The following is a 141910-nucleotide window of genomic DNA, read 5'->3' as shown; positions in this document are numbered from 1 at the left end:
CTTAGCTCTTTGTAACCGGGGCTCAGGAGTACGAGACCACCTGGCTCCGGGGGTCCCAAACAGACCAGGCTCGGCCGCTCCGAAATCCAAAGGCAGAGCAAGGAGTGGTGGGGAGACGAGAAAGGAATTTATTTCAGTGAGGCAAACACCAGGGTGACAGTGACTCAAGGACTGTCTCCGAAGTGCTGAAAATCCTTCCAGGTTCATATAAGGAAAATGTGGGACGAAGGTCAGTGGGTATGTGCAGGTGGGCAAGAAAGGTCAGGTCCATCACCGTCTCAGGGTCAGTGACTGGTGGGGGTCTTGGTGGCTCGGGGCAGCCCTCGCTGCTTGAGGGGGTAGTTTCAGTTCCCATCAGGGGATGCTCTGCCCACGGGGTGGTTTGCCTGAGCTAAGGGATAAGCCGGAAAGAATTTAATCAGTTAAGGAGTACCGACTGAGGTCAAAACGGAGGTAGGTGACATCCTCTTGCAAATCTCCACTGTCAAAACGCCGTTCCGTCTCTACAGAAGGAAAAGGGACTAGGGTTATTCCCTCTGTAGCTACTCCCCTCTGTCCCCCCAGCCCAACATCTTTTGTCTTTAACTGGAGTTATTTAAGGCGGTGGTTTGGGCCATTTGGGGGACTTACTCAGTTTTCCTGGGTCTCTCCCACGTACACAAGAGGGATACATGTTAATAAACTTTTGCTTGTTTTGTCTTTTTATTACAGGGGCATCTGAGCCATGTATGCAGAAGAGTAGAGGGAAAATTATTTTTCCTCCCCCCACGGTACGAAGGGAAAAACCCAGTTCTTCCCCTGCCTTGTGTTTCTTCCCTGTGAGTCTCCTTTGCTGCTCGCACAAAACACTTCCCTTCCGGTCACCAGATGTGTGGACGTTTTCCTGCACATCGAGCAATTCTCTGTGACACCAGCTGGGGGTCCTACAATCTAATTCAATTCTGACAATATCTATCTGGAGATAGCGTCAGATCCCAGAGGTTAAGGGCCGGGTCCCACAAGGCCGCACCCCGCGCGCGGGCGCGCACACACACACACACACACACACTTCAGATGTCAGTCTGTGATGCAAGGTTGTTACCTGTGCTTCTGACCAACTGGCTATAGATCACAGGTAACAACGTCTTTGGGTTAGATTAATTTGCTACAGGAGCTCAGGGAAACATTTATGTTTACTAGTCTGTGAAAGGATATGATGGAGGATATGGATTGTTCACAAGGAGACAGCAGGCCCCAAATGGAGTCACTTGTGCTAATCCCCATGTCAGCAAACCAAGACTTAATACCTGACCTAGTTACAGAATCAGTGTCTCCCAGGAACGTGACTTTTAACCAGTCCATCCGGAACTACCTGGTTAGCACTAGGGAGGTAATCTGCCACAGAAATCCTTTCTGCCCCCCAAAGAAAGGCGAGGCACTCTGCCCTTTCCTGATCTCTTTCCCTTCCTGCCTGAAAAAGCCTTCCGTTTTGTACAGATCCTTGGAGCTCCTTTCTATCCTTCAGATGGGATGCTGCCTGATTCATACATCATTGAAGAAACCCGATTTGATCTTTAAAGGTACTCTGTTGAAATTTTGTTGTTTAACAAGGTGAACAGCCAGATGGACAGAGATCCACAGGGGGAGAACTGGGAGGGTCCTGAGTACAGGAGCTTCTGTCCCCTTGAAGCTGGCTGGGATGTGTCACTCTGCTGGTGTGGATGTGTTCACCACCAGGAAGCTCTCGAAACCCCCTACTACTGGGATTTCACGGAGGCTGCCTCGTGCAGGCATCATTACTTATGAACCCTGTTTCTCTCTGGAGGATGGGGGGTGGGGTGGTAGTGGGCTGAAAATTCCAAGCTTCTAATTATGGCTTGGTCTTTCCGCCCAGCCCCCATCCAGGAGCCATCCAGGAACCCTTGGGCTCTTTGCAAAAACCGGGCCCTCTGTCTCATGTTACACGAATGAGTTTCCCCATTTATAGACGGAGGGTGATACCAGTGATAAAATCTACTTTCAAGGTGGTGGTGACTATCAAAGGAGTTCTTTTCTTGCCTGTAAAAGCGCTTAGGACAATGTCTGGCACATAGCAGGTGTTCAATGCAAGGAGGTGGTTATTCTTACTGCTATTGATATCATAGTTTATTGTATTTCATGCTTATAACAGCACTGTAGGCGGGTGGCATGGCGAGCCTCCAGTTAATGGGGGCCGGATTTGGTTTTGTTTTATGATCCCGGTTCAGCCCTGACCTCCCTGGCGGACCACGGGCTCCTCTGTCCTCTCCCTGGGGCTGGCTTTCTTCAGCTGTCATTCAGGGAGCAGGATCGAGCCCGCCCCTCTCCCCCTGCTTCCTGCCTGACGGGCTGTAACAGGTGCCCCGCACCTGGCCCTGTCCTTCGTCTGGCCCCCTGAAGCATCTGGGCCACGCAGCTCCTCCAGGGATGGGACTTCGGGGCTCCTGATCTTGACTTCGGTGACTGAACACCGAGTGCCAAGTCTATGTGTCACCAGGTTGGGACGGCACGAGTCTCACCACCGTGCCCTACGGCCCCAGCTCCCGAGAGGGGAGGAGGCTGCGGTGGGAATCAGTATTGCGCCCCTTCGGCCATTTCCGGGCCCTAACGTGACATTTTTCTGCTCAGTTCAATGTCAAAGAGGAAGGTTCACATGCTCTCTTCTCCAGAGCCTGGACTGCCCTCCTACCCACTCCTCCCACTCAGCTCGGCTTGTCACTTCCTTCCTTCAACCAGCACCTCGAACTGCCATCCTGATACAGCCTCAACTCAACGGCCGCTGCCCCCCAGGCACTCTTCCACTCCCCTCCTTGCCCACCCCTGCGCAGCGGCCCGTGGAGGATTCTCGTGCTTCTCGAGGCAGCCCTCGCCTGTGCCGTCTGTCCCTCCCGAGCTTGCTGGACCCCGTGTGCCGACAGCGCCCTTCACAGGGGTCTTGACTCCAATCGGGTCCTCTCTGTGAGCCTGGCTGGCTGCCAGCTGGACGGCTCTGAAGCCAGCTCTAGGGAGGGAGTCCTGCCAAGGGCTGGCCTGGATCACCGCTGAGAGAGAAGCAGCCGCCAGTCCCCACAGAGACGTTGCTCTCCAAACTTGTGGGTGGACGTGTCTCAGGAACTTGCTACCCACATTCCTCGTACTTCGAAGACTGGCTCAAAACGGGCAGCCGGGGAGAGAGGCTAAGAACTCCTTGTGATCGCAGCCCTGGGGCTGTCTGCCCGTCACCAGCTGTGTGACCTGGGGCGATTCCTTAACCTCTCGGAGCCTCTGTTTTCTCATCTGAAAAAAAAAAAAAATGGACACGAAAGGAACTATTTTTATTGCCTCATAGGCCTTTTGTGGGGCTCAGACGAGATCATGGACAGGAACGCTGTTGGTAAGCATTTTGGTGCCGTCCTGGTGCTGCTGTGTGGTGTGGATGCACCAATGCAAATAAGACACAAAAACACGGATTAAAACATGGTGTGTGTGTGTGTGTGTGTGTGTGTGTGTGTGTGAACAGACAAAACTTGCCACGGATTCGCCTCTGAAGGATGTCGACCTTCAAAGTGAAACAGTTACCTTTTATACCAGTGAAATGAATTTATTTGGAAACAGAGTCACTACAACTCGGGGCCTGCAAGGGGGGGTGGGGACAAAATAGAGGCAAGTGAGGAGAGAGATCAAAGGAGAGGAGGGGCGCCTGGCTGGCTCCGTCAGAGGAGCACGGGCCTCTTGATCTTGGGGTTGTGAGTTCAAGTCCCACAGTGGGTGTAGAGATTACTTAGAAATAAAATCTTTTAAAAGCGGGGGAGGGGAGGAATGCTACTTTATAGAGAAAAAGGAAGTCGGAAGGGGCTGCTTTGAACTAAAGTTATTGGAGGAAACTGAAAGGGAGGTGGCGGTTTCTCATTGGCCGGGCTGTGCTACTTTCTTATTGGCTGAGCTTGTTGCCGGGCAAGGAGGCCAGGTACCCTTGATGGTGTTGGGTCTGCAGTTGATGAGGAGTGGTAGGGCATTAGAGCTCCCCCTTCTGGCCTCCCGACTCCATTCACTTTTTTATTATTATATTTACGTTTATTTATATTTGAGAGAGAGAGAGAGAGAGAAGGTAAGGAACAGAGAGAGAGAGAATCCCAAGCAGGCTCCCCGCTGTCAGTGCAGAGCCTGGTGGGGCTTGAACTCATGAATTGTGACATCATGTCCTGAGCCGAAACCGAGAGTCGGATGCTTTACCCACTAAGCCACCCAGGCACCCGTCCCCATTCCATTTTAAATAAGGTTTCCTGTGTTCAGTTTCACAAGTACTCGAGGACTTTGCTTCAGCAAGTGTCCCCTATTGTTCCTGCATTATTAACCCCTTCCCTGCAATGGAACGTTGCCATCCACATTCAAGTATGCTGTAATGTTTCCTCGCACTTTTTAAAATTATTTTTTAATTAAAAAAAATTTTTATTTATTAAAAAATTTTTGTTTTCAAATTTTTAACGTTTATTTATTTTTGAGAGAGACAGAGAGAGACAGAGCATGAGTGGGGGAGGAGCAGAGAGAGAGGGAGACACAGAACCCGAAGCAGGCCCCAGGCTCTGAGCTGTCGATACACAGCCCGACATGGGGCTGGAACACGCAAACTGTGAGATCACGGCCTGAGCTGAAGTTGGATGCTTAACCGACTGAGCCATCCAGGCGCCCCGTTTCTTTTCTTTAAAACACCCACAACCTGGGGCGCCTCAGTGGGTTAAGTGTCCAATGTTTTAAAATCTTTATTTATTTTGAGAGAGACAGGGATAGAGAGCGAGCATGGGAGTGACAGAGAGAAGGAGAGAGAGAATCCCAAGCAGGCTCTGCACTGTCAGCGCAGAGCCCAGCGCGGGGCTCAAACCCACGAACTGTGAGATCGTGACCTGAGCTGAAACCCAGAGCCTGACACTTAACCAACTGAGCCATCCAGCACTCTAAGCATACAACTCTTGATCTCAGCTCAGGTCTTTATCTCAGGGTTGTGAGTTCAAGTCCTGCACTGGGCTTCACACTGGGTGTAAGCCTACTTACACACACACACACACACACACACACACACACCTTCTTGACCCCATATCCCCATCCCCCCACCACCCCATTTCCATGCCCCCCTTTGCAGGAAGACTCTCTGGATTTTGAGTTGTCTTTTCTGGCAGTTTCTACTTCCTCACCTCCCATTGTTTCTTGAACACATTCCAGTAAACTTAACCAAGCCTCAGAATGCACATTTGCCAAGGCAGGGTGGGCTGCATGATTTGAAGGGTCCAGTGCAAAGTAAAAGCGTGGGGCCCCTTGTTCAAAAGCGTATTTGTTTCTTGGAGTTACTGTAACACATTACCGCAAACTGGGTGGCTTGAAACAACAGGAATTTATCCTCTCCTAGTCCTGGAGGCCGGAAGTGGGCAACCAAGGTGTCAGCAGGGAGGATTCCTTCTGGAGACTCTGAAAGAGACCCTGTTCCACGCCTCTCTCCTAGCTCCTGACGGTGTTCCATGCCTTGGCTTGTACATACATCACTCCAATCTTTGCCTCTATCCTTCCATCACCTTCTGTGGGTCTTTCCCCCACTTTTCTCTCTTGAGGACACCTGCTATTAAATTTGGGGCCCACATTAATTTGATCTCATCTCAACATCTTTACCTTAATTACATCTGCAAAGACCCTTTTTCCAAATAAGGTCACATTTGGGGTGGACATATCTTTTAGGAGAGGGGACATCACTCGACCCAGTATAAAAAGTTATTTAAGAATTTCAAGATGGTTGGGGCATCTGAGTGGCTCAGTCAGTTTAGGGTCTGATTCTTGACTTCGGCTCAGGTCAGGATCCCCGGGTTGTGGGATCGAGCCCTTTACCGGGCTCTCCACGCTGAACATGGAGCCTGCTTGAATTCTCTCTCTCTCTCTCTCTCTCTCTCTCTCTCTCTCTCAAATAAATAAATAAAAGAATTTCAAGATGGTTGCAGAAAAGCGTTAAAGCAAGTGCAGGACCCTGCTGAGAACAGGGCCCTGTCCAAGTGCATAGATCGCATGCCTATGAAGCAGGAGTGTGCCAGGGTCATTCATGGCCTCTTTTGCTCTCAAATCCAATGGCGAGTTTGAAGTCCCCATCTTACTGGCTTCTCGGTGGCATCTGACATAACTGATCGCTCTGTTCTTGCCACCCTCGCTTCCCTTGGCGTCTGGGACGCGAAGTTCTCCTGATTTGTCTCTGATCTCACCAGTCAGTCCTTGGTGCCTTCTGCCTTCTCTTCCCTCCATCCTCTAGAGTCTGGAGGTTGGAGAGCCCTGGGGGTAGGGCCTTTGACTACCTCTCTGTACATTCACTTCCTCAAGCACCTCATCTGGTCTCAGGTCTTTAAACGTCCCCTCTGCAAGGACACCCGCTGCCCTCAACTTTCCTCTGGGTTCCAGACGGACAGATCCAGCTGCCTCTTCAACAAGCTCCCCTTGGAGATCTAACAGGCCCATCAAACCTACCACGTCCAGACTGAAGTCCTCCTGAGCTCCACCCACCCCCACCGTCTCCTCCTCACCCTTTAATGGCGTCTCCGTCCTTCCGGTTGCTTTGAGTGAAAACCTTTATGTCGTCCTAATGCCTCACTCTCTCACACCCCAACACGAAGTCTCAGCGCACACGCCCATCCCACTTAGAGTGAGATCTCCACTCCTTACCGTGTGTGGCCCACGAGGCCCTCCTCTATCTCCCCCATTCCATCTCCTACCAACACCACTCCCACCCCACCTGCTGTTCCTTGACCACACCAAGCATGCTTCCAACCTGCAGTCCTCGCTGCCTGGTGTCTCTTTCCCCATCGATTCAGGAGGCTTGCCCCCTCACTTCATTCAGTCCTGCTCAAATGTCACTCGGTCAGGGAGGCCTCCTGTGTCTAAAATAGCATCTTCTGCGGGGCGCCTGGGTGGCTCAGTCAGTTAAGCGTCCGACTCTTGATTTCGGCTCAGGCCGTGATCTCACGGTCTTGAGATCCAGCCCCGCCTTAGGCTCTGTGTTGGGCGTGGAGCCTGCTTGAGATTCTCTCCTCCTCTCTCTCTGCCCCTCTCCTGCCCTCTCTCTCTCAAAAATAAATGAATTCATGAATAATTAATTAATTTAAAAAATAGCTTCTTCTGGTCCCTCTGTAGACCCGCCCCCTCTTGATTTTCCTACCTTTGCTCCACGTTGATCTCTCCAACTGGAATGTAAGCTCCACGAGTCTAAACACTTGCTGTGTTCACTGCCGCGGTCCTCACCACCTGGCGTAGCACGTGGCACATACACTGAGTCGATGAATGAATCGTTCTGCTCGTGCTGCTCTCCTAGCTTAAAATCCTGCGATGCTCCATGGCAACTCGATGCCTTTGCTGCTACTGCTCCCTCCGCTCCGAAGGGCCTTCCTCCTCTCCATCTTCCTGGAAAACCCTTACTCGTCCTTCAAGACCCAACCCCACGGGCACCACCTTCGTGACGCTCCCGGGTCTCCAGGCAGTGACCCCACGGCATCCTGTGCGAGCCTCCATTAATGCCTGACTCCCAGGCAATTTGTCTTTCTTTTCCAGGAAACCACGAGCTTCCCGAGGGCAAGCACTGTGTCTTTTCAGCCCTGTATGCCCAGGGCGTAGTCCTGCACAGCCTTTAAGCATTTGGTAAAGGTTTGGCGACTAAATGAATGAATGAACTCAAAGAGGAGAGAGGAAGGGGGTAGAAAGGAGGGAAAGAGGGAACCATTTCTTTCCCCGGGTAGGTGTCCTCAGGACGCCTGGAAGCCCCTCACTAGGGAAGTTCCCCTGTTTTCCGGACTGACCTCGATACCTTGCCCCTTATCCAAACTTTCTAGAAAGAGACACTAACCTCTCGCAGCCGCAATGCCTGTGATTTCCAAACTCCAAAATTAGTACCCCCTATCAGACAAATTTGATCACGGTTTTTAGAGACAAGACTGAATTTTAAAAATCTATCTGTTCAAAAAAGGCAAAAGCAAAAACAACAGACCCCGAATGGAGTCATTTGTGCTAAGCCCCACATCAGCCTGTACTTTCAGCCTGTCCCAGGAATGTAAACTTTAACCAGTCAATCCGGAATCATCTGGTCAGCGCTAGTGAGGTAATCCACTTGATAAACCCCTCCTGTCCCCCCACAGGAAGGTGACCTTGCCTAAAACGATCCTCTGTTTGCTAGAAATTTCCTTTTCCTGTCCCCTTCGGTCTATAAAATCCCTTCATTTTGTGTAGCTCTTCGGAGCTCCTTTCTATCGGCCAGGTGGGATTCTGCTCAATCCACGAATTGTTAATAAAGCCAATCAGGTCTTCCAAGTTTGCTCAATCGAATTTTGCTTTTTAAACACATCACAGGTGGAAACTATGGCTGCTCAGGTTTGTTAGGGTGCATGCAATCAAGAGCCAGGGCTTTCGGATCTTGTGCCCATGTGCTAGAGAGTATTTAGAAGATATGGGCGAGTGTAGAGAAAACCCATCCACAGTCCCCTATGGTAGATCCTAAACACTTAATATTTTGACGTAACTTCCCCTGGTGTGTATGTAGGCACCAACACGTGCACATGGGTGTCTGTGAAACACTGTATGCCTGTAAGTGTGTATATAAAAGACTCGAATGAAGTCACACTGCGCCTTCCACTTTGTAACAGTGGCATCTTCACATTACAGCAAGTACCTGCCCACCATCTTGATTCCATGGGGAGCGGACTAACGGTCTCAAGGAAGTTCTCTGGAAGATAGTTGGGTGTCTACACCAGACACCCTAGGAGGCCTGGCTTTGCCTGGACCCCTCCATGCCGCCCCCATCCACAAGCAAGACCTCTAGAAGTGCCAAGGTGCCCAGCGGGCCAGGGCCAGCTGCGGGTGAATAGGAACAACGGCGGGCAGAACCAGGAGCTGGCAGCCCTTCCATCTATCCCCCAGATCCTTCTCGTGGGGTCTGGGGACAGATGCAGGACCAGGACCAGCTTTCCTGGGAGCTGAGGCGGGGCGGGGGGGGGGGCGGTGTGGAAACTGAGAGCCCTACTTGGAGAAATCCCGCAGTGGGGACGCTCTGCAGCCTGAACTGGTTGTCCGAACGTTCCCCTCCGCCAAGGTCAGCTGCTGTGTCGCTTTTTCCTTTGGGGAAACACGTGCCTGGCACACCAACCCTGTTGGTGGAAGAGGCACCAGTGTTTGTCTCCCCGCTCTGTATTTTTTAAATACTTAGTTTTGCGAAAGAAAGAGAGCGCGCATGCGTGCGCGTGGGGGAGGGGAGGAGAGGCCGGACCAGAGATTGAGAAGCAGGCCCTGCCCCGTCAGTGCAGAGCCTCGTCTGTGGCTCAAACTTACAAAGTGGAGCTCAGGACCTGAGCCTAAGTCGGAAGTTTAAGTGACTGAGCCACCCAGGCGCCCCTGCTCCTCTGTATTAAAAAAAAAAAAAAATGTCAACCCCAATCATCTGTTTTCCTCTCCTCTCCCAGAGCAACACCTTTCCTAGAAGGAAATTACTGTCATAGAAAAGACACTTTTTTTTTTTTTTAATGGAGCCAAACCTGGAGGTAAGACCTTGATGAGTCACAAGGGGGCAGCAAAGTGTTCCTGCTCAGAGGAAGGCTAGGAAGTACCAGCCCCCAAGGAGATTGGGTCTGAAGCCACATAGCCCTCGAGGCTCAGTCTCTGAATTTAACAAACGACAGCATCAATATGTGAAAAAGAAACAGTTTTTTTTTTTAACGTTTATTTATTTTTGAGACAGAGAGAGACAGAGCATGAACGGGGGAGGGTCAGAGAGAGAGGGAGACACAGAATCGGAAACAGGCTCCGGACTCTGAGCGGTCAGCACACAGCCCGACGCGGGGCTCGAACTCACGGACCGCGAGATCATGACCTGAGCCGAAGCGGGACGCTTAACCGACTGAGCCACCCAGGTGGCCCAGAAAGAAACAGTTTAAATAGTTTCAGTCTCAGCACCACCACTTTGTATATGCCCTTGGGCCAGTCGCACTCTATTTGACCCTCTGTTTCCTCATCTATATACTAGGGATAATTGCTCCCCGATATCACGCCTTCCTCACATGGTGGTCTTAGTAATTAAGTGGGTACCTAAAGTAATAGGTAACATGCTCAGCGTATAGTAAGGGTTCATAGGATAACAAAGAACGAAGGGAACTGTTATTGCGTACCTATTATGTACCGTATGCTTTGAATCCTTCGTGGAATCAAGTGAGGAACGATGAGGAGTTAAGTGAGGAGCGCCCCCAGGGGGCTCAGTCGGTTGAGCGTCCGGCTCTTGATTTCAGCTCAGGCCGTGATCTCGTGGTTTGTGAGTTCAAGCCCCGCACTGGGCTCTGCTCAGACAGTGGGGAGCTTGCTTGGGATTCTCTCTCTCCTCTCTCTGCCCCTACCCCACTCATGCATGCGCGCACGCTCTCCCTCTCTCAAAATACATCAATAAACTTTAAAAGAGAAGTTAAATGAGAGGATGAAAGACAGATGGGGGGTTAACTGACACGGCCAAGGCCAATGAGCTAGCAACAATAATAGCAGCTAACGCATAGCAAGCACTAACTGTGCACCAGGCACTCGCTGGTCTAGGCACTTTGCATGAATGATCTCACTTCTTACAGCCATCCTATGGGGTGGGTACTGTTATTACACCCACTTGACAGAGAGGGAAACTGAGGCACAGCACGTAACTGTCCCACAGTCACACCAGGGAGTCTGAGTGTAGAGCTGGGGTTACAGCTAGCTGCGGGGCCTGACCTGTAACCTTCGTGCCATCTGGCAGAGATGAGATTTAAACCGAGGTCAAGTCCAAGCTCTTTTGACCATCTGCTGTTTCTTTCTTTCTGTTTTTAATTTTTTTACTTTTTAATGTTTATTTATTTGAGAGAGAGAGAGAGAGAGAGAGAGAGAGAGACAGACGTGAGCGGGGGAGGGTCAGAGAGAGAGGAAGACAGAATCCGAAGCAGGCTCCAGGCTCCGAGCTGTCAGCACAGAGCCTGATGCGGGAGGGACCCAGACCCACGAACTGTGAGTCATGACTTGAGCCGAAGTTGGACGCTCAACAGACTGAGCCACCCAGGTGCCCTTGTCCTCTGCTGTTTCTAAGCTAGTTTGCATCACAGTCAGCTCAAGACCCTCATGAAAACCAAAACAAACAATCCCTGCCTCGACCCCATGACACCCCTTCCCAGCCACTGCCATTTCTCTGTCCCCATCACAACCGCACTTCCTGGGTCGTCTATACCCGCTCCCTCCACTTCTTCCCCACTCACCCCTGCTTCCACCCACACCAGTCTGCCACTGCCACTGCCACTCCACAGAAACAGCAATCTGCAAGGTCACTAAGGGTCTCCTTGTCACCAAGCCTGAAAGTCATTTTTCAGCCCTCTACTGAAAATACAGAGTTTTCAGATGTTGACCTTGCTGATACCCGTGGCTTCTGTGGCACCACCGTCCCCTGGGTTTCCTCCCACCTCTCCGGCTGCTCCTTCTCTGTCTCCTTCGCGGGCTCAATCTTCTCTCCCTGGCCATTAAGCAGGTGGCACCCCAAGCCTCATTCCTGAGTGCTTTTTCTTCTTGCGTCTGTACTCTTCCCTCCTGACTCCTCTCTGTGCCCTTCCCAGTTTCGATACCATCTACGTGCCCATGACCCCCAAATTTATACGGCTGACCCAAACATGCCTCTGAACGCCAGACCAGGACTCCAGCTGCTTCTCGAACATCTCAGCCTGAATGTTTCAGAGGTCTCTGCCGGAGTCCAGCCCCAGCAGGTCCGGGGGTTCCCGAAGGATGAACAGCGTCGGAAAACAAGTAAAACAAAAAACTAAACTAAAAAACTAAAACAAAAAATACAAATGGACACAGACAAAAGGTCTGTCCTAAATCAGGACCTTTGTATCATCACCCAATAAGGAATAACATGATTGGTTTTTTTGTAACGTTCCCTCCTGCCCTTTGCTTATTGATTAATTTCTTTCCTTGTTTTTATTACGTAGCTACGTTTATCTATAATCTATGAAGTATTTGCTTTGTTGTTTTCACGAAAGGTCATTTATCTCTCAACACCGCAAGTGGAACAGTTACAGGGACATGACCTCTTAGTTGTTTCCCTGAACCATTCGTGGTTTCGAAGAACAAAAGTGTTCGCCTCGGTCTGAGGTTCCAGGAGGGGGCCAAGAGCACCTTAGAAACCCACGCCTTATACATTCTCAGAGAGACCATGCACCTAGGAACCAATGAGCATTCTGTACCTTAACCGACTAGGTTCAGTCATCATCTGGAATGCCTCCGGGGGGCCAAGTGGGCCTAGGGGTTGGAGTGATCTGTGCCCAGAGATACACTCCTTCGTTACCGGAGTGGGGCTTTCAAAACCGTCTGTCTCTCCTTTGTCGGCCTCCTTTGCTGGCAAATGCGTGAGGCTATCCTTCCTCCATAGGGGATGGCAAGGGCTAAACGTACGGCCGCACAATTTCTCGCGGAACCTTATTTTCTTTCCTGATGGGTTTTTTTCCAGGGGGCCCGTCGAGGGCAGTTCCCCAACAGACTTTTATTAAGGCCAAATTACCTAAAAGCGGGAGTACGAGAAGCTTCACGGTCGGTGAAGCAATCCGTCCACGGCCTGGGCCTTGCCATCAGGCTGGGACAGCTCGGCTTCCAGCAGGTCTCTCCAACTCAACGCGATTGCTCACCTCTAGACCTCTGGCCCTCTTGTCTTCTAGTGGGTTCCATACTTGCACTCTCTGCTCTCACCCCCTCTACTCAACCCACCACCAAGTTCTGTGGCTATGGATCTTCTTTGGGTCTCTGTCCCCACTCTCACCGGTGCACTCATCTTTCTGACTGGAATTCTGGATGGCCGTCTAACTGGTTTCCCTGCTTCTACTCACCCCTGTCAAAAGTACTTCCATAGTTTCTCTTCCTGTCAAAATAAAGGTCACAATTCTTGGCATGGCCTCTGAGGCCCTGTGTAGTCCGGCTCTGCTTCTTCTCCAGCCCCATCCCTCTTGCTCTCAGGACTCTAGTTTCACTGACATCTTTCGGTTCCTCGTGAATGCCCAGCCATCTCCTACCACAGGGCCTTTGCACATGCCATCCCCTTTTTTTTAATGAAACAAATCTTCCCTCCACTCTGTCTAGTTAACACCTATTCATCCTTTGATCTTATGATCATTACCTCAGAAAAGGCCTGAGAATTCCTCCTATTATGGGTTCTCAGCTAATTCTCTTTCCTGGACCTGATTATGGTTATAGTTTTACATGTCTTTATGTGATTTTTTTTTTTTTCAACGTTTTTTATTTATTTTTTTTTTGGGACAGAGAGAGACAGAGCATGAACGGGGGAGGGGCAGAGAGAGAGGGAGACACAGAATCGGAAACAGGCTCCAGGCTCCGAGCCATCGGCCCAGAGCCTGACGCGGGGCTCGAACTCACAGACCGCGAGATCGTGACCTGGCTGAAGTCGGACGCTTAACCGACTGCGCCACCCAGGCGCCCCTATGTGATTTTTTAAAAATATTTTTTAATGTTTATTTATTTTGGGGAGACAGAGAGACAGAGTGGGGGAGGGGCAGAGAGAGAAGGAGACACAGAAACCGAAGCAGGCTCCAGGCTCTGAGCTGGTCAGCACAGAGCCCAGCTCGGGCCTCGAACCCATGAAGTGTGGGATCATGACCTGGGCCGAAGTCGGACGCTCAACTGCCTGAACCCCCCAGGCGCCCCAATTTTTTTTTTTTTAATCTTAAACAGGCTCTGGGGCACTTGGGTGGCTCAGTCAGTTAAGCGTCCGGCTTCGGCCCAGGTCATGATCTCACGGCTTGTGAGTTCGAGCCCCGCGTGGGGCTGTCAGGGCAGAGCCTGCTTCAGATCCTCTGTCCCCTTCTCTCTCTGCCCCTCCCCCACTCGTGCTCACTCTCTTTCTCAAAAATAAATAGACGTTAAAAAAAATAAATTTTAAGTAGGCTTCATGCCCAACGTGGGACTTGAACTCACGACCCTGAAATTGAGTCGCATGCTCTACCAACTGAGCCAGGCAGGCAGAGGCAGCCCTGTATGTGGTTTTTTTTTCCCTTGTATGAGATTCTTTTATTTATTTTTTTAATTAAATTTTTTTTTAATGTTTATTTATTTTTGAGAGAGAGAGACAGAGTGGAAGCAGGGGAGGGGCAGAGAGAGAGGGAGACACAGAATCTGAAGCAGGCTCCGGGTCCCGAGCTGTCAGCACAGAGCCAGACGTGGGGCTTGAACCCACGAACTGTGAGATCATGACCTGAGCTGAAGTCAGATGCTTAACCGACTGAGCCACTCAGGTGCCCCTTCTTGTATATGGTTCTTAACTGTTGACCTCTACCTAGACTGTGAGCTCCCACGGGGAATGGATGCTGTCCGTTTCTCCCTCTGCTGTGTCCCCAGTTCCTAGCACGGTGCTGAGTACAGAGCCCCCTCTTTTTTTTTTTTTTTTCAATTTTTTAACTTTTATTCATTTTTGAGAGATAGAGACAGAGCATGAGCAGGGAAGGGGCGGGGGGGGGGGGGGGACACAGAATCCGAAGCGGGCTCCGGGCTCTGAGCTGTCAGCACAGAGCCCGACGCGGGGCTCGAACCCACGAACCGCGAGATCATGACCTGAGCCGAAGTCGGACACTTAACTGAGCCACCCAGGCGGCCCAGAGGGTAGCACTTTTGAGAGGCACTCACATATCTGGGAGATTTTTGCCTCTATTAGAAACCAACGTCATGTACCCTGGCAAAAAGGCCTCTATTGACTAATACCAGATTTATCTCGAAACCTACAGTGTGCAGTGGAGATGAACTCATAGCAGCAAAGAAAGCTCAGGGCTCCCTTACCCCCAGGGAACACCCCCACCTACCCGCCACAGGGCTGCCCCTCCCCTTCCTGGCCAGAGATGCCCGCAAGGAGCGAAGAAGTCTCCAGAAGGCAATTAAAATGGTTTCAGAGTGGAAGCTTTTATTTCGGAAATGATTTCTAGCCTACAGAAAAGTTGCAAGCTCTGTGCATTGAAACAGGAGAACTCCACTTTCAAAAGGTGTCGCTTCTCGGGGTGTCGCCAGCCTTTTCTGAGCCTGTCAGGCTGCCTTCCTCTTCCTCTCAGCTACCATGGACCCTGAGCAGCCAAGATCGTTGGGCGAGGGGACAGTAGCCAGCCCCACTCTGAAAGACGGCATAAAGATGCCGGACGCGGGGCGCCTGGGTGGCTCAGCTGGTTAAGCGTCTCTCTTGGTTTCCGCTCAGGTCATGATCTTACGGTTCACGAGTTTGAGCCCCGCATCGTGCTCTGTGCTGACAGCTGGAGCCTAGAGCCTGCTTCGGGTTCTGTCTCCCTCTCTCTCTGCCCCTCTCCCACTTGCACTCTGTCTCAAAAATAAACATTAAAAAAAATTTTTTTTAGGGACACCTGTGGCTCAGTCGGTTAAGCGTCCGACTTTGGCTCAGGTCATGATCTTATTGTCCACGAGTTCGAGTCCCGCGTCGGGCTCTGTGCTGACAGCTCAGAGCCCGGAGCCCGCTTCACACTCTGTGTCTCCCTCTCTCTCTGCCCACCCCCCCACTCATGCTCTCTCTGTCTCAAAGATAAAAATAAAACAGTAAAAAAATTTTTTTTTAGTTTTTTAAAAAAAGACTTAAAAAAATAAATAAACATGGTTTCCTGGGGGACTGTTATGGGCTCAACTGTGTCCCTCCAAAAAAAGATATGTTGAAGTCTTACCCTCCAGTGTATCAGAATGTGACCTTATTTGCAGAGAGAGTCTTTAACAGAGGTAATCAAGTTGAAATGAAGTCAACAGAGTGGGTCCTAATCCAATATGGCTGGTGTCCTCGAGGAAAGGGGGAACTTGAACACAGAGGCACGGCCAGAGCTAAGACCATGCGAGACACACAGCGGGGAAGGCATGTGAACCCGAAGGATTGGAGCCATGCACTTACGAGCCCAGAACACCCAAGATTGCCCGCAAACCACCGGAAGCTAGGAAGAGACAAGAAGGACTGACTCCCCGCGCCGGTGTTAGAGGCAGTGTGGCCTGATGACTACTTGATTTTGAACTTTTAGTCTCCAGACCTGCAACACAATACATTTCTGGAGTTTTAGTCACCTAGTCCGTGGTACTTTGTTACAGCAGCCCTAGGAAACCAATGCAGGGCCCATCCTGTGGATGGGTCAGAGAGGTTCCCAGAGCAGGAGAGGGACGGCTCCCGTACAGACACCAAAAAGTGACCGTTGTATATTGGTTTGATATGATTTCTTTTCTCGTCTTTCTTTCTTTCTTTTTAAGTAAGCTCTATGCCCAACGTGGGGCTTGAACTCACAGCCCTGAGGTCAGGAGTCACATGCTCTACCGACTAAGCCGGGTGCCGTTGGTCCCTGGCAGTGTGCTCGAGCCACAGGGGACCTTTACTTCTGCACTGGCAGCTGGACGTCAGCTCGTGGTTGGCTCTGTGGTCTCTCCCGAGTACCACCTTGTATACATTTGGACCTTTATTCCTTCCACTTCCCCGTGCCTGGAACACCGGTGTGACTAATCCACCATTGATTTGGAGTATGTTAATTCTTTTGAGAGCGCTGTTCCCATTTCCCTTTCAAGACGCATAGAAACCCTGAGCTCCGAGTGCTAAGAACAGCCCTCTTCAGGTGCTGAGAATCGGCTCCACGAGGGACAATTTTGCAACCCCATTTCCGGAAGCCACGACTCAAGGGATTTGTCCTAGTGACCAATGGATGTTCCTCTGACCTGAAGGCACGAAGGCTGTGAAAACGAGGCTCCGAGCAGTACGTATCCGCTCATCAGTGACATTGAAAGGGAAGGAGAGAACAGGCTCTTGGTCCCCCTGAACAGTGTTCCACAGGATCGCAGTGGTTCGGCAGAGACTGGCCCCGGGGATGTGATGAATGAGAACTGGAGAGACCTCCGAGGAAGACAGCAGTGAGCAAAGCCAGCGGGACGCAGCAGCCGATGAAAGACGCATCCACAGCCTTCGTTTCGACCCCTGCGGCTGAGGCTTGCCCAGCTCAGGGAAGAGCGGCAGAACTGAGCTGATGATGGGAGCACCGAGGAGTAAATACATGACAGGGAACCTGGCTACCGCAGAGGCTCTGGATAGCAGCCCGCACGGCCGCCCGGGGCAGGACTCAGAGGAACGCACGGGCTCCCTCTCTGCGCACGAGGCCAGCCCTTGTCCGGCACAAATGGGGATGTCATGGAGGGTAGGTAATTCCTGGATTTTCAGAGACTCAAGCCCTGGCTGTCCCTCTCCTGGGTGCCCTACTCACACTTCACTCTGGAGTATGTTATTTCTGATTGATTGATTTTTGAGAGAGAGGAGAGCGTGAGCAGGGGAGGGGCAGAGAGAGAGAGAGAGAGAGAGAGAGAGAATCCTAAGCAAGCTCCACGCTGGGCGTGGAGCCCTTCTCGAGGCTCGATCTCACGAACCGTGAGATCATAACCTGAGCCGAAATCGACCGTTGGACGCTTAACGGACTGAGCCGCCCAGGCGCCCCCAGTGCCTGATTTAGATACGGATCCTCTGTGATCACTCTCCTTGCGGAACTTGTCCGTCGGTCTTGGGGGCGGAACATCCCCAGCAAGGCGTCTCAAGTACACTCCGTAGACAGCTGCTGCTCCCAGAATTCCGTGGCCGCTTGAAATCTGCCAAGTGTTTATTTAGCACACCCAGCTTCTCACTTCTGCCCTAAGCTTGCGGGTTGCTGACAAGGGAGTGTGGGTGTATGTGGGACACCGAGTTGAAGGTCAGGATTTAGAAGTGAAACACCAAGATTGCAAATACAAACTTGCCTGAAACTGGACCTACTTTTACATAAGGTCGGCCCTGCCTTCTTGATCTCTAAGTCCCGAGGATAACCTTATCACATAAGCATCAACAAATATTTATTGTGGACCAACTATTTATAAGACACTGTGTTAAGCACTATGAAGACTCGCACTCTTGGGGCGCCTGGCTGCCTCCGCCGGTACAGCACGCAACTCTTGATCTCGGGGTTGTGAGTTCGAACCCCACGCTGGGCGTAGAGATTACTTAAAAATAAAATCTTAAGAAAAAAAAGACTTATATTCTTATTGACGGACATAAAACGCCTGAGTATTTGGAGGGACACGCCATGTTCAGGAATATGAAGATTCAATATCATAAACATGTTAGTTGGGGCATACAGAATTCACAGTTGTGAGATAATAGAAAATATATATTGGTCTCTGCCCCCGGGGTTACCGGCACAGACCTCCTGAAACCCTTGCGATTTCAAGTGGTAAGGGGACCAAGAGCATCATTTGTTCTGATATTTGGGCTTTAACCCCTGTTCCTGACACAGGGCTCCTGAGATTCTTGTAATTTCTTGGGTGACAGGAGTGCCTCTTGTTCTAACGAGGCGACTCTGGGTGGGCTCCTGGATGAAGGCTGGTCACCAGAAAGAACAAACCATGATTAGAAGCTTGGAAATTTCAGGGGAGCCTGGGTGACTCAGTCCGTTAAGCATCCGACTTCGGCTCAGGTCATGATCTCGTGGTTCGTGAGTTCGAGTCCTGCATCGGGCTCTGTGCTGACAGCTCGGAGCCCGGAGCCTGCTTCAGATTCTGTGTCTCCCTCTCTCTCTGACCCTCCCCTGCTTCCACTCTGTCTCTCTCTCTCAAAAGTAAATGATAACAAAAAAAAAATACATAAAAAAAAGAGGCTTGGAAATTTCAGCCCCACCCTCCATTCTTTTGAGAAGGGAAAAGGGCTGAAAATAGAATTAATGATCAATCATGCCTACATGATGAAGCCTCCATAAAATCCTCAAAGTATGGAGTTCAGAGAGCTTCTAGGCTGACGAACACACGGAGATTTGGGGAGAGTGGCGCTCCCGGAGAGGGCATGGAAACTCTGTGCCCTTTTCCACACATCTTGCCCTATGCGTCTCTTCCTGGCTGTCCCTGACTTATATCTGGCTGTCCCTGACTTATATTGTTTTCTCATAAACTGGTAATATAGTAAGCAAACATTTCTCTGAGTTCTGTGAGCCACTCTAGCAAATTAATCGAACCTGAGGGGCAGGTCATGGGAAGCTCTGATTTGTAGCCAAATTGGACAAAAGTTGTAGGTAACCTGGGGACCTACTACTTGAGATTGGCATGTGAGGCAGGGTGGGAGCATTCTTGTGGGACTGAGCCCTTAACCTGGGGGATGTGACACTATCTCCAGGTAGATAACGTCAGCATTGAGTTAAATTGTAGGACACCCGCAGGGCGCCTGGGCAGCTCAGTCGGCTTAAGCATGTGCTTCGGCTCAGGTCATGATCTCACAGTTTGTGAGTTCAAGCCCAGCATCAGACTCTCCGCTGACAGCTCAGAGCCTGGAGCCTGCTTCAGATTCTGTGTCTCCCTCTCCCTACCCCTCCCCTGCTCATGTTCTGTCTCTCTCTCTCTCTCTCTCTCAAAAATAAACATTAAAAATTGTTTTTAAATTGTAGGACACCCAGCTGGGGTTGCAAAGAATTGCATATTGTGAGGGGAAAAAACTCCACACATTTGGTGATCAGAAGTGAAGTGTTTTGCGAGTAATAAAGGTAGACTCATGGGAGAAAGATATAGGAAGAAAGAACTGGGGTTTTCCCTACACGGGTGGAAAATTGAGTTTTTCCATTACAGCTGGTGTCTAATCATTGCTTGTCGGCATTGGCAACCGCCCCCACCCTCACCCCGCCATTGGAATTTGTGTGCAGAACCGATTTTAGTTGATGTCAGCGAGGCGGAATTTGCTAGAGCAGCCATGTGACTTGGGAAGAGAAAGGATGAAAGGTGGAGGTGGGGTGGGAATGGTCGTGAGTTCAAGCCCTGCGATGGGCTCCACGCTGGGCGTGACGCTTACTTAAAAAAAAAAAAAAAAAGTAAAGGCAGAAAAAGCCTAAACATAGACTCCCTTGGTTATTGTTATCTATAGTAGCTTGTGGAAGTCGATAAGAGGAAACCTTGTTTAGAATGGAGTCGGGAGACCAACAGGGGAAGCTGCCACACCCCACCACCAGTCATCAAGTGCAGACCCAACAGGAACACCTCACAAGTTGATACTGAGGTAGCTACTTTACTACCCCGGCAGGAGGAAGAAAGGTTTTTCTCCTCTCCTGGCAACAGCCCAGCCAATGAGAGACGTCACAGCTCAGCCAATGAAAAGGCACTGTACCTTGAAGTCCCATTTTAGTCCAATAGAGTTTTTATTCATAAAAGCCCTCGCAACTACTCCCCTTTCCTCTATAAAAGAGCGGGCCTCTCCTTTGTTCTCTGGATTGGCCTGTGGTTCTGCACAGCCTTCTGGTCCTGGATTGCTATTCCAGAAAAAAAACGCATTGTTGCTGGTAAAATAACCGACAGTTTTATTTTTGGAGCTCAGATTTGGGTTGGCCAAAGCTTCAGTTACTAGCCTCAAAGCTACCCAGGAAAAGAACAATTCTGTAGGGGCCACAGAACGTATCTCTACGACCTCTGGTCACCAAGCAGGTAGTCAACAGGGGGGCAGGGCAAAAACCAAGAAACCATTGAAAGCAGGGGGTTTCATGTGAAGCAGTTGTTTGGTTTTGTGGTGAAGGGGAGCAGAGTTTACTGCCCCAAAATATGTCACTTTGACGTGAGGATTCTTTTGAGCTAAAGGCCACCAAAACCCAGTAGGTTCAGGAAAAGCTCTTTACCTCCCCCTCAACTGCCTAAATTGGAGAGCTCTTGCCAGAGATACCTTTTCCACTAAAAACTTCTCTGCCTGACAGGGCAACCTTTGTTTTCTTTTCTTTTTTAAAGTTTATTTATGTATTATGAGAAAGAGAGAGAGAGAGTATTCAGGAGACAGGCAGAGAGAGGAGAGAGAGAGAGAATTCCAGGCAGGCTCTGGTGCTGCCGGTGCAGAGCCCGACTCGGGGCTTGAACTTATGAACAGTGAGATCATGACCTGAGCCAAAATCAAGAGTCAGACACTTAGCGGAATGAGCCATCAGGTGCCCTTAAGCTTCTTTCTTTCTTTCTTTCTTTCTTTCTTTCTTTCAGTAATCTCTATCCAAAACGTGGGGCTCGAACTCATGATGCCAAGATCAAAAGTCACATGCCCTGCCGACTGAGCCAGCCAGCCACCCCTGTCTTATGTCAATTTAATAATAGACCAGCCAAAACCTAAAAAAATAAAAAACAAGGGGGAGAGTGCCGGGTGGCTCAGCCAGTTAAGCATGCGACTTCGGTTCAGGTGATGATCTCGCGGTTCGGGAGTTCGAGCCCCGCATGGGGCTCTGTGCCGACGGCTCAGAGCCTGGCGCCTGCTTCGGATTCTGTGTCTTCCTCTCTCTCTGCCCCTTCCCCCCCCCAAAAAAAAATAAATAAGCTTTGGATTATGAGAGTGACTAATTTGGGAGGAGCGTCTTTGTTTTGGCTTCCTAAAAATAATTTTGTTTTATTTTTTCATCACGTTCAGTGTACTCTTTAATCCCCATCGCCTACTTCACCCATCCCCCACCCACCTCCCGTAGGGTAGCCATCACTTTGTTCTCTAGAGGTAGGAGTCTTGTTTCTTGGTTTGTCTCTGTCTCTCTCCCTTTTTTTTCTTTGCCCGTTTGCTCTGTTTCTTAAGTTCCACGTATGAGTGAAACCATATGGTATTTGTCTTCCTCTGACTGACCGACTTCACTTAGCACAACACTCTCCAGCTCTATCCATGTTGTTGCAAGTGGCAAGACACCCCACATCTTCTTTATCCATTCATCTATTGATGGACACTTGGGCCGCTTCGATTGTTTGGCTATTGTAAACAGTGCTGCAGTAAACATAGGGTTGCCTGTATCCTTTTGAATTAGGGTTCTTTGTTTTTTGTCATTGGGTTTCAATGCTGCCGAGTGAAAGAGCACATGTGGGGTGATGCGGGACCCACAGCTCACCCCGACACAAGCACATATGCATACATGCGATGCAGACACACACAGGAGGTTATTCCTGCGGAAACAGCCAGCCTGGTGGATTGGGCAGAAGCCACTGTAGGATCCGTTCAGCCCAAGAAAGGGGACTCTCGGTCTCCCCCTACAAATGCCAGTGGAACACCCCAGATGAAGCAGCTGGTGTGTTTCGTATGCAAGCTGCGTGAGACTGGCCTTACAATGACCGTGATATTCACCCGCCAAATAATATAACACCTGCTTGTTATCCGGGTCACGGTATATGCTGTGCTTAAGGGGGCCCTTTTCACACGAGCACACCGCGGAACCTTAGAGTTGCAAAGCTGAAAAACAGTTCTGGAAGCCTTATGGAATTTTTTGCCTCAGCTTCCCCTGCTTACAGAGGCTAATGAAAACAGTAGGGGAGGGGCACCTGGCTGGCTGGCTCAGTCAGTAGAGCAGGCGACTCTTGGCCTCAGGGTAGTGACTTCAAGCCCCATATTGGGTGTAGAGATTACTCAAACATTAAAAAAAAAATCTTTAACAAAACAACAACAACAACAACAACAACAAACCCCAGTAAGTTAATTGACAACAGAATGGGCAGAGGCTGAGGGCAGAGTTATGGGACTCTTACCCCGGAGGTGGAAATTTTTAATTACTATTTTTTTAGTGTGTGTGTGTGTGTGTGTGTGTGTGTGTGTTTAAGCTCTACACCCAATGTGGGGCTTGAACTCATGACTCCGAGATCAAGAGTTGTAAGCTCTGTGGACTGAGCCAGTCAGGCACCCCTAGGGTGAAAATTTTTAAATGATTAATAAAGAAAAGGGCAAAACCAAGAGGAAACAGGAAGGAAAGAGTCACCATACTCTCCCCGGCAGAGTGAAAGACTTCAGGCGGTTATTAAGAAACAGGATGAGGGGCCCCTGGTGGCTCAGTTGGTTGAGCGTCCAACTCGTGATTTTGGCTCAGGTCATGATCTAAAGGTTCATGAGATGGACACCCGTGTCAGACTCTGCATAATAAGACCCTTGTCCTTCTCCCAAGGGAAGGTGATGTCGCCTGAAACAATCTTGGCTTTTCATTGCTTGCAGCTTTCTTGCCCCATCCTCCTTCCTACAAAAACCCTTCCATTTTGCATTTCTGGGGGTGTCCCTCTACTTGCCAAATGACGCGCTGCCCAGGTCGCGAATCGCTGAATAGAGTCAATTAGATCTTCAAATTTTGCTCAGCTGAATTTTGCTTTTGAACAGATTTAACCCCATTCACGTCCATTTTGTTCATCCCATTTCTTTTTTTTTTTTTAATTTTTAATGTTGATTTTTTTTTTAATTTTTTTTTTCAACATTTATTTATTTTTGGGACAGAGAGAGACAGAGCATGAACGGGGGAGGGGCAGAGAGAGAGGGAGACACAGAATCGGAAACAGGCTCCAGGCTCTGAGCCATCAGCCCAGAGCCTGACGCGGGGCTCGAACTCACAGAGCGCGAGATCGTGACCTGGCTGAAGTGGGACGCCCAACCGACTGCGCCACCCAGGCGCCCCTAATGTTGATTTTTGAGAGACAGAGAGAGCACGAGCAGGGGAGGGACAGAGAGAGAGGGAGACACAGAATCCAAAGCAGGCTCCAGGCTCTGAACTGTCAGCACAGAGCCGGACTCGGGGGCTGAACCCACGAACCGCGAGATCATGACCTGACCCAAAGTCAGACACTTAACCGACTGAGCCACCCAGGGGCCCTTAGGCATCAATATATTTTTTTTAATGTTTATTTATTTTTGAGATAGAGAGAGAGTGTGAGCCAGCGAGGGGTAGAAAAAGGGGGAGAGAGAGAATCCCAAGCAGACTCCATGCTGTCAGTGCAGAGCCCCATGAGGGGCTTGATCTCATGAACCACAAAATCATGACCTGAGCCGAAGACTGACACTCAACCAACGTAGCCACTCAGGCGCCCCTGAAGGTATTGTTTTTAAGGTTTATTTGTTTATTTTGAGAGAGAAAGAGATCACGCACGTGAGTGGGGGAGGAGCAGAGAGTGAGGGAAAGAGAATCCCAAGCAGGCTCTGTGCTCAGTTCAGAGCCCGACTCGGGGCTAGATCTCACGACTGTGAGATCATGACCCAAGCCAAAATCAAGAGTCAGTCGCTCAACTGACTGAGCCACCCAGGTGCCCCTAAGGTTTTAATCAGTATTACCAAAGGCTGTGTGGAACAAAGGGAGTCCCTGTTGGTCCCCAACATTAAAGTGACACAAATAAGTCTACTCTATTTACCCCTGTTTGGTGTTAAAATTTTAAAAGCTGGATTGTAGAGGGGTCCCTGGGTGGCTCACTCAGTTAAGTGTTTGACCCTTGGTTTCTGCTCAGGTCATGATCTCATGGTTCATGAGTTCAAGCCCCGCATCTGGCTCTGTGCTGACAGTGTGGAGCCTGCTTGGGATTCTCTGTCTCTCTCTTTCTCTGCCCTTTCCCCACTCATGCTCTGCCTCTGTCTCTGTCTCTGTCTCTCTCTCTCTCAAAAATAAACAAACATTAAAATAAAATAAAAGCTGGACAGTAGAGATTATTATGAGAAATCTGACCAACAGTAACTTGGGACAATGGTTAGGCAGATTAATCAAAGTAAAGATTGACAAAAGTCCAGGGTCCCTTGGCTTGGTCCCTTGCTGTGGACCCAAACCTTTTGCACAAGAGTGGGTAAAATGGTCAGGGGATGGAGAAGAGAAGTTTCCAAGACTCGTAGATATAGGATCCTCATATACTCTGGTACCAAAACATTGGTGAAACCATGATTCAGGCTATAAGTAGATTGAAAGAATTTTCAAATATAATGGTTGATAGGATAATGGAAGCTGGAAAATGCAAACGGTATTACTATGTAAATAAGCTGTGTCTCCTGAATGTTTTATGAGTAAAGGGGAGCAGAACTGACCACCTCAAAAAAGCCTCTTTGGCATAAGGATTATCCTGAGCTGGCTATTTTGAAGAAACCATAGACACAAAAGTCTGAAAACCAAGTACAAGTTACCTTTTTGTAAGGAACATTTACATTTATAAAGGAAATCTCCATTTGTAAGGGTGTCTCCCTCTGCGTACCAGGAAGAGAAGGAGGACTGAGAAATCTCTAGAAATTTTTATCAGTGGAGAAGGCAGGGACTTAAATCTGTAGAACAACCTTACCCTCTTTACTGTGCTTTGCCTGGGAACCTCCCATAACTGCTTCCTACACCCCCCCATCTTTTGTCTTTAGCTGGAGATATTTGAGGTGGTGGCTTGGGCCATTTCTAGAAGTTAGTTTTCCCAGGTACCACCCATGTATACAGGAGGTATGCATGTCGTTAAACTTCCGTTTGTGTTTTTTTCCCCTTAATCTGTCTTTTATTACAGGGAAGTCTCAGCCCTCCCCTACGTGGGAATGGGCATTAATTATGTCTGGCCCGGAAACACCTTCCCTCTCCAGATTGTAAAAGCAAAATATGATGATGAAGTCCTAATGGAGGCTACAGTTAAGAATGTAAGGGTTGATGGAATTACGGTAAAAGGTTATAGGAACATTGATATGTTTGAACGGTCTTTATGTGAAATGATTGGGTCATTGCTTGATTGTATTTTGGAAAGAAACGTTATACCTGACTGGGGAATGTTTCCCCTACCTAGTATTTTAAAACAGAAAGCGTGCAAATCAGCCTTTCAAGCAATGTGAAGTTGGCATGCTAAATGGGAATCAGGAAGATTGACTGAGCCTGCACAATATTGGTAGGGACAATTTGTCTGGCCGCTAGCCCTGTGCAGACAGTGGACTAGGACTTATGGCAAGAGTCTATGAGAACCTCCCAGCGATGACTACTGGCACTTTGGACTAGAGAATTTGATTTGAGGGGCATTCACCATCTTGCTTTCAGACGTTAATGGAAGCTACCCTGATGACCAAAAGCCATAAGATGTTTGTTTGTTTGTTTGTTTGTTTGTTTGTTTTGAGAGAGACAGAGAGCACACAAGTGGGGAGGGACAGAGAGAGAGGAGAGAGAGAGAGAGAGAGAGAGAGAATCCCAAGCAGGCTGCATCCTCAATGTAGAGCCCTACGTGGGGCTCAGTCTCACGACTGTGTGATCGTGACCTGAGCCAAAATGAAGAGTTCATGCCTTAACCGACTGAGCCACCCAGGTGCCCCAGGACATAAGATGTTCTTGAAACCTGAAATGCTCACAACATCTTGGGTGAGGTTGGAACAAAGCTCTAATGGAAAAGGCAGTGCTCAGAAGAATTCCACAATAAAATGGAAGCAGTTCATACAGGATCGTGAGGAGGAAATGCTCATGAGCAAGGAGACTCCCCCCTCCCCGCCAAGACTGACTCAGGAACTGCCTGGAGACCTGCTGGTGTCTCCTGTGACTCGGAAAGTGCCCTATAAACAGCTCTCAATGGACCAACAAAGAGCTGCTTGACTCGTGGGTGGCAGGTGCATGCTGAGTGGACAGCACCTTGTTTGGATGGCCACCGCTCTGATCAAAGAAGATAAAACCCAATCAGCTCGGTGGAAAAAGCCCTTCTGTTGGGGTTTTTACCGACTCCTGGGAAGCAGCCAATGGTCCAGTCATATGGTCAGACAGGAGGACAATGAAAATCTGGCCTCGGAAAGGGACGCCTGTGCGGGGTGTGGCTCTGTGGATATTAGAGGGGTGCATTCAAGAAGGACACGTCAGTGCCCATCGGAGGAAGTCCCTTCGAGGTGTGGAAGATGATCGGAATCGACAAGCAGAGATCACACAGGAAGCCAGTAAATCTGTTCTGTCTGCCAACAGAAGAGACAGACACCGCAGATGGCTGTGTGGCCGATTCTCTGGTGGGAAGGCCCTGAATGTAGCCTGATGGTGGCAGCCCTGGGGCTACCAAATGAGTTCCGACAGGAATAGACGCTGACCCTAGCTAGACTGGGTGTTGCTTACCCGGTGTTAGATGCAAATGCTCTGACTACGATAAAAGAGGCAGAATGGGAGCACCCGAGTGGCTCGTAGGTTAAGCTGGACTCTTCATTTTGGCTCAGGTCATGATCTCATGGTCGTGAGATCGGGCCCTGAGTCCGGCCCCACGTTGAGCGTGGAGACTGCTTGGGATTCTCTCTCTCTCCTTCCTCTGCCCCTCCCCTGCTCGTGCTCTTGCATGCACGTGCACTCTCTTTTTTCCTCTCTCTCGAAAAGAAAAGAAAGAAAAGAAGAAAAGAATTGGAACAGAAAGCATTGAAGCTGTTTGGACAGCTGACTGTTATTTCTTCAGACCATGGGACTCATTTGGCAGCCCATAAGGTCCAACAATGGGCGGGGAGATGTCCTCGGGGTACCGATTTAACAGAGAATGGAACGGACGATGAAAAACCACGGTTGTCTAACATGGGGACATAAAAGCATGAAGGGCTGGCTTACATGCCTTCACCAGTGTGTGCTCACGTCCAACATGAACATGAAGTCCCCACTGGCCAGGTTCCTCTGTCTTCTGGTGGGTCTGAGGGACAGGAGATGGGGGGTGATGCTGGTATGACTATTCCATTCATTTTTTAGAAATCCAATCCTTGGGGCGCCCGGATGTCTCAGTCAGGTGAGCATTCGACTCTTGATTTAGGCTCAGGTCATGATCTCACCATTTGTGGGATTGAGCCATGTGTTGGGTTCCATGTTGGGCATGGAACCTGCTTAAGATTCTCTTTCATTTTCTTTCTCTCCCCGGCTCATGCATGCTCTCTCAAAAAAAAAAAAAAAAGAAAGAAAGAAAGAAAGAGAAAAAGAAAGAAAAAGAAAATCCAATTCCTTTTAAAACTTAGTTTCAGGTTGGGGAGCCTGGGTGGCTCAGTCGGTTGAGCGTCCGACTCCGGCTCAGGCCACGATCTCACGGTTCGTGGGTTCAGCCCCGCATCGAGCTCTGTGCTGACAGTTCACAGCCTGGAGCCTGCTTCGGATTCTGTGTTTCCCTCTCTCTCTGCCCCTCCCCCACTCACGCTCTGCGTCTCTTTCTCTCAAAAATAAACATTAAAAAAAATGGTTTCAGGTACCCACCATAGTGATTACATTACAAATTATACAAATGACATACATTACAAAATGCTCACCGGCAAGAAGCGTAGTCACCTCACAAAATTATTACAATATTACTGACTATACTCCCTATGCTGTATTTTACATGCCTGTGACTTAGTTACTGTATAACTGGAAGTTTCTACCTTTCGATCCATTTCATCTACTTCAGGCATTCCCACCCCTCTGGCATCCACCAGTTTGTTCTCCGTACTTATGAGTCTATTTCTGTTTTGTTTCGTTGGTTCCTTTGTTTGGTTTTGTCGATTTCACATGTAAGCGAAATCATAGAGTGTCTTTCTCTGTCTTATTTCACGAAGCATAACACAGTATCGACTCTGCAGTTCTTGCCAAGGGGAGACACAGGTGTCATGACTGTACGTTTTATTTCTTCTTCCCCACGTCACCTCAACTCTTTGTTCCTCCTACTCGATGCGGTGGTCACGGGACCAGGACTGCAATGACGAGGGCTGGGAGCAGGGCTGATTCCTGACCAAGAAAGCGTAACTATGATTTTAACCTGTGTGTCAGAATTTCCAAGGGCCTAATGGGGGCGGGTTGTGCCTCCCCTTCGCCTGGATTAACAGAAAACGCGGCCCTACTGCCTGGTGGTAAAGAGAGCCCGCTAGCTCTGTGCCTGTGAACCGCGTTCTATGTGAACACCGGTGGACTGAGGCGAGGTGCTTGCTGGTCTGGTATTGCCGCCCGTGGTCTAGACCAGCACAGTGGCTGGACCTAATGTCCTCCCCAAAGGTGAAAAGGTTTGGGTATAATGGAAAAATAGTTGTCGCGGCTCCTGGCACAGGCTCCTGAACCCTTGTAATTCCCCAAGGTTCTGATGTTGGGGATTTTTATTTTTTATTTATTTATTTTTGAGAGAGAGAGAGCACAAGCAGGGAGGGGCAGAGAGAGGGAGACACAGAATCCCAAGCAGGCTCTGTGCCGTCAGGGCACAGCCCGATACAGGGCTCCACCTCCCGAAGTGTGAGGTCGTGACCTGAGCTGAGATCAAGAGTCAGACACTCAACCGACTGCACCACCCAGGTGCCCCAAACCCCAATTTTTGACACAGGACTCCTGGACCCTTATAATCTCAGGGTGACAGGAGTGTCTTTGGGGTGACTGTTGGTGGGCTCTTGGATGACTCCAGGATGAGGACCGGTCACCAGAAAGACCAAGCCTTGATTCGAAGCTTGGAATTTTCAGCCCTGGCCCTTATGTCCTTGAGAAGGGAGAAGGGCTGAGAGTGGAATTAATGACCAGTCATGACTACGTGATGACCCCTCCATAAAGTCCCCCAAGTATGGGGTTCCGGGAGCTTCCGGGTTGGTGAACACATGGAGACTGGGGATATCCAAGAATTTCCGCCTCCCCCCGCCCCCACCCCACCGTCGTCCCCCACCCCCCCCCACTTCAGATGTTAATGGCAAGTACGGGTTGTTAGGGCTATAAACCAGATGTTCCCACAGCCCCCTCCTCAGGCTCAATTGATTGGCTAGAGTGGCTCATAGACCTCAGGGAAACGTGTTTACCAGCTTATTGCATGACGAGGATGAAAATGAACAGCCATCTTCCATCTGGTTTATAGCCCTAACAACCCGTACTTGCCATTAACATCTGAAGTGGGGGGGGTGGGGGGGGGACGACGGTGGGGTGGGGGCGGGGGGAGGCGGAAATTCTTGGATATACTCAATACCGAGGATTCAACTCAATGGTATCCAAGAATTGCCGCCTCCCTCCCCGCACCACTACACATTGGAATTGGGTCTGGAACCAAAGTCATAGTTAATTAGAGTTAAAAAAAAAAAAAATGTGGTGTCAGATTGTAAATATCGCCTTGCAATATTTTCTCATTTAACAATGCATCTCTGAGTTCACTCCGTGGCAGTGCTGGGTAGAGATATACATATAAAGTGCTTCCGAAGGTACATGTCAAACAGTGGTTACCTCTACGGGACAGATTAGGTTTGGAGATGTTTGGCGAATGGGCACTTGGACATTTTTGAAACAAATATTTATTTATTTCAGTAGTTTCTACACCCAACGTGGGGCTCGAACTCATGACCCTTGAGATCAAGAGTCCCATGCTCCTGACCCAGCCAGCCAGATGCCCTGGGAACTTTGACTTTATTCTTTTGTTTTTGTTTTCTATTTTACGTATTTCATTTTATTTTACTTTATTTATGTTTTAGTTTTTATTTGAGAGAGAGAGAGAGTGCGCAGGTGGGGGGGAGGGGCAGGGAGAGACAGAGAATCTTTTTAAAAATTTTTTTTTTTCAACGTTTATTTATTTTTGGGACAGAGAGAGACAGAGCATGAACGGGGGAGGGGCAAAGAGAGAGGGAGACACAGAATTGGAAGCAGGCTCCAGGCTCTGGGCCATCATCAGCCCAGAGCCCGACGCGGGGCTCGAACTCACGGACCGCGAGATCGTGACCTGGCTGAAGTCGGACGCTTAACCGACTGCGCCACCCAGGCACCCCGAGACAGAGAATCTTAAGCAGGCTCCGCGCTCATCGAGAGGCCCATGCAGGGCTTAGTCCACAACCCTGGGATCATGATCTGAGCCAAAATCAAGTGTTGGACACTCAACCGACTGAGCTACCCAGGTGCCCCTATTTAATATTTAAAAATAAATTTTTTTTTAAAGTAATCTCTACACCTAGTGCAGGGCTCGAACTTATAACCCGAGATCAAGAGTCGTGTGCTTCACTGACTGAGCCAGCCAGGTGCCCCTTGTTTTGTCTTTTATAAGATTGGATTCATGTATTATCTGTGCAATTAGTAATAAATTTATATTTTGAGACCCGAACTCTAAAAAGCTGATTTATTCAATATCCCCACTGTGTTGTCTGTATGTTTCGAATCTGCTTTTGCTGAATTCATTCTTTCACTCAGTTATTACCGAGCACCTGCTATATGCGCACTTGTGTTCAATGCTAAGGGTATATGAGAGATTTAAAATGTGAGTTGGTGGGGCGCCTGGGTGGCTCAATTGGTTGGGCGTCCGACTTTGGCTCAGGTCATGATCTCATGGTCCGTGGGTTCGAGCCCCGTGTTGGATTCTGTGCTGACAGCTCAGAACCTGGAGCCTGCTTCAGATTCTGTGTCTCCCTCTCTCTGCCCCTCCCCAGCTCATGCTGTCTCTCTCTCTCTCTCTCTCTGTGTCTCTCAAAAAATCAATGAAAACAAAACATTAAAAAATGTTTGTAAAATACGATTTGGTTTCTGTTGATTAGCAGCTTTAAATCTGTGTAGGAGAATTGCCGGGCAATCCCTTCCTTGAAGTAATAAAATTAGCATATACTGGAGAAGATCAGACATTAAAAAAAAATACAAAAAATACTTTAAGGGCAAAATATTTCCCAGGCCCAAAGCAGGGAGAGTAAAAACTTGATTGTAACTTAACAGAGAGTTATAAGCTGAAGAGAGGATGTGTTGGTCAGAAGGGGAGTCGTTAAGACTAGACACAGACACAGGAACTGGAAAATGAGTTGGTAGGGTCCACCCAGTGCCATCACGTCTGAGGGCCTCACTCAGCTTCTTGAAATGTCTGGGCCACTTGTCAGGTGCATGTCTGAATCCCCACACCCTGCCCCCACCCCAGGAGTGGGGCACGGAGAGGCAGGGCCCCTGCTGGGGTTGAGAAGCTAGAGAAGCTTAGTGGGGAGAGTCAAGGAACAAGTCCAGAGGGAAAGCCATCGGGGAGAGGCTGCAAATGAAGCCGCGGGGACCAAGGGCAAGTGCCAGAACAGAGGGTCAGACGCAGACCTCAAACGGATGCAAAGCTGAGCGGTGCAGGTGAGAGTTTCCTGTCGGTCTCTAGGACGGGTCAGGTGAGGCTAAGTCCTATACAGCAAGGAGGGTCCAGCACAACGGGATCAAACAATCTTGGGGGGGATTCTTGGGGCACGAGGTATGCGAGGCTGTTTCAAAGGCTGTGTATCCAGGGCGGGCAGCGGAGGTGAAGGTAGCAGAGCATGGAGCTTGCTGTCTTTGGACATGAAAGCCATCCAGCTAAGCCCCTGGCTCCGGTTCTACGGTCACTAGGCAACCTTCTCATTAAAATGTGGCCCCTCTCATGGATCTGCCCAGGGGGCCTAATGGGCTGGCTAGCTCGCACAACCAGTCCTTCTCTCTTGGCCTCGATTTCTCACCGTAATGCATTTTTTTCCCCATTATAATGTTTTTCCAAAACGAAATATATTTCATGATGTTCTCTTATGACAAAACTAATAGATGCTAATTATAGAAAATACAGACAAGCAAAAGAGAGGCATAAAGGTTACCCATAATCCCCCACAACCCAGAACAGCCGCTGTTAGTCCTTTTGTAGTAATTATTATTTGGATCCTTTTAATATATGTGTTTATCTACCACAGATATGCATATGGTCATATATGGATATTTACCTGTGGCATTCTATCTTTATTTTTCTTTTTGGGATTTGAAACTTCGCCCATTATGTCAGTGATACATGAGTAGATTTTCGTAAAACCTTTTAGCACAATATAGAACAATATAGGATAAAATGTGCAAGACCCCAGAAGCAATTCATAGTAAATAGCTTCACATTTATCCTGGCAGCTGTTTTTCTACGAATTTAGATTATCTATATTACATACCATTAAAATAGAAAACGTTGGATCCTTCCATCACACTTATTAGTAACTGCTTATTTTTTTTTAATTTTTTTTAACATTTATTTATTTTTGAGACAGAGAGAGACAGAGCATGAACGGGGGGAGGGCCAGAGAGGGAGACACAGAATCTGAAGCAGGCTCCAGGCTCTGAGCTGTCAGCACAGAGCCTGATGCGGGGCTCGAACTCACGGACCATGAGATCGTGACCTGAGCGAAGTCGGACGCTCAACCGACTGAGCCACCCAGGCGCCCCAGTAACTGCTTATTTTTACTAGCATGAACATCTTATCGTGTCAATAAATACAATTTAATGATTATTTTTCATGGCTTCACGGTATTCCGTTGTATGAAGGCACCATGAGTTATTGAACTAATATCCTATTGTTGAACATTTGGGTTGTTTTCAGCCTTCTCTTATTACACACCGTGCTTCTGTGAGCGTTCCCTGTGTATACCATTATGCACACGAGTGATTGTTTTCTTGGAACACGTTTTCATGGGTAGAATTGTGGGGTCCATTTGAAGGTCTAAATTGCCCTCCACAAAGGACATAGCAATCTACACACCCAGCGCCCAGAGTAGGATAGTGTTTGTTTTCCTTAATCCTTGCCTATGGTGTGTACTTTTAATCTTTTTAAACTTTGCCAACCTGTGGGCACAATAGGGTAGATCGCTGTTGGCTTTAATTAGCGTTTAAAATTGTTCCCGAGGTTTATTTATTTAACAGATATAATTCAGGACCAACCATGCGCCTAACTCTGTGTTAGGTACCAGAGATACAATGGTGAACAAAAATGGCCACAGATACGGATCTTAATGACACTTGCTGTTGAATGAAAGACACAGACATTAATCAAAGGATACCATAAATAAATATGACACTGCACCTGTCATAAGGGTCATGAAGGAGAAGTACAAAGAGGTTTGAGAACATACGATAGGCGACTTGGGGGGCGCCTGGGTGGCTCAGTCAACTAGGCATCCAACTCTTGATCTCGGCTCAGGTCATGATCTCATGGTTTGTGGGTTCGAGCTCTGCACTGGGCTGTGGGCTGACAGTGCAGAGCCTGCTTGAGATTCTCCCTCCCTCTCTGTCTGCCCCTACCCTACTCATGCTGTCTCTCTCTCTCTCTCTCTCTCTCTCCCTCTCAAAATAAACTTAGGGGCCTAGCTGGTTGAGCGTCCGACTTCGGCTCAGGTCACGATCTTGTGGTCCATGTGAGTTTAAGCCCTGCGTTGTGCTCTGTGCTGACAGTCCGGAGCCTGGAGCCTGCTTCGGATTCTGTGTCTCCCTGTCTCTCTGCCTACCCCCCTCGCTCGTGCTCTGTCTCTCTTTGTCTCAAAAATAAATAAACGTTAAAAAATTTTTAAAAGTAAGTAAACTTAAAAAAATTTTTTAAAAAAATAGGGGACTTGGGCCATCAGGAAAGGCTTCCCCGAGAAAGTGATGGTTACGCTGGTAACTGAAGGGAGAGTTGGAGTCACCAAGTGAAGCAAGGAAGTATTCCATAGAGAAGACAACACGTGCAAAGGCCCTGTGGTAGGAGGGAACAAGCACGGTGAGGCGCTTACAAGCAGTCAGTGGACCCGGAGCACAAAGAGTGAAGGGCAAGTCAGAGAGATAGGCAGGGGCTAGGACATTCAGGCTGCTCAGGTGGGTTCAGGGTTTCGGTCTTTCCCTGAAGTGCAAAGGGAAATCATTGACGAGTTTAAAGCAGGAGGACGACATGGTCAGATTTGCAGTGTGAAAAGGCCACTGTGGCTCCAGTGTAGAGAACAGATAGGCAGGGAACATGAGTGGACGCAGGTTGGCCACCCAAGAGGGCAGTAGTTAAGATGACTTATGATGGTAGCAGCTTGGAGCAGTGTGGTCGTTTTGTACACAAAGGGCAATGCCCGACGATACCATGGAACAAAGAATCAAGCCAAAACCCAATCATCACCGAGTCCTGGCCTACCTCCATCTGGAATCTCTCTCTCTTGAATCTATTCCGTAAACCCTGTTCCAGCTCAGAACTCATCCTCTCCCGCCCCGACCACGCACCAGTCACTTCCGTGGCCTCCAGTCTCACCGCCTCCGGTTTCTTTTCTGCACCTGTCACCGCAGAGATTTGTCTCAATAATGGCTTTATGGAGACATAATTCACATCAGACGATTCTCCTTTTTAAAAGCTACAAATTCAGGGGCGTCTGGGTGGCTCAGCTGGTTAAGCTTCCGACTCCGGTTCAGGTCATGATCTCGCGGTTCGTCAGTTTGAGCCCCACATCAGGCTGCCTGCTGTCAGCACAGAGCCTGCTTCGGGTCCTCTGTCTCTCTCTCTCTCTCTCTCTCTCTCTCTCTCTGCCCCGCTCCACCCCCAAATAAATAAACATTAAAAAAAAAAACCTTAATCCCCTTAAAAAAAAAAAAGGTATAATTCAGGGCCGCCTGGGTGGCTCAGTTGGTTGAGCATCCGACTCTTGATTTCTACTCAGGTCATGGGATCTAGCCCCACCCTGGGCTCCGTGCTGAGCGTGGAGCCTGCTTGAAATTCTCTCTCCCCTGCTCATGTGTGTGCACTCTCTCTAAAAATTAAAATAATAAATAAGTAAAGAAAGAAAGAAAGAAAGAAGGAAAGAAAGAAAATGGTACAATTCAGTGACCTTTAGCATTTCAGGGACATGGGCAAGCATTGTCACAATCTGGTTTTAGAACATTTTCTTCACCTCAAAAAGAAACCCCATAGCCATCGGCAGCCGCTCCCCATCCCCTCCCAGTCTTTTCAGCTCTAAGCAAATATGAATCTACTCTTTGTCTCTATAGATTTCCCTATTCTGGACACTTTTTTTTTATTTGAGAGAGAGAGAGAGAGAGAGAGAGAGAGAGATCAGAGGACAGGGGCAGAGGGAGAGCAAGAAAATCTGAAGTACATTCCATGCTCAGTGTGGAGCCTGATTCGGGGCCCGATCCCACGGCCCCGGGATCATGACCTGAGCCGAAATCAAGAGTTGGAGGCTCAACCGACTGAGCCACCCAGGTGCCCCAGAACATCATTCCTTTTTAAGGCAGAATAATATTCCATTGTATGGACGTACCACATGTCATTTCTCCAACCATTCATTGATGGACGTTTGGATTGTTTCCACGTTTTGGTTATTACGATTCGTGCTGCTGTGTGCTTTCACATACAAGTTTCTGGGTAGACCTATGTTTTCATTTCTTTTGCAATATCTAAGAATGGAATTGCTGGGTCATAGGGTGATTCCATGCTTAACATTTTAGGAACTGCCGGCCTGCTTTCCAAAGCGGCTGCACCCTTTATACGTTACAGCCAGCCATGAAGGAGGGTTCCAACTTCTCCCCTTTCTTGCTAACACTTGTTACTGTATGTCTTTTTTATTGTAGCTCTCCTCATGGGTGTGGGAGTAGGTGTTTCTTGTGGTTTTGACCGACATTTCTCTGAAGCCTAGTGATCTTGAGCATCTTTTCACAAACTTATTGGCCACCTGTCTTTCTTCTTTGGAGAAGTGCCTATTCAGACCATTTGCCCTTTTTTTTACTTTTATTTTTTTTTTATTGAGATACAATTGACATATGACCTCCCTATATGTCAGTACTGTCCTAAGCATTTTGCAAATTTCAACATATTTAATCTTCATAATGGCGCCACAAAATACTCTTATTATCATTCTCTGAATTTTATATGGAAAGAAGAAACCAAGGCAGAAGGAGGTGAGGCATTTTGCCTAAGATCACATAGCTAGTAAGAAGCATACCCAGATTTAAACCTAAGGGGGTCTGGCTCCAGAGGCCATGCATTTTTATATCAACCCACATGAATTGGAAAGTTCCAACCAGCTCAAAGTAAGGGCCTTAAAAAGTTTTAAAGGGGCACCAGGCTCACTAAGTCTAGAACATGCAACTCTTTTATAAATTTTTTTTAAGTTTATTTATTTATTTTGAGAGCGACAGAGACAGTGTGAGTGGGGGAGGGGCACAGAGAGAGAGAGAAGAGAGAGAGAGAGAGAGAGAGAGAATGAGAACCCCAAGCACACTCTACACTGCCAGCACAGAGCCTCATACGGGGCTCGAACTCAGTTAACTGTGAGATCATGACCTGCCCGGAAATGACAAAGAGTCCGACGCTTAACCGACTGAGCCACCCCAGGCACCCCCAGCATGCTACTCTCGATTTCAGGGTCATGACTTCAAGCCCCACATTAGGCATAAAACTTACTTAAAAATTAAAAAAAAAAATAAAGTTTTAAACATAGAAAAAAGTTCACTTGCTATACACGGAGCATCTGCTTTGAAAGGCAAACAAGATTTAAACAATGTATTCATTGCCCTCATGTCACAAATTTGGCACGTCCGGTTTACCACATGATGTGCTGGAGGAAGCAATAAAGATTGGGAATTTTATCTGTGCTCACGCCTTTAATCATGAGCAGTTCATGAGCTATTTAGAAGGGATTGATCTCATCAAGGGCGTTTGGAATAAGAGTTCCCAAATCCAATTTGTGAGACCTCCAGAGATTCGCAAGATTATATTTTCTTCTGGATGTGACAAGACGTTTAAACACGTTGCACTTGAGACTGCGGGGGACAAAAGCTCTGTTGATTTGCCCAAGGAAATGAAGACTCCAAGTGGAAGCCACGCATTTTCCATTTACCGAGCTATCTTGAGTTCAGTGCGTTCATGGGTTTTGAAGAATGCTACCGTCTATTTGGTGGGAAGTCGGTCAGTTTGTACAAGGATTTTCTTCCCTGGATGCAGGAGGAGGGGTGCAGAGGAGAGTTTAGACCATAAGATCCTGAGAGCCAAGGACAGGAGAGGGGAGTGGGGAGGAGGGAGGCGGGAGGAGGGAGGCGGGAGGCGGGAGGAGGGAGTCTCTTACCTTAGGTTAGACGCGTGCACGCGTGTGTACAGAGCTAGGAATCTGCAAGCCAAAAAGCCCAGAGCAATAACAGCGAGATCAAAGCCAACTTCCAGGCCTGGGCCATGCTTGGCAGGCACCACACATGCTTGATTGCCCCGCATTTTGTGTAGCAGCCTTGATATGATGCAGAGGACCCAGCTGAATTTAAGACACAAAGGCGGGATGGTCAGAGGAGGTTGAAAGGTTTCGTTTTCTCTAGTTATTACGGTTTTAGTAGATATAACCCGCGGATCACACAATTGATCGAGTTTATACGTTTTGACAAGTACCCAACAGTCCTCAATTTTCATAAACAAACAAAATATCATTTAAAAGACATATTCTATCATTGCCTTGAGAGGACGTTAGGTTGTCCTTTATTTATTCATCCCCTGCCCGTCGCTAAATTATCAAACCCGCTACTAGGGTGTGTGAACATTCAGCTCAGTGAACTTGGTCCACCAGGAATTTGCAAGGAAACCTTATCCCAGCTTCTCCAGTTGGAGAGCCAGTCTCTAGACGAGGTCTCCCTGATGCAGCTGAAAGCGTGTTCTCTTTCTTGAAACTGCTAAATTGAAGCCCCCGAGAGTCTGTCTTTGGAGTCAGCATGAGACGCGCCCGGACTGAATAGCCCCTGCTCTTCTGGTTCATTTTGTTAAATATCAGTGTTCTACTCTTATCGAACCAAATGAAATTGACCAGTGACCAACAATAGGCCTATAAACGTGCACCTTTTTTTTAATGTTTATTTTTGAGACAGAGAGAAAGAGAGAGAGGGAGATAGAGTGTCAGTGGGGGAGGGGCAGAGAGAGAGAAAGAGACACAGAATCCGAAGCAGGCTCCGGATCCTGAGCTGTCAGCACAGAGCCTGACTCGGGGCTCAACTCACCAACCGTGAGATCATGACCTGAGCGGAAGTCAGACGGTTAACCGTCTGAGCCGCTCAGGCACCTTCTGGATGCTTTTGTAATACTGTCTTTACAATCTGTATCGATGAATGGCCAACAAGCCATATTTCACTCTTACTACCCTTTTATGTGGCATGCACATCTCTGTATCTTTTACTATGTGACCTACGACGGAAAAAATGTGGATGCCCCCCCCCCGCCTTAAGCAAACTTTACTGAAATTTCAGTTTTCTTGTCTAGATTTGTGATCAGAACTACGTGGGAAATCATTTAAACCTCTAACATCTGATAAGGGGCTTAGAGCGCTAGTATTGTCTCTCTCTTGTTTATTGAGGGCTAATCCATTTATTTTGGGAAGCAATGGAGGAAGGTGGTTGGTAGATATTCTGTTATGAAAACTGAGAAGCTTAACCTCTGGGCTCACCTAAATGGAAGGTCTGTAGGACCTCTGGAGGTGGGCCATGAAACTACTTACAGTGAAGCCTAGATCTTCGTAGGAGGCAACTTTGGGTATTTGCCAGCATGTCAGAAAAGTGCTTTATTGAGTCCCTGAGTTTCACAATATAAAGCATGGAATTAACCAATAACGTCAATACTATTCCAGCTCTGGAAAGACCGCATAGGCGCCCTTTGAGGAGTGGGGGCGGGGCACACCATATGAAAATGAGCTTCTCCAAAGCGTGTTTGTTTCTTCTGACCAGATCTCACCTGCACTTGAGGCGTGATTATTTCAGCCTTCCTTTAGAGATCTCTCCCAAGTTCCCATATCCCAAGTCTCCGCAGGGACAACCAAAGGTTCTTAATCCCAGAAACTATGCCCTCCCCCTCCCAGATACACACCCATGATCACCTACAGTTTTTGATTCCAGCTCAAGATAATGGACTCCCACCACTGGAATCCACTCCTGAGCCTTTGTTGACCACTTTGTTGTCATTTCTCAGCCCCTCTCTGGTTACTGGTCTTTGAATCTTAGACCTCATCCTGATAAGATGATAATTTCTTTTGTCTTCTCCACTCAACCAACCCTTGTTGCCATTGAGACTTCAACTGAGTTATCGCTGCCTCTGGAAAGCCCTCCTGAATTATCTGAGTCTGAATTAGGTACCTATCCCATGAGGTATTCCAGAGTGCCACGTTGTTCTCTTTGCCACACTGTATTAAAAGAGCCTGTATGTCTTTTTCTCTCCACACCCAACGAGAATGTAAGTTCTGTAATAGTACTTGGTCATGCTGTATCCCTGATGTTATGCTCCATAGACCTTTATTGAATAAACAAATAAGTGAATTCGCTTGACTACTCCTTCAAACCCTGGCTGCGTCCTTGACTTGAACCCTTAGCGGGAGGTTGACACTATGAAATGTCTGAATTTTTTTTAACGTTTATTCATTTTTGAGAGACAGAGACTGAGTGTCACTGGTGGAGGGGCACAGAGAGAGACACACACACACAGAATCGGAAGCAGGCTCCAGGCTCTGAGCTGTCAGCACGGAGCCCGATGCGGGGCTTGAACCCACAGACGGTAAGATCATGACCTGAGCTGAAGTCGGGCGCTCCACCGACTGAGCCACCCAGGCGCCTCTGGATTTTTTTGAGAGACAGAGAGAGAGAGAGGTAGAGCGCGCGCACGTGCGTGTGCGCGAGCCAGTGGGGGAGGGGCCAAGAGAGAGGGAGAGAGAGAATCCCAAGCAGGCTCCGTGCTGACAGCCCCACTTGGGGCTCAGTCTCACAAACCATGAGATCATGACCTGAACTAAAACCAAGAGTCAGTTGCTTAACCGACTGGGCCACCCAGGCACCCCTGAAATGTCTGATTTTAAGTAACATGACTTCTCCATGCGTTGGCCTGCTTGAATTAGCTGCCAGTCAATATGCCCTCAGGTGACTGAACCTACTTTATAAAGTTATTTAATATTGACCAGTTGAGTTCTCAAAGTATGTGCTAAAGTCAATGGTTACAATTTTATCTTTTTAAAAAAATTTTTTTAATGTTTATTTATTTTTGAGACAGAGAGAGACAGAGCATGAATGGGGGAGGGGCAGAGAGAGAGGGAGACACAGAATCGGAAACAGGCTCCAGGCTCCGAGCCATCAGCCCAGAGCCCGACACGGTGCTCGAACTCACGGACCACGAGATCGTGACCTGAGTTGAAGTCGGACGCTTAACCGACTGAGCCACCCAGGCGCCCCTACAATTTTATCTTAATTGCCTCTAATAGGAGTAAAATACCACGACTGATTACTTTTTGTGATATCTCTTGACAAGTGATGATAGAATCATGGCACTGGCTTACTAAAGGTTCCCAGGTCTATTCACCGTGGTGGGGAGAATATCTGTCCAGGTGATTGAGGTGCAGATTCAAATTATTGGAGCAGAAATTTAAAAAGGAGAGGGCAGACTCTTCGCAAGAACTTTCTGTCCTACTATGATATTTGAAATAATTACTAGAAAAGATGAGGTCAGAGGGGTTCCCGGGCCACCAAGAGAACTCACAGGATGGTAGTACCCTGGTGAATTTCCTAAGACCCACGGTTTGTTCTTCACCTTTGCAACTCAGAACACGTCAGCCTCTGGATAAACACAATGTGCTACATACATGCCAAGAATGGAATATTATTCAGCCTTAAAAAGGAAGGACATTCTGACACATGCTACAACACGGATAAACCTTCAGGACATTATGCTGAGTGGAATAAGTCAGTTACCAAAGGACAATAGCTGTATGATTCCACTGACGTGAGGTCCTGGAGTAGACACATTCATAGAGACGGAGAGTGTAATGGTCGTTGTCAAAGGCTGGGGGCAAAAGGCATGGGGAGTTATTATTTAAAAGGTATGGAGTATCAGTTTTGGAAAATGAGAGATGTTCTGGAGATGGAGGGTGGTGATGGTTGCACAACAGTGTGGACGTACTTACTGCTAGTCAACTGTACACTTAAAAATTGGTTAAAATGGTAAATTTTACGTTAGGTATTTTTTCTATGACTAAATAATAATAATAATTAAAAAAAATTTTTTTAATGTTTTTTAAATTTATTTTTGAAGGAGAGAGAGAGACAGAGCATGAGTGGGGGAGGAGCAGAGAGAGAGAGGGAGACACAGAATCCGAGGCAGGCTCTAGGCTCCGAGCTGTCAGCACGGAGCCTGACGCGGGGCTCGAACTCACGAACCGTGAGATCGTGACCTGAGCCGAAGTCGGACGCTTAACCGACTGAGCCACCCACGCGCCCCTAATAATAATAGTTTTAAAAACAAACAAAAATAAAATACTTCAATCTAGGAAAACAAGTTCATGATAGCCAAGTTCACATTAATTAAAGTGGGGGGGCAAATTTACCAATTTACAAAGAAATGCAGAACACTGAGGGAAAAATCATAAAGGGAAATACTGATAGATTTTGACTGTATACATATTTTTTAAGTTCTTTACACAAAAATCCGTCATAAAATTGACAAAGGATTAGTATCCATACTATATAAAGAGCTCGTATGAATTAATAGGAAAATAAGTGTTTCAATATAAAAGTGACAAGGTGCCTGAACAGGAAATTCATAAAAGAAAAAATACACTTGGGTGGTAACTGAACATTTTAATCCTTCTTTCTCTTGTTAGTGGAATGTTGGAGCCTAAGTGAGGGCTTGAGAGCTCATCCCGATCGCTTGAAATCAGGCATGGTGAGAGTATTTCCACTATGGAAATCTGCAATATTAGAGTTTGATTTTTTTTCCCTTGGAGAACAGGTTGTTAAACATTTACCAGCAACCACTGTACATATTCAGTTATTCTCTCTCACCTGGTTCCTTTCCAATTGTGTTTCAACATTCTTGAGCCTTCTCTGCCATCTTTAAAGAAACCTTGACCCGGGGCGCCCGGGTGGCTCAGTTGGTTAAGCATCCGACTCTTGGTTTTGGCTCAGGTCATGATCTCACGGTTCATGAGTTGGAGCCCCTCATCGGGCTCTGTGCCGCCAGTGAGGAGCTTGCTTGGGACTCTCTCTCTCCTTCTCTCTCTGCCCCTCTTTCTCTCTCTCTCTCTCTCTCTCTCAAAATAAACTTAAAAAAGAAACCAAACAACCCATTCTTCATCCTTCTCTAGCTACCATGCCATCTCTGTCTTCTTTCACAGACAAACTTCTCCAAAGAGTTGACTAGACTCTCTGAATCCATTTGCTCATTTCCTAATCATTCTTCAACACACATAAGCCATTTTTTGCCATCACCACTCCTCTGAAACAGCTCTTGTCCAGCTCAATGACCTCCGTGAATCCTAAATTCTATGAAGAGTTTTCCCTTACCTTCCTCGACCTCTTGGCAGTATTCATTTCTCTTGACCATTGCCTTCTTGAGACCTTGTCCTTGGGCCTCAGTGATACAGGATCCTGGTTTTCCTCCAACCTCTCTAGCTCCTCCTTTTCAGTTTCCTTCTCAGATTCTTCTTCCCATTCCCCACCTCTACATGTTGGTGTTTTCCAGCGATTCCTCTTGAGTCCTCTTCTCTTCTCTATTTTCTCCTTAGGTAATGTCATCCATTCCCATAACTTTAAACATGACCTATAAGCAAATGACTTCTAGATTTATATCTCCAGGCCTGGCCTCTCTTCTACGAGTTCCAATCGCCTACTTGACAATGACTCCCCTTCAGTGTCTCAAAAGCATCTAAGACTCCACGTCTCCCAACCTGGAGCCAAAGGCTTTCTCTCCTTTCCTCAAACCAGAGGTTCTCTAGTGTGCCCCTTCTCAATAAAACGTACCACGATATAAGCCAGAAACTTAGGAGCCAACTTTAGCATCTCTGTCTTCCTCCTCTCCCACATCATTAAGACTGGGTTGTCTGGGGGCGCCTGGGTGGCGCAGTCGGTTAAGCGTCCGACTTCAGCCAGGTCACGATCTCGCGGTCCGGGAGTTCGAGCCCCGCGTCAGGCTCTGGGCTGATGGCTCAGAGCCTGGAGCCTGTTTCCGATTCTGTGTCTCCCTCTCTCTCTGCCCCTCCCCCGTTCATGCTCTGTCTCTCTCTGTCCCAACAATAAATAAAAATGTGGAAAAAAAAAAATTTAAAAAAAAAAAAATAAATAAAAAAAAGACTGGGTTGTCTGTACCTTCTAAGTATTTCGCAGGTAAGTTCTCTTCTCTCCGGGTCCACTTCCACCACCCTAGTACAAGCCTCCATGATCCTTCAGCTGGACTACTGCGATCGCCTCCTAACTGGTCTTCCTGCCACCATTTTCTTCCCCTCAATACGCTCTCCCTGATGAAGCCAAGGGAACGTCTCAAAACGCAAGTCTGATCATGCCACACTCCTGCCTTAAACCTCTCAGTGGCTTCCCATTGCTTAGAACTAAAAAATAAATAAATAAACAACTTGCAACAGCCTAGGGCCTTGAAATATCTGGCTCTTCTGCCCGACCCCAGCTTCATTCCATACCATTCCAGTCCCTCTGTACTCGAGGCACACCAGCTTTCTTTCTGTTTCTTGAATAGAACCATCACACACGCTCCTCCTTTTGCCTGGAATGCTCTTATCCCTCCTGTCCTCCCGGCACCTTGCTGACTCCTATCTATCTAATCTTTAATCTCCATTCAAATGTCACTTCTTCCAGGAAGCCCCCTTCCGATACTGACATGCTAGTCTAAGTCCCGTCTGTATCCCCCCCCAACCCCACCTCACCGTTATAGTTTCTCAGGGTACAAAAATTGCTCTTATTACAGTTTTATTTTTGCATTGACGTGTGTGATTATTTGATTCTTGTCTGTTTTCCCCACTAGACCATAAACTCCATGAAGGCAAGGACCAAGTCTGGTTTTGCTCGCCATTGGTCTCCAGTATCTAGTCTAAGACTTGGCGCACAGTAGGTACACAATTAATATTTGTGGGATTAATGAATCGCTTAGTGACCCTTGTGTAGGGAATTCATAAAAGTAGGCCAGTTAGTATTTCTCCTTTTATTAACTTCCAGGAAGTTAAGAATCATATTTAAAGCTTAATCACAGCAATCATCTCAACCCACTATAAATAGCATATTTGAATTATCTCTTTTAATCCTGATGTGCTATTCCTAGTTTATTGACCCATAAAATCTGTTTTGGAATAAGATGCTGTGTGTGTGTGTGTGTGTGTGTGTGCATGTTCATGTTCACACATACACGTGCACATGTATATGGATACAAAGATAAATCAGTACCTAAATTCAAAGTATTGAGAGATTGAAACAAATGAAGACCTCACCTTTTTTTTTTTTAAGACATCAGCCTTCTTAAAAATTTTTTACAAACATTTGTATTTATTTTTGAGAGAGAAAGAGCAGGAGAGGGGCAGAGAGAGGAGGAGAGAGAATGCCAAGCAGGCTCTGCACTGTGAGCGCAGAGCCCTGTGCGGGGCTCAAACTCACGAACCGCGAGATCGTGACCCGAACCGAAATCAAGAATCGGCCACTTAACTGACTGAGCCACCCAGGCGCCCTGTTTCTTTCTTCTTCTTCTTCTTCTTCTTCTTCTTCTTCTTCTTCTTCTTCTTTTTCAAACTCTACACCCAACGTGGGGCTCGAACTCACAACCCTGAGATTAAGAGTTGCACGTTCTACTGATTGAGCCAGGCAGGGGTCCTTCTGTCTCATATTTCAATCCTTTCAGAGTGCTTGTGGTTCATCTTTGGACTGTAAGGACACTGGGTAGAGACCTTATTTCCCTAGATTTGGTACCATGTCTAGGGGCTGTTAATATCATTCAACTCATAGAGCTTACTGTATTTTTACTTTTTAAATTTTTTTTTCAACGTTTTTATTTATTTTTGGGACAGACAGAGACAGAGCATGAACGGGCGAGGGGCAGAGAGAGAGGGAGGCACAGAATCGGAAACAGGCTCCAGGCTCCGAGCCATCCGCCCAGAGCCCGACGCGGGGCTCGAACTCACGGACCGCGAGATCGTGACCTGGCTGAAGTCGGACGCTCAACCGACTGCGCCACCCAGGCGCCCCTATTTTTACTTTTTAAAGTTTTTGTTTAAGATTTTATTTTTAAGTAATCTGTATACCCAACGTGCGGCTTGAACTCACAACCCCAAGATCAAGAGTCCACTGACTGAGCTGGCCAGGCGCTCCTTGTCTTTTTAAACTGTTTTTTATCTTGCCAAATGTAGCACACATCCAGAAGAGTTCCTAAAGAGTATACAGCAAAAATCAATATTTATAAAGCAAACAAGCACTTGTGTGACCATCACAGGCTAAGAAATAAAACATTGGTATTTATTGTCTATGGTGCATGTTGGATCCTGCCTTATGACACATTTGGGACTTACTCCTTGGCTTTTAGTGCGTATATAGCTAATCTCCCCAGTTAGTTCCCTGAGAACAGAAATCACACCTTATATTTCTTTTTTTATTAAAAAAAATTTTTAATGTTTTTATTTATTTTTGAGACAGAGCATGAGTGGGGGAGAGCCGAGAGCGAGGGAGGCACAGAATCAGAAGTAGGCTCCAGGCTCCGAGCCGTCAGCCCAGAGCCTGATGCGGGGCTCGAACTCACGGACTGCGAGGTCATGACCCGAACCGAAGTCGGACACTTAACCGACTAGCCACTCAGGCGCCCCTCTTTTTATTCTTAAAGTTTTATTTATTTATTTAAAAGTAGATTTATTTTGAGAGACAGACAGAGAGTGTGAGCAGGGGAGGGTCAGAGAGACAAGGAGAGAAGGAGAATCCCAAGCAGGCTCTGCACCGTCAGCGTGGAGCCCGACGCGGGGCTCGAGCTCATGAACCGTGAGATCATGACTCAGGCCGAAATCAAGAGAGAGTCAGACACCCAACCCGACTGAGCCACCCAGGCATCCCTATTTATTTATTTTTTTAAGTGATCTCTACACCCAATGTGGGGCTCAAACTCATGACGCTGAGATCAAGAGTCACGTGCTCTTCTGACTGAGCCAGCTGGGCGCCCCCTTACATTTCTTTATACCTCCCGCAGTGCCTAGTGCTGTGAGGGCCACAGGTACAGTAGGTGTGCCATATGCACTTTCTATGGTTATGCATCTTAGATTAACCCCGTGACTCTGGGAAGACCGCTGAAGACTCATTTCGACAAAGAAGAATTGTTTGAGGAAATACGAAATCGTTTCATTTGTCTAAGTCTGTGTGTGCAGATCAGGCTATAAGGAGAAGTATCGGATCATGATGTGGGCGGGAAGCCTTCTCCGGAATTCTGGCTCTTGCCCAACGTGGGGAGCCAGCTTGGAACTATTGGAGTGGCCTCGTAACTGGCCTGCCTGCCTCTAGTCTTGCCCTCGTTCAACCAGTTCTTCGTGTGGTGTGAACGCAGATCTCGCTGCGTCAGGCCACTGCTCAACAGCCGCCCCCCAAGTGGTTCTCTAGCTGGGGATGTACCTCCCAGCCACCTGGGAAGCTCACGAGAAACCTGTTCTTCTCCCGAACAGAGTCCCATTCGGCAGGTCCGGGGTGGAGTCCGGGCCTCTGTACCCACCTGAAGCCGTGTGGCTGATTCTGACACAGGAGGACGTTCAGGTACCATCCACGAAGAAACACGGTCTCAAAGGCTAATCTTTTAGTCCTTGCAGGTTGGAACTTCAGCACCCTCAGCGTGGCACACAGAGCCCTTAATGGGTGGCTCCTTTTATTTTTATTTGAAACCATTTTTTAAATTTTTTAAGGTTTTATTTTATTTTTTGAGAGACAGAGTGCAAGCGGGGGAGGGGGGGCAGAGAGAGAGGGAGACACAGAGTCCCAGGCAAGCTCCAGGCTCTGAGCTGTCAGCGCAGAGCCCAACGCGGGGCTTGAGCCCACGACCTGAGCCGGTCGGACGCTTAGCCGACCGAGAATGGGTGGCCCCTTTGAATGCTGACTCTGTTCCCTCCATGTGAACTCCACTCTCATGTCACTGACGCCATCATTTCTTGCTGTTAACAGTGTTCTGATTTCCAAGTCCTTAACTGCATTCGTCGCTCCCCGCTCCAGTGTTGACCCCAAGCTGGCACCAGAGTGACCGTCCAAAATCCGCAGACCCATTCATATCATTCCCTTGCTCAAAACCATTCAGTGGCTCTTCATTCTCTGAGGGACAGTTTCTTTAACTGGCTCAGATGGCACAGCATTTGGACGCCCTGGTGTCCTTTCCAGAATGCCACGAAATAATTGATATATTAAATCGCGCCATATGAAACGAAACACTTTTCAGAAGAATACTTCTGCTAGCAGAAAATACGTCTACCTTATGTGTGCGCAATATGAAATCATAGCGGCAAGCACAGATGTCCGTGAAAAAAATAAACTGTTGAATTAAGCATGATCAATACTGAGATCGTCTGTTTAATATTCATTTGCTTCTCGTTCATTCATTTCGCCGCCTGCTAGCGGATAAGCAAGAGCATCTGTCAAAGATTTAGGAAAAAATTATGGTTAAAAAAAAAAAAGGTAAAATAGAGCAATTTCTAGCCATTATCTGATCTTATTTTTTCCCCACTGTGAGCATCCGATCCATTTGCGATGGGCATGTTTCCAAACTGAGCGGGCATTGTCCTTTCAGGTGCCTCTCTTCACCTCTCTGGGTCTCTATCTCCCCAAGGTCTGGCTCCTGGCTGATGATACCATTTTTCACGTCCCTGGTTGTCAAGGTATCTGGCAACTGGCCTGGGAGCTCCCTCGGGTCGTCGCGGTGGGGATTCTCGTCACCCATTTTTTTTCTCTGGCACTTAGCACAGTGGTTGATGTGCAACGGGGGCTCGTGCATATTTGTGGAACGAGTGAGCAAAATTGCAAAGGAAGCAAAGTTTATTTTTAGAACCTTCCAGCTCCCTGCACGTTTCTTGGCACCCGTTCCCCAACCCAATGCACTCGGTACCCTTACGCTGTCCATGTAGAAATCCACCAGGATCTGTCATTACGGCTTGAGTCCAGGCTTCAAGCTTTTCCCTCGATATCCTACCACACCTTACCAGTCCTGTGTCCCGTCCCTCCGGTTCTCACACTTTCGCATTGAGTTCAAACACACATTGCTGGGGCCCAGCCCTCTCTAGGTTCTGATTCAGTGGGTCTTGGGTGGGGACTGAGAATTTGCATTTCTACTAACTTCCCAGGTGACGCTGCTAGACAAAGAGCACATTTTGAGAACCGCTGGCATAAATGAATGTACGACCCGGGGCGGCAGGTAATAATGCACAAAGGACTCCTTAGTTCATCCTGGCTGAACCCCTTAACTGAGTCTCTGATTCTATCAGCACTATCTGGATTTGTTTACTCCCAGATCACTTTCCCTCTGCTTTGCCTTGTCCTCCCCCTCCAACTTTCTGATCTTTTCGGATTGTTCTCGAGCTTCTTCGCTCTCGCCCGACGTGGCTATCCTTCTCTTTCTGCTTCCATAAAGCCACCATTTCAGGACGAAGGCTTTCCTGAGCTCTCAGCTCCATTTCATTGCCCTCTTTCCCCTCCCCCATTCAGTCTTAGCACCCCCGCCCCCACCCCAGCAGTCTGAGTGATCTTTCTAAAGCTTGGCTCCAACTAGGGTCCACTCCTAGCTAGCAGGGGTAGCCACTTCCCCTCCCCGGGAGTCTGGTTCCACAAACAACATTAGCATGCTAATGACAGTCACCTGCTGGCCCTGGGAAGTCGCTGCGCTCCAGCTTCCTCGCGGACAGTGGAAACACTGAAAACACCACATTTAAATGCTTCCGTTCATTCATTCACTCAACAAACATTGATTGAGCACCTGCCAGACGCTGTGCTGGGCCCAAGGATCCTGCCAGGGCACAGGGACCACGAGCAAGTGTTCACGGCGGTGCCCGAGAGTCCACAACGCCCCTTCACGAAGGGGATCTTTTGCTCTGCTCACCCATGGGGACAGACATTCCAGGCCCTCTTGCCTCAGCCTTCCTGCCCGCCCTGTGCCTGGGCAGGTGACCCAGGGCCAAAGATTGGGTGACGCCAACCCAGTGAGCTCCCAAACCTCTTGGTTGAAATGAGCATTATGAGCCACACCTCTCAGTTATCCTCCCGCTGTACCGGGTGAGGCAAGGTACGTACAACTGAGAACATTGTGAGCGGAGGCCTCTCTGCACATACACACACACACACACACACACACACACACGGACACATACTGAAACACAGACACATAGCTGACCCACGCGCTGACAGGGACACAGGCACACCTGCTCCCACATAGACACCAATCCACATCCCACGGAAACGGGGATGCCCCGGCCCCAGCGAGGGCTTGCAGCCGCGGGTGGCCGATCTTAGAGGGAACAAAGGGCGGCAGGACAGTCGAATGACACACTTGGTTCCAATTTGCCAGGTCCAGCGTTTTGGAGGAGGAGGCCTCCGAGGTTCTGAGGGTCCCTAGGGACCGACGGGCCGAGTGGGTCACGTGGGCAGGGAGCCAAGGGTTTTGAGCTAAGGTAGCCCCCGGAGGGGCTGAAATGGACCGAGCTGTGGCCAGCGCGGAGCGCTGGGGCGGGAGGACAGTGGGCCGGGGAGCAGGAAGGATTCCTGGGGAGCTCCGCTCCACCCGGCCCTCCTCCCGGCCCGCGACCCTCTGGGTATCAGCTCTCACCCTGGCTTCCAGACGCGCGCCTCTCGTCCCGCCACCACCCAAGACCCATGTCCAGATCCTTTAGTGACCTCGGGCCCTTCTCCCTCCCAGACGCCCAGCCGGGAAGCGGCGGGTCACCTCGGACTCCCCGCCCCCATCCGGTCTGGGCCCTGCCTTGCGGCGGTTCCTCATGTACAGCGCTGGTCCCTCGTGTTGCTGCCACCCCAACCCAGGGCCTGGCGCCACCCCCAGGCCCTGCCCCAGCCCCCCCCGCCCCCCCCCCACGGCGGGACTGGGAGACAAAAGCTGCCCCTCTTCCAAGCCATCACCATTCGCCCTGAGGCCTCGCGCTGTCTGCCTAAGTCCCCCCTACTGGTCCCCGATTGTGCCCGGCTCTTCTCCTTTGGCCTCTCCTGGGTCTCTGGCGCAATGATGGGCGCACAGTGGGCGCCCCCAATACTTGGCTCGTCACGACTGTCCCGACTGCTACCCTCTCATTGTGTGTCTTTCTTCTGTACCCGCCCCTCCCCCATCCAAAATCCCCTGCCCTCCTGTTCAGGAAACGTTTAATTGGGCACTTCCTGGATGCCCTACCCAGAACTAGGCACTGGGGATGCATTTTGCCGAGTCCCGGTTCACACTGCGCATGGAGAGAGCTCCCCGAGTCAGTGTGAGAAGCACTGTCCCGGCAGGTGGAAGCAAGTGCCAGGGAGACACTTCATGTGGCCACCCCATTTCTCTGCCTTCCCTCCTTCTCCCCAGGCCTGGGCTTCTGTATCGGGTCCCCTCTCCTTCTCTCTCCCTGGTTCCTGTTTTTCTTCTTTCCTCCCTCCTGCCTCCCCCTCCGCCGCTCCCGCCTTTGGGCCGCTCTCGGGCCATCTCCTCCGCCCCATCCGGGGCCACCTCGCTGTCCCGGTCTTTGCCCATGGCCCGGCCTACCCCTGCGGTCCCGGGTTCCACTCGAGGGTCTGGGTGCCTCTCCAAGACCAGGGCACCAGCCCTATTGAGGAGCGGAGCAGGGTGTCCGGCCGCTAGAGCCTCGGGCACGCCAAGTGGGCCAGGGTTCGCCAGTCCCAGGGAGCTAGGAAGGAGCCGCTCCCGGGAGAGGGGCGGGGGGCTTCAGGGCCAGAGAGGTGGAGGGGTGCCGCGGGCAAGGGAGAGGACCGCGGCGGCGGTTGGCCGAGAGGAAGAGGAAAGCAGGCTGGCACAGCCTCCGCCTTCGGAGGTTCTCACTGCGCACAGCCGGCCGCCTTCTCCCGGGCTGAGCGAAGGTGAAGGGGAAATCCGGGCGGGACAGAGCCACCGGAGGCCGCCCCGCGTCACTCCCACGCTCCTCCTCTGAGACTCCCCGGCGGCCTCGGCACTAGAAGGGGGTGGTGGTCTGAGCCCCCGCTCACTCGCTGAGCGCCTAGGGCTTGGTAGGGAGAGGAGGCGTGGGGTCCGTCTGTATTAAGTACCCAACAGTGGTGAGCTAGCCTCCACGAAATTATAGTCCACAGCATCCGAGGCTCGGAAAACCCCAGGGCAGAAGGGGACCTCGAGTCCGCTGGTCCCAGACTCCGCACGTCACAGCTCAGTTGCGGGGCCGCAGTGCGGCTCCCCCCAACTGCCCCCTTTCTAAGCTCCACCGTGGAGCGGCAGGTGCCGCAGCTGCCCCCCCCCCCAACTCCGGCCCCAGCCGCACTCCCGGGCCACTGGGGGTGGGGTGGGCGGGGGGAGGAGGTGTGCTGGAGCCTCGAGTCCCCAGCCGCAGGCGCTCCCTCCGGAGCACCCGGAGATCTGGGAGGACAAGAAGAGGGGGTACGGGGGACGGGGAGGAGTGAAGGGGGGCGACTGCAGAGCTCAGCCGCCGAGCTGTGCGCGGGAGGGGGAGGGGCGGGGGTTCCCTCCCAGCCTCTGGGGTCTGGGGACTCGGGGATGTAAGGCGAGAGCAGGGGGGTGTGACAATTCAGCAGAGGTCGGGACGTACCACGGAACCCAGTGGCGGGGGGGGCAGAGGACGTGGTCACCGAGGGGAGCCCCCGCCCCCCTTCGCAAAGGCCTACAGCCGAGGTTACAGGGAGAATTGGAACGGGGCTCGCCGCAGGGGGAAGCGGCACGTGAAATCCGCCCCCTCCCCGTACCCCACTTCCGAAGGGGTGGGCCAGCGAGGGGAGGCTGGGGTTGGAGCAGCGGCGCGGGGGCCCCTCCCTTGCACCTCCCCCCACCGGACTTGGTCGCGCCCGAAGTGTAACACTTTCTCTTTGTCGGTGGAGCTCCGCTGTTTCTTGTGCTGTAGCTCCGGTGGCGGCGGCACCCGTGGCAGCCCTGGCGGACGCAGGAGCGATGGCAGCGACCGATATAGCTCGCCAGGTGGTGAGTGCGGGGCTGGGGTGCCGGGAGCCTGGGAAGGGCGGAGGAGACCCGGCCGCCGCCGCCGCCGCCGCTGCGGCGAGGAGGGCAGCGGGCAGCATCCAGGAGCCGAGGCGCGGCGGGACTTCTGCTCCCGGGGTCAGCGGCTCACTCTCCCGGCCGCTCCCCGGGAACGGTGGCGGCGGGCGGGTGGGGGCCCCGGCGGAGGCTGCGGGCCGGCGGCCGAACTTGCATTGCCCGAGAGCCGCAGCGAGCGCCGCCGCCTCCCTCGCTGCAGCTGCCGCCGCGCCGCTGGGCGTTGCCGAATGAATGGCCGCGCCAGCCGCCGAGCCCTCGGGGTCCCCGGCCCTCCCCGCACCCCTCCCCTCCCCTCCCCTCCCCCCGGGCCTTGCTTCCTCCTGGCGCCGGGCCGCGCCCCGGAGCCCAGACGCCGGCCGGGACCCGGGCCTCCCCTGCAAGAGGGGCGCGGGGCTGGGGTGAGCCTGGGGCAGGAGGCGGTGAGCGGTGAGGGGGGCGGGGAGGTGACTGGCGGGGGGTAGGGTTTCTCCATGTGCATTACATATGTGACTGCGGCTGTGTGTGTGTATCACCGTGTGCGTGTGAGTGCACGCGCGCGCACTCGTGCCTCCCCGGCGGGCGGCGGCGCCCGGGTTGTCTGTGACCCTAGATGAGTCCGCCTGTTTCTCTGCGTGCGCTCACCCCCGTGGTGTGTGCGCGTGTGTCCCGACTCCTCTGTGCTGTTTGCCTCTGGGTCCCATTTGTGTGTGTCGGGGGTGGGGGCGGGGGTGCAGTTCGCGGGCCTGTAGGTGGCTGGCTGCGTATTTTGGCATGTTTCTGGCTACCTGACCCGGGTTTTGCGGGCCACTGGGTGTCTGTCTGGATTCCGTGTTCGGTGTAATTGGGCTGGTATGCCAAAACCTGTGGAGCCGGCTTCTTTCTGCGGGGACTCAGGAAAATAAGTGTGAGGCTTGTAAAAGCGATGCCGTCTCTCTTTTTGTTGGCAGCAGACTCTGGGGGAAAAAAAAAATGTTCTTTTAAAGAACTGAAGTTTTCCAGCCTGGGATGTTCAGAGAAATCATACTGAAGTGACCTGAGGCTCCATGATTGTTTGTTTGGTTTTTATTTATTTATTTTATTTTGTGTTTTCAGACCAGAGGCGTGGTTGTACAGGGAGGGGATGATTCCATTTGGGGCAACAATCTAGCCTTTCTTTTCATCCATGGGTGTCTGAGATTTTAAGAAGCCCACAGTTACCTACACTCTTTGGTGAGGAAGGAGAGTGAAGTAGAGATAGATGAAATTCCAGAACATCAAATGCTACTTGATGGAAATCTCCGAACCACACACACACACACACACACACACACACACACGCAAGTTTTTAAACCCTGTGGCTTACTTCTTCAGGGAAATAATCCATGCACTGCAATTCCAGTGTAAAAAGAAAGAAAAAAAAAGCCTCTAGGTATCTGGTGTCATTGAAATTGATTTGTTTTCAAAATCTGTTTCCAGAATCTGATAGCATTTTCTCTATAGGATACATATGAATTCACGACACCCTCTGGTCCCTGTTTGGAAGGGCACGGTGATTTCATTTGGACCTCCCCAACCCCTGTTAGACCTCAACCCAGCTCTTTATGTTGATGTGCAAGGACCAGTAGATAGGAGACAGTGCTCTGTGATCATGGAATTTGAGAGAATTCTCTTCGCTCTAAGATTGGCACTGTAATATTAATTGCTGTGGCATCTTGAGGGTTCTCAGAGAGCTTTTCTGCTCCCTGTTACCTGCATTTTAGAGATGGCATGGCCGACGTCGAGGGATTATTCTCCTGGATTACACTTGCTCCATTTTTAGTGACCAAAAAGGATGCTAATGATTTTTCTTGTCAGCTAATTAATTTGCATCGACCTGTCCATACTCTGCCGCCAGTCCCCCATGCCTGGATTAGGATTGCAGGGCAGATGTTGTAAAGGGGAACATTCCAGAAGGTTGTGCTTCACCTCAGGCACAATTTGGGCCACCCGGAGGTCCCCTTTGTTCTGCGGATGGGAGTTGGGGGTGGTTTAGGGCCATTTGGTTTGCTTTGCATGGTCCCCGTTTGCTCTGGCTGGCCTTGCCCATACAGCACTTGAAACCTTGTTATCGGGATAAATGGGTTTCTGGGAAAACTGACGTCACTCTCCCTGCCCCCCTCCCCCAGGCTGTAAAGCTCTTGTTTATGTGTCATTTGTCTCTTTGCTCTTTGTGTCTGCAAGAAGTTGTAATTCGCCTGGGGAAGATGGAATTAACTCAGGAGACCTTGGACGGCTGATGGCTGTTTGTTTCTTCCAAGGAATATGCATGCAGGGTTTGGAAAGAGAAGTCTGGAGAATAAACCTCGCTCAGGAGTTCTTTTGAATGAGCTCCGGGATGTGGTGCCACACATGCATTGCTCTGGGGCGCGCGCGCGCGCGCGTGTGTGTGTGTGGTTGAGGGTCACCATGGCTAGTAAGGCAACATCGTTAGTGACTTAAAACAGGCCACAGAATTGTTGGATAGGACCCTTCTTTGGGCATGCACGGAGCTTGGAAGTTCAGCTCTGGCGTACACAACACAACCCGATCCCATCTGAATGAACACCACAAAGATTCTGTGTGACAAAACTCTCTCTCCATTGCGTCCACAGACGTTTATTTTTGACTGCTCAGTGTCCAGCACTATGGCTAGCCCTGGTCAACTATACAAAAAAAAAAAAAGTAGTAGACATAGTTTCTGGCTTGTAAGCTTATGGTCTAGTTGGAGAGACCAGTTGTGGCTGCTGTGAAGTAGAGAACTGTAGAAGATCTTGGGATATCCCCACTCCCAACCCCTGCCCGTGAGGTGGCTTGGGCTGCTATTAATATATACTCTTCTTGTTTAAGTTTATTTATTTATTTTGAGAGAGAGAGAATCCCAAGCAGGCCCCGGACCGGCAGTGCAGAGCCCGATGCAGGGCTCGAACTCACAAACTGTGAGATCGTGACCTGAGTCGAAACCAAGAGTTGGACACTTAACCAACTGAGCCACCTCGGTGCCCCAGGATGTACTCTTTGAGGTCATATGACTTCTCCATGGTAACCAAGCAAGGCACAGCCCAGGCCTCAGGGGCGGTATCTTCTGGCCCTTTCATCGAGCTGTTTCTTTCAATGTTGTGTTTTGGGGTCCAGACTGTAAGTGCTGTCCCATAGAAAGAACGGCTCATTGGTTCTGGCTTGAACCAATCCCACAATGTGGGCAACGATGCTCTCCTCCACTGGCAGCCTGGTAATGGTCTTTCTCCCTAATGAAGGATCTTGCAGGGGCTAACTTTGCCTTACCTGGGGTTGGTCTGGGGCAGCTGTCTCAGGGCAACCGCCTCCAGGCGGGGAGAAGCTGGTCTCTGCATTCTGATCTTTGCTATCAAATGGCACCTAACCCTTGATTTCCCTTGAAGCTCCAGCCTCAGCCATATCTACCACCTCACACTAAAAGTAATATTATACCCTGACCCGGGAGAGCAAAGCCCCAGTATGTACCCCTACCTCCACTGAGGATACAGCACAGACGAAAATTTACATGGCCCCAAATAGAACAAGTTATTGAATCTAAGTCAAGGGTATATGGGTGATCATTGTACCATTTTTCTAACTCTTCTACGTGTTTGAGACTTTTCAAAAAAAGGGTGGGGGGGGACGACAATGTCTTCCCCTCCCCCCACCAAAGGCATACAGCCCTTCCTTCCCTCAGGGAGTTTACAATCTAATAATGGAGGCAGATTTAAATAGCCATGTGATTACCATTGTGGTCCATGCCGCACAAGGAGCTGCCGCCTACTGTGAGAATTCACTACAAGTGGACCTAATCCAGCCGTGAATGGGGGCGGTGGGTGACTGGAAAGGCTTCCTGAGGGCTTCAGCTAAGAAAGGGGTAGGTGTGAAGATGCTTGAGCGCTCACCCTGCTCCCGGGCAGGGGACATCTCATTTGTTAATTCACACGCTTCTGTTCTCATTCATTCATTCCTCCAACAGAGTTGGTTGGGCACCAACTCCGCCAGGCCCTGTGCCAGGTGCCGGGGATATGGTGGTGCCGAGGCACACAGGACCGTGCCCTCCGAAAGCTTCCAGATGACAGGCAGGAATCAGTCCCGTTTCCTTTCATTTCCTAAATCCTGGAAATGTTGAGTGGTAGCGGTGTTCTTATTACAAAACTGCATTACAGCTGAGCGATTTGTCTGTATAGCATAATGAGATTTTGATCTGCAGTCATGTGCATAGCATTTACCTTGTGGAGTCTCTGCTGTAAATTTTCTGTTAATTACTGGCTTTGTTACCCAGCATGGCCCCTCCCTTTGTGTGCCGTAAGGGAACAAACCCGGAGCATTAGTCTGAGCAAAACTAATTAGGAAGATAAGCCCCCTGGAAAAAGGTATTCCAAAACTAAATAGGACTGATTTCTGGACTTGCCTGGGTTTCTGGATTATCAGAGCCGTGGTTTCGTATTAGCATGAACAATTGAGAAGGGCTTTTAAGTTGCATGTACTTTAAGACCCCATTGAAGAAAGAGAAAGAGAAGAGGAAGACAGAGAATACCATAGATAAGTATAACATGTTTCTTTCAACGATCTCCAAATGCTTCCATCTGTATTTCATTTTTCCCAACAGCTTCCTGAACAAGTATTCCTGTTTTCTTCATTTATGGGTACGGGGAGACCAAGTGACTTAGTCCAAGGCGATATCGCTGGTCAGTGGACGAAACAATGAAACACATAACAGATGACACAGATTCATTAAAAAATAAATAAATAAATAAATAAATAAATAAATAAAAGCCAAACCTGCCCTTTTCGTGATGTTTCTAAGCAATAAAAATCCTGCCATTACCCCAACTTCCCCCTCTTTTCACCGCCTCTCCCCCACCCCCGCCAGCACACTCGGGTCAGAGAAGAGTATACTTGGGTTCTTTGAAGACTCGGTGATGTTAAAAAGATCCTCAGCTTAAATCCCAGATAGCACAGCCACGGGTTACGTGTGGGTTTTCTTTCTTTTTCTTTCTTTCCATATTGCTTTAAATAAAAATCTTGGAGCCACCAGCCGTGTAATGATGGATTATTTTAAGTAACAACTTGGGGGGGGTGCAGAATAAATTAGAAACACAGACCCTTCCTCCTCGGTTTGGCAGGAGAAGGCTTTTGCTGCTGGGATTTGAAACCGTGGGTTTCTCCGCTGCTTGCAAAGAGGAAGGAGGCCACATGCTCAGGAGGGTGAGAAATAATGTTATCCTCTTGTCCTGTGTCTCCCCATTAAAGGCAGCCATCTGCTGAATTGTGACACGTGCTCTCAGCTCGCCCTGGGCTTGGGTCATCCGTTCCACTCACTTACAGGGGACTGGGGAAGAGATTTGCAGGCCTCCGCGGGGACAGGACTCAGGGCTCCGGTTTCTCCGGCCAGCGCCCCCTCTGACCCCCCCCCCCCCCATTGAAGACCCTGGGGTGGGGGAGAGCGGGAGCAGAACCCCGCTTTGGCGACCCTGATGAGGTGTGAGGTAGTGTTGGGTTTCCTTTCCCAGCAGAGGCCCCCAGCCCTGAACACCGGCGCTGAGGCAGGAACTGGGTTTTTTCAGATCCACTTTAAATGAGACCAGATGGAGGCAGAGGCAAATTCAGGCTCCCTAGAGGACAGTTGGGCATTCATCCAGAGGCCTGTGAGTAAACCTTTTTTCTTTTTCTTTTTCTTTTTTTCTTTTTTTTTTTTTTTTTTTTTTTTTTTTTTTTTTTTTTTTAGCAGATTGGAGATAACAGTGACCAGAACACCTAGAAAACTCTGTTTCAAGAGCCTGGCTTGAAGTCTGGCTCTTGTGGGAGAGGCTGACCCACCCTGAGCAGGGGTCCCCCCTGGCCTGAGGTAGAGCTGTTGTACCTAGAATCTGGCCAGTTGGGTGGAGTGGCCCCGGGCCGGAGGCTTAGGCCCGAGTCCGAAAGGAGAGAAAGGGCAGAGGGAACCCAGAAGAGGAGGACCAGCCCCTCCATGGCTTCTGCTGCCTCAGTTGCCTTCCGTGGGTGGGAGCCGCCTTGCGGAGCCCATAGGGTTCCAGGTCGTGTTCCGTGACCCTCCTCCCTCTGGACTGTCGTCAGGCCACAGGCCCCATGCCCTCACATTTCAGCTGCGTAAAGAAGTCTGTCACTGCAGTCAGCTTTTCCATTTGAGAGTAGCAGTCCTCTCGACAGGGCCCTGGAGCCCAGCACCACTCCTCGGCCACTAAATCACTCTGTGACTCTGGACAGGTCACTTCCTCTCTCTGAGTCTCTGTTTCCCCTTTTGTAACATGAGCGGGTCGGAGTGGGTCGGAGCCCGAAGGGCGTTACCAGCTCCAACCTTGTGTGGTTCTGAGTGTTTCCTGGTCCCGCAGCTGAATTTCTTTGAGGCTCTTGCCTGCTTCTGCTTCCGACCGAGGTGGTTAACTCCATCTCTTCCCTGCTTTGACTCCTTGAGCTGGGTGGAGAGACAGAGTTGTGGAAAAGGCAAGTCTGTGCTTTTAGCTCAGCAGGGTCTCTCTAAGTGGAATAGAAACAGCCCTTCAGACAGTCTGTCCAGGTGGGGGTGTGTTGCCATTGTCGTCTTATAGAGGTACGCGACAGCTGAATTTCTGTCTATTGAATCCCATCTTAAATGCGCTAGGAGAGCTGGCCATTTAATGGAATCCTGCTGCGAGTCCTTTTATAGAATGAAAAGCCACTCGGGAATTGATCTGGTGTACTAAAATCCAGAGTTTCATCTACTCGATTTGCCCCAAACGGACCTTTCTCCCTGTATGGTAAGCATGGTTTCCTTCGTGCCTCCCCAGGGCCCCCTAAGCTGCCCGGCCCCCCGTCCCCCCCCACCGAAAGGCTTTTCTGGGGCTTTTGGGGGTTCTTACGGCTGATGATACAGTGGCGTCCGCTCTCTTGGTGGCGCTGGAGGCATTGCTTCATCAAGTCTTTTAGCGGCATGTTTCCGGATATGTGACTCGACTGCTGGTTCACATGAATCCTTATAATAATAAGTTATACCGTATAATAATAAGTTATGTAGATACAATGGTAATGTTATAATAAGGATAATAATAGGGTTTTATTGTATTATTGCTAAAATAAGTGTTTACATACAATAAAACTGCCCGAAAGCTGAATACTTAACCGAATTTTCTAGTTATCTGTATGTTAAAGCACCTTTTTTGGTACTTGTAGCTGAAGATTTTGCCACAGAAGCCGAGGCTGCTTTCCTGCCTAGGAAAGTATCATCATAGAATCTTCTTTAGAATGGAATCTTTTTATTCTGGTTATAAAAGTAAACTATGCCCCCCCCCCCAAAGTAAAATATGCCTATTGTAGAAAATTTGGGAAACACAGAAAAGCAACAACCTGCATTCCCTCCACCCAAAAGTAACCATTGTCACCATTCTGGTGTAAAGTTGACCTTTGAACAATGCAGGGGTTAAGGGCACTGACCCCCACACAGTCAAAACTCCACGTATAACTTTTGACTCCCCCGAAACTTAATAACTTAACAGCCTATTGCTGGCTGGAAGTCTTACTACTGATAACATAAATAGTAACATTAACACCTACTTTGTATGTTGTATGTATTATATACTTATATTCTTACAATAAAGGAAACTAGAGAAAAGAAAATGTTATTAAGAAAAACATAAGGGAGGGAAAATACATTTATAGGACTACCTTGTATTTATTGAAAAAAAAATCCACGTATAAGTGGACCCAGGCCCTTCAAACCTGTGTTGTTCAAGGGTCACCTGAATATTCTTCCAAGCTTTCAAAAATACATCTACACTCCCCGCCCCCCATGATTGGAATGATTGGGGTTTTGTTATTTGCTTGGTCATATTTGGTGATCATTTTTCCTTTTCCTTAAATATTCTTTTTAATTTTTTTTATTAAACTTTTTTTAATGTTTATTTTTAAGAGACAGGCAGAGAGCGGGGGAGGGGCAGAGAAAGAGGGAGACACAGAATTTGAAGCAGGTTCCAGGCTCTGGGCTGTCAGCACAGAGCCCAACATGGGGCTCAAACCCACGAACTGTGAGATCATGACCTGAGCCAAAGTCAGCTTAACTGCCTGAGCCATCCAGGCGCCCCTCTTTTTAATTTTTTTAATGTTTATTTATTTTTGAGAGGGAGAGAGAGAGACAGAGAGACAGAATCCGAAGTGGGCTCCAGGCTCTGAGCTGTCAGCGTAGAGCCTGACGCCGGGGCTCAAACCCACGAGCTGGGAGAACATGAGCTGAGCCGAAATCGGACACTTAACCGACTGAGCCACCCAGGTGCTCCCTTGTCATTAAATATTCTTAGAAGATATTTGTACCAGCTGTTTAATATTCCGTTGTGCATCACTGAACTATTCACTGATTTTGATCATCCTGAAGGTTTGCAGGGTCTGTGATGGAGAAAAGGGAAGGTGTGAGAGATCAGGCCCACGAGAGAATCCTATTTCAGTGTGTCTACGACGAGGTGCAGAGAGGCCAGAGGAGCAAGTTTAGGGAAAGGCCAGTGGTCGGCAGTGAGTTCCAACCTTTTGGTTTTGGTCTCATCCTTCAGAACGTCAGCTACTGACTTAGCCACGGGGCTTGAAACAGGAGGCCAGAAACTCCATTGATATTGACGCACCTTCAGTTCCCAAGGGCCTCATATACTGTTTGCTTCCTATGCCACTAAGGTTGGAAGAGGGGCGGGGCGAGGGGGGTGGGTAGAAGGGGCCAGGGGTTGCCCACTTGGGTGCTTATGGGACTCTTTATTTTCAGAATAACAGCAGTGAGAGGAAGATGCACAGCTGGAACCGCCATAACTCGTTCTTCGTAACGCGAACCTTTGAATATTCAATTAAAAAATGAGATTGGTGTGTCCTCAGGGGAGGAGGCGGAAGAGAAAGAGAGCAGAGCTTCTGCTTGTGATATGAAATGTGGTATAACGTATTTCAAACCGCAGGTGACTGCAGATGGGGAGAAAACAGGAAATGGAATTGGGGAGGGGAGGGGAGGGGGGGCTCTCTCGATTGGAGGGAGCCCTCTTTCATTTTGCCTTTCTTTTAGCTCTTCTCAGACTCTGCATCCTAATTACCTCTGCTGCAAAGCTGAGTGAGAACTCTTTTCTTGTACTAAACATGTTTTTAAATGACACAGGTAATGTGTGAATACATTCATGCTGTAAAAGGATCAAACAATACAGAAGCACGTTGAATGTCCCCCTGAGGAAGCCCCCCCCCCCGCATTTCCACCTTCCTCCCCTGAGGTAGCCACCATTCCTGGTTTAGTGGGTTCCTTTCTGTCCCCTTTCTATGCACTCACATACATTTATGTGCAAATACACATATATAGGGCTTTTTTTTTTTGCATATATGGGCTCTTACTGTGCTTATTGTACTACGAGCTTCTTTTTGCTACAATATAAATATGCCTTGGAGATGTTTTTATCAGAATATACAGACCTACCACATTCTTCTCAATGGCTGCAGAATATTCCAGACTATGCATGTATCACAATTTAGTTCAATATTTTTCTATTATCAGACATCTGTGGGTTTTCCCCCTTGTTTTTCAGTATTGTAATCAAGGCTGTGATGAATTTCCCTATACATGGATCTTTGCACAGACACGTGAGTTTCTGTAGAATAGATTCCCAGGGGAGGTTGCAGGGGGACAGGAGACGGGCCCTTTAACATTTTGTTGACTGTGATCCTTCTAGCCTCTCAGTTCAAGCCTTGAACGTGACACCACCTGCTACTCAGGTGATAACTTGAGATATTAGCGTTGGGTTGTCATTTCCATCTTCTCTGGTGCACATTGTAATCAAGACCTCAATTCATCAGGCCACCTTAAGGAGAAAGAGGAGAGAGATGAGATAGCAAAACTTTAGTGAGGGAGGGGGAAGAAACTTCCAGAGCTGTCCTGGGGTCAGTGTACATTCAGTCCGATGTCCTTTTTTACCTCCACATATTTAGCTCTGAACAATGAGAACTGATACTCATGATGACCTTGACATCTTATAAGATTCATCAAAACAAGAGTGAATAGTGCTCACTAGACAGGATTTCCTAAAGCAGGAAATATATATACAAATACATTTTTGAAGCTTTCTCGACTCTAAGCCTTGAGACAAAAAGTTTGCTGCTTAGGGGCGCCCGAATGGCTCAGTCGGTTGAGCGTCTGACTCTTGGTTTCTGCTCAGGTCATGATCTCACGGTTCATGGGATCGAGCCCCGCATCTGGCTCTGAGCTGGCGGTGCGGAGCCTGCTTGGGATACTTTCTTTCTCTCTTTCTCTGGCCCTCCCCCACTTGTGCACATGCGCTCTTTCTCTCTCAAAATAAATAAATATTTTTAAACAGTTTGCTGCTTAAATCTTTAGCAGGAAGAACACAGTAACCAGCTCCCATGCTTCCAAGTCTCCATAACCTTCCAGTTAATTTTGGTGTATTGGATGGACACTGAGTAAAAAGATACAGAGAAAAATAGGGATTCTAAAGCCACCAGTGACCTTCATCAAATCCAGACTAATGGTTAGCTCTCTGTAATTCTTCCTCATTTCAACCTTGGTCTCTGGTGCTAGAAGACTGTTGGGTCACCTCCAACTTCTCCGATCATTTCCACCCTCTTGGAAGAATCCTTTTCATCTTCCATTCCTTACTTATGGACATTTCCTGCATTCAGTGCCTAGCTCTTTTCTCCCTGTACTATCTCTTAAAGAACACATCCAATTTCCTCCCACTTCTAAATTCATCCCCCAGTGCTGAATTCTCCTTGAGCCTACAATCCCATATTGCTAAGTACTTGTTAGATTTCTTCTCTTGCATATCTCACCAGAAAATCAAAACGGCCTTATTGTCCTTACCATATAAAATGTTTTTACAAATCCAGAAGACAGAGACAGACCCCTATGTTCTAAAAAATGGGCGAGGACTTGAATAGGCAACTCACATACATGTGTACATATGCACAATGCGTGTATAGATACACAATACAGAATACACAATAAAAGGAATGTTCCCCTTCACGTGCAAACTAAATGTTGTGATACCAGTTTTCAATGATTCCATTCCCAGTGGTTAAAAAGCCTCAGAAACTTGGTGTTGGTCTAAGTGTGGGCAAACAGACACTATTGCATATTGGTGACCGAAGTAGACCTTTGTACTATTTATTCTCTGTTGAGTGATTCCTCAGCGTGTACTGAAGTCTTTCTTTTTCAAAAAATTTTTGTAATGATTATTTACTTTTGAGAGAGAGAAAGACAGAGCCTGAGGGGAGGAGGGGTAGAGAGAGAGAGTGGGAGACACAGAATCGGAAGCAGGCTCCAGGCTCTGAGCCGTCAGCACAGAGCTCAACTCGGGGCTCAAACCCACGACCTGTGAGATCATGACCTGAGCCGAAGTCGGACGCTTAACGGACTGAGCCACCCAGGTGCCCCTGTACTGAAGTCTTTGAAATGTGTGTGCCTTTGGACCCAGCAGGCTTCAATTCTAGGGGTTTAACTTAAGGAAATAATCAAAGATCTATGCACACCTGTAAGAATGAGAATTATTGTTCATACTGTTTAAAACTTGGAAACACGCTAAACGTCTAGCAGTGGAAGATTACTTAAGAAAATATGGTGAATTCCTACAATGGAATGCTATATGGCCAACACAAATAGTGTTTTAGAAGTATGCTTCATTTCTCAAGAAAAGGTCCATACTATATTATGCGCCAGGTTTTGTAAAGGAGCATACAGAATTATCCCTATTTTGTAAGAAACAAAAGGTATACAGACCGGAGGGAAACGTATGTAAATATTACCAGTGGTTATCTCTGGAGGGTGCTGTTATGGGTGACTGCTGTTTTCTCCTTTACAATTTTCCCTATGTTCTACAATTTCTAACAGTGCACCTTGCGTACTTTTTAGAAAATAAAAAGCCCGATAGCACGTAATTTTTTCGTAATAGCTTATCTAAAACCAGAATCCTCAACTTCCCCACTAAGCGAGCACCCTTTCCTGGCTTCTCTCTTTTCTGTCCGTGGTGCCATCACCAATCCAAGCTCCCAGGCTTAGAACCTTGCAGCCTTAGAGCTCTGATTGTCCCTTCACCCTCTCTTCACCAATCGCTGATTGAGCGATCGCCCTTCTTTAGGACATCTCTCAAGTTTGTTCCTCCCTCCTGAGTCCCAAGTCAGATCGGCTCAGTTCAAGCAGCACGTATTGGCACGGTGCCTGGATGCCTCTCTGCCAGGTCCGTGTTAGTGGAGTCCTCTGTCTTCTTGCCTCTGCTCGCTCTCTCCAATCAGTCAGTCAAACACCCCGCAGCTGGAATGATCTTTCGAAAACCTGTATCATGGCTCTCCCCACTCAAGACACTCAAAGGGCCCCCACACCCCGTTGCCTAGGGAATAAAGCCCATACACGCTTCCTTCTACTCTTTACGGCACTGTGCTAGGTGGGAGGTAACGGGGAAGGGGCACATGGGAGGTTCTTGTGGGTTTTTGTTGACAATGACGTAAGTCTTTAAGCATCAGGTGTGGGGCTCGCCCCATCTCTCCACTGCGTTCAGTTTGAAAAGTCCCTTTCCTCTCCTTTTGGCCCTTGGACCAGAGGCCAGAGTTGCACGGTGCTGAATTTGGACACAGGAAGAGGCGGCCAGGGGCGATAAAATACGGCTCAGGAAACCTCAGCTCTGAGTCTGTCCCAATTTCCGATACCCGCTACGGAAGAGGATCCATCGAGAAAGCATATTGGCCCTTAAGTCTCTCTCCCCTGCAGTGGTGAGGACCGAGAGCAAACGGTGGGAAACTTCCACCTTCGTTCGTCTGCTTTAAGAAAAAGGAGAAAAGGGGTGGAGGGTGAGGGGAAGCAGAAAGGGGTGTGTGTAGAACAAGCCCCGAGTGGTGTGGGCCACGCATGAAACCCAGCTGTTTACAGGCGCCCCTCTGGGGTCCACAATACGCCAACTCAGACTGTGGCATATGGCTGTGTCAGGAATACTCCACCGGGAGTGTGGGGGAAGGGGCGAGACGCGTGAGGGTAATGAACTTGCCAGATGGCGCTCCCGGCCCTGATCCTGTCTCTCGCTCTTGGAAGACCTGCTGAGGGGGCCCAGCCCATCCCTCTCCGTGGGACCTAGGCTCAAAGCAGGTGCAGTCAACCACGAAGACGGCCTGCTAGAACAAACAGCCCGGGATGCCGGTGCGGGCCTCCTGGCACTAACCATGCCCTTCTTGGACTGCTCTTGGCGCCTTTCCGGTTTACCGAAATCTTGGTGTAAAACCATTAACGATAGGAAGCTCTGGGACTAGCAGGTGAAGGAAGCAAAGGCCCTCTGCTTCGCGGGGCTGCGACTGGCCTGGCCGACCCCTGTGGAGACCAGGGGTCCCGCGGAAGCCTGGAGGCCGCTCTCTCTGGCTGGGGGGGAGACACAGGCGTTCCATGGCATCGCGTGTTATTTGGGGGAGTCCGAGTACATGGGTGATCTCACAGTGCAAGAAAAACAGGTGCTGCTGTTGACGGAGTGCCCACCACAGGCCGGGCACCGTGTTCCGTGCTTGAGGAACATTATCCTGTGTCCTCCTCGCCCCTGTCCTATGAGCTAGGAACCACGCGTCCCCGATTTTACAGGTGGGGAGGCTCTGAGAAGTTAAGTAACTTGTCCGAGGTCAGAAGGTGAAGGAGGCAGGATTCTCACACGGAGACCTGTCAGAGGTCAAAGCCTAGTCTCTTAACCTCTACACCGAGCCACCTTTGTGGTTGCCCAAAATGCCCTCGAGACAGGACTAACTGCTTTTTTGAAGTCCTGTTGTAATGTTCGCTGAGCACAGAGGCATGGACCAGGCGTTGTGCTTAAAGCTCGTTGGACGTTGTGGCACATTCGAGACCCCCTGTCTCCTAGGACAGACGCGGGAGGAAACGGGGTCTCCGAGAGGTTACCCAGCTTGTAAGTGGTGGAGGCAAGAGTTAACCCAAGTCCGTGAACCCCTGAACCCGCCCTCCCACCTGTCGTGAGCCCCCTCTGCAGTTTGCTCTGTCTGGAACTAGGGTGACATTCATCACGGAGCCTGGAGATGCCCGTACCTAAGAATCTGTGATTTCTTTCTTTCTTTCTTTTTTTTAATATTTATTTCTTTTTGAGAGCTCAAGCGGGGGAGGGGCAGAGAGAGGGGGGCAGAGGATCCGAAGCGGGCTCTGCGCTGACAGAGGCTCGAACTCACAATCCGCGAGATCATGACCCGAGCTGAAGTCGGGCGCCCATCCGACTGAGCCACCCAGGTGCCCCAAGAATCTGTGATTTCTAAGCCGGTGGTGATTTCTAAGCCATTCTGCTTTGGAGCCGGGAGTAGCTATGGGAAGATAAGACACACGGGGCCTGGGCGAGCGTTACTTCCTCGCTCGGAGATCGTTTGGATGAGAAGTGAGACCCAGGTTGCTTTTAAGCACGTTTTCCTTTTCTCCCCTCCCTCCCCTTCCAAATTAGGGTGAAGGCTGCCGAACTGTCCCCCTGGCTGGACATGTGGGGTTTGACAGCTTGCCCGACCAGCTGGTGAATAAGTCAGTCAGCCAGGGTTTCTGCTTCAACATCCTGTGCGTGGGTGAGTATTTCCATAGCAGGAAATTCTATTACAGAATATGGATCCTTAATGGCTGGATGTGGCTTTGCAGGTAATTAGGTTAAATACTGAGCCATTCTGATCTATTTGCAAAAGTGCTTTCCCCACTTCTTCCTCTTTTATCCCTCTGTTTGCTTTTGTAAGCAGCCGGCTTGTGATTATATTTTTCCCTGGCCAGACCAGAAGGCGTGGCCGTACCCTGGGGGAAACTGAGCGCTGTGACACCCTGTGGAAATGTGGTCAGGGTGCTGGCTGGCTCAGCTACGGCTGTCAAGTTCCTTTGGACTGAGAAAACCGGAGCCGGACAGAATTTGGGTGGCGGAGGAGGTAGTGGCTGTGGAAGGGTGCCTGCCCACCAGCTGTGGGCAGTGGGTTGGGGCTGTCTGTTCCTCTGCAGCCCTGTCGTGCTTGCCACAGTTGGAGCTCAAGTTCAGGGACCATACAGCCGAGCGCCAAGTTCTTTTATTCTCTTATAGCCTGTCTCCACCTGGACCTTTAGTCTCCAGCGTGGGGACCATGTCTTCTTAGTCACTTCGAATGTGCCAATCACAGCACAAAGAGAGCTCAGGAATGTTTCTGAAATGAATGAATGAGTTAAGCCCACAGGAAACACTCGTTATCCCTGTCAAACACTTCAGCGTGGTAACAATTTGAGTCCTTACCAGGACTCTGCGAAGTGAGCAGAGGGAGCGAGTGGCATTTGTATCTTCACGGGGCAGGTGGAGACCCAGACATTTGGGGAGGATTAGAGAGTCAGGGGAGGCAGCCCGGAATAAGTGGCGGAGCCAGGACAAAGCCCCAGGTCTGGCCCACCCCCTTGGCCCCTCCCACTGTGTCTCGAACTGCGGAGGGGGCGGGGGGCGACATCCTTTGAGAATACAAAGGCACTTTGGAGCCGAGGAGCAACAACAGCTCCTTGACAGTCTCTCAGAATCTCTCCTTAAGACCTTAAAAAAATCCCAAATTTGCAAACACAATCACAGCATATAATTTTCACTCCACAGTGCAGTAAAGTGTACCTGCGTATTTTCAGCGACCTACTTCTAAACCTTAACGATTGTGTAAATACCATAATAGAGTCCGTTTTCCCGCTGGTTGGTACACTCACACACTTTGGCTAATTGCTCTTCCTTATTTTTGTAGAGAGTGTATGGGGAACTCATTCTCATTGAGGCTCTGAACCACTGCTGAAATTGGATATTTTACTCTTTTAATGTAGTCTAAAGTTCTGTTTTCTTTCTTGTTTTTTATTATTTATTTTGAGAGAGAGCGAGAGAGCACATGAGCACGAGTGGGGTAGGAGCAGAGAGAGAGGGAGAGAGAGAGAGAGAGAATATTCCAAGCAGGCTCCGTGCTGTCAGTGCAAAGCCCGACGCGGGGCTCGATCTCATGAACCGTGAGACCATGACCTGAGCCGACATCAAGAGTCAGACGCTAAACCCACTGAGCCACCCAGGCGCCCCTAAAGTTCTGTTTTCTGTCTAAGCTCATTCATTTTCTAGGACTTGTTATTTTTCTTTTCCTCTACCCTTAGCACCCTTTGTCAGATCGTTTTCTGTAGGTGAGTAACTGGCCACTGGAAGATGAAGAGAGAAGAAGGCCACTTCTCAGTATGGACGACAGGCAGTCAGCTAGGCTCACTCACTAGCCGAATGACTCACTCCCACACATCAGCTTGGGAGCCCGTGAGATGGAAATGTGTGCTTTACAGAATGACGCGTCACGGGCCTTTAGAGTCCGCAGCGAGGCCATTAATTCTTCAAATGCCAGAAGCCTGCTCGTGGTTATGATGAGATGCTGTTAGGAGAAGGACGCAAAATCAACAGAAGCCACGGTGATCAACCGCAAGGTGCTATCACATCCGATATTAGCACCACCAAACCTCTCCAGTCTTTGGCTATTGGCCAACTTATTTCGCATAATACTTGATTACTGAAAGATTTCCGCACAAACATATTGGATTCCCTTGGCATTCCTCCCAGAGCTCCGTATGACCTGTACTGAAGTTGAGGAGATGAAAGGTGAAATGACAGGCCCGCCCTCAGCAGCCTTTCAACCGAGTGCAGTTGGGTGGGTGAGTAAAGCTTCAGGAGGGAGGCCATGTAAATCAGAACGGCTCTCCGAGGGCGAGAGGTGAAGGGCAATGGGATCTGGGGACCACGGGCTCCCCTAGGGCCCAGAGGAGGAGGCAGCCGAGCTCCAGGCAGCGGGTGGGAGAAATAGTAAGTAAACCCCTGTCCTCCAGTTCCCACCCAGGTGCTGGACGGCTACAGCTGCTTCCGCGTGCACCTGCTGGGGAACCGCCCCAGACCCTTCAGGAGGGGGAGGAGTCAGAAAGAGACCCTCGCCCCCGAAGACCCACCCCCCTCTCTTTCTTTCCCTGCTTGCCAGGTCTCAGAAATAGCCCTACGAGCCCCTCTCTTGGCGCCGCAGGCGCCTGCCTTGAATGCCCCCAACCTGGCCTGGGTTAAGTTCATTCCCCATCCCTGATCCCAAACAGCCTGTGGTTCATGCATCCTGCTCTCTGTCTGTGTTCACAACCCCGTCATTGCTCAGAGAACCCACAATTTGGGCCAAGGTCACGTGTGGTTTAGAATGGCTCTAAGGCTGCAATCTCAGCTCAGCCATGGGGCCGGGTACTGTCACTGACTTGGTGAAGGGTCCGCAGCTTGACTGCCGAAGGTGACCTTTTCTCTCGCGGGACTTTCCGTGGCCATTCTGTCATGCTTACCGCCTGTGCATAACTATCAGGTTTACTCCCTTAATGACTGTTATAAAATGATTCTGTTGAGGCATAGACTATATGCCCCCAAAGGATTTTCTCTTCTTTTTTCGTAGGGCATTTTTAAAAACGTTTATCTATTGGGGCGCCTGGGTGGCTCAGTCGGTTAAGCGTCCGACTTTGGCTCAGGTCATGATCTCAACGGTTCGTGGGTCTGAGCCCTGCTCAGGCTCTGTGCTGACAGGGCAGAGCTTGTTTCGGATCCTCTATTTCTCTCTCTGCCCCTCCCCTGCTTACGCTCTCTTCTTTCTCTCTCAAAAAATAAGTAAACATTTTTTGAAAAGTTTACTTACTTATTTTTGAGGGGTGGAGGGGCAGAGAGAGGCAGACAGAGAATCCCAAGCAGGCTCTGCGCTGTCAGTACAGAGCCCGACGCGGGACTGGAACCCACAAACCGTGAGATCATGACCTGAGCTGAAGTGGGATGCTTAACCGACTGAGCCACCCAGGCGCCCCATTTTTTTTTAGATACTTATTTTTATTTTGGGTTGGGGAGAGTACGAGCAGGGGAGGGGCAGAGAGACGGCGACAGAGGATCCGAAGCGGGCTCCGCACTGACAGGCTGACAGCGGCGAGCCGGATGTGGGGCTCGAACCCACGAACCACAGGATCGTGACCTGAGTCCAAGTCAGACGCTCAACTGACTGAGCCACCCAGGTGCTGCACAGTTATTATTTTCAGAGGGCGAGGCACATGCGTGTGAGCATATCATGACTCCCCTCGAGCAGATTTTCTATGCTGGGCGATAATTACTGAATGGGATGAGGTTCCCCTCGCCCTCCCACTCCCCTGACCAAAAAAACCCCTGCATACTAGTCGCTTAGCTTTGGAAATTGCAAAGGTCCCATGATCCTAGCTAGATACAGTACAGGAGGGCATCCGAGGAGACGCCGGAACCAGCAGTACCCATGTTCTGGGGCCCGTTGCTTTGCACTGCTGGGAAAGAGCTCCGAAGAGACACAGCCTTCCGAATGTGCCAGCAGCAGGAATGCCTGTGAGGAGTGCAAAGAGTCATAATGATAATATTTACTTTGAAGCTGCTCGGGATTCCAGGCTCAACTTGGCTGTGTTGAACTTGGAATGGAAACGCGCGAGAGAAGCAGGATTGAGGCTCACTGGAGAGGCGGGGAGGGACAGCTAGCCTTCCGTCAAGGTCAGGGGCCGATGGCGTCACGCGTTCATCTCTGGGAAGGGCAGCCGCTCACCTGTCGAAGGCGGGCTGCGAGCCGTGGTGCGAGAGTGTGCAGCAACCCTCTCTCGGGGGAAACGCCGCTTTGGTTTGTAGCCTTTGCCCACTTCAGCTGATTTGAAGGTGCCAACGCGACGTGGTTGCACGAGGGGTTGGGACCGTCTGCAGGAAGCTGGGGGAGCAGCGCGCCCCTGTCGGCCAGGCCTCGGCAAGATCAGGAAGGAGAGAAGATCGGGAAGCTCACAGAGCCAGGCGTGACCTTGTCCTTGTCCGTAGGCTCCCTAGAGTTCCTGGAGGGTGTCCTTTTGAACACCACCTCCTTGTTGAACTCCCGGACCGCTCTCTTGGTTTATTCCAGTATTTGGAGCTGGCAGGCACTTTAGCTTCATGTGACCCTGAGCTCCGTGTGAACAGGGACTGTGGCTGTCCTGTTCATCGCTGTCTCTTTGGCCCCTTAAAATGGCGCGTGGCTCCTGTTAGAGGCTCCGTGAACATTGGTCCAGTGACCAAATGAACCCCACCATAGCACGCCTGCGGGACGCACGGAAGGCATGTGGGTCAGAGGTATGGGCTCCAGTGTCAGACTGACTTACTACATCGTGACCCTAGACCAGCTCTTTCCTCCACATTTTACAGATGAAGAAGGTGAGGTGCGGAGAGACCGAGGAGTGGGGCGAATTCACGCGGCTGGGAAGCGGCTTGGCTGACTCTTTTTTTTTTTTTTTTTTTAACGTTTATTTATTTTTGGGACAGAGAGAGACAGAGCATGAACGGGGGAGGGGCAGAGAGAGAGGGAGACACAGAATCGGAAACAGGCTCCAGGCTCTGAGCCATCAGCCCAGAGCCTGACGCGGGGCTCGAACTCCCGGACCGCGAGATCGTGACCTGGCTGAAGTCGGACGCTTAACCGACTGCGCCACCCAGGCGCCCCTTGGCTGACTCTTATTAAGGGCAAACGGTAGAAGCTCTCATAGGTTTATTGTGGGGAATGGATAAGCAAATAGAAGTATCCCAGCAGGTGCCTGGCACATAGTAAGTGCTCCAGAAACCATAGCTATTATCATTACTCCAACCTGCTCATTTTATGGAAAAAGAGACTGGGGCCCAGAGAGGGGAACGCCCTTGGCTGGGCATCCACCGACGACCCGGCTGGGACTCTGCAGTTCATCGCTTGCAAGGACTTATTTACACAAGGTGCCAGAGGACGGCGTATTTCACACTACGTGTTGTAAACTGCAACTCTTTTCTAAAAAACCTGGTGTTTCCAGAATACCGTCTACATTAAGCCAAGTGAGATGGAATCCTCCTGGCCGGTGGTGATGGCTTCAAAAGGGCTCAGAAACCCTGCCGTCTGTACAAGGAGGGAGGAGGAGAGAGAAATGGACCCCTCGGGGCTCCCGAGGTTTCCTGCTGGAATCTGCCAAGTCCCCACCTTCCTGCAGGGGTGTGGAGGCGGCTGACCTGATCTTCCTCAATGCTGGGCCCAGGGCAGCGTGGGAGGAGACAGCATCCTAGGCTCAGGCTGGGTCTGCGCCAACCATTAAGAGAGACCCCCCCCCCCCAGGCTCCACAGTGATGGGAAATGGGAACGGGAGCACTCGATAGCCGCGGCACCGGCTCGCTTGATTTTCTGCCCTCTTCTCTTGTTGCATTTATCACGATTCCCTGGACACCCGCGGGTTCTTTTCTTCCACTCATCATTGGGCATCTAATTTCCACAGCCCTTTCGTGCTGGCAGGCATTCGGGTGGTCATTTGTCCTGCTGCTCCTCCCTGCTGCCCTGCCCTGCCCTGCCTGGCCGGCCTCCATCCGTCCAGCTGTGCAAACAGAGCAGCCGGCAGGCAGTCTGTACCTTGCTCCTGACGCCTCTGTGTGCGCCCTGGTCGGGCGCGCCCGGGAGTGCGGGAACATGCCCCATCCCCTGGTCTCTTCGAATCCTTAGGATGGGGGGTGGGGGGCCAAGGAGCCAGCTCTGGGTGCGGGGGAGTCGAGGCCCACCACTCTAGGAGCTGCGGGGCATTCAGCAAAGAGCTCACGGAACAGAAGGGGGTGGAGGCGCGGACGCACATGGAAAAGTCATCAGGCACGCACGAAGATGGGCTCAAGGGGCGCCTGGGTGGCTCAGTCGGTTGAGCGTCTGACTTTGGCTCAGGTCATGATCTCATGGTTCGGCTCAGGTCATGATCTCATGGGTCGGGGCTTCGAGCCCCGCTTCGGATCCTTTGTCCCCCTCTCTCTGCCCCTCCCCCGGTGGTTCTCCCTCTCCCCGGCTCCCTCCCTCCCTCTCTCTCTCAAAAATAAATAAATAAACTTAAAAAAGAAAAGATGGGCTCAAATGTAGCTTGAACGGCAGCGCCCGGAGGGAAGGTGATTTAAGGGTGAGCTGTGTTCCCTCCTCAGAGGTGCCACACCCCCACCTTGGGCGGGGATGGGGGGGGGTGATACATTCCGGTGCTTGGCCAACTCTGTCACCTCCCATTGCAAAGGCCCCACCTCACCAAATTTTTCTTGAGCCCCAAATACTTCCTGTTCCTTTAGGGAGGAAGAAAAAGGGGCCTCTTCTGGGAGAATCTTTGCGGCTAATAGGTATAGCAGACCTTGGCTGGAAACATGATCTGTGTGAGGAACCAGTTTCCTGCACCCTGGCAATCAACCACGTTAGTCAGACCTGGCTGTGGAATTGGGCTGGGGGGCTGGGGAGCCGGGCTGAGCTGAATGTTCTTCTTGTTCTCTCTCTCTCACCCAATCTCTGCACACACAGAAAGCTCTCTCATCGTTGACAGATATTTGAAAAAGCACGTCCTGCATTCAGAGCTCATTATTCACCATAGAAGGCATGTAAGATGGCCTCCTCCCAGAGGGTGGGGAGCAGACGGGCCGTTGTGCATTTATACACACTGTAGCTCCAACCCTGGCCATGGACCCCCCCCCTTGCAGATTTGGACTGTCGGTCACAAAAGGGTGGGGGCGATTTGCCAGGCCAGGACTTGCCCAGTGCTGACCCACTGCCCCCTGGGGAGACATCGAAGGGGTGGGGAGGGGGGAAGGGGAGCAAAGGGTGAGGATACCGGAATAGCAGGGTGGTCTAGGTATTCCAGAGGCAATCCAGGGTAATTAGCTACTGACTCTTCTATTCCTGGCATTCCTGAATCGCCGGGCGTTGGGGCGGAGGCCCAAATACAGTCCGGATCCATGGAGATGATAAGGGCCTGTAGTACCCGGCCCAGCTTGTGGCCTCACGGGACATTCTTGCCCAACTGCCATGCCACCAAGTTTCCCCCAATGTCTTCTTTCCCTGAAGACCCCTTAGCTCCTGGCAGTGGCTTGACATCCCCTCCAATCCCCCAGGAATGACCTCCCGAATGCTTCGCCGGTCCCCACGGCCTTTCCCCGACTCGTCTCCCTGGTGTGAAGGTCAAGACTTGAGATTCTTGTGGTTTAATTTATTAGTATTCTGCAGCCTGTTAAACAAACACACGACGGGTTTGTTTGAAATTGAAGGAGGAGAATTTGTGGCCTGCTAAATTCCCTCCCCATTAGCTAAAAATGCCCCCCCCCCTTCCTGGGGTACACGTCTGGGCATCCTCAGAAGATAATTTACTTGACAAGGGACCACTGTCTCTTTCTTTTAAAATCGAAAATAGCCCTTTAATTTTTCTTACAAAAGCTATCTGTGTTCCACATAGCCAACCTGGAAAATACACAAAAGCATTTAAAGGGAGAGATGAAAACCGAGCATAAGCCCAGCACCCAGTGGTAGCCCTTGGTAAGAGTATGTTGTATTTCCTTCCGGACTTTTCCCAGGTATAACCCTACCTCTCCATCACTGCCTGTACGTAGTTTCTTTTTCTGACTATAAAAGCAATGCGTATTAACCTTCAAGTAACACAAAAGTAGGAAGACTAAAAGAATTACCCCAATGCCACTACCCTGAGATGCTACTGGCTAATACATCCCAGGGCTGTTGAGATCATGACCTGAGCGGAAATCAAGAGTCCCGACGTTCAACCGACTGAGCCATCCAGGCGCCCCTCGTCTGTATAGTTTCATACGCTCTTCATTTACTGTCTCATCGTGTACATGTTTCCATGTCAATGAAAAGACATCCAAAACCTGATACGGAATGCGTGCAGGATCCCTGTGTGAACAGACCGTCATTTATCCTTTTGCTTTTCAGGAGAGACAGGGTTGGGCAAGTCGACCCTCATGGACACCCTGTTCAACACCAAGTTTGAGGGGGAGCCAGCCACCCACACGCAGCCGGGTGTCCAGCTCCGGTCCAACACCTATGACCTCCAAGAGAGCAACGTGGGGCTCAAGCTCACAATTGTGAGCACAGTGGGCTTTGGGGACCAGATCAACAAGGAAGACAGGTAAGGAAAGCCATGGGGTGTGGAGGCTGGTGGGAAGCCACGGGGAGGACCTCCCCATGGGGTCCTTCCTGGACGTCCTCCCCAAATGGCACGTGCAGGCTGCCGACGCAAGCGCCGCCTCCCCCCGGGGTCCCTGTTTACATCAACCATTCTACTCGGCCCGCTTTGCCAAAAGAAGGGTGTCTTTCCAGTATACGTGGGTGAGGTCTCCATTCCATTGGGTAGACATGCCCTGACAACCTAAAACGGAATGACTTTGTCTCTGCCCTTGAGGCAGTCACAGGGAAGGCCGGTTTTGAGCAAATAAGTTCCATCGAGTGCGATATGCTTTGTAAAGGACAGGGGACAAAGAGCTGAAGGTCAAGTTACCATGCGCACATGAAGGAGAGAAGAGTCCGTTCCAGGTGGGGACGTCAGGGAGGCCTTCACAGAGGAAGTGCCCCCTGAGCGCTGGCCCTTGAAGGATGAACTCTTGCCAGACAGACAAGGGAAGGGAGGGAAGGGCAGTCCAGGCTGGGGGGACTGTTTGTACAGAGACAAAGAAGTGTGGAAGAGGGGCGCCTGGGTGGCGCAGTCAGTTAAGCGTCCGACTTCGTGTCAGGTCATGATCTCACGGTTTGTGAGTTCGAGCCCCACATCTGTGCTGATAGCTCAGATCCTGGAGCCTGCTTCCCATTCTGTGTCTCCCTGTCTCTCTGCCCCTCCCCTGCTCATGCTCTCTGTGTCTCAAAAATAAATAAAATATTAAAAAAAAAGTGTGGAAGAACATTCTAAGGAACTGTCACTTGCTCTGTTTGGCTAGCTCAGAGGCAGGTTTACTGTGAAGCTAATGAAACTTAAGCCTCGGGGCACCCTCTTACACAGGCCCTTCCAAGGCCCTGTGACTGATTTTTAGTCATAATGTTGTTTTGCCTTTCTTGGAGGGCCTTTCCAATCGTGTAAGCTTTAGGTCCCACAGTACCTGGGTCTGCCCCTGGGCTAGTGCTTGGCGTGAGCTCGAGGAAAGTAGGGGGAGATGAGCCTGAAGAGGTCAACAGGAGTCAGATCATGGAGGAATTTCTAGAATGTGCAGACGTGGAGCCATTGAGTTTTATGAAGTAGAAGGAGATAGTCCGACCTTTGAAGAGGATTCTTCGGAAGGGTATGGAGAGTAGGAAGACCAGTTAGGAGACTGTTGGACCAATTAGATCAAGGCCAGAGGTGACACAGATGCCGAGACAGGGAAAAAAAAGAGGCAGATTTGGTAAATGCTGAGTAGGTAGAATCACCAGGACTCGGCAGAGACCTGGTGTGGGGTTGTGAAGGCAAAAGAAGAATCTAGCATGAGGCCCAGATTTCTGGCTTTGGAGAGTCTACCAATGGTGGCGGTATTCAGTGAAAGAATTAATATAAGAGACCAAGGTTCTAAAACAATCAGCTGTGTTTTAGACATGTCGAGTTTGAGCTGTCTGGGGACCGAGAGACCTGATGACCTCGAGGCGGAGGCAAGGGAACATACAGGGTTAGAGGTCAGCAGAGGGTCTGCACTGGAAATAAAGATTCGGGTTATCAAGGTATAGGGAGCTGTGTTCCAGCCACAGAGCCACGTAAGACCATCCAGGGATCAATGCTGGGCTAAAGACGAACACCTTAGGATGTTGACTGAGCAAAGGGAGCAAAAGACATTCTGCAGAGAGACTGAGCGGGGGTTGTTACCAAATTTGACTATGATGTTCATAACAGCTTTATTCAGAATGGTGCGCGAGTGAGGGGTGGGGTGCCTCACAGCTGGGGGTGTGTGGAGGGCTGGGGGTCGGGCACCATCTGGATTTAACTAGATGTCACATGGTTATCACACGTACCTGTCTTGGAAAAGGCCGTTCATCACTTTGGGAAGGGTCTGCTCATCCTTTGAGGATTCTCTTGCTTCTTGGATGAACTGGATCCCCAGTTCTCCTATTTCTCCCTTGTTTTTAAATTTGTTTTTTCACGTTTATTCATTTTTGAGAGACAGAGACAGAGCACTAGCGGGGAAGGGGCAGAGAGAGGGAGACACGGAATCCGAAACAGGCTCCAGGCTCTGAGCCGTCAGCACAGAGCCCGACACGGGGCTCGAACTCACAAACTGCGAGATTCTGACCCGAGCTGAAGTCAGACACTCAACCAACTGAGCCACCCAGGCGCCCCACTCCTATTTCTCCCTTAAAGCTCCAACAGCCATACTCATTTCCGTCTAACGAACAAATAGATTTAGCTTCTTAGTGATTGAACCGAATTTTGGTTTCCATTTGAAATTCTAGACGGACACACCTCTGCTTTTTATAGGTTTGCTTATTGTGCTAATCTTGTTTGGTTGAGAATAAATTGGACCCTGGGGAAAAGGGGATATTTTGGGTCATCTCAGCTGCAGACTGCTCAGGACCTTTTCTATTAAATTTCTGGCAAGTCTCAGTAACACACATTCAACATATCTTTTTTTTTTTTTTTAAGTTTAGTCATTATTTTGACGGAGAGAAAGAGTGCAAGTGGGGGAGGGGCAGAGAGAGTAAGCCGGGCAAAGAGAGATTCCTGACTGGGCTCCATACATACCACCTACCGCCAGCACCCAGCTCGACGCGGGGCTCAAAACCACAAACTGCGAGATCGTGACCTGGGTCAAAGTCAGACGCTTAACGGACTGAGCCGCCCAGGTGCCCCCATTCAGCATGTCTAACATTGGAAACAGCCTTGGTAATGATGGTTTGGGAGGACCGAACCGACTACGGCACTTTAGAGGCTAATCTATTTCCGTTACACTTGTAATATCCTCATTGTTTTTCCTGATTATAAACATGATACGTACTAATAGAAAATCAAATAATACAAACTCGAAGAAGTAGAAATGAAAAGCCTGCCAGAAAGTGGGCTGGGGCGGAGTAAGATCCAGGGATTTGTAATAAAAAGCGGTGTTTTCTCCATACTGACGGGGCCATTTGGGCACAGATATGTCCTTGCAACCTCACTAAAGCAGAACACCAGGATGCCATACTTTACTCAGGGTGCATGGTCAACTACGAAGAGCAGTGATTCAGGCCACATCCTGGGGAAAGCCACTATTTAAAAGATGTAGGAGCAGGGCACCTGGGTGGCTCAGACCGTTGAGCATTTGGCTCACGTCATGATCTCATGGTTCGTGAGCTCGAGCCCCACATGGGGCCCGCTGCTGTCATCGCAGAGCCCGCTTCGGATCCCCTGCCCCCCCCCCCACCACCACTCATGCTCTCTCTCAAAAATAAAGATTTAAAAAAAAAAAAAGATGTAGGAGCAAGAGGGAGATTGAGCCAGGCTAGAAAAAGGCGTGCTTAGGAACTTACGCTTTGCTCTCAGACCTGAGTTCAGATCCCAACTTGCACTTACTAGCCCAGAGATCTTGGACAAACATTTTGTGCTGCTCTCAGCCTAATGTTGTGGCTGGACCCGCCCCTGTGGTTCTTACGCTAACAAGATGCCTTCAGCAATAACCATCAGGAAATTTGAGGACCAAAAAGGTTTATTATTCACAGGTCCTGGTTCTGCTTTTATCTAGATGGGGGGTTTAGGCCCAGGCTTTGGTGGGCTCGCTCTAGATCGGTGACTTTAAAACATAAGATCGTGAATGTATTTATTTTTAAATTTTTTTTAACGTTTATTTATTTTTGAGACAGAGAGAGATAGAGCATGAACGGGGGAGGGTCAGAGAGAGAGGGAGACACAGAATCGGAAACAGGCTCCAGGCTCTGAGCTGTCAGCACAGAGCCCGACGCGGGGCTCGAACCCACGAACCACGAGATCGTGACCTGAGCTGAAGTCGGACGCTCAGCCGACTGAGCCACCCAGGCGCCCCAAGACACTTCCATTCTTTAGGGCTCAGTTTTCTCACCTGTAAAGTGGGGATGACAATAATACCAGTGCCTACCCTAGAGGGTTGTGGTGAGGCACAGTTGACCGGTCTGGTGTGCAAAATGCTTAAACAGTGCCTGGCACAGTAACTCAAGAACAGAAGATATTGTTATGATCATGACTTTTATTGGTAGAAGAATCGAGGGAGAGTTGTACCATGTAGCATCTGGGGAGGGAATAAATGGAACTGAAAAATATCCACTGGGTTTGGCAACATGAAGGTCACTAGTACATTAAGGAATAACAATTCCAGGGAGGTTGTGGGTAGAAGTTCAATTGCCATGAGTGAATGGAAGGTAAGTAAATAAAGGCATCAGAATAGCAGAAAGAGGGACGCCTGGGTGGCTCAGTCGGTTAAGTGGCCAACTCTTGATTCCGGCTCGAGTCATGGTCTCGCGGTTCCTGAGTTGGAGGCCCGCGTTAGATCCCCTGCTTGGGATTCTCTCTCTCCGCCACCCCTGCACCTCTCTTGTGCGCTCTCTCTCTCTTTCTCAAAATAAATAAACAAAACTTTTAAAAAAGTAGCAAAACGATAGAACAGGGGCGCCTGGGTGGCTCAGTCAGTTAAGCATCCGACTTCGGCTCAGGTCATGATCTCATGGTCCGTGAGTTCGAGCCCCACATCGGACTCTGTGCTGACAGCTGAGAGCCAGGATCCTGTTTCAGATTCTGTGTCTCCCCCTCTCTCTGACCCTCCCTGTTCATGCTCTGCCTCTCTCTGTTTCAAAAATAAATAAACGTTAAAAAAAAAAAAAGCAATAGAACAGAAAAGTGAGACCAAAATCAAGTTCATGTTTACATGGGAATTTGCATATCTAAGTCAGCAGGGAATGGATGGACTATTCAGGAAATTGTGCTGGGAAAATAGGCCATCCGGGCTTCTGGGTGGCTCAGTCAGTTAAGCTTCTGACTCTTGATCTCTGCACAGGTCATGATCTCACTGTTCGTGAGTTCGAGCCCCTTGACGGGCTCTGTACTCAAGGTGCAGAACCTGCTAGGGCTCGGTCTCTTTCCCCCTCCCCCCTCAAAATAAATAATCTTTTTTAAAAAAAGAAAATAGGCCACCCTTTAGGAAAAAATAAAATGAGACCCTCCCACACAAACACTGGCCACAAAAATAGATTCCAGTTGGATTAAAAACAAATTCTAAAAATATGAGAGAAAATATAGGAGAATATTTTTATAGCTTTAGGGGTAGAAAATGCTTTTCTAATTGTGACACAATCCAAAAACCATATAAGAAAAGACCGACAGATTTAAACTTATTAAAATTAAAAAACCACCCTTTGTATTGAAAGATAACTATAAACAAAAGTAAGAACAGACTACACACGGGGAGGAGATAATTGCAACCTATACCACAGACAAAAGATCTTTCTCAATTGTAAAAAGAGCTACGATTCAGTGAGACGCAGGTAATTGACAGAAGGGGCAACGTAAATGGCCAATTAACATATGAAATGATGCTCACCCAAGGTCACGGTGATTAGGGAAGCGCAAAAGGAAACCATGAAATAGATCTTTCATCCATCAGATTTGCAAAAAATAAAAGATGATAATGCAATGGCTGCTAACGCCAGCTGATTTCATTTATGTTGCCGGGAATGTAAATTGATACAGATTTTTTTAGAGGGCACATATGGTGAGATCTGTCAAAATTTTCAATGCGAAAACCTTATGCTCCAGCAATTCCACTTTTAGGTATATGGCCTAGAGAAACGACTGCACACTTCATGACAAGTGTATTCACTGCAGCGCTGGATAGGGGAATAAAAAAATCTTTTAAACACTTTAAATTTCCACCAACAGAGCCACGAAGTGAGCTGTGGTACCGCCACCCCAGGGCATTGTATTTGGCAGTTGGAAAGAATGTGGTAGGTCTGCGTAGACTCACATGGACATGTCATTAAGTGAAAAGAGAAGTTACAGAATGAGACACAGATCGTGATGCCATTGGTATAAATCCACCTTTCACAATAAGACAGCAAACACATCCCCCCCCCCCGCCCCGTATGAATGCACAGAAAAAAAGATCGGCAAGGAGAATCAACAAACTGAAAATAGTAGTTACCTCCTAGGAGAGGAGAGTGAGTACATGTATCGGTCACATAGTTAAAAATACATTTAGAACAGAGCGAAGTTTAAAAAAGGGAAGCAGATAAAGTGGGCGTAGACCGCTCGTTTAAAAAGCTTTCCTGGACTGGGAGAAAGAGATAAGGCACTGTCTAGGGGGAGGCAAAGAGGTCAGGGGCGACTTCTTTTTTGTTTTTTAAAGTTTATTTTTTGCAGTCCTCTCTGCGCCCAACATGGGGCTCGAACTCACGACCCCGAGATCGAGAGTCGCATGCTCCTCCAACTGAACCAGCTGGGCGCCCCATGGGTGATGTTTCTGAGGCAGAGAGAGAGATGATGATGATGATGATGGTGTTGAGGGCTTGAACAGGAGCAGAAGCTTTGAGGATGTGAGAGAAAGAATCCACAACACGGAGCAACTAAATCGTTGTGGGGGATCTAGCACGAGTTAGCCAACTGGCATACAGTGGGTATTCGGTACCTATTTGTCGAGTGAATGAAATCTATATTGATGGGAAACCTAAAACAAAGAAAACCCTTCTGAGTGTTTACCTTTCAAGACCAAATGTATCCATCGAACGTGTCAGCTAGGATGCCGACAAGGGTAGACAATAGCCTACGACGTGCTGAGTGCAACGGAGATGAAGGTGTTGATAAAAGAGTGGTTCACGTCGTGAGTTATGGGGTTCGGCCCGGGCTGAAGGACATGAGGCCAACAGGGGGCTGACAGCCTGTGAGATAACAGTGGTCAAGGCCCCAGAGGACTCCATGAGGTGAAAGACCGGGTTTAGGAGGATCGGAGGGGCAAGGGGGTTGGAAAGATGTGAGCCTGTGGTCAGAGAGCGGGGTGTTAGAGGCAGGATGTCTTGGGTGAAGCTGGTCTGGCTAATGGTAAGGCATGGAGTTGGCTGGAGCAGGGGGAGGTGACAGTTGTGAAGTTCAGACAATCAAGGAATAAAGAGGCTAGAGGTTGATGGGTTGTCCGCAAGCACATTGCAGTCACCCAGAATGGGGAGGACTGTGGGTCAGGTGACACCAGAAGAGGGTGTCGGGTGGGGGGGGCCGGTCGGTTAAGCGTCCGGCTCTCAGTTTCAGGTCCGGTCACGGTCTCACGGTTCGTGGGTCCGAGCCCTGCGTCGGGCTCTGTGCTGACAGCTCAGAGCCTGCTTAGGATTTTCTCTCTCTCCCTCTTTCTCTGCCCCTCCCCTGCGCGTGCTCTCTCTCTCTCTTAAAATAGACTTTTTTTTTTTCTTTTTTAAGAGGAGGGTGGTGTGCGTGTCAAAAGGAGAAAGGGTTTTACACCGAGGTAGAGAGGAGTCCCAGTCCAGGAGTGGCACTGAGGGGCGGCACGAATGCCCACCCCGCTGACCCCAAGGCACACAGGCTGTGGGAGAACAAGCTGCCTGTGCTAGAGACGGCCGCCAGGTACAGATGCCCTCAGGGTTGCGGCATCCTGGGGTCGGGGGGGCGCGGAATTCGGTTTCCATTAGGGCAAAGAGGTAGGCAAGTTCTCTGAAAAGGAAGATGACCTAGGCCAACACTGCTTACACTTTAATGTCACACACAAGGCCTTGAGGCTCTTGAGAAAATGCAGATTCTGGTCCTGTAGGTCTGGGTTGGGGACTGACTGCATTGCCAGCAAGCCTTCAGCTGATGCCCGTGCCTGCGGTCCAAGGACCTCATGCCCGAGTGGCAAAGCCATAGGCAATTGTGTTTATCGTGGCTCGGTGGTGGTGGTGGGGGGGGTAGGGTTCAAAGGGCATAGTGGGAGCGTGTTTACAGGACGAGAGCTGGGGTGGGGGGGGTGGGGATGAGTCCAGAGAGGACAGAGCGGACTAGGGACGGGGGTAGAGGGAAGAAGAGGTGCCTGCAGGGATGGTGATAGACTGAATTAGCTGTTATCACTTTGGGCATTGTTCCAGTAGACTTGACCTTGTGCCACCTTGGTTTTGCTGTCCGAGACGGTTGTGCTCAAGCACGGTGTCTGTGACCAGGCCTCGTGAGTCTCTGGCAGGGGAGGCTCGGATGGCTGCGTCTGCACGGAGGACCGGCACACAGAAAATGCGTGTGCAATGCAGAGCAAGACACCAAAAGATGGCGCAGGATGGAACCTTCCAGACGGGCCAAGGTTTAAGGCGAGTGAGAAGAGTTATAGAGGCGGGAGATTCTGGTGGCAGTGAAGCTAGAGGGCAGTGTTTTTAAGAAGGGACTGGTCGGGGCGCCTGGGTGGCTCAGTCGGTTGAGCGTCCGACTTCGGCTCAGGTCATGATCTCGCGGTCTGTGAGTTCGAGCCCCGCGCCGGGCTCTGTGCTGACCGCTCAGAGCCTGGAGCCTGTTTCAGATTCTGTGTCTCCCTCTCTCTCTGCCCCTCCCCCGTTCATGCTCTGTCTCTCTCTGTCTCAAAAATAAATAAACGTTAAAAAAAATTAAAAAAAAAAGGGACTGGTCAACAGTGTCAAGGAGGACGACCACTGAAAAGTGCTCGTTGAGTGGTAAAATCATTAGTTTTCTACACTATGTTTAAGAAACCCAAGGTCATCTGAAAAACAATTTTTTTAAGTTTATTTATTTATTTTGAGAGAGAGAGAGAGAGAGAGAGAGAGAGCGCGAGCGCACACACAAATGGGGGAAGGGCAGAGAGAAGGAGAAACAGAATCCCTAGCAGGCTCTGAGCCATCAGCGCAGAGCCCGATGCGGGGCTTGAACTCACAAACTGTGAGTTCATGACCTGACCTGAGCTGAAGTCAGAGGCTCGACCGACTGAGCCGCCCAGTCGTCCCTCATAATCATAACTGTTTGAAAGTGAACCATTCAGTGCCATTTAATACATCCCCAGTGTCGTGCAGCCATCACGTCTGCCTCGTTCCAAAACATTCTTATCCCCCCAGAATAACTCCCTTTCCCCTCTCCTCTTATTCCCTGGCAACTGCTATTCTGTTTTCTCTCCCTGTGACTTTGACTATTCTAGGCACCGCATCTAAGTGGCATCGACAATGTTTGTCCTTTTGTGTCTGGTTTCTTTCACTTGAAGGGTGTTCAGTCTGTTCTTCCTCTTAGGGATTCAGTAACATCCCATTGTTTGGAGATCCAACATTTTATTCAGCCAGCCAGGTTGATGGCCATTGGGTTGCTTTCACCTTTGGGCAGTTGTGAATAGCTCATTGTTCTTTTTCCGCTCCCAGCTCCCTTGCCTTCTACCTACTGGAAATCTCCCCTGGACCATTACCTTTGTTATTCCTCTCTGGAATGCTCTTCTCCCAGATCCTTCATGGCTCTCTTATTTCCATTGGTGCAGCTCAAAGGTCACGTTGCCAGGGAAGCCTTCCTGGTCACTTTTGTTTATTTATTTATTTATTAGCATTTATTCATTTTTGAGAGACAGAAACAGAGCACGAGAAGGGGAGAGGCAGAGAAAGAGGGAGACACAGAATCCAAAGCAGGCTCCAGGCTCCGAGCTGTCAGCCCAGAGCCCGACGCGGGGCTCGAACCCACAAACTGTTAAGATCATGACCTGAGCCGAAGTCTGAAGCTTAACTGACTGAGCCAGCCAGGCGCCCCTCTCCTGGTCACTTTTTATCGCCATTATCTTATTGTCTTCACAGAACACATCACTATCTGAAAGGAGTAAGTAATAATGTCTAGGCAAGGAATTGTTTTGTGCTTTTGGCCTCCTTAGCTAGCCAGTGAGGCCTGGGGACTCATTCTTAGAATAACGGTTTTAAATGCCTAAAACACGACTCTTATAATAAAAATACAGTTCCCGAAATGTTTTCGAATTGTGACTTAGTAATCCACGTCCTTTATTAGTTCCCAGAATATCTATACACAGGTCCACAACTCTCATCATTTAGAAGGTGTGTAAGTATAAAGGCTATTTTGAGATATTTGCAACAACTGCGATAGGAAATCAACATATCGGTGATTTCCAGCACGTGAAGTCACACGTGCTGCTCAAATTCCTGTAGCTCGTTACGTACCCTTGTGCCTGAAGAAATTGCTAAGCTTTCGGGAGAGCTTAGTGGCAACGAGGTGGTTCTTTTCCTACCCCAAGTTCGTGGATCCTATGAATTCTATCCATAGGCCCCTTGGAGGTCCGTGGACCCCAGATGAAGAGCCTGTGCCCTAAAACATGAGTGACGATGAGGGGTGGGTTATGTTGGCGATGGGTTTTGGAGGAGATGGAAGAGACTGTAGGGAGGAGGGGGATGAGGAGCAAGAAGAAAGGTGCCCTCTCCGCCCCTCCACAGAGCTCGGGTGTGAGAGATGTAGAACTGCCCAGCTGAGAAGGTTTATGAGGGAAGCCGCGTCTTTGAAGGGGAGTCAGGTATCACCCAGGAGAAGGGAACGTTCGTGCAGAGACTGTCTCCGGGAGTAAGGGGTTTTGTTTATCATGGACTGGAGACCAGTGAGCACAGCAGAGTGGGGTGGAACGCTTACTCTATTCCAGATCAGCATGCTGGACACCGAGGACACACAGGTGAGTAAGACAAAGGTAGATCACCCCTTCAGGATTAATCTACACCGAACGCTGTGGGTTCATTGCCTGGTTTGGCTGGTCTGATCCAGGCACCGCCTCGGGGACCCCTAAGAGCCTGACGCAGGAGCTGAAAGAGAGGCCCAGGGTATTACCAGGGACTGGGGTGGGGGGTAGAAAAAGCTCAAAATGCACTCTTTCCGCTCCTTTCATAGAACCAAAAAAATCAAGTAAAAAAAATAAAAAGGAAAGAGTTATATAATGGAGGCAAATGAGCCCATCACCCAAAAGTTAATTAGCTAAGTCTAAGGGATGCACCACCACCCCCCCCTTACTCCTAATTCTTCAAGAACCTTCTAAGGATGTCTGCAACCAAGAGATTCTTGGATGCTGTTACCCTTCAGAATGATGTTTGGCTCAGAGGGATCAAAGGAAGAAAAAAAAGGATCTTATTTTTAGATTGTTCTCTGGAGCTCCAGAGATACCTTGCATGGATCTCTCCTCTGTATGTGGCTCTCAGAATCTAGGATTTGGTGATTCTCTTTTTTTTTTTTAAAGCTATTTTCCCTTCTCTACCGGGGGATCTTTCAAAAAGGCTCAAGTTGGGGGCCTCCTGCAGGTGGGAAGCGTTGGCTGGTCCCCGCACCCCCTTTGATCACGTTTCCATCAAGCAGTGGGATCTGCAAACTCAGTTCCCCGGGGCTGGATGACAAACCTCTTCTAGCTTGAAGGGAGGAAGCCCCGGACACTGCAGACAGACCGGGAGATCAGAGAGACAGATCAGAGAGACGGGGAGATAAGAGCAGAGGCAAAGCCGAAGCAAAGCTGACCTAGTTAGAGCAGAAAGAGGCTGCAGGGGCGGCAGGAGTGGCCTGGGAGAAAAGAGACGAGCTTCCCAGGACAGGGAGGAGCAGAGGGCTGGCTCTTGTGTAAGACGCCCTGGCAGGACTTGGGGTCATAAAGGGGATTCTGCGTGGAGACTCAGTGAGCTGTGTGTGTGTGTGTGTGTGTGTATGTACATGTGTGGAGGGTGTGGAGGGTGTGGAGGGGAGTGTCTTTACCAAATTTTGTCCAAATGCTTAGGTTTTAAAGTCACGCTCTTGAAGGAAATGAGAACCAGAAAACTATCTGGCCCTCAGGGGAGCCTCGTAGGCAGTGCCATGAACCCAGCAAGACTGAGCAGAGCCCAGAGCCTTCTGCCAACATTCCCCGTCCTGGCCACCCCTGGGACCCAGCTCCCATACTAGGCGCTGGGGGGAGACGGAGGAAGCAAAGACGGGGGACCCAGTCTGGAGCGCGATCAGCACCCCCCCCGACCCCCAGAGATGCCAGTGAGCGCCACACTGCATCGGGGCCCCATGGGGGACAGAGACGTGCCCGTCGTGGTCTCTGCCCCTCAGAGGGACGCAGTCTATTTGAGGGAACGGTGATCCTCGTGAAGCAAGAGTAAGCGATCTGAGGTCACAGAAGGGGTTTCTGGCAGAGGCGGGGAAGGCTGTGTGGGAGAGAAGGTGGACATTCCATGGCTCCTGAGGTCTGGGAGTGCAGGATTGGGACGAGAAGAGAGAAGTGGGGCATTCCAGAGTGAAGGTACACGGATAGGCCTAAGTTTGGCTCCTGCGCGGACCAAGGAGGTGGCCGGCCTGACGGGATCGGAGGCCCATTGAAGGGAGATGGAGAAACCTAGCAGGATGTGCAGAGTCAGATTACCGAGGGCATTTTAAACTTCTAAAAGGGACTGGATCAGGGCGCCTGGGGGGCTCAGCCGGTTGAGCGTCCCACTTCGGCTCGGGTCATGATCTCACGGTTCGTGAGTTCGAGCCCCGCGTCGGGCGTGCCGCTGTCAGCCTGGCAGCGTAGAGCCCGCTTCGGATCCTCTGTCCCCCTCCCCCGCCCCTCCCCCCCCCCCCGTGTTCTCCCCTGAATAAACAAATATTAAAAACTAAACTAGGGGGCGCCTGGGTGGCGCAGTCGGTTAAGCGTCCGACTTCAGCCAGGTCACGATCTCGCGGTCCGTGAGTTCGAGCCCCGCGTCGGGCTCTGGGCTGATGGCTCGGAGCCTGGAGCCTGTTTCCGACTCTGTGTCTCCCTTTCTCTCTGCCCCTCCCCCGTTCATGCTCTGTCTCTCTCTGTCCCAAAAATAAATAAAAAACGTTGAAAAAAAAAAAATTAAAAAAAAAAAAAAACTAAGATAAAAGGGGCTGGATCGAAATCCTAGCTTTGGCAGCCGTCAGGCCATTTCCCTGCTCCCCCCTTTAGCTACAAGCCTATCGTGGAATTCATCGACGCCCAGTTCGAGGCCTACCTGCAGGAAGAGCTGAAGATCCGCAGGGTCCTGCACGCCTACCATGACTCCCGAATCCACGCCTGCTTGTACTTCATCGCCCCCACGGGTCATTCCCTGAAGTCTCTGGACCTCGTGACGATGAAGAAGCTGGACAGTAAGGTGCGGGGGCAGGGGCGGGGGCAGGTGGGAAATCTAGCTTACTGGTCTCTTGTGCAACGCGGATGCCAGATTCCGGGAGAGGATTTGTGGCCTCCTCCCCCTCTCCTTCATTCCCTGTCCCTCAGACGGTGTCCCAGAAAGATGGTGTCATGGACCCAGTGCCCGTGTTGTGTGCTTCGTGATCTGTTTTGCCAGCGCTGGGCGTGGGTTCATCCTGAGCCGTCTTTCGGCCCTGATCCCTCTTGGTTAGGACAAGGCTGGATACAGGCAAGGTGGCCGGCTGGGCCTAGGGGGCTCAGCCCTTGGCAACGGAAAGGTGTTTTTCCTTTGCTCCAGTATTCACTGGCCTGTCCTAGGATCGAACGTGCAAAACTTGACTTTGAGAGTTACTGTTCTCTATGATCCGTAATTATTTCAACAATGACCGCTGTTGCTTGTCAAATCCTCGTCCTATGCCACTGCCGTGTGGGGACCTCATGGAACATCTCCTTGGATTCTCACAACTCTGTAGGCAAACGCTATCATCCCCCATTTACAGAAGGGAAAACTGAGGCTCTAAGAGACTAATGACTTGCCTGTTGTCATATAGCCAGCTCCCGGCAGCATCTAGATTCGAACTCGGATCTGTGACACCGAGTTATATGACCTCCATTCCGGAGAAAGGTGGGGGGGGGGGTCAGGCACGTCCCGCTTTAAGAGAAACTGGAAAATGTAAGTCCCACACCAGATTGGACAAGAATTCTTCATGTGAAAGGATTATTTGCTTTCCGAAAGAATCGATGCAGGATTCTTAAAAAAAAAAAACAAAAAAACAAAAACATTTCCCCCTGACATTTCATATGTGCCTGGCACTGGGACCAGTACGTGAGATGCAATATTTTATTTTCCTCCTTCCAGTAATCCAAGGTGGCAGGTACTATTATTCGCATTCACTCATGAGAAAACTGAGGCACAGAGAGCCTAGAAGGTCGCTCCGGGTCAGACAGCTTGTGATAGGTCTACGATTTGGACCTAGCTCTATCTGACTCCAAGGAATTTTCACTTTACAAAAGTCTAAGTTATATGCGCTATTTACTAGCACCTCAGCGCTAAAAACCGACATTCAGCTATGATCAAAACAGGAGTAATTTTTTTCAGTTTTTTGCAGCACCGAGCTCGCCAACCCGTGACTAACTGCCTGCTCTGGAAATGTCATCATGCCCTGCATGTCCTGTACAGGGCAGCAGAGAGCCACGCGCTGGTGGCCTGGTGGCTGGGTTGGGTTAAGTAGGCAGCCTTTGGCAGGTGTGTCTATGGGGACCAGGTGAAAAGCGACAAGGGGGATCTGCTCTGCCTGCTGCCCCACCTTGGATTTGACCTTCCCCCAACCAGCCTCCTGAACAGACTTCACGAAAGGTGCCTGCAGGGTCCAGTCCTTTCACCTAGCACCGGAAACTGGCGGCAATCTCCAGAGGTTCTCCTAAGGCAAAGTGCCGAGCAGGCAGAGTTCATCTTCCAAGTGTAGGGCTCCTTTCGGGGCCCAAGCACCACCCACGCTGCCGCGCGGGAGCCTGCTGACAGGAACGCCTGTGGTCTCCGTGTGAACCTGAGTTTGGGTGTGCCCTGTCTCACGAAGGCATGTGCATTTCACGATTCTTTACTTTCCAGCAGCAGAAGCCTTGTGCCTTCTTGGAGTAATTTCAAGGAGCAGGGTTCAGGTGGATTGAACTTTGGGGTGGCCCTGGGCCCTCCCCCTGCTGTCTGAAATCAGGCATGTCTACTTGCTTGCTTTATGCGGAAACTAATCGTGGAACTCGGGCAGTATAACCCTTTTTGCATGAAGACTCGATCAGACTGTAACTGAGAGGGTCTCCTTCATCCAGCCGGGTTGGTCCATAAGTTTGCTGCCAGAAGGCGGCTGGGTGTGCATCTTTACCGAGCTCTGCCCTGCCTCCCCTCCCTGCCGTCACCCGAGTGGGTGGGTCACTGTCACAGTGACTGGGGCTAGCCTGCACTGGATAGGTTGGGACAATTCACTGTTAACAAGGAGTGGCCACCTCCCCCCTCATCAACCACAGATTCTCAGCTGTCATCCTTCTGCTTTGAATCACCCAAGCAGCGGGGTGCCTTGGTGGCTCAGTCGGTTAAGTGTCCCACCTTGGCTCAGGTCGTGATCTCATGGTTCATGGGTTCAAGCCCGGTGCCGGGCTCTGTGCTGACAGCTCAGAGCCGGGAACCTGCTTTGGATTCTGTGCCTCCCTCTGTCTCTGCCCCTCCCCTGCTCGTGCTCTGTCTCTCTGTCTCTCAAAAACAAACGTTAAAAAAAAAAATGAATCACCCAAGCAGTGCTATTGATATTAAGATATCACACAGCTCATGAGCTTGGGTCTGAGCTGGTTAAGACTATGGGTTTAGGAATAAGGCTAAACTTGGATCTGGATCCCAGTTCTGCTACTTACCTGCTCTGTTGCCTTGGACAAGTTACTTAGCCTGTCTGTGCCTCAATTTCTCATTGTAAAACGAGAGGGTTGTTGTCAGGATGAGTTGGCTGAATCCATGTACTCAGCACTTAGCAAACGGCACCCATTGTCATTTATTCTATTGTAACCTGGCTACAAGGGGGCCAGTCCCAGACCATTGGATTGAGCTGTTCCTTCTGACAGCTGGTGGAGGTCCTCTGTCACACTGCTCTCAGCCACAGATGACCAGCAATGATCCCACTTTGCTCCTTCCTTCCCTAGGTGAACATCATCCCCATCATTGCCAAATCCGATGCCATTTCTAAGAGTGAGCTAACGAAGTTCAAAATCAAAATCACCAGTGAACTTGTCAGCAACGGGGTTCAGATCTACCAGTTCCCGACAGATGACGAGTCTGTGGCAGAGATCAATGGAACCATGAACGTGAGTTCAACAGGGGTTCAACTTTCTGACCATTTGCTGTTTATTTGTATTATTATTATTTTTACAAACTAGCCATTAGACATCCCTGTCCGTTTTAGTGTCTTCAACTCTCGATCATCTGAGTCTCAGGGGTTTGTGAGGAAGGATCCAGAACCAAAACAGCTCCTCTCCCCTAGTGGTGGCTGCTTGAAAGCCTCACAGATGTAGAGATTAATTGCCAGAGACCGAGGGAGGGAAAGGGCAACTTCAGGAAGAGTCTGGAGCCGGGAATTTGGACCTCTCCGGCCACCCTCCTCTTTGATGCCGCCTTGGTCTAAGCCAGCCCCCACGGGACTGCCAGAAAGGCAAACGGTCTTCATCTCTGACCCAAACAATGCCATGGCAACCACGGCCAAAAAGTTGGCTTGCTCCCGAGACTGCAGGATAATCCGTACTCGGAGAACGGAGCCCTCCGCCCCCAGGAGGAAAAATGACATATAGCCTCCGATTTGTCTGGTGACTAGAGAAATGTTCTTTTTAAGTTTCGGGGTTATGCTTTGCTTTATTAAGTGTGAATGAATCAAAAAAAACACCCCGACTTGCCATCTTTCCTCTCCTTTCTCATTTCCGCCCCCCGCCCCCAACTGGAAGAATGAGTAACGAGGGACGGCGGGGAGTCCTCGTGCTTCTTTACAACATGTTGATGCTGTTGCTGTGAAATCTTCAATGTTGTGATTTCAAGGAGACAGCTAATGGCTTTCAGAAAGCCTCTGCTTTGGGAACAGATTTTTTTTTTTTTCCTCCCTGTTGAGAGGCATCAGTTTTTCCTGATGACATAATGCCTGGGTATAGCCAAACTCAGGAAAGCCTGGTAATAAAAGCCGTTTTTAGAAAACTTTTCTGCCGCCGCTGCCCCCAAGTTATCATTATGGCATCAGCTGCCCACCTCCTATGAACTGGCCAACAAATGAGCGTAGCGGGGCGGTAAATCATTGTCTCCGCCTGACTTCCTGCCCATCCGTACACCTGAGATATGTTCGTGACGAGGAGTCCCTCATCATCTCTGACAAATCTGGCCCCGAGAGCGAGGCTCTGTGGCTTGTGATGGGCGGGGTTCTATCCTCTGACCGATCTGAGCAGGAGAAAGAAGGGGGAGGGGTGAACAGAGAGATGGGTGCTTATTCTCTCAAGCAGTCAGGGCGTGTTGATGGAAGCCAGGCTCTGTCATGAGAAAACCTGAAAGGGTGCCTGGCCTGCAGAACGAGGGGAGCCTAGAGAGAAGGGTCACGTGGTGTCACTGGCCGTGATGTCCGGAAACGTTCAGTCACCTCAGAGCATCAGGCCCCGTAGATAACGTTCAAACTTGGGTTCCCTGCTGGGGCGCCTGGGCGGCTCAGTCGGTTAAGCGTCCGACTCGTGGTTTCGGCTCAGGTCGTGATCTATCGGTTTGTGAGTTCAAGCCTCGCATCGGGCTCCACGCTGAGGGTGCAGAGCCTGCTTAGGATTCTCTCTGTCTCCCTCTCTCTCTCTCTGCCCCTGCTGTGTGTTCCCTCTCTCTCTCTCTCTCGCTCTCTCTTTTTCAAAATAAATAAAATAAACTTAAAAAATTATTATTTAAAAGAATTTTTTTAATATTCATTTATTTTTGAGGGAGCGAGAGAGGGACGGAGAGGGAGGGAGACACAGAATCCGAAGCAGGCTCCAGGCTCTGAGCTGACAGCACAGAGCCCGATGAGGGGCTTGAACTCACGAACTGCGAGATCATGACCTGAACCGAAGTGGGATGCTCCACCCACTGAGCCACCCAGGTGTCCCTAAACTTAAAAAAATTATTAAAAAAAACCCTTGGGTTCCCTACAGCTACCTACAGGTAGCTTTCAGGCTTGCGGTTTGCTTTGCTAAGAACAAACAAGGTAAAGAGTTCCCCGCAATCTCGAGGCGTCCCCCAAAACGACCTCTCACTCCTTTGCGGATCAGGAGTGACAGTCATTTGGGGCTCAGCTTCAAGGTTGGAAACTTCTCGCGCTCTGAAGCCGCGGTTCTCAGCCACGCTGCTCTGGCTTCGAAGAGGTTCTGGGTCATTCCTTACAAGCGTGCCAGTGTTTCACTTTGAAAAACTAAATTTGAGCGGCTTTAGGGTTATCCCTATAATAACACCACTCAGCACCCATTCCCCGACATCCCGCTGTGCTTTTTTGAGCGGGAAAGCACAGGCCTGGACTTGGGCAATGCCCACGGGAGGGGGGCATGCATGTGAATGCCCCTTGTGAGGGGCAGAAAGGGTGGGGAGTGGCTGCTCTGAAATACATACACGGGATGGCTCAGCCTGTCGGCCACCGGAACAGCCGTGTCGAAAGCCCCCAAGGTCTTCGGATAAGCTGTGGTGTACGGGGCCGTGTCATCAGAAACCCGGGCGTGGGTGGCAGGAGGGATGGGTGCTGGTCTTTCAATCCTGGATTTGACTCCAGCCCCATAGCCTCAGCCACCCCAGCCAGTTGTCACGGGGACTGGTTTGGAGGAAGTAGAAGAAGCCTCTTGCCTAAGTGGAGAAGAGTGTGCGGCCATCCGCCGCTCCTCGCTAGGGATTTTCTAGGGATTTTCACGGCAGGAAATAAGAGTAATGAGGTCACAGCCTCCACATTGGCCTATGGGTGGGTCTGAGAAACCACTTCAGATTGGGGGTCTGCGAGAGAAGGGCGTTGAGAGGTCTGGCTGCCCGCCGCTTTCAACCCTTGCTCTGCTAACTCTCAGGGTTGTGGACGTGAATACTAAAAATTGCGGGGCGCCTGGGTGGCTCAGTCGGTTAAGCGTCCGACTTCGGCTTCAGTCGTGAGCTCGCGGTTCTTGAGTTCGAGCCCCACGTCAGGCTCTGTGCTGACAGCTCAGAGCCTGGAGCCTGCTTTGGATTCTGTGTCTCCCCCCTCTCTCTGCCCCTTCCCCAGTCACGCTCTGTCTCTCTCTGAAAAATAAAATGAACATGAAAGAAATTGTGGTTTACATACACAATGGAATACTACGTGGCAATGAGAAAGAATGAAATCTGGCCTTTGGTAGGAACGCGGATGGAACTGGAGAGCGTGATGCTAAGTGAAATGAGTCATACAGAGGAAGACAGATACCATATGTTTTCACTCTTAATGTGGATCCTGAGAAACTTAACAGAAGACCATGGGGGAGGGGAAGGAAAAAAAAAAGTTAGAGAGGTTGGGAGCCAAAGTATAAGAGACTCTTAAAAACTGAGAACAAACTGAGGGTTGATGGGGGGTGGGACGGAGTGGAAAGTGGGTGCTGGGCATGGAGGAGGGCACCTGCTGGGATGAGCACTGGGTGTTGTATGGAAACCAAGTCGACAATAAATTTCATATTAAAAAAAAAGAGTTTTTTAAAAAAAATACTAAAAATTGCTACGTTGTTCAAATTGAAAGTTGTTCTCTGAATGGCTCAAACCACAGCCAGGGGCCAGGAAATAAGCCCAGCTACTTGACTCGGCTCAGTTGGTTGGCCATCTGTGAGGTCTTGGGTTTGGCTCCCCCAAAGGCACACGACCCCGTTGAGGGCACGTGGGTGACGTCACCAGTCGGGTCGCAGGGAGACCCACAGCCGGCAGCCTCTCCCTTCTGAGGCGGCAGTGCCATTTCCAACGTTGGCGCGTCCTTTGGCGAGCATCACCAGTCAGAGCCTGAAATGGGAACTCTTGTGCACCCTGGGAGGAAGCCACTCCTTATCAGACAAGGAATAAGCGGTCCTGACAGTCTCCATTTCACCAGGCTGAGGCGAACGGTCATCCAGCCTCCCAAGCGTAATGGTTGTACTGGAGCAGGAATAGAACAATTCGTGCCAATTGGATCATCAAACACTTTATTTTTTTAAGTTAGGTTAGGATCCTACTTTTTTTTTTTTAATTTTTAAAGTTTATTGATTTTGAGAGAGAGAGAGAGAGAGAGAGAGGGCACAAGCTGGGGAGGGGCAGAGAGAAGGAAAGACAGAACCTCAAGCCGGCTCTGCACCCTGAGCGCAGAGCCCGGGGTGAGCCTCGAACTCACAAACCGTGAGATCGTGACCTGAGCCGAGATCAAGAGTCGGATGCTTACCTGACTGGGCCACCCAGACGCCCCTCACCAAACACTGTAAAATATACTGAGAGGAATTTAGGGTAGACACGAGGTGAATCTGAGAACAGATTCCCAAGAGGAGGCTTGAGAGTATCTCTTGCGTTTTCTGGGACTAGGGCTTCTGACACCTGGGGGGCAAATCTGCCCGTGGTTCAGCCACCGCACCATCTTGTGGCCTTCAGAGTCTCCTCCCTGGGCCCCCACATACAAAGTGTCACCCCCGGGAGTGTGGTTGGTTGGTTTAGCGTCTCCCCGCTCTGCTCGACTTCCTCCTGGTTGTCAAAGCCACCGGGCTCTCAAGAGTGGCAGAAGGAGGGCCAGACAGAGCCCGGCTCCGTGATTCCCTGCCCTTCATGGTAAGCTGGCTTCCAGCAGATGCCATCTAAGCCAGGAGGCAGAGCGCAGGCTCCTGTGGGTGGCTGGGAGAGGCTGGCAGCTAAAGCGCCGTGTCCTTCCTGCCCCCCAGGAAGATTTGGGCCTGGGACTTAGGGACCTAGACAGGTCGCTTCCCCCAAATCACGAATGGGGTGTATGATAACCGCCCAGTAGGGCTGTTGAGACAAGCCAGTGAAATCTGCCTGGGGGCCCTCGGAAGTGATACCTTGCATATACTTATCCGGACGGACTTGGATGCCAGTTGCAAAGTGTGCTGTGGGAGGTCTCAGGAGCCCTCTGAAGCTGCCTTGGCGGGGGCTGTGTCTTGGAGCGGGGACAGATAAAATGACAGCGCTGTAAGGCAGAGGGGGGAAGCAAGTGACCCCGTCATTCTAACTAACAATATCTTGTGGAGATAAAAATAACAGGCCCAAGGGAATAAAAACCTGACGTTTTTTATGCCTTTATTCTCTTCCTGGTGTTTTTTTTTTTTTTTTCTCCTTTCCTCTAGAACCCAGAGAAGTCCCTCCCACTTGACATGCCCTCCTCCATCACTTTCAGCTGAGAGCCGGGGGTGCGTGAGAAAGATACAAGGCGGTTCTCTTTCTCACCTCCTCCTTCAGTCTAGCCCTCAGGCATCGCCGCCCTCTGGCACTTTTGTGTCACGTGGCTGAAGTTTTGGAACCTCTTCTGTGCAAGAGAGACAGCATTTTCCCAGAAAGTGTTGGAGGGTGGATTTGAGATTCCCAACATGTCTTGGGGCCCTGAGTGGGAATGAATTGTGCCCCGATGTCCCTCCTACAAAGCCGGGTGGCAGAAGTCAGGGAGGCTCTGGCCCTTGGGCAGGGTTTTCAGGACTTCGGTGCCCCCTGAATTTTTCCAGAATTGAACTGCTTCTTATAATCTGGCCTTGCCCGGCCAAGTTCACCCCAGGGTTTAGAGTGCTCAGCCCATCTGTTGCTCGAACCCCCTACATGGGAGTGGCAGACCAGTGGTGGGCTTTGAAGCCAGATAGACCCTGGGTTCCGTCCCTGGCTCTGGTCCTTACTTACTACGGTGTCTCTGCTGGCAACTGGGCCTCAGTTTCCTTCTCTATAAAATGGGGATAATAATACCTAACTTCACAGTGCTGTTGGAAAGATTCAATTGTTACTACCTCCTCTGTGAAGCCCGCTTAGATTTCACGAAGTCAGCTGCTCCCTCCTCTGTTCCTGCAGCTCTTGAATCTCTGTTTATAATCTAGACTTTACTGTAGTATTATTGCTGGCATGTCTTTCTCCCCTACCAGACTGTGCGCTCTCCAGGGGCAGGCTCTGAGCCTTCTCAACGTGGTACTACTAATGCCTAGCACATAGCAGAGGCTCAGTAAATATTTGTAGAATGCATGAGGAAGCCAATGAGTCCAAATATCTGAGACTGAGGCCTATTTCTCCAAGCAGGCCAAGGAAGCTTCCCCCAGCGGACTTTTACTTGTCCGTGTAAAGCCCTTTTGGGTAAAGCCCCACCCAGGATCACCTGGTTTGTAAACACTATTTTATGCAGTGGCTCCACTTGGCCAGTGGTCCCGGCACTTGTAACCTGGCCAGCTCCCTGGGAGACAGGGCGCTGTGTTCCCCAAGCTCCACGCTACCAGTTGGGGTCAGCTGCCTTTTCTCTGACCTACAAAACCTTCATCAACCGGACCTAGCTCCTCATTACCCCTGCAAGCACCACGCTCATACCCCTGTGTGTACTTTGTCTTTCTTTCCTCCCTACTATTTTCATGGCCCTGCTACTGCCATTCATGGAGTGTTTATTAAGCACCTACTATGTGCGGGCACGGGACCATACATTTGAACCTTTGGTCATATTCTGTCTTAGACGAGTCTGGGTATGTAATTCAGGTGCCCCCAACAAGATTGTAAGCTCCTAGAGGGTGAGGGAGTGTGTCTTCTACTTCTTTTGCCTCCCTTACAGCACCTAAAACAGAACCCAGCACAGTCATGGGCATGTGGGAAAATACTTGTGGACTTGACTTCTAGGCTCAAGAGTTCAGTGTGAGCTCTTGCTCCGGGGAAGGATGAGAACAAGGAGTATACAGCTCAGTCACCGGTATGTACCAGTTTCCAGGGGCTCTCACCCTCTGGGAGGGGGCGGTGATCCTAGCCCCCTCCGTCCCCTTGAGCCTCTCTATCCACACGTAGGTGCCACATCCCACTCCCCCATCTTCCAGAGGCTTTCCCCATCAGCACCTGTGAATTCTGAATAACTAGCTAATCGTTGTATCTGCTCATTATTCTCCTTGTTTTCCACCTTCGTGTGTTCTGTGTGCATTCAGCCATGTCAATATCACCTGCTGTGAATTTCTGAACAGGAGAAGCCTGGGTGAGGCCTCTTATGCCCACACAGCTCGGAGCTTAAGAAATGCCTCTTGGGGCACCTGGGTGGCTCAGTCGGTTAAGCATCCAACTTCAGCTCAGGCCATGATCTCACGTGTTCGTGAGTTCAAGCCCTGTGTCGGGCTCTATGCTGACAGCTCAGAGCCTGGAGCCTGCTTCGGATTCTGTGTCTCCCTCTCTCTCTGCCCCTCCTCTGCTTGCACTCTGTCTCTCACTCAAAAATAAGTAAATGTTTTTTAAAAATTAACAAAAAAGAAATGCCTCTTGATGACGACAGGGAGGGACACCACGGTATGAGGGCCCGAGGCCCCAGAGCCAGGCAGCAGTCGTATGGAGGGACGCTCGGTGCCTTTCCCCTGGAGCTCTGAGCTTTGGTTTGCCTTCTATTTGCAGGCGCACCTGCCGTTTGCTGTCATCGGCAGCACAGAAGAACTCAAGATAGGCAACAAGATGATGAAGGCACGGCAGTATCCTTGGGGCACGGTGCAAGGTGAGTGAGTCTCCAGGAGACCGGGACAAGGGAGCCCCTACCGTCTGCATCTTTGCTTGTCTCCAGCCTCTGTGTGACCAGTGTCTAACTTGTCCCGGGTCTCTACCCATTCGGCTTGGGCTTCAAACAGCCACAGGCAAGCTCTGGCCCCATACCTCGATTCTCTGCCACGAGCAAGCTCTCTTTGTCTCTAATGGAGAAAGCATTCCCAAAACAAAAACAAATGTACGTGAAGCAAGGTAAGGAGCGTGCCAAGGAAGCGTGTGTGTTGGCCCGAGCGTACCAGGAGATGTACCAGAATATAGCAAATGATTAACAAACAACCCAGATACCCGTCCAAAATAGATTGGATGAGCTGCAAAGCGTTCCTATGATGGGATATTAGACAGTGGTGACAACGCATGGATTACAGTTACTTCTACATAAATGAATCTCAGAAACATAACGTTGGATTAAATAAATCATAGAAGAATACATGATGCCATTTATATGAATTCCGGAAGTAGACAAAACTAAACAAGATAAATATATTTTTAGGAATTCATACGTAAGTGCCAAAACTATAAGGAAAAATGAAGGATGATAAAGCCCAAAGTCGGGATAGTGCTTAAGTCCCGTTTCAAGACCAGGAAGGGACACAAGATGTGGGTACTATTTCACCTGGGTTGTACATACATTGGTATTCATTTTTACTTCTTTATTTCTGTATATATAGGATTATTTTACAATTTAAAAACTGATGTATTGGGGGGCGCCTGGGTGGCACAGTCGGTTAAGCGTCCGACTTCAGCCAGGTCACGATCTCGCGGTCCGTGAGTTCGAGCCCCGCGTCGGGCTCTGGGCTGATGGCTCAGAGCCTGGAGCCTGTTTCCGATTCTGTGTCTCCCTCTCTCTCTGCCCCTCCCCCGTTCATGCTCTGTCTCTCTCTGTCCCAAAAATAAATAAACATTCAAAAAAAAAATGTAAAAAAACTGATGTATTGGGGTGCCTGGGGTGGCTCAGTTAAGCGTCCGACTTTGGCTCAGATCATGATCTCACAGTCCGTGGGTTTGAGCCCCACGTCAGGCTCTGTGCTGATAGCCCAGAGCCTGGACCCTGCTTCAGATTCTGTGTCTCCCTCCCTCTCTCTCTCTCTGCCCTCCCCCACTTGTGCTCTGTCTCTGTCTCAAAGATAAATAAACATTAAAAAAAAGAAACAAACCCAGACGTATTGTGGGGCGCCTGGTTGGCTCAGCCGCTTGAGCATCCGACTCTTGATTTCGGCTCAGGTCATGATTCCAGGGTCGCGGCATCGAGCCCCGCTGAGCGTGGAGCCTGCTTAGGCTTCTGTCTCTCTCCTCCTCTGCCCCTCTCCCCCACTGGTGCTCTCTCTGTCTCTAAAAAAAGAGCCCAGATGTATGTACACTCAGGAAACTTCCTTTTGTGGTCTGCCTGACATGTTGTATGTAAGTCGTCCCTGGGGCTAGCCAGTTCTGTGGATAAAGCAAGGCCTAGGCCACTGCCATGGGTGGAAGAGGTGTCTGGTCCTCCAAGTCTTCAGCTATAAGCTGGGTCTCTGAGCACGGGGGCACCGTGTGCCAGAGGGACGCTGATTCACAGTACACTTGTCCCTGCCACTGAGCAAACAACAGAAAGAGGGTGGGAAGTTGTCCACCCCCATGCAAGGCTGGCATGCTTTAGGGCGCACCAAAGACCCTCCAGTGATAGCTGGATTTTCCGTAGATAGGACAAGACTGGTTATCAGAGCTGTGCTAGGTTGTGGTCCTTCTCTGCCATCTGGGGCTGAGATCCTCTGCTAGGAACATTTGTGAATGGTTCCTGGACTCACGGTCCTAACTGGGAATGAGTTTGTGGCCTGAGAGACGGGAACCTGAAATAAAATGAGGAGAAAGCAGCAGGCGTGGTTCCAGTGACTTCGTCCGATTTAGATCACACACACCTAACCAACAAAGGGATTTTCGAAAGTTTTTGTTAGAAGTTGGAGTTCACTGTCGTGTTCGAGTGACCTGAGAGGTTGCCTGACTGATGTGATTTCTTTTCAGTGTTTATTTGTTTTTGAGAGAGAGAAGCAGAGAGGCAGACAGAGAGACAGAGAATCCCTAGCAGGCTCCCCGTGCTGTCAGCACAGAGCCCAATGCAGGGCTCGAGCTCACGAACTGCGAGATCATGACCTGGGCCAAAATCAAGACTCAAATGCTTAACTGACTGGGCCACCCAGGAGCCCCTGATGCGATTTTGAATGTTAGCCTAGGTTCTATGGCAGCGAGGGGCTTTAGCCCCAAGGCAATGGGTCTTTTTTGATTTTTAAAAAAAGTTTTATTCAATCTCTACGCCCAACATGGGGCTCAAACTCAAGACCCCGAGATCAAGAGTCACATGCTCTTTGGACTAAGCCAGCCAGGCGCCCCGAGGCAATGGGTCGTAAGCAGAGGGGTTATGTGAGCCCATCTGAGCTCTGACAAGGTTGCTCTGATGGCCACGAGGCAGTCTGCTGCAACTGTGCCCCACCCTGTCGTCCCAGACCCCCTCCCCGCGCCCACTACCCTCTCCCAGGCCCAGTAAGACAGAACCTAGAGTGAGTGTGCCTGTTGGTTGTCTCAGACACCACCGTCCCCACATGGTCAGGCCAGACACTGCCACAGCAGCCCAGTGGAGCCATGCCTGGAGGAGACACGGGCCAGAGGCTGCTCACAGCCTGGCGTTCCAACCAGAAGTCCACTTTGCTTTGCTTTGGTCTGTGTCTCCATCCTTCTTGGCCACTGCCCCGCATGCAGACCCTTTGCCATATGCCATACTCTTTTGAGGAGGGGGCTCGTTCGTTCAGGCCGGAAAGTGGGGTCCACTTTGTCCTGGCCACGTTGCTGCTGTCAGGCCATTATCCACCCCCTAAAAAACACCTCCTTTGGGGCGCCTGGGTGGCGCAGTCGGTTAAGCGTCCGACTTCAGCCAGGTCACGATCTCGCGGTCCATGAGTTCGAACCCCGCGTCGGGCTCTGGGCTGATGGCTCGGAGCCTGGAGCCTGTTTCCGATTCTGTGTCTCCCTCTCTCTCTACCCCTCCCCCGTTCATGCTCTGTCTCTCTCTGTCCCAAAAATAAATAAACATTGAAAAAAAAATTAAAAAAAAAAAAACACCTCCTTTGAAGCTACTACCTACCGTCCAGATGGGCCACACCTGCGGTCCACACCCCTCCTTGTCACTGCCATCTATAGATGCCCTTCTTTAGACGTGGCACCTGCTCAGAGCCTTTGCCTGGCCTTTAGATTGCCTGCGTCTGAATCCTAACTGCAATTTACCAGCCACATAACCTTGCCTGCCCTTACCGAGGCCTTGCATGGGCTATTTCCTTATCTGCCTGATAAATTCTGATTCTTCCGTCGAGAGTTAACTTAAGAATTGCCTCTTTGGTGAAGGCTTCACTCTGCTAGGAGTTCTTAGCGCACCCCCCCTCCCCCGCCGCCCCCTTCTTCTGGGCTTTCACTGTGCCTTGGCCATACACCTCCATGTTGGTAATTTTTTACATTGTATTATATTCGTCTCTTTGCATCTACTTTTTCACTAAACTAAGCTCCTTAGGGCAAAACTCCATGACTTCGTTTCTGAATTCCCGGCGCCTCATACAATACTGGGAACAGAGATGCCGCAAATATGTACTGGGACAGATGGCTGAATGTGCATTCGCCATTATCCCCAAAGCGGTGCAGAGCAAACAAACAGTCCTGTGAGTGTCTGCTCCGCGAATTTGGGTCGCGGTGCTACGGAATGTCTTCCCAGGTATTTTTTGGCCGTCTTGCAATCTTCCCTTACTGTCATCCTTGTGACTCTTCATGGGCGTTTGCAGCGGGAAAGTGAATCAGGAGGCACATTCGCGGGCTCTGCATACGCGAGGTGGAAAGGTGATGTCGCTGTTAGGCGCCTGGCCTGTCGTTTTGTCCGTTTCCGCTGCTCCTAGCCTGCCTTTCAGTGTGCTTTCAATGCCCCCGTCCCTGCCGTGCAGTTGAGAACGAGGCCCACTGCGACTTTGTGAAGCTGCGGGAGATGCTGATTCGGGTGAACATGGAGGACCTCCGGGAGCAGACCCACAGCCGGCACTACGAGCTGTACCGCCGCTGCAAGCTGGAGGAGATGGGCTTCCAGGACACCGACCCCGACAGCAAGCCCTTCAGGTACCTCTCTGGCCAGCCCAGCCCACCCAGGGGCTGTGGAAGGCTTGCCCGGGAGAATTCACACGGGAGGCGAGACGCGGGTGCCGAGACCTTAGAGCAGCAGGGCTGTCACCTGCCCGGTCCACTCTGTCGCCCCCGCGGCTGTGGCAGAGCGGGCTTGGCGAGCGCCCGGCCCTGGAGGCGCAGAGGACCGGGGGGGGGGGGGGGGGGGGGGCGGGCAGGGGGCGGGGCGCCCAAGCTCCTTGCTGCGCGCGCACGTACGCACATGCGCACTAGCCGCGGGCAACTCTAGCAGAGGGGACCCCGGAGCCGAGGCTGTTTTCTGCAACGTGGCAGTTTGTGCCTGTCCTCTGACCCACGTCCTTCACCAGACTCCGACTGCCCCGCCGGGTGTCCAGTCCGCTCCTTCCCCTCCTTCCCATTATCAAACCAGGTGGGACCAGGTGGCCGTCATTGCACGCGTATCAGTGAACTTCAGGCCCTTCAGGCGCTGTCCCTAGTGTCTGGCGTTCAGGCGCAAGTTTGGTTTTGACCACCGGGTGTTAATAACCATTGACGTCCGTCTCAAATCAGAACTTGAGGTGCTTTCGGAGAAGAGGACTGTTTTCGAAAGCGGTTTGCTATGCCGACAGGAACCACACGCCAAGTATCATCGTCTGATCTGTATGCATGCGGCGTGACAGAAGTCCCACATTTAAAAAAAAAATTTCTTTTAATCTTTATTTATTTTGAGAGAGAGACAGCATGTGAGCAGGGGAGGGGCAGAGAGGGAGGGAGACAAAAATGTGAAGCAGGCTCCAGGCTGTCAGCACAGAGCCTGGCGCAGGGCTCGAACTCACGAACTGTGAGATCGTGACCTGAGCTGAAGTCGGACGCTCAACCGACTGAGCCACCCAGGCGCCCCAAGCCCCACGTTTTAAATTATGTGGTGCCCTTTATTACAGCTCAGTCCCCTCTCAGGAAATGTCAGGCCGCAATTCGGAAGTCAGGGAGATACTTGCGGGCTAAGAAAGCTTTCAGATGGGCTCCGAGTCCCATCTTTGATTTAAACTCAACGTTAGATATTCCTACCCCACTGCCTCCTTTCCGGAAATTCTCTCTGCCCTGGCTTTCCTAGCACCGACCTGTCTGGTTTGAGTCCTTCTCTCGCTACTCTTTCTTGGCCTCATGGCACGCTCATTTTCTTCAGCTTTCTCCTTTTTTTTTTTTTTTTTAAGTGTATTCATTTATTTGAGAGGGACAGAGACAGCGCAAGCTGGGGAGGGGCAGAGAGAGAAGGAGAGAGGATCCCAAGCAGGCTCTGTGCTGTCAGTGGGACTCGAAGTCCTGGAGATGTGAGATCGTGACCTGAGCTAAAACCAAGAGCAGATGCTTAACCGACTGAGCCACCCAGGCACCCCCCGAATTATTTTAAAGTGCTTCCAAGCTCCAGGAGTTCTGCTTCCCTTACTGTTCCCTAACTTCCCCCAAATCCTCTGTCCCTACCAGCCCTTCACATTCAGATCCCATCATTTCTTTTTCTTTTTTCTCCTATTTCCTCCATACCCCACCCACCTCCTCTCTGGCAACCACCAGTTTGTTCTCTGTATTGAAGAGTCTGGTTTTTTTGTTTGTCTTTTTTTTCTTCGATTGTTTTGTTTCTTAAATCCCACATGTGAATGAAATCTCATGGTATTTGTCTTTCTCCGACAGATTTATTTCACTTAGCGTTAACACCCTCTGGCTCCATCCATATTGTGGCAAATGGCAAGATCTCATTCTTTGTGTGTGTGTGTGTGTGTGGCTTTTTTTGTGTGTGGGAGGCAGAGATCCCATCATTTATTTGGATTGTTGGGAAGTCTGTCCATCATGCAGCGGCCAGAGTGGTCTTTCTCATTTTCAAATTGCCTGAAAAAAAAACCAGTCCTCCTGCTTAAAACCCCGCAGTGGATACATGACCAAGTCTGTAACACAGCGTCCAACACCCACTCTCTCCTGTCAGACAGACTCAGGAATCTCAACGCCCTCTACTTCACAGCTTGCTTGATCCCCTCCCGCCATGTTGAACTACGCCTGGTTCCCCAAGTACGTCATCCTTTCTCCACACGTGCCTTTCCACATGCCGCCCTCTTCGGAGCATGATTCCTCCTCTTCTTCACTAGGCTGACTCCTATCTCTATAAAACTGAGTCCAGGCTGGGGTCAGGGAGACTTGGCCTAGGCATCTCCCAGTAGACCATGAGTTCCTTGATGGTGGGCATAGTGGCTGTCCGCTCTAGATGTTGAGTGACTAGCATAGTGTCACTTAGTTCTGTGTCTAGCACATGATGGAGTCTCACCAAGTGTTTGAAATAGTTCATTAAGGGGCACCTGGTTGACTCAGTCAGTTGACCGTCTAACTCTTGATTTAGGCTCAGGTCATGATTTCATGGTCATAGGATCGAGCCCATGTTGGGCTCAGCACTTATAGCATGGAGCATGCTTGGGATTCTCTCTCCCTCTCTCTCTGACCCTCCCCCCGTCAAAAAAAATAAAATAAAATAAACTTGAAAAAAGAAAGAAATAGCTCATGAACTCTTATAGCTAGTTAATAGCTCATTAACTATTAACTCTGAAACTGCAGTCAGTTTCAGAGCCAGGACCTGGGAGCACAATGCAGAGGAAGGATCCAAATTAAGAGATGAGAGACCCAGCTTCCGGTCCCTGCCCTTCGCCTGACTAGCCGTGTGGTCTTGAGCAAATCACCTCACCTCTCTGGTCCGGTTTCCTCGCCTGTATAACCAGGGCACAGAAGCAGATGTTCTAAGTCCGGTTCCAAATATTGTGTCCATTCACCAGGGCTGCCCTGTCCCCCTCAAGCAGCCCTGTGATCCTGCAGTCACATGCTAGGCAAGCCGCCTGCAGCTCTGCGGTTCTGTTTTTGCACCTGTCCCGGAATTGGGGGAGGCTGGGGGGAACCCGAGGAGGATCGCCGGCGCCAGTTTTCATTGAATGGGAACCGTTCCAGAGGCAGGGGGATTAACCTGACCGTGTCTGCAGCTTACAGGAGACGTATGAGGCCAAAAGGAACGAGTTCCTAGGGGAGCTCCAGAAGAAAGAGGAAGAGATGAGACAGATGTTCGTCCAGAGAGTCAAAGAGAAGGAAGCTGAACTTAAAGAGGCCGAGAAAGAGGTAAATGCAACCCTGAGTGCCCAGGAGGCAGGAAAGAGGGGGCTGAGCTTGGGCACAGCAGGGGCTTCTGCCCCAGGGGCACAGCCAGCTAGAGCCTTGCAGCTTCCAGGCAGGAAGGGGTGCGGTATCTGCAGCCCTGCCTTGGCTGGCACCGAGGGCACTGAGATATTATGTCTTCTTCTCTTCTTCTTAATGTTTTTTTTATTTTTGAGAGAGAAAGAGAGAGGGTGCACCCAAGTGGGGGAGAGGCAGAGAGAGGAGAACAGAGGACCCGAAGCTGGCTGTGCGCTGATAGCAGTGAACCCCACGTGGGGCTCCAACTCAAATGCGAGGTCATAACCTGAGCCGAAGTTGGGACGTTCAACCGATGGAGCCACCCAGGCAGCCCCAGATACGTGTCTTTTTGATCCCTCATTCCCCAAGGCCAGGATGTGTTCTCGTTCTCTGAGCTACGTAATTCTCTAGAGCTGCACACTCCCATATGGTAGCCACTAGCCACGTGGGGCTATTTAAACTTAAATGAATTAAAATTAAGTAAAATTGAAAACTCGGTTCCTCCGCATTTCAAATGCTCAGTCCTCATGTGACTAGTGGCGATCGGATTGGACAGCCCAGGTACAGAATATTTTCATCACCGCAGAAAGTTCTAGTGGGCAACGCTGCTCAAGAATCAAGACGTGACCTACCCCCTCAGAGTCAGGCGCAGACTCATTCTTTTCCCTCTTCCTGGCAGGTCAGAACTCGGTAGGGACAGGTGATCACTTTCTTGGCTGTCCCACCCCATGCTACCTGCTTTGACGGCCACAGGGTAAGGTGTTCCCAGGCGGTCCTAAGTACCTTGCTGAAACCTACATCAGTGACAGCTGGGGCATTTCCCCGGTCACTTGGATATTCGGTCCCGTTTCACATTAGCAGTAAGGGAACATCTGTGCAGCCCTGGCAAGTTTTTAAACTCCGGTTGGTCTATCTGGGGTTTTCATCAGGTAAGTCATGGCTGACAGAGTGAAGTTCGCCCTCCAACCATTGCCTTGTCCCCAAGGTCCACTACTGGTTTGCCCGCTGCTGCCCAAGTCAGTGGCCTCAGCTACAGTTTTAGCCGTCAGTGACTGCTTCATCTCTCTGGGCCTCGAGATCCATACAGAAGGGAAGGACCGGGGCGCCTGGGGGGCTCAGCTGGTTGAGTGTCTGATTCTTTTTTTTTTTTTTTTAACATTTATTTATTTTTGAGACAGAGAGAGAGCATGAACGGGGGAGGGGCAGAGAGAGAGGGAGACACAGAATGGGAAGCAGGCTCCAGGCTCCGAGCCATCAGCCCAGAGCCCGACGCGGGGCTCGAACTCACGGACCGCGAGATCGTGACCTGAGCCGAAGTCGGACGCTCAACCGACTGAGCCACCCAGGCACCCCTGAGTGTCTGATTCTTTTTTTTTTTTTTTTTTAATTTTTTTTCAACGTTTTTTATTTATTTTTGGGACAGAGAGAGACAGAGCATGAACGGGGGAGGGGCAGAGAGAGAGGGAGACACAGAATCGGAAACAGGCTCCAGGCTCTGAGCCATCAGCCCAGAGCCCGACGCGGGGCTCGAACTCACAGACCGCGAGATCGTGACCTGGCTGAAGTCGGACGCTTAACCGACTGCGCCACCCAGGCGCCCCTGAGTGTCTGATTCTTGATCTTGGCTCAGGTCATGATCTCACGGTTTGTGAGACTGAGCCCTACGTTGGGCTCTGCGCTGAGTGGGAGCCTGCTTAAGATTCTCTTTCTCCTTCTCCCTCTGCCCCTGCCCCTGCCCCATTCGTGCTCACTTTCTCTCTCTCTCTAAAAAAAAGTAGGGGGGGGGGCGCCTGGGTGGCTCAGTTAGTTGAGCGACCGACTTGGGCTCAGGTCATGATCTCACGGTTTGTGAGTTCGAGCCCCGCGTCGGGCTCCGTGCTGACAGCTCAGAGCCTGGAGCCTGCTTCTGATTCTTTCTCTCTGCCCCTCCCCCACTCATGCTCTGTCTCTCTCTGTCTCAGAAACAAACAAACATTTTTTAAAATTTAAAAAAAATAAAAGGGAAGCAGTTACTTACTTCCCAAGTCTCTTCCCCCTGTCATCTGCTGTGGCTCTCTAGGGTCATCACCAAAGTCCATGGCATGGATATATTGATTTTAATTCAGTGTCACTTTCCAAAAGAAAAATGTCACCCAGTAGTTTTGGAGGGAGTTGTGAGGAGATCTCAAAGATGAATGAATGAAAGGCCAAGGAACAAAAGCCAGGTTAGAGCAGCTGATGGGCAGGGCTTCCACCACCCTACCCCAAGTGGCTACTGAAAGCTGGTCTACACGGCAAGCCTGGCACCCACCGGCCCTCACTACGTGGCAGTCCCAAATACCTGTAGGACCCGGAGACCTGGCCCCCTCCGTCCTGTGCTTCGAGTGCTACAGAATCCTAAGTTCTCTCCAAAAGCGAGTGAGGTTATGCTTGGTCCATTCTTAGTATTCAGGGTAATCGATCACATTCTAGTTTGCCACCACAACGGCCTGCCAGAATATTCTTCCCATTCTCCTTTGGGTGTCTGATTCTTTTTTTTTTTTTTTTTTTTTTTTACTTAAGTTTGAGAGAGAGCACAAGCCGGGAAGGGGCAGAGAGTGGGGGGGCATAGAAGATCCGAAGTGGGCTCTGCACGGACAGCAGCAAGCTCGATGCAGGGCTCGAACTCCCGAACCGTGAGGTCATGACCTATGCCCAAGTCAGACGCTCGACCGACTGAGCCACCCAGGTGTCCCCTGGGTGTCTGGTTCTATTCAGAGCTAGCTGGGTCTCCCCTTGGTCAAAGCTGAGGTCTCTGCACTCATTCTATTTTATAAAATTCTTTTATCTCCTTCCATGTCTGAGGACAAGTATTTTCTCTGACCAGCTTTGGCATTGCGGAAGTCTTCTCTGCAATCCTTGATGATCCTCCTTGATGAAAGGCACATAAGAAAAGGCAGGGGCCCCTTTCATATCGGGAGATCTCAAAATATCATCCTCTAAAGAATGGTTTCACCTTGGACAAATTCCTTAACTTCTTCAACCTTCTGTTTCCTCATGACGTACAGATGATAACAGAAAGGCTATTGATACTCACAATTAATATGGCCAGTCATAGTTCCCTGCCCATATTCAAGACAGAAACGTGGAGGTAAAGTGGCAGGAGAAGGGAACTCTCCAGAACACGGTGCCCTTTGGTGCCCTCATAGCAGTTCCTGGCAGAGAGTCTCCTAAGGTCCCAGGGCCCTGAAGGACGCCCCCCCCTGCCAGTACCTACCCGCCCCGGGCCGGCTCAGCTGGGAACTCACTGTAAGCAAGGACTGTCCTCAGACTCCCTGTGCCCCCCGCCAGCTGCATGAGAAGTTTGACCGCCTGAAGAAGCTACACCAGGACGAGAAGAAGAAACTGGAGGATAAGAAGAAATCTCTGGACGATGAAGTGAATGCCTTCAAACAGAGAAAGACGGCGGCTGAGCTGCTCCAGTCGCAGGGCTCCCAGGCCGGAGGCTCCCAGACGCTGAAAAGGGACAAAGAGAAGAAAAAGTAAGTGCTAGGCTGCTCTGGGCTTCTGGCTTCTTTCTCCTCCTGCTCCTCCCCCCTCAGTGCAGGGCCTGGAGACAGATGGGCCTGAGGGCTGGTGGCCCGAGGTGAGCCGTGGGCTGACAGATGCACTTGGGGACCCAGAACTGGTCTCAGTGTCCCCTGAGTTTGGGTGACTTGAGAGTAGGGCACGGCTGACGTCCCAGAGGCCCGGCACCTGTGCTCGGCCGCTTAGGAAAGCCCTGCAAAGCTCTAGGTAGGGGGAGAGGGAGGGACAGGAGAGGAGAGGCAACCGGAATGTGGGAGGGGACGAAGAAGAAAGAAGGAAATCAAAAGAGCTCTAGAGTTGTAAGAAAGAGATGGATGAAAGGAAGGGTAGATAGAGGGTCGGGGGGAGAGAGAGCGCCTTGGCGGAGCCTCTGGGCACCCCCTTTCTCCCCAGAGGTTGGCGCCGATCTGGCTCACGGGCCAGCCTGCTCATCCTGTGTCCGAGGTGTTCACCTCCCCATGCCTGTAGCCACCACCCCCCCCCAACCCCATTCTCACTTAGCTGCAGCCAGCAGTTGAATTGCTGCTCCTGACGGCTGCTGCCCAGTCCTGGTCTCCCACCCTGTGCTCTCCATCCCTCTTGGCTGCTTAGCTCTTTCAGGCCTGGGCTGCTGAGAACTTGGTGGGGAGACCTCAGATGCTAGTAGATTGCGTGTGGCCCACCCTCAAGGTGGAGAGTGATTGCACAGGGTGTCTAGGTCTCCTGGGATCTGGTAAGGCAGGCTAGCGTGGATTCCCGCCTACGTGTGGGTCCGTAACCCTGACCCAATGCCAGGCTTTGCTTGCCGAAGTCACCCATTTGTCATCCCGGAGCCAGAGGACAGGGAAGCATTTCCAGAGGGATGTACACAACACCAGGAACTGTCCGGTCGTCCCTTTTGCTCTAGTTTCTGCAGCGGGACTCGGGGAGCCCTTGGAGGCACTGTTGGGCGATGTCCTTACTAAAGGGGCCTGAGGGTCTGAAAGGTGTCCAGGGTCATTGCCTTCTGTTCTTAGCTACTTGTTCCTGACTCAACTGTTGGACATTTGCCGGAAGGAGGAAACCTCTAACTTGCTTCTGTGCCTGGCCAATCGCTTAGGAGTGAAACAGTGGCTTCCGTACAACAGTAAAAGATCTAATATTTGTAGGCACTCAACTTGGCAATCCAATGACTCAAAAGTGTAATTTGAACTTTCACCAATTAGTCCAGAGATGTTTGTTACGGAGTTAAACCACTAGGTGTCAGATCACTGCCTAATGAACTTTTTTTGGTGTTACCTGATGGATAAGCTTTAACTAGCCAGAAAAGAAGTGTCACTGGACACACTGATCTGGCATTGTGTGTTAGTTGCACCAGCAGGAATGGGTTCCTATTTTTAAGATCAGAAAAACCTAAATGTGTCTTCCGGCTCCAACCGGCTGCCTTCATAGCCTGTGGTATTTGTCAACTCAATCCCTGGGGCAGCTTCATGGCCCGCTTGCCGGAACTAGGAGATTCCTTTGTTTGGATCCCACTGACACTAAACTATAAATACTCCCAATTCAGTTATTCAGTGGAAGTTTCTGTCAGACCAGGTTCTCTCCTAGTTGTCTCACATGAACTGATCCCCCTCTCTCACTCCAGGCAGAGGACCCTATATAGGGAGGCGTGTCTCTCCAGTCTCCAGGAATATTTGGAATTGGTGACGGCGCCTTTGTCCAATTCCGAGACGTATGAAAACCTTGCTGGCGTGTGGGACTTCATATTAGCAATCAGGGCAAAATAGACTGTCGTCTCCCATCTTTCCAGACACAGAAATGGCCCAGGCCTGGGCTTCTTTTTTTGTTTTAATAATTTTTTTTAATGTCTACTTACCTTTGAGAGAAAGAGACAGACAGAGTGTGAGCAGGGGAGGGGGCAGAGAGAGAGAGGGAGACACAGAATCTGAAGCGGGCTCCAGGCTCTGTGCCGTCAGCACAGAGCCCCATGCAGGGCTTGAACTCATGACCCATGAGATCATGACCTGAGCCGAAGTTGGACGCTAAACTGACTGAGCCACCCAGGTGCTCCTTGGGCTTCTTCTGTAATGCCATGAACAGTTGGCTAAATTCTGGAAAACCCTTCTTTAGATCTGGGCCACTCTGCTCCCATAGTGCTGCTGGTGGGCGGGGGGGAGGCTTGGAGGGTAGAGGCGGTGGCAGGAGGCACTTCTTAAGAGTTGGTGGTTGGATGTAATAGAGTCACATACTCAGAATTTCCATTGGCTGCCCTGAAAGAGGTTACGAAAGAATATTGGTGTTCCCGGGGTCCCTCCCAGCCCGCCCTTCCTCCCCGCCCCCACTCTTCCTCATTTCCTTTGATCTCTAACCCGTCATTGTTTGTGTCAGCTCATAATATTGGATTTCTCCTCAAGCTCACTCCCTCTTCATCAGCTCTTACTGTTTTACAGTTAACTCTGCTGTTTGCTGCATGCTGCATGAGACCCAGGGTCCTGGTAAGCTTTATTAACTCTTAATAGAACCGGCAGTGGCTTCTAGAACACATGTCCCCACATCCCACTCCCCACCCAACATCTAATCACGCAAGAAGCCGCTCCACTGTCCTAGCTCTTGGGACTTTACAGTATGGGGACATAGTTTGCTGTGGTCTCAGGTGTACGTGTGGAATGTTTGCCTGCGTGGTTCAAAGCGGAGCGTTTTCAGACTCGCTGCTAGAAGAGTTGAGTAGCGCAGGAGGATCCCGTGGGTCCTCAATATTTGAGGTTTCAATTGTGGCCGTTCTTTTTTTCTTACAAGTGCCTTAGTCATTGCTTTCAAAATTAACTAACGTGTAAGTGACGAGGGAAGCTTTTGGGTTTGCGAGGCTGTCCTGCAATGTCACACTTGGCATTGACCCCAGGTTTGGGTATGTTCCAAGTCAATGGAAACTTGCTTCTCTATTTCCCTGTGGTGGCTGTTTCTTATTCAAGGGGTTCAAGTTCTCAAATTCCCTTTGGCTATGTGCACCCCTCCCCCCCCCAAAAAAAAACTCTATAGTAAAAGTGGAAGAAAAGAGATTTCAAATATTATAGAGACTTCCTCACATTTCATTTTATGAATACCAGCTTTCATGTATGCCTTTGACAAGAAGGTAAGCAGGTAACCTTTGGTGACATGGATTCCTGAGGGCTAGGCATTACGTCTACAGACTGAATAAAAGCCGTCCTTGACGTCATGTGGTTTATAGGTTGGTTGTAGCAATGATTAAGCACCTTCTGTCTATTCTTCTAGGCTCAGTGAGCAGGGAGGAAACATAAATATGTTTCATTTAACATAATTAGGCCTAATACTGTTTTTTACACTTTATCATAGAAACTTCAAACAGGAACAAAAGAAGAGAGAAGATAGTATAACGCAGCCCCGTGTGCCCAAACCCTGCCCCCAAACAACTGTCAACATCTGGCCAGTCCCATTTCCTCTATTATCCCAAACATGCTGGAGCACTAGAAAGCAAAACCCGCATCGTTTCATCTGGAAATACTTTGGCATGTAGCTCTAAGAGCCAGTGACGCTTAAAAAAAAAAACAAACATAACCACTATGCTACCATTATCACACCTACAAAATTAACAATTTGTTAACACAAAATTTCTAGTCAGTGTTCAGAATACTCTAGTTGTCTCATAAATGCCTGTTCCGCGTGGTTTGTTTGGATCAGGGAATATAAAATACTGAGAAGACTTCTCCCCACTCACCAATGTAGTTTATGATTTAAATGGCAAGCCCGCTGTGAAGTCGCCAAACCGATGGCCACAGCTACTACTCTGGGGACTTTGGACAGCTGGCAAAACATCCTACTTTCAAGCAAATCTCGAAGAGGAAGTCCAGGCAGGCTTCTGAAACATAAAGCCCCTGAAACAGCCAAAGGGAACAACCCTCAAAGAACAACGAGATGATATATTGCCTGGCTGACAGGCAAGTCTCGGAGCCCCTGTTAGTTGACAGGAATGAAAGGGCCGACTTCCACTTAGGAAGGCCACGAGCTCCTACAGCGTGTGTCCGCTGCTGTAGTTCTGGTGCCCAGCCAAGTGGCTGACGCCCAGAGGAGCTCCGTTCTTTGTTCCCCCATTTTCAGTGAGGACAGCAGGAAAGCTGTATCGCAGTAGCTTAGGTCTCAGTTGATTCGGGTTTCGGTGCACGTGGCTTGTCACAACTCGGGTCAGGTTTCCCTGAGTAGATCGTTGTCGGTAGCCATTATGAAAATGAATTCTGGCGAAACGATCATTAAAGCCGCGCCGTACCAGTGAGAAGCAATTGGCACACGGTGGGAACAGCCAACCCCAACCCCGAGTGTCGGCTTCTCCTGGCAGGCTTCTCCCCAGTAGACCGCGAAAGTGGTTCCAATCCAAATAAGGGAGGGAGGCCTTGGCCCCATGGGATCTGAAAGCCACAAAGGAAGCCAGTCCCGTCCCCAAAGCCCTCGGTCCAGGGGCGGATCACAAAGGCCACCCCTCATTAACTGGAGTGCCAGCAGAGGGAGGCTCTCTGTTTCCTCACTGCTTTCGAAATTGCTTGAGGTGCTGCGGCCTGCTGTCTGCAATTGTAAGAGAAATTCCTCTGTGACCCATACGCAGTCGCAGATACCGTATGTCGGTGGCTGGTGGCCCCTTGACCCGTGTGTGTGGGGGGTGTGCAGCACGTGGACAGTACACACATGCCCAAATATATCCACCTTCCCGTGCAGCCTAGAGCATAGGCCATCGCAGTGTTGTTGAGGCCTCTCTTCCCCTCGGGAGTAGACAGACTAAAATAAGAGGTGAGCATTTTGTATAGTGTTTTAACACTTTCCAGAGCATGTCTCCAGACGATATATTCTTTTCACCTTGCAACAATCATGGGAGGTAGAGAAGGAAGGAATAATTAATCTTCAGTTTGCAAGATGAGCAAATGGAGGAGTGAGCGATTTCGGAGCCTGACCAAGGGTCACACAGTGAGTTAGTGGCAGAACTGGAACAAGAATGCAGAACGCCTAATTTCTGGTATAAATGGCTATTCACATGAGAGGGAGAGAATGTGTGGGTGTGTGGATATGTTCACTCTGAGGAAGTGACTACAAATATACTCACATCTCACATCTGCATATGCCTTTAACTATCCCTCGCAAATATCTAATAGCGTTTATTTAATGAGATAAACGTATTCTTTGCGGGTAATAAAACGGAGGCTAGAAACACAGGCAAGGAGTTGTCAGGAACACGTCAGTGTGATGGAAAGAGTCTTGATCAAAGAGCCAAAGGATTCAGGTTCTGATCCTGTGACTCTTTCTTTGTGACCACGGTAACGTCCGTTGGTATCTCTGTTCCCGTCTCCTCGTAAGTTTCAAAAGGGGATTGATACTACTTGCTCTGCTAATGTCACCGACATGAAAGTTTAAATGACAGCAAGGTGAAAGTGCTGGGCGAACGCAAACCCATAATGGATTTGCCGTAGCTCAGGTTTGTCAGATAACTGTGGTCCGGACCCTATTGCAGAACCCCTCAACCATCCCTGGATACTTCTCGAAAGGTCTTGCCCCGGGGCACCAGTCAGTTGACTGGGGCTGCTCCCAAGTAAGCTCCACCCCCTCTGCTTCCCCTAAGGGACCGCGCAGTCGGTGGCTGAGAGCCTGAGAGCCTGGCGCTCTATCCAGTGGCCCGAGGCCACCTGGAGATTTGCTGACAGGATTCCTGTAGTGTCTGCGTGGGGGGGGGGGGGCATTAGGACCTAGTTAATTCAGAAGAAAGTATTCTGGTGGCTGTTGATAATGATTTTGCCAGCTTAACGCCACTGTCCTGCCATTCAGAGGTGTGTGGGGGTGTGTGAGAGAGAAAGCATGTTCCCAGGAGCCAATGCAGTAAGACCCTATTCTAACATAGCTGTATTCTAATTATCCATTAGTCGTCATGACAATTTTCTTCTAACCTTTTTTTTTTTTTTTTTTTTTGGTACATTAATCCATCCGTTCATTAACCCAACTTCTCTTTTCATTTTCAGTTTGGGCTTCCTGTAGACGCCCTTTTCCTGCGCAACAGAGCTGGGCCTCCCTTTCTCTAACTCCCCCTTAACACGTCCGGGGGAGCACGCCACCTGTGCCCTCCCCTCTCTTCCTGCCAAAGTTTATAGACGCCCGGGAGTCTGAGGATGGTGTCTGGCCTCTGGTCGAGAAGCCAGCGGTCGCCGTGGTTCGGAGATGCCTGGCGCATCCCAGCCCCCCTCCTGGCGCCTCCCCCGCCGGCCTCTCCCCGGCCATCTTTGCCACACTGTGACACGTTCCATGGTCCCATCTGCCCTTCCCCACCACCAGCTTCCCTGCTCGTGACTGCTGCTTGTTCCCCTGAAGTATTTGCGTCCACCGTGGCCGGGTCAGAGCCAGTCAGCACAGCTCTTCCCCTTGGTCCCCAGGCACCGGGCCACGGCCCCTTCTGAGAGGGCTCCAGTAGGAGGTCCTCTGGTGCCTCTTCCCTCTGGCCTCCGAGCCCAGCCCTTTCCAGTTTTGAGTTGCTCCGAGTAAGTGCACTCAAGTGGTGTTAAAAATCCAGAACGTGTTGAGTTATGCCGAGGCCTTTCCAGAAAACTCGACTGCTGAAGAACATAGCATAGATTTCTCCTCTCTATAATGCCGGGTACCCCACAAATGCAGAAGGGAGAATAAACCTGAATGTTCTCACCAGCCTAGTGTCTTCAATGATAGACTTCTGGAATTCTTCTAAGGTGTCTCAGTATCTTTGTAATCTCCCTTAGGGCTCCACACCACCCCAATCAGGCAGAGCCAGTAGCAGGCCCACGTTGGAAACTACCAAACCGAGCGGTCAAAGAAGCAATGTCTTCAGTTTTGCACTGATGGGTCTTCCCGTTTATTTAGCGCATGTCAGGAGTTTTAATCTGTATTTTGCATGGGTCCCCCCCCTCCCCCCGCCCCCATAAGAAGAGGTGAGACAATCGGTTGGGGAGGCAAACACCAGGTGTCGTGCTTTGGAAGGTCCCAAACCTTATCTCCAGTCTAAAACTGTTCCAGCCCCAATTTTTATCACGGGCCCACCTGATAGTGACTTTGGGAACCCGTGTGAGGTAAAGAGCCCTCCAACGTCAGGGCCACGAGGTACAGTGTGGCCTTTGGTGTTTGGCCAGCGAGAGCGAGAGCGAGCGAGCGAGCGAGCTGAAGGTCACCTGGCAATGATGTGTGGCTAACACGCCGTTTCTCTGCCCTTCCTTTGCAGTAATCCATGGCTGTGTACTGAATAGTATCCCCTGCTACAGCTGGACTGGACTCCATTTAGCCTTTTAAAGCCAAGGCTCCTATTTTAACTGACAGCTTTCCTTTGGGGTGCCAGGCAGCATCCCCCACCCCTGCCGTGTACTTCACTTTGAGCCCCATTTCTTCTTTTGAGTTCTGCCTCCGAGTCCACTGGCACTGATCATGACCTTCTTTTGTATATCTTTTTTTTTTTTTTTGAGGTTTTTTTTTTTCCTTATCGCCTTTTTTTTCCTTCTTCAAAAACACACAGTTAAACCAGGCTATGCCAAATTTTCCGGGCTTTTTGCAATGTTGAGAATGGGGAGGGGGTTTCCTCTCTTCCATGGTAGGAAGCGAAAAGTAGAAAAAACAAAAACACACACACACACACACACACACACACACACACACACACACTTTACATTTTCTTGCTGGCAGAACAAGCGCGCAGTTTTGCTGTGTATTGTTTGGTGAGTCACTGATTGGTTAGTGACCAGAGGCGAGTATGAAATATAAGCTAGTTTCTTGAGAAACTAGAAAGGGCCTTTAGAAAGTCTCGTCGTGGAGCATGTTTGGAGACCCCGTGCTTGGAGGTTCAAAACAGTATAAAACACACAAAAACGTGGATACTCAGCCAGTAGCTCAGAGAGATGCTACGTTAAAGCTGTCAAGTCTCCTTGGGAAAGGCATCTTATTTGCAGCTTTGATGTCTCCGTGTCCGGTTTTACGGCTATTTCCCGAGAACCTCAAACTTAACCAGTGGACCCCCATTATTCTGGGTTATTATTTGCATTACAAGTAGGAGGCCCCCTCATTTACATTTGTTTACGGATTAACTACTTGAGGCCTGAGGAGTTCGGAAAACTTCAAAAGTAGTAGCCCACCCAGCCTTTGGGAGGACTTCAGGGACTAGGCAGAAATTTCGCCTCGAGGGAGAAATTTCGGTCCATTAAACAGATAACGACCCGCTTCGCCCGCCCCCCGGTAAGGGCAATTGAGGCCCAGAGAGGTCCAGGGACTTGCCAGATGTCCCAGTTGTGTTTCACAGCAGAAGCCAGGCGACATTCAGTGTGTCCTGACTCCCGATCCGTTTCACGACTGGATTCAACCTGTTCCTATATGTTCCTGGAGACCCAGGTCTTTTGATGTTCGGAGAAAATGAATAGTTAGCATTACAGGGCCTTTGAAGGGTTTTTTCCCCCCCAGAGAAAAATATCTGAGGATGGAGTGGGTAGGGGCGGGCAAAGCAGCGGACCAGGCCAGCTCCTGAACTGAGTGTTTCTGCTGACGGTGCCTGTTGGCTGGTCGGCTTTCCTGGAAGTCTGGAGTGGGGCCCAGGCCTGCGAATGTTTACCAGGTGCCCTAGATGATCCTCGTAATCAAGGAAGTTTGGTAAACAAAAAATCTAACCTGGGAGTGAACATGAGGCCTTTAGAAAGCCGATTAAAAGGGTTAAAATAGTTATTTTATTGGGTAGCTTTTCTCACTGTAGACAGAAAGGGGTTTCTTTTTTCCTTCTGCAGTGAAAAGGCTATTAAATTAGTACAATGGTTATTGTTTTTCTTAAGTACCTAAATACTCCGTTAACTTCAGGTGAAACAAAACCAGTCATTAGGAATGGTCCGAGCTTTCCTGGAAAATCCCCACATGTGATCACGATCACGATCACACAAACACACACGCACACACACACACACACCTTCATTTCTCTTAAGCCGAGAAGTTTGCTTTTCCTACCTGAGGTGCAGATCACTTTTGGTTTTGGTTTTGGTTTTAATCATTTGGCATTCACATGTGGCTGTTTTTAATTAAAACAAGAAGCTTTAAACTGGTGTGTGGTGTTCTTAAAAACCTTCTCGGCAGATTTCCCAGTGTTTGCCGTCTATCAGTGTCCCCATCTCTAACCTGTCTTCTCCAAGTATAATCTCTGCTACCTCGCACTGCCCACTCCCCTTGCCTTGTCTTACTTTGGATGTCCTTTTTCTTCGGCTAATTTCGTGTTTTCTTTCTCTTTTCTCTCTCCCTCTCTAGCTTTTTTTAATCTTGTCTCCAGCAGCTGCACTAAGTCTAAAGGAGAAGACTGCCATTATAGAAGAGTTAGGGTTCCATATTGTCTCAAACCAGAAACCAACCAACCCCCTCTCCCCTCAAACTGCGCGCACACACACACACTGCACACTCCACAAGTGTTCATGTGTCCCTGTGTCCAGGCAAGAAGCTCTCTCCTGACTTACTTGGTATTTTAAATGGAAATATCCTAACCTAACAAGGCAGGAAAAGAACCTTCAGAGCTGGAGAATGGACCAAATGTGACCTCAGAGAGACAACTGCAGACGACTCACCCAAGTGTAAGTGACTGGGGCCGGAGACCTCAGCTGTGGGTGTGGATGTGCTGTTCACAAGTTTTCTGTTTTTCCTCTTTAAATGCCAGTTCTCCGGTTCGATGGGTTGACTGTCTAAGGCCACTATTAAACATCTTTGAATACGGAAGAGAAAGCCACGCGACAGTCCTATCTTCAGCATTCACAGACCTTCTGCAGACCTCCCCTCTCAGCAAGGGGGGAAGTGGATCCGCTAACACTCAGGTGGGGAAGGGAGAGACAGGAGGCGGGTTTAAACTTAGAGCAAAATGACTTCATTCAACCCTCCAAGGCCAGTTGGGGTTTTGAGAGAGGGTTCCGTCCAACCCGGGTTCTGCAAGGAGAGCTTTGATGTTGAGAAATCTGCCTTGAATTCATTGGTTTAACTTGCATCAAAATACCATGTATGTGAGTGTGCTTATTCCCCGTATAGCCCATCGCCATTCCGCTGTCCAGGTTCTCCTGAGAGAGCCTCTTTGCATGTTTTCCAGAATCTGTGTTTGTTTTTCCTTTCTTCTCCTTCGTTCCCTTTTTTTTTTTTTTTTTTTTTCTCAAGAGTGTGACCAGTCACTGCCCCTCTGGGGCTTTCATTCGCCAGGAGAAACCTCCCGAAACCAGCACTGTTTAGCTTGGTACCTTTCTAATGTCCATGTCAATTTTCAATAAAATTCAAAGAAATGCTCGATGGCTGTGTGATCTGATCTTAAATCCTTAAGGGATGCGTTCCACCATGGTTTGCCCTGGGCGGGGTGGGTGGCTGCCTTCCACGTGGATGACTTAAGGGGCTCAGGGAGGCGAGCCCGTGTGCAATCTTAGGAGGTGGGCCCTGCTGTGTCCCTCCTCCCCATTTAGGCCTGAAATTCCCACGGGGCGGGGTGGGGGTGGGGCAGGAAGTCCTCTACTTTTCCTTCATTAACGTGGATTTAACTGCTGCGTTGAGCTGATTATCCTCCAGGATAAAAGGTGTCTTGGAAATGAAGTGCCAGATCCTCCCAAGATTCTGGGATGAGTTTTGATTCCTGAAGCAAATTCAGAACTCTGCGCCGCATGTTTTCTTTCATGTAACCCTGTGATGTGAGCATCCCGAAAATTCATGAACATGACTGTTCTTTATGACTGGAAAAGCATTCTATAGATAGCAAGTAGGACTTTATGTCCTGGGTCTACCAGGGAGGGAAGCCTTCTGTTGTCCCCAGCATTAAAGCAGACAAGAGGGGAGGACGGTCAGTTTTCGACAATTCCGGTTGCAGTCGAGGTAGGGTTTTCTTTTCCTCGGCTTCATTTTCCTATTGGTCAGATGCGGGAGACCCTAGCGTGGTCCCTATCCTCTCTGTACCGGAGGAAACGACACTGGCCTGCGTCTGCGCAGCTCGCACACTAGGGGGCAGTCGAGAGAGAGAGAGAGAGAGAGAGAGAGAGAGAGAGAGAGAGAAAAACACTCGCTTATGACGTCACTGAGCAGGGGCGGGCACTTAGGTGTGGAAAAATACAGGCTCTGGAGCCAAGCACCCTTGCTATCCGTGTGTGCTCCGGGGCAAGTTGGGTTAAAAACTTCTCTGTAAAAGGAGAATATAAGTAATTCCCTTGCAGGGTGATTGTGAAAGCTACGTGAGCTAATGTAACTTAACGACCTGGTTGTTCCATAAGCCACAGCCCTTATTAAGGATGGAGTTTTCCCTTTACTTGGAGTACCTTTAGGTTCCTCTAATCTAGGGTTTCTCAACCTCAGCACTATTGACTTTTGAGGCCAGAGACTTCTGTGTCGTAGGGGCTGCCCTGTGCATTTGTAGCCTGTTTAGCAGCGTCCCTACCTACTAGAAGTCAGTAGCACCCACCTCTCCCCCCAAGTTGTGATAACCAAAAATGTCTCTTGACGTTGCCAAATGCCTCCTGGGGGGCCAAATCGTCCCATGTTGAGAACCATTGTTGTAAGCCAGGGGTCAGCAAACTTTTTCTATAAAGGACCAGCTGGTAAGTTATTTTAGGCTTTGCAGGCAATGTGGCCTCTGCAACCTGTTCAACTGTTACTATAGCACAAACACAAAAGCAGCCGTAGATAACTATGTAAAAGGACTGAGCATAGGCTGGGTGCCAATAAGACTTTACTTATAGATACTGAAATTTAAAATTCACACGTGAGGGGCGCCTGGGTGGCTCAGTTGGTTGAGCGTCTGACTTTGGCTCAGGTCATGATTTTGCGGTCTGTGAGTTCGAGCCCTGCGTCAGGCTCTGTGCTGAGCCTGGAGCCTGCTTCAGATTCTGTGTCTCCCTCTCTCTCTCTGCCCCTTCCCAGCTCGTACTCTTTCTCTCAAAAATAAAGAAACATTAAAAAAAATAAAAATAAAATTCACGCGTGAATTTCATTTTCCCATGTCCTGAATTATTGATTTTGTCCAACCATCCAAAAATGTAAAAACCATTCTTAGCATGAGGGCCTTTCAAATGCAGGCGGTGGGACCAGTTTGGGCCTGTGAGCTGTAGTTTGCCGACCCCACCTCTAATGCATTTTAGTGCTTAGTGATGCATCAACGAACCCAAAGGCATTAGAAGTAACTGGCCAGTCGAAAGAAATCAGAAATAAAGACAAACGGCTGAACACTTAATGCAAGGTAGTGGGGGGTGGGGTGGGGTGGGCGTGGGGGATGGGTTTAACTAAAATGTGCATACAGTTTTGCTGGAGCATCGGTGGGGCCAGGGGCCTGCTGTGGCCATGAGGGCGTGCTCCTGGGGCACTGCTGAGCAGGTGACAATGCCAACTGCTTCTAGGGAGAGAGCTGGGCCCCTGGAACCCTCAACAAAGACCTAGCAACCAGGGCTCCAGTTGTAAACCCTGAGATTAAGCAGTACCCTCTGCTATCTGAAATGCCCCCACTTAGGGAGACTCCTCTCTTTGCCACAAGCACAGCTTTCTTGCAAAGCCACTCTTTTCAAATGTGGGTACCCCTTGAAAGAGTTCTGTATCAGAACAGTGGTACCTCACGGTGGTTTTGCTGCCTGGTCCTACCTTACACTGGTGTCTCTCCAGATCCTGCACCACCTCCTAGCTTGTTTGGCTTGGGCTTTAGAAAGTCCCTGCCCTGGGCTCAACACCTGTAAAAAAGTATATGTCTATCTGTTATGTATAGACTTGGGGCCAAACTCCTTATTTTGGGTTTGGGCTTAAATTACTTGTGCTCAATCTAACAATAAGGATATACTGAACACCCTCTGTGGGTTCGGCCCAGTGCCCTATGCTATGGGGGATACTTTTGCATGAGATCCAGTTAGATTCTGCTTTTGAGGAACTTACAGGCTAGGCGCATCTCATCTACTCAAGCAGATGCTTCAATCCTTCCTGATACCCAGTCTTCATTCGAGTCCCTCAGTCTGCACAGGCCTCTCCTGGAGTTACAGAAACTATTTGGTGACTTTGTCTAAAATATCCTCTACTGATTTAAATCCTGCTTTCGAGGCTCAGGCCCTACCTTCTCCTTGACGTCCTTCTTGACCCCATCCACGTATCCTGATCTCTTCTCCATTTTCAAACTTCCTAGTTGAACTTTTATCTTTGCTGCCTCCTGTTTCAGAGACATCCCTCCCCAAGAGATGTTAAGCTTCCTAAGGGTAGGAACATCATTTATAGCGCTTCAGAGAGCCCAGTAAAGTTGGACACACAATAAAAAGTAATTAAGAGGTAGCTAGATTGAGATTTTTCAGCAATGTAGGGAGTTATTTCACTTTTCAAACATTTAATTTTGGAATTAAATTATGAGAATACTATATATCCACATACTTGAGGCACCTGGGTGGCTCAGTCAGTTAAGTGTCTGACTCTTGGTTTCGGCTCATGTCGTGATCTGATGGTTTGTGAATTCAAGCCCCGCAATCAGGCTGTTAGCACAGAGCCTGCTTGGGATTCTGTCTCTCCCTTTCTCTGCCCCTTTCCTGCTTGCTCTCTCTCTCTCTCTTTCTCAAAATAAATAAACTTTAAATGAGACAAAATCTTTTAAAAATCTATTATTTTCTTTTTTTTTTTTTTAAATTTTTTTTTTTCAACGTTTATTTATTTTTGGGACAGAGAGAGACAGAGCATGAACGGGGGAGGGGCAGAGAGAGAGGGAGACACAGAATCGGAAACAGGCTCCAGGCTCTGAGCCATCAGCCCAGAGCCCGACGCGGGGCTCGAACTCACGGACCGTGAGATCGTGACCTGGCTGAAGTCGGACGCTCAACCGACTGCGCCACCCAGGCGCCCCTAAAAATCTATTATTTTCATTTTAGGTCAAGGTGTTGCCCACTTTCTCCACTATATAATTACTGGGGCTTTTTCCCCCTTCTTTGCTACTAATAATCTGTGGGGGGAAACCATAAGTTCATGCACATATCCTACTGCTCCTCAAAAACTCCCCCCTAGATTTAGCATCTATTGATAATTCTTGCCTGAACCAATCTGCAAAATGACGATTTTCCAACTCGAGCACTCCCTTCATCTTTACTGGTCAGCACATAGTAAGTGAGGGCATTCCCTTCTCCCACGTTACTTCTTTATCTACTTTGTATCGCTGTGGACTTAGGGCTTCCTATTTTTTCAATAGTTCATTGCTGTCCTTAATAATTTTGATGCTCAAATTACCAAGAGTTGATCAGTGGGAGCACTCAGCTATTGCTTTTGATCCACTAGGAAACATTCCGCAAGAGGATATTGTAGTGTAGACTACTGTGGTCAAGAATTTTCGGTGATCTAATTTCTGGGGTCGTTTATGGGCGTGGGGTAGGGCCAGGCTCCAGGTTTCCCTCTTTTCATCACTCACTGACTCCCCCACAGGAAAGGGCAGGGAAAGGACAGCTCAGAGCTGTCAGTGTGTGTGTGTAGTGTAAAGACAGTGGCAAGGGCCTGTGTTAGAGCAGAGAAAGATGATGGAGGAGAGGACGATGGATGATTACACCAAGTTTCTGGATCATTTTAGGATTGTGATGGCTGCCTTGGGGCACCTAGGCGGCTCAGTCGGTTGGTTAAGCATCTGACTTCGGCTCAGGTCATGATCCAGTGGTTCATGGGTTTGAGCCCCACGTCAGGCTCTGTGCTGACAGCTCAGAGCCTGGAGCCTGCTTCGGATTCTGTGTCTTCTCTCTCTGCCCATCCCCTGCTCATACTCTGTTCTCTGTGTCTCTCTCTCAAAAATAAATAAAACATTAAAAAAATTGTTTTAAAAGATTGGGATGGCTGACTTTATCATTGCTCCCTCCCACACCTCCCTTCAACCATTGTTCAGATAATTCCGCTTAGAGGTTTCAGCTCTTACTCACTGGGCTGAAGATAGGTTGGCTGAAGGATTTTTTGATCAGAAGGATTACCAGGGAAAGAAGGTCATGGAATATCATGCAAGTTTTTGTTTCATTTTCTAGAGGATGGAAGTGTTTTTTTCCATAGTGGGAATTACAAATGGAATCCAGTTATGGTGGTCCCAGGGGAAATGGCCCCTAACATCAGTTTCATTGCCTTTCATTTTTTTGTAACTTTATTTATTTTGAGAGAGAGAGAGAGCGGGGGAAGGACAGAGAGAGAGGGAGAGAGAATCCCAAGCAGGCTCTGCAGTGCAGAGCCTGATGCAGGGCTCAAACTCACGAAAGGCAAGATTGTGACCTGAGCTGAAGTCCAACACTTAGCCAACTGAGCCACCCAGGTGCCCCAGCCTTTCATTTTATAACCCAAGTTCAAAACTCAGACTGCAGTTATTTGTTGCTATATGGTGGGAAAGCTTTAATCCAAGCTGAGAGGAAGGAGTTTTTATTTTTTTCAAATCTCTTTCTAGGAGAGATGTGTATTGAATACAATGCTGATTTTGATAAAAGTTGGCAGTTTAGGCTGAAATTAACCCAGCTGTGAAATAATAAATCGGCTTAAAATGTAAGCTCCAAGAAAATGAATTGCACGAGATTGGGACAATGGGAAGAGCCTTCATTCATTCAGCAATTCATTTAATTCAACAAGTCTACAGGAGCCAGGTGTTGGTGGTGCTAAAACCGAAATGGATGAGTTTCTTGTTTTCATGGAGCTGCCATGGTTGGGGGAGGGCGGGAATAGCCAAGCTGTACTAAATGAATTTCAAAAGGTGATACATTCTGTGAGGAAGAAGAAAAAAACAAAGCAAAACAAACTCAGGGCAGTGCAAATGACTGGGGGAGCACTGGCTAAGGAGTCAGGTGACCGAGATTCTGATCTCAGCTTTGCCGGGAATGGTCTACACCCTTCAGCAAGTCACTTTACCTCTCGGGCCTTATTTTTGTGACTCATACAAGGGTGACTTGAATGTATGAGCTCTGAGCTTCCTTCCTAGTATCGTGTTCTCTGACTTGATTTGAAGACCACCATGACGTCGATAAATCTGAATGCTTACCATTGAGTGAGAAACCAAGTGCATTCTGTGTAATGGGGCAGACGTGGAAATAAATCATTATGAAACTGTAAAAAGTGCTATATCTTCTTAGACCATGCACACCTACACATTAGATGTGTCACACAATGAGAAATATGTCATTTAAAAATATATACAATTTAGGGGCACCTGGGTGGCTCAGTCCTTTAAGTGCCCACTCTTGATTCGGCTCAGGTCGTGATTTCACGGTTGGTGGGTTCCAGCCCCGCGTCAGGATCTACACTATTTGGCATTCTCTCTCCCGATCTCTCTTTGCTTGGCATCCTCTTTCTCTCTTCTCTCTGACCTGCCTTCTCATGCTCTCTCGCTCTCTGTCTCGCTCAAAGATAAATAATATTTTGAGCGCGAGAGAGAGCACGAGTGGGGAAGGGGCAGAGAGAGAGAAAGAGACACAGAATCCGAAGCAGGCTTCAGGCTCTGAACTGTCAGCACAGAGCCCCACGCGGGGCTCGAACTCACAAACCACAAGATCATGACTTGAGTCCAAGTCAGATGCTTACCCCACTGAGCCAACCAGACGCCCCTAGATAAACATATTTTTTAAGTATGTCATTTAAAGACTTAAAGAGGGCAATGGGTCAAAGTCACCTCATCCAACGGTCCTGCCAGCGGGACGTTGAGTTTTACGCAGGGCTATTTCCCCCCCACCAAGACTGTAATCAGTTCTAGGATAACAGAAACACCCCTGTTCCTTTTTCCTTTGTATTTCCATTATATTGAGCATACATTAGGTGCTGTGTAAATTCCCGCTGAGAGACACTTCTTGATTACTTGAATAGCGCGGGTTGGCGGCAGACACTGAGGGAAGAAGCTCCACAGGTAGAGCGACACATTTCACTCCAGAGTGATTTAGCCATTTGCTACTGTGCAGCTTTCCCCCCCCTCTTCTTTCGGCCCCTTTTGGAATGCACTATGTTGCGCGTTTTAAATTGGTACATGGTATACGGAGTTGCTTGCAACTGCGGTCAGCACCGTGTCAACATGGTGTCTCCATTTGTCCGCAATTGGAATGGCGTACGGACGATACAAGTGGCTGGCTTGAGACGCGGCGCTGTGGATGATTTTCTTGGCAAGCGTGACCTTTCCCCTACGTTTTCACAATAAAATACAAAGCTAATGACGCACGGGGCAGAGGTTTTCAAGCTAGCCTCTGAAGAAAAGGAGCCTGGGCGAGCTTTTTTTTTTTTTTTTAAGTGTGAAATCCAAACCGAAGTCCCTCCCCAAAGGGCACGGTCCCACTGTCGCACCCGCTCGGAAACCCAGGCCAAAGCGTCGGCCGAGCCGTCGTGCCGGCAATCGTCAGCGGGCGCCTTCCAGGGATTTCACGGACTCAAGTTCCCGAACGTCGGAGAACCTTCCAAAATTCCCTTCCCGAAGTCCCCGCCCCCCGCTCGTCTCCGTAGTGCGTCAAAGGCCCGTAGTCGTCATAGGAGGAAAAAAAAATGTACGTCGCGCGAGATTCGGCGACGGGATTTCGAAGTTAGGGAACAGCCGCGGCGCACGCGTACTGGCCTCACAACCTCGGGGCGGCACGCGGGTAGGTAGGCTAGAGCCCAGAGGAGGGGAGGCAGAGCGTGCTGGTGTCTCCCCCGGTCGCCGCGCAGTGTGTGGGTCTGCGGGTCGCTGGAGGTGCGGAGCCCCGGGCCTGGCCTGGTCTCCCCGGTGCGCGTGTGACTGCGGCGGACGCCGTCCTGCGCCTCCGAGAGTTGGAGGAGTGCCGCGGGCGTGCGCCCCGGCGTCGGAACGTGAGCGCGTGCTCGCCGTTTCCTTTTTAACGGTCGCCCCCCACGCACACACTCCAGTCCCCAGAGAGTTGGTCTTCGCGCCTCGGCGCACCCCCTCCTCACCCGGCCCCTCCCACCGACCCACCCCCACCCCCACCCCATTCCCGCTCGCTCCTGGTGGGTAGCCGGCTTCATCCCCGGGGTCCCTGCTTGGGGGCGGAGAAGATGGCTGGCGGACGTCTGCTGTTGGGGGGCGACTTCCTGTCGCCGCCGCCGCTGCCCCCCCTCCCGCCGCCGCCGCTGCCGCCCCTCCCGCCGCCCCCGCCCGAGCCAGTGCTGGAGCAGTGGCGCTATAGCCACGAAAGTGACTGGCAGTGGGCTCTGCGGCGCAGCTTCATCTGTCGGCACCTGCACAGCTATCCCGGCGCTGCCCTGGACCAGCTCCTCGCGCTCTCCGCCGCCTGGACCAACCACGTTTTCTTGGGCTGCAGGTGAGGAAGGTGTGAGGGTCGGGTTACGGACCGGGGCAGGGGGCTCGGTGATGGGGATCGGGATAGAGACGGGGGCAGGATACGGATGAGGACTTAGAGGCTGGATGGAGATTGGGAGGTGCTGGAGGACTCCAGAGGGTTCGGTATTGGTCTGGGGGGTTGGCCGCGCGAGGTGGTAGAGGGTGCGGGAATCGCGGGAGCAGCTCCTCCAGGACCAGGGATGGAAATAAAGCAGCACCTGGAAGACGACTGATGAGAGGTGGTCATTGTGGTGGTGGTTTGGGAGGGCGTGGGAAATGACGAATAGCAGAATCTCGGACCTGCGTAGGACCTTCCAAGGATTGCGGTAGCCGCAGAGATATTCGACAGTCGGGGCTTCGAGGGTCTGCTGGGCGAGGGGGAGGGGAGGGGAGGGATCCCTGCTAGTCTCCTCCTGACCACTCCCTCTTTCCAGCCCCATTAAATAAAACAACACCAGCCCCCCGGCGGGGTTTTACTGTGTTCTGCTGGGGAGGCGGTTTGTATGAGGTCTCTTAGCTGCAGGGTCCGCCTTGCTTGTAGATTTGCGCATAATGTGCCTGGACACAAACAAAGAGATGGATATATCTATTCTAAAAATGGATTGCTCTCCTTTCACCTTGCATGTGATCAGAAGGATTAACATTTGGCCTGTGGGTGAGGTTTTAGGGGTGTGGGTGGGTGTGTGTGCGTGTGTGTCTGTGTCCGTGTCCCTTTCCTAGAACCTGGTGCATGTTCTGAACAGGCCTCTTTGAAAGCTCTTTGCATTCAATGGAGACTGCAGTATGGTTCCAACGCATTAAAACAAAACAAAACAAGACTACTTGGACCTGTGTCCTTTGGAACCCCCCAAACTAATCATTCCTTTGGTAGACTTGAGAGGCTTTTTTTTTTTTTTTTTTTTGACACTTAGGGCTTACGGTGAATTTTTTATTAGGATGAGAAATTCTGGAAAATGATCAGATCAAATTCAGCCAATTCAGTTCTAGGAATGACCATAACAGATACAGAAAAATAGGATTGTCCACATCTACCCTTAATTGTTGAACGTAGTATCCAGTATATACTTTGTTTTGCTCACTATTTTTTTCGATCACTATTTTTTTCCTATCTTCTCTAGGTTAGTATAATTTCTGCCTCCAGAGACAATGATTTCACTGGAGGAACTGGTTACAACTGGGGAAGCCTCAGTTATTAATTTAGATAAATCTAATTGACCTTCACTTAACAATATTACTGTTTGCAGTTGAAAATGTACTTTTATCCTGTAATTATAGATCTCCTTGATATCATAGAAAGTCCCAGGAAATCTGAATCCTGAAGAAAAAATGTACATGGGGGAGAACAGCTATCCTTTGTGTTAATAATAAATCTTACCTTCTCTCTAGAATGTGAGCTCCTTTGGGGAAGAGGTCTTTACTTTCTTGTTCACACCTTTATCCTCAGTGCCCAGAAGAGTGTCTTCTGCGTAATAGCCACTCAGTATATGTGTGGAGTGAACAGATGAATATAGCTTTATACTGTACAAAATGTATTCATTATTTATGTCTCTCATTTACTACAACAGTCTTGGGAATTAGGTGGTGTCTCATTTTTACAGCTAAATCAATGGAGGCCAAGAAGTTAAGAGACTTCCAAGGTCCCGCAGTTGGGGCCAGTACCCAGGTCTTCTGATGCTCTTTCCACTGAGACACAGCTGCCATATTTGGGAAGGATGGACCAGGAGTGAGAGCAAGTAACTGACACAAGTCACATCATTATTATATCTCAGGATTTCGTTCCAAGAACAACAGCCCTTTATGTAACTAGGGCATTAAACAACACAAAACAGGCCAATGGTAGTTGGTGTTAAAAGCTCAAGCATTCAGGACATTTTGTGTGTGTGACACCATTCTTCATCATGTCACATTTTAGTTAAGTCAGTTCCATCCATACAAGAATTGCCATAACATTATCGAATAGCTTAACTGAAGAATAATGTTTGCATTATATCTGATCACATAGATACAGGAGAAAGGGCAAAGGCAAGAAAGAATCTTGGAAGCTAGGGACCAAGTGCCGTTTTCCACTTGAGTCAGGCTTTATGTTAGCTGTCATCTTCAGGTGGGTAAAATCTATATTCCAGTACTTGTTAAGGTTGATGTTGGCAGAGCTCATTTTCTGGTCTCTTCCATGAGAGAAGACTGTTTTGTCGAAGGAACTGCAGAATACATGGTGAAACAGCCTGTTCTAAATTTAAATTGTTAATTTGTTGTTGTTCAAAGTTCATCCTTTGACTTTTAGAACAGGTTGCAAATAATAGCACTTTTATTCCCCTACTGGAGGACTTTCTGTGTTCTGTTTTAGTTGGGGCTGAAATAACTCCTCCTAGGTCAAGGATAGCTTTGAAAACTTCTTGATCATAAGACCCAGCCAGGAGGAGCTCCCACATGATCAGGGAGGCAAACCATGTTTCATTCCTTTTGGTGATAGTAGTGATTTTCCCCACAACAAGCTTGAGTATCTTGTAACAGTGGTTCTCAAACTTAAGCCTCAGAATCACCTGTCAGGCTTGTTAAAACACAGATTGCTGGGCCCCACCCCCAGAGTTTCTGATTCAGGAGGTATGGGGCAGGACCCCCAAATTAGCATTTCTAACAACAGCTTTATAGGTGATACCAGTCCACACTATGAGAACCACTGCTTTATAGGATAAGCAATGTTTTCCAGTCAGCTTTTTCATCATTTTCCGGGCAGCCAGGAAGCTCAAATAGCTGAAATTATTTCTCTTCACTCTTATTTGTCTGTTTCATAAAAGTAAACAACCTCTCAAGATTTGTTTCTGCAAGCAATTTCTAAGATATGTCCTGTGGCTAAAGAAAAGTTAGCACAGTCTTCTAATCAGCTGCACGTACAGCACTTATATAATTGTTTGTATGAATGCCTAGGGAACCGTGCAGTGTTTTACTTAAAAACTGTAGATAATGCAACAACCATATTTAATAAAGCAGAATGTTTGGTTAAGTGGAGCATTCTCTTTTCCAATCGTTCTTCATCGATAGGATCAGAAGAAGAATCCTGGCCTATTGATCTTTGATGAGATGTTAATAGGAAAAAATATATCTTAAGATGAAACCAGGTGTGCCACCTTGATTGTTTGTCTCTTCCTTGTTAAGAGACTGGTTTCTGGAAGGTAGGTGGCCAGTTGCATTCACGTTGTGAAAATAACTTTGCACGTCGGTAGCATGCATCAGCCACCAGCTAAAGAAGTGGGAGTGAGAGCTTTCAAAAGATTGATCAATAATCTGGTTGTGTGTTATTCACTTACGATGTTAGGAGTCTTATTAATAGTTTTGAATAAATAATTTTATACATGGGAATTCTGATCTTTGCTTAGTTTTGAAACCTCAGCTTTTTTTTTTTTTTGAACCTAGTAGAGCAATTTAATAATTTTTTTTTCAATTTTGGAAGCATTGAGGCACCTGGATGGCCCAGTCAGTTAAGTGCCAGACTCTTGATTTCGGCTCAGGTCATGATCTCATGGTTCGTGAGTTCAAGCCCTGTGTTGGGTGCTGTGCTGACAGTGTGGAGCCTGCTTGGGATTCTCTGTCTCCCTCCCTCTCTGCTCCTCCCCCACTCACTCTCAAAAATAAACCTTAAAATATAAATAAATAAAATTTTGGAAGCATTGCTGAATGTTTGTTAAATTTCAAGTGCCACTGTAGATCTTAAGTATGCACCTATCTTTTTTTTCACAAGTGTAAAATTCATGGGGCACCTGCCTAAGTGGCTCAGTTGGGTAAGTGTCCAACTGTTGATTTTGGCTCAGGTCATGATCTCATGGTTTGTGAGTTCAAGCCCCATATCAGGCTTTGTGCTGACAGCATGGAGCCTGCTTGGGATTCTCTGTCTCCCTCTCTCTCTGCCCCGCCCCTGCTTGCTTGTATGCTCTCGCTCGCTCTCTCTCTCTCTCTCTCTCTCTCTCTCAAAATAAATAAATAAAAAGAATGTAAGATTCATAAGGTGAAATGTTTTTGTCTGTTATAAATCCTCTTTATGTATGCCAGGCATGAGGGGACTTGAATAATGTCCTGATTTCCAAAAGCTTCGTACATAATAAGCTGTCTTTGAAGACTCTAAAAACCTGCTGAGGTTGTTTGGTTTTGTTTTTTAAGCATTTATGATCAAGTGGGTAAATTAATAGACATAAATATATAATACGCATGCATCTTAAAATCACTTGATTAGATTTGCCTTAATGACCTTTATTTACATCATGGTCTCTCCGTAAGAGAATATTGTATAGCCATTAAAACTCATGTGGTAAGGGGCGCCTGGGTGGCTCAGTCGGTTAAGCGGCCGACTTCAGCTCAGGTCATGATCTCATGGTCCATGGGTTCGAGCCCCGCGTCGGGCTCTGTGCTGATGGCTCGGAGCCTGGAGCCTGTTTCAGATTCTGTGTCTCCCTCTTTCTCTGACCCTCCCCCATTCATGCTCTGTCTCTCTCTGTCTCAAAAATAAATGTTAAAAAAAATTTTTTTAAAAACTCATGTGGTAATGACGTAGAAAAAAACTTATTGTAAGAACAACGCCGTCACCCTACCAGATTGCGTATAGATGATCTGATAGGAATTTTTTGGGGGGTGGTATGGAAAGCATAAAAAAGGAATAAAAAGTAAACTCCAAAATGTTAATGAAGTTATCAGTGGTTGAATTTGCAGGTGCTTTGCTTGGTAGGTTCTCTAAAATTTCTGGAGTAAAGGTGTTACTTAAATCTACAGAGGTGCCTGGGTGGCTCAGTCGGTTAAACATCCAACTTCAGCTCAGGTCATAATCTCACAGTTGGTGAGTTTGAGCGCCTGCATTGGGCTTTCTCCTATCAGCGCAGAGCCTGCTTCAGATCCTCTGTCCACCCCCCCACCCCTCTTCTGCTTTCTCTCTCTCTCTCTTAAAAATAAGTAAAGTATAAAATATATAAATGTGTGTGTGTGTGTGTGTGTGTATATATATATATATATATATATATATATAAACCTACAGAAAAAATATAATGGAAAACAGTAATGAAAGCTTTACTGGCTTGGCTTATTTACAATTTGTGGAACCAGGGGCACCTGAATGGCTTCGTCGGTTGAGCGTCTGACGTCGGTTGAGCGTCTGACTTCGGCTCAGGTCATGATCTCTCGGTCCGTGAGTTCGAGCCCCATGTCAGGCTCTGTGCTGACAGCTCAGAGCCTGGAGCCTGCTCCGGATTCTGTGTCTCCGTCTTGTTCTGCCCCTCCCCCACTCACACACTGTCTCTCCCCTTCGAAAATTAAATAAACATTAAAAAAAAAAATTCAGTTTGTGGAACCAGGGGTGCCTAGGTGGTTCAGTTGATTGAGAGTCCAACTCTTGATATCGGCTTAGGTCATGATCCCGGGGTCATGGGATCAAGCCTTGCATCTGTCTCCATGCTGAGCATGGAGCCTGCTTAAGATACTCTCTCTCTCTGGGGCACCTGGGTGGCTCAATCAGTTAAGCATCTGACTTCAGCTCAGATCATGATCTCATGATTCATGGGTTCGAGCCGTGTGTCAGGCTCTGCTGACAGCTTGCAGCCTGGAGCCTGCTTTTGGATTCTGTGTCTCCCTCTCCCTCTCTCAAAAAAAACAAAAAAAACAAAAAAAAACAAAGATATCCTCTTTCTCCTTTCCTGTCTCTCTCTGTGCCTGGGTGGCTCAGTTGGTTAAGCATCCAACTTCAGCTCAGGTCATGATCTCATGGTTCCTGAATTTGAGCCCCACATTGGGCTCTCTGCCCCTCCCCTGCTTGCACGCATGCTCTCTCTTTCTCTCAAAAATAAATAAACATCAAAAAAAATTTTTTTCAAGATTCTTGGGGTGCCTGGGTGGCTCAGTTCAGCGTCTGATTTCGGTTCAGGTCATGATCTCACGGTTTGTGAGTTTGAGCCCCACATCAGGCTCTGCGCTGACAGCCTGCTTGGGATTCTCTCTCCTCCTCTCTCTGTCTCTCCCCCACTCATGCTTGCTAGGTCTCTCCCTCAAAAATAAATTAACATTAAAAAAAAAGGTTCACCCCTGCTCACGCACTCGTGCTCGCGCTCTCTCTCTCTCTCTCTCTCTCTCTCTCTCTCTCAAATAAAAATAATAGGGGCTCCTGGGTGGCTCAGTTGGTTAAGCATCAGACTTTCGATTTCAGCTCAGGTCTTGATCTCACAGTTTGTGGGATTGAGCCCTCTGTCAGGCTGTGCACTGACAGGGCAGAGCCTGCTTGGAATTCTCTCTCTCCCTTTCCCTCTACCCCTCCCCTACTCGTTCTTGTTCTCTCTCTCAAATAAGATAAACTTAAAAAAAATAAGAAGAAGTATTTTATGGGAATGCAATCCTAAGGGTCTTGTTAAAGACTCTAGGTTAATATTTGCATTGTTCTCTGAAATGTTGAGAGTTAGGGACTATACAGTCTTTCCCATTATTATTTGAGCTGGTTGGGTTTCCTCAGTGTTATGACTAATACTAAGCTGTCTGTGTTCACAACCTATGCAAAGGTTTATTTTTATAGCCCATGGGTGATGTTGAATTTTGTGGCAGATGTAATGAACAGGGAACAGCAAGTAGGTATAATTATTACTACTGTTGGAAGAAACCCGAGACAAAAGTGAATGGAATGAGCACCGGATGCATGTCATTTACAGCTGTACAGCATATTTGGAATCAGGCTGGAATTGAAGGTCTGGAGGGTATGCCTGGAACTCAAGGTGAGTGGCTTGAGTATAGTACCAATTCAGGTAGCAAAAGTGGCATTACAGGTTTAAGATTTATAGACTTTCATTTTCACAGTCATTTGTGTTCATCCTATACCTTGGAAATTGAACTCCCAAATATGGATGGAAGTGATATATAGAAAGTACAGCGTTTGAGGCTCTACTTTCTGCTGTTTAGGTAAGAAGAAGTGAACACAAGGTTGCTCTTGGCATTTCCATACCGATAGCAGCAGCAGTAGCAATTATCGGTGGAGAGTGCAGGTTATGACTGAGCTAGCTTGTGGTAATCTGTGAAGGCCGCCGCGTCTCGATGCTCCGCTTTGCGAGGAAAGCTGTCCGATGGGTGTGGAACCGGTTGTGCCAAAAGTGGGAAACGTTACCCTCCTTCAAGTTCAGAACCTATTCATGTAAAGGGGTGATAGTTACTCGCATTCAGAACTTTCTTCCCAAATGGCACCCAGAGTCTCTCTTTTGGTCATTGGCCAGGAAAGGCTCTCAAGGTAGGAAGGGTGAGTAGGTCCCCATGATAACAAAAACTTCACTTGAGCCCGTATGTTTGTTTCTCTGCAGTTATATGATAGTCTGTCAAGCAGCCAATCTGCTTTATAAGGAGCCCTTTTAAAAATCGTTTTGGGGTGCCTGGGTGGCTCAGTCGGTTAAGCGTCCGTCTTCAGCTCAGGTCATGATCTCATGGTTCCTGAGTTCAAGTCTGCTTCGGATTCTGTGTCTCCCTCTCTCTCTCTGCCCCTCCCTGACTCCTCGTGCTCGCTCGCGCTCTCTCTCTCTCTCTCTCTCTCTCAAAAATATACATTAAAAAAATTAACACACAAAAGTAAAAGACCTTAATGGACCTCCACGTGCCCATCACCTGACTTCGGAAATATCAACAGTCCGTCATGCTGTCCTCGTTTCATCTATTATGCCCCCCGTTCCTTGTGGGAGATAGTCTGGAGTATATTAAAATCTTGGGGTACCTGGATGGCTCAGTTGAGCATCAGACTCTCAATTCTCTCTCTCCCTCTCTGCCCCCACCTTGCACTCTCTCTTCTCTCTCTCTCTCTAAATAAACTTTCCAAATGCTTCAGTATGTATCTGTACCAGATAATTTTTTTTAATTTGTTTTTTAAGTTTATATGTTTGAGTGAGTGACGGAGAGAGAGCAGGGAAGGGGCAGAGAGAGAGGGGGAGAGAGAATCCCAAGCAGGCTCCACACTGTCAGCACAGAGCCCGATGCAGGGCTTGAACACATGAACTGTGAGATCATGATCTGAACCGAAATTGAGTGAGATACTTAACCAACTGAGCCACCCAGGCACCCCAAGAATTTTTAAAAATAGAGTTATAACGCCATTATTTACACTCAACAAAATGAGCAATAATTACTTAGAATCATCCAATGTCCATGTTCAGTCTTCTCCATTTGTCTCAAAATGTATTTCTTTTAGGATTTTATTTTTTAAGTAATCTCTACACCCAACGTGAGGCTCGAACTCACAACCCGGTGATCAAGAGTTGCATGCTGTACCGACTGAGCCAGCCAGGTGTCCCTCAAAATGTGTTTTACAGTTGGTTTGTTTGATTCATGGTCCAGACCAGGTCCATACATTGTATTTGGTTGATCTGTCTGCTTTAACCTGTAAACCCATTCCCCTGTCCTTTTTATTTTCACGCTATTTGATGAAGAAATTGGATTGTCACATAGTGTTTCCTTCGTTCTGGATTTGGCTGGCTATGTTCTTGTGGTGATGTTTAACATATTCCTGGGAATTAGGGGCTTGATTAGGTTTGAGTTCAATTATTTAGAGGGCTAGAATACTTTATAGATAGTGCTTTGAAATTCCTGTCATCACGTAAGGGGACACATGTCTGCTTGTCTCATTTTTCGTGATACTAAGATTATAAAGTTCCCATCCACTTTTTTGAATTGAAATTTTCATTGAGATCATTGTAGCTTCACACGCAGTTGTAAGAAATAATACAGAGATGCCCTGCATTCTTTAATCAGTTCCCCCAGTGATAACATTTTGCAAAATTATTGTGTAATATCATAATCAGGATAATGCCTTTGTTCACAATCCACTGATTTTATTCAGATCCCCCCAGTTTTACTAGTACTCGTGTGTGTACTCAACTTACTTAGTTGAGTACAGTTTATTACGTGTGTAGGTTTGTGTAGCCACTACCATAGTCAAGATATTGAACAGTTCGGGTACCACAAGGATCCCTCTCGTGACCCTTTTATAAGCACATCCCTTTCCTTGCCCCTCGTATGCAATATTGTGTGTATCTGTTTATTCCTTTTTATTGCTGAGTAGTGTTCTGAGGTGTGTATGTACCAGAGCTTAACCACCCACCTGTTGAAGGACTTTCGGGCTGACTGCACGTTTTGGCTGTTACAAATAAAGCTGCTGTAAACGTTCACGTACACGTGTTTGTGTGAACATAAGATTTGATTTCTCTGAGATAAACGGCCCGAAAAAAGTGCAGTTGCTAGGTCCTGTGGTAATTGTGTGTTTAATTTTGTAAGAAACTTCCAAGTTGTTTTCTAGAATGGCCCTTCCAGTTTACACTCCTACCGGCAGCATATGAATGATCCGCATTCTGTGTCCTTGTCAGCGTTTGATGTTGCTGTTTTTTACTTAGCCATTCTGAGGGTGTGTTGTGATACCCTGTTGTGGTTTTAAATTACATGTTCTCTGACGATTAATGGTGTTGACCATCTTTTTGTGTGCTTATTTGCAGTGCGCCTGTCCTCTTGGTTAAATGTTGTTCACGTCTTTTTGTTCATTTGTAAATACGTATTTTTTACGGTTGCATTTTGAGAGATGTTTGTACTAGATACTCGTTTTTTGTCAAGTGTGTGGTTTGCAGATATCTCTCCCAGTCTGTAGCTTGTCTTTTCATCCTCTTCGCAGGGGCTTTAATTTTGATGAAGTCCTTCTTACCAATTTTGCCTTTTATGGGTCATACCTTTGGTGTCCAGTATGAGAACTGTTTGCCTAGCCCTAGATGCTGAAGATTTCTCCTGTATTTTTTCAATCAGTTTTGTAGTTTTACATTTTACATTTAAGTACATGATACATTTCAAATGAATTTTTGGATGAGAAGTAAGGTTTAGGTTAAGGGTTTGTTTTAAACATTTACTCATTTTGGGGGCAGGCGCAAGAGGGGAGGGGCGGAGAGAGGGCAGCAGAGGATCTGAAGCGGACTCTGTGCTGACAGGCTGACAGCCCGATGTGAGGCTCGAACTCACGAACCGTGAGGTCATGACCTAAGCCAGAGTCGGATGCTTAACCGACTGAGCCAGCCGGGAGCCTGTAGGTTGAGGTTCTGTTTGTCGCCTAGAGATGCCCACTTACTCCAGCACCATTGGTTGAAAATGCTGTCCTTCCGCTGTTGAGTTGCTTTTGCAGCTTTGTCAACAATTAGTTGAGCATGTTTCTGGGAGTTGTTTCTGGATTCTTCCCCATCAGCTTTTTACCTAATAGATTTAGCAGCCGTTGCTGAGTATTTCTTAGTTGCTCAGAGGTACGATTTATACAGGAAAATTCCAGATAAATGCTTGCTTTCTTCCTTTAATACTACCTGTTTTGGAATAATGACTTGATTCCCTTACTGATGCTCAAGTTGTCTCACTTTGCCGGTAGTAGTGTATTCAGATTGGCTTCTGAGTCCATTTGACACAACCCATGAGGTCTTTCATAGCTTTCTTGTTTCCAAGCACAGTAATCTCTCCCACGTTCATCTTGTACATTTCCTGCTCCAGACTTGGAATCAGCCGTTCCCCTAAGGACCCCGGTTCCTTTTTGTGGGAAATGGCAGAGACCACAGTCTGGATGTTAACAACCCAGCCACTCTTAACACTCTTAGTACTTCTATAAATATATAAAGTGGTTATTTACATATAGTATACATATATGATAGAAAAAAATGAATCATGAGTCTATATGAGTACTTGCAAATCAAAGATAAGATCTTCCCCTAAATATTTTAAAGTTTATTTATTTATTTACAGAGTGAGAGAGAGTGCAAGTGGGTGGAGGGGAACAGAGAGAGGAGAGAGAGAATCCCAAGTAGGCTCTGCGCTGGTAGTGTGGGCCTGAATTGACGAAGTGAGATCGTGACCTGAGCCGAAATCAAGAGTCAGACGTTTAACCCACTGAGCCACCCAGGCGCCCCCACTTAAACTTCTTGATTTTATGTTTTGTGTCTTCTAATGAAATAACATAATTACTCATTTGATAGGTAAATGTTTTAGAGTAGATTCTTCAGTTTTATAGCCAAGATGCTCTGTTGATAAGGTCCTCTGGGAGCAATTACAAGATTGGCTCATTTAGAAGCTTTTTTCAAAACGACATTCTTGTCTGTTTTAACTATAGATTATATTAATTTAAATAGGTACAGCCCACGCCTGATGGAAAAAATTCTGCAAATGGCTGAAGGTATTGATATTGGGGAGATGCCTTCATATGATCTGATGCTGTCCAAACCTTCCAAAGGTCAAAAACGTCACCTCTCAACATGTGATGGTGAGTATGCTTGTTTCTGGAAGGTGGGATTTGAAGAAACGACATGGCTTTTTCAGAATGATATGAGCGTGCTATGTGATTTTAAATAGCATGGGTAACATTGGACTTACGTAAAAGAGTTTTAACTTTTAGTTATGTACAGTATTTTGTTGTTGTTTTTCCCGAGGATGCTAAATAGAACTGAACACTAAGAATACTGAGGTCACACTATAATGCTATCCTTGAAGTCCATGCCATGGAACCTCCCTCCAAATAGAACAGCCTTATTACTCTGATCATTAGAACATCTAAGTAACTAAATCCTCCTGGATGGGTCCAAGATGGACCAGCTTTCTGCTGAACAGTGTTACAGGGAGGAAGCTCTAGTGTCTGCTATAGCCTCGACAGAGAGTTCTTCCGTAGCTTTAAATTTGATATCCCCCATAAATCATTAGTTCCCAGCTGCTATTTGTTCTAGAAATGAAACATAGCAAACCGCCCTTTTGTGCTGAATAGGTCGGAACTAAGATTTTGACTTGAAAACCTTTGGGGTCTTTTGATGATTATTATTCTTTGAGTTTTAGTCACAGCTCTGTAGAGAACGATCACAGAGTCACTCACCCCTGGTACCAAAGAGAGAGGCTGTGTAAACGCCACTGGCCGTCATCTCTTTTGCATCAGAGCCATCTGTTCCATTTGCAGGTTTTCAGAAGGGCGCCTTTCAGCACAGGTGGTGTGAGAGTATACTGGAACTACCTCTTTCTCAGTGCACTTCACCTGTGCTTGAACTCATTGGCTACAAAAGTTTCCACCAGTCACGTGTGGTGGTGCCCTGCGTACTTGATGCAGTGGCATATTTTCTATCAAGTTTCTTCCCTTACACTTAGGACAGGGAACATCCGTCCTTATGCTGGAATCCTATGTTGATACTTGAGTCCCTTTGCCTAGATGACCTGAAGTTTTGTGATGGGAAGTATCTTGTACCGACAGTGCCACTTGCAAATAATACAGTTGGTGCTCTTTTCCTGTTTGCTTCTTTTGAAATATTCCCTCTTTAATGAATTGTAAATTTCACTCATTCTATAGGTCAAAATCCTCCTAAAAAGCAAGCTGGTTCCAAATTCCATGCGAGACCTCGTTTTGAGCCTGTACATTTTGTAGCTAGTAGTTCAAAAGATGAAAGACAGGAAGATCCTTATGGCCCTCAGACAAAAGAGGTAAATGAACAAACACATTTTGCCAGCATGCCGAGAGACATCTACCAAGATTATACTCAAGACTCTTTCAGTATACAAGATGGGAATTCTCAGTATTGTGATTCATCGGGATTTATTTTCACAAAAGACCAGCCTGTAACAGCCAACATGTATTTTGACAGTGGGAACCCTGCCCCAAGCAGCACATCACAGCAGGCAAACTCTCAGTCAGCTCCTGAGCCTTCACCGTCACAGACATTTCCTGAGTCAGTGGTAGCTGAGAAGCAGTATTTTATTGAAAAATTAACAGCGACTATCTGGAAGAACCTTTCTAATCCAGAGATGACTTCTGGATCTGATAAAATTAATTACACATATATGTTAACTCGGTGTATTCAGGCATGTAAGACAAATCCTGAGTATATATACGCTCCTTTAAAAGAAATCCCTCCTGCTGACATCCCCAAAAATAAAAAACTTCTAACAGATGGTTATGCTTGTGAAGTTAGATGCCAAAATATCTACTTAACCACAGGTTATGCCGGCAGCAAGAATGGGTCCAGGGATCGCGCTACTGAGCTAGCTGTAAAACTCTTGCAGAAACGTATTGAAGTTAGAGTTGTCCGACGGAAATTCAAGCACACGATCGGGGAGGACCTTGTGGTGTGTCAGATTGGCATGCCTTCCTATGAATTTCCTCCAGCTCTGAAACCACCAGAAGAGCTGGTGGTGCTGGCCAAAGATGCTTCTGGGCAGCCGATTTTTAATGCTTCCGCCAAACACTGGACCAATTTTGTCCTTACGGAAAATGCAAACGATGCCATTGGCATCCTTAACAATTCTGCCTCATACAACAAAATGTCAGTTGAATACAAGTACGAGATGATGCCAAATCGCACGTGGCGTTGTCGAGTGTTCTTGCAAGATCACTGTTTAGCTGAAGGTTACGGAACCAAAAAAACAAGTAAGCACGCAGCTGCCGATGAGGCTTTGAAAATCCTTCAGAAAACACAGCCCACTTACCCATCTGTCAAAAGTTCACAGTGCCAAACAGGTTCTTCACCCAGGGGATCTGGAAAGAAGAAGGATATAAAGGATCTCGTAGTTTATGAGAATTCTTCGAACCCGGTGTGCACGCTGAACGACACCGCTCAGTTTAACCGGATGACGGTCGAGTACGTGTACGAAAGGATGACGGGCCTCCGATGGAAGTGCAAGGTGATTCTGGAGAGCGAAGTAATTGCAGAAGCAGTTGGGGTGAAGAAAACCGTCAAATACGAAGCTGCTGGAGAAGCTGTAAAGACCCTCAAAAAGACCCAGCCGACCGTCATTAACAACTTGAAGAAAGGAGCTATTGAAGACGTGATTTCAAGAAATGAAATCCAGGGCCGCTCGGCAGAGGAGGCTTACAAACAACAAATCAAGGAAGATAACATAGGCAATCAGCTGCTGAGAAAGATGGGCTGGACGGGTGGCGGGTTAGGTAAATCTGGCGAGGGCATTCGGGAGCCCATCTCCGTCAAAGAGCAGCATAAGCGAGAAGGGCTGGGTCTCGATGTAGAGAGGGTGAACAAAATCGCCAAGAGAGATATTGAACAGATCATCAGAAACTATGCCCGCTCGGAGAGCCACACGGATTTGACTTTCTCTACGGAGCTGACTAACGATGAGCGGAAGCAAATACATCAGATTGCCCAGAAGTACGGTCTTAAGAGTAAGTCGCATGGGGTAGGCCACGATAGGTACCTGGTGGTAGGTAGAAAGAGACGGAAGGAAGACCTCCTAGATCAGCTCAAACAGGAAGGCCAGGTGGGGCATTACGAGCTTGTGATGCCTCAAGCAAATTGAGATGTTGCTAATTTATTTTGGAAATGCCCGACGAGGCAGATTTGTGAATTAAAGAAATGCTACATGTCCTGACTGCAGAGTATATTCATTCTTAAGATGTTTCACCTTGTTCATTTCATATAGTGCTTTATTAGGTATTGG

The 141910-nt window shown here is 49.2% G+C and overlaps 2 protein-coding genes and 1 long non-coding RNA gene across 11 annotated transcripts in view; all 3 read left to right on the top strand.

Moving 5' to 3' along the window:
• Positions 1-3452, top strand: part of LOC124514022 (uncharacterized) — a 4009-nt gene extending 557 nt beyond the window's left edge. The window contains exons 1-3 of one of the 2 annotated variants that reach the window (XR_006962564.1): positions 1-770; positions 1477-1559; positions 2626-3452. The exon at positions 1-770 is cut by the window's left edge and continues 557 nt beyond it. This is a non-coding gene — a long non-coding RNA (uncharacterized LOC124514022). Of the gene's footprint in view, positions 1560-2625 lie in introns of both variants that reach the window. The other variant, XR_006962563.1, reaches the window with a different exon arrangement.
• A 48719-nt stretch (positions 3453-52171) lies between these two features.
• Positions 52172-119509, top strand: SEPTIN6 (septin 6). 8 transcript variants are annotated; one of them, XM_047081879.1, is made up of 11 exons: positions 52172-52281; positions 66759-66873; positions 75040-75235; positions 87939-88125; positions 90846-91007; positions 98245-98341; positions 102339-102507; positions 105525-105657; positions 109021-109211; positions 111649-111710; positions 115227-115902. In XM_047081879.1, the coding sequence occupies exons 1-11, from the start codon at positions 52252-52254 to the stop codon at positions 115295-115297; spliced, it is 1413 nt and encodes a 470-aa protein (XP_046937835.1). In that variant the 5' UTR covers positions 52172-52251; the 3' UTR covers positions 115298-115902. The 8 variants fall into 8 exon arrangements, 7 of the variants coding, with proteins under 7 accessions (XP_046937835.1, XP_046937834.1, XP_046937832.1 ...); XR_006962540.1 differs by lacking the exons at positions 52172-52281; positions 111649-111710; positions 115227-115902 and adding exons at positions 57903-57977; positions 118498-118814; positions 118898-119509; XM_047081878.1 differs by lacking the exons at positions 52172-52281; positions 115227-115902 and adding exons at positions 57903-57977; positions 116450-118491.
• Positions 119510-126796: 7287 nt separating this feature from the next.
• The window catches only part of NKRF (NFKB repressing factor), a 16003-nt gene continuing 889 nt past the window's right edge, over positions 126797-141910 (top strand). Inside the window, exons 1-3 of the mRNA XM_047082095.1 lie at positions 126797-127457; positions 138616-138746; positions 139812-141910. The exon at positions 139812-141910 is cut by the window's right edge and continues 889 nt beyond it. Of these exons, the coding sequence (XP_046938051.1) occupies positions 127192-127457; positions 138616-138746; positions 139812-141769 (2355 nt within the window). The 5' untranslated portion in view covers positions 126797-127191 and the 3' untranslated portion in view covers positions 141770-141910. The remainder of the gene's footprint in view (positions 127458-138615; positions 138747-139811) is intronic.

This window comes from Lynx rufus, unplaced genomic scaffold (assembly GCF_022079265.1).
Source record: "Lynx rufus isolate CCGP_SWC_20201006 ecotype Redwood Valley unplaced genomic scaffold, mLynRuf1.p SCAF_19, whole genome shotgun sequence".
Taxonomy (NCBI): Eukaryota; Metazoa; Chordata; class Mammalia; order Carnivora; family Felidae; genus Lynx; species Lynx rufus.
The sequence above is the reverse complement of the archived record's forward strand: the minus strand, read 5'-3'. Positions and strand labels throughout refer to the sequence as shown.

Bases quoted from the DNA above. Each gene is read 5' to 3' on its own strand.
- SEPTIN6 (XM_047081876.1), top strand. From the start codon at position 57,918: ATGGAGGCAGAGGCAAATTCAGGCTCCCTAGAGGACAGTTGGGCATTC. The intron at 66,874-75,039 runs GTGAGTATTTCC...TTTGCTTTTCAG, and splicing joins CTTCAACATCCTGTGCGTGG to GAGAGACAGGGTTGGGCAAG. The intron at 75,236-87,938 runs GTAAGGAAAGCC...TCCCCCCTTTAG, and splicing joins CAGATCAACAAGGAAGACAG to CTACAAGCCTATCGTGGAAT.